General features: G+C 45.2%; 1 protein-coding gene, 3 long non-coding RNA genes and 16 other non-coding genes across 30 annotated transcripts in view; 1 reads left to right on the forward strand and 19 right to left on the reverse strand.

Annotated features, from left to right (window-relative positions):
- Window positions 1–1,507, reverse strand: part of LOC129665854 (uncharacterized) — a 1,595-nt gene extending 88 nt beyond the window's left edge. Inside the window, exons 1-3 of the long non-coding RNA XR_008718446.1 lie at window positions 1,475–1,507; window positions 754–880; window positions 1–34 (exon numbers count right to left, since the gene is read on the reverse strand). The exon at window positions 1–34 is cut by the window's left edge and continues 88 nt beyond it. This is a non-coding gene — a long non-coding RNA (uncharacterized LOC129665854). The remainder of the gene's footprint in view (window positions 35–753; window positions 881–1,474) is intronic.
- LOC129666239 (small nucleolar RNA SNORD113/SNORD114 family) lies at window positions 487–561 on the reverse strand. Its single transcript, XR_008718527.1, has one exon. It is a non-coding gene; the product is annotated as a small nucleolar RNA SNORD113/SNORD114 family (small nucleolar RNA).
- LOC129666233 (small nucleolar RNA SNORD113/SNORD114 family) lies at window positions 1,199–1,273 on the reverse strand. Its single transcript, XR_008718522.1, has one exon. It is a non-coding gene; the product is annotated as a small nucleolar RNA SNORD113/SNORD114 family (small nucleolar RNA).
- Window positions 1,508–2,065: 558 nt separating the features above from the next.
- LOC129666237 (small nucleolar RNA SNORD113/SNORD114 family) lies at window positions 2,066–2,140 on the reverse strand. Its single transcript, XR_008718525.1, has one exon. It is a non-coding gene; the product is annotated as a small nucleolar RNA SNORD113/SNORD114 family (small nucleolar RNA).
- Window positions 2,141–3,764: 1,624 nt separating this feature from the next.
- On the reverse strand, window positions 3,765–3,837 carry LOC129666240 (small nucleolar RNA SNORD113/SNORD114 family). Its single transcript, XR_008718528.1, has one exon. It is a non-coding gene; the product is annotated as a small nucleolar RNA SNORD113/SNORD114 family (small nucleolar RNA).
- Window positions 3,838–18,473: 14,636 nt separating this feature from the next.
- LOC129666179 (uncharacterized) lies at window positions 18,474–69,012 on the reverse strand. 10 transcript variants are annotated; one of them, XR_008718493.1, is made up of 27 exons: window positions 68,998–69,012; window positions 68,271–68,342; window positions 66,016–66,158; window positions 62,958–63,045; window positions 60,335–60,412; window positions 59,058–59,130; window positions 58,358–58,512; window positions 56,635–56,740; window positions 51,044–51,130; window positions 48,280–48,345; window positions 45,727–45,810; window positions 43,093–43,159; window positions 41,184–41,283; window positions 36,930–37,016; window positions 35,581–36,452; window positions 31,076–31,161; window positions 30,400–30,487; window positions 29,577–29,663; window positions 28,767–28,851; window positions 27,810–27,909; window positions 27,121–27,292; window positions 26,421–26,509; window positions 25,228–25,313; window positions 24,660–24,738; window positions 23,116–23,185; window positions 20,052–20,135; window positions 18,474–19,148 (listed from the first exon to the last, which is right to left on the reverse strand). It is a non-coding gene; the product is annotated as an uncharacterized LOC129666179 (long non-coding RNA). The 10 variants fall into 10 exon arrangements; XR_008718494.1 differs by lacking the exon at window positions 68,998–69,012 and having other exon boundaries at window positions 56,656–56,740; window positions 68,271–68,399; XR_008718496.1 differs by lacking the exon at window positions 68,998–69,012 and having other exon boundaries at window positions 36,949–37,016; window positions 68,271–68,399.
- Window positions 22,777–22,848, reverse strand: LOC129666228 (small nucleolar RNA SNORD113/SNORD114 family). Its single transcript, XR_008718517.1, has one exon. It is a non-coding gene; the product is annotated as a small nucleolar RNA SNORD113/SNORD114 family (small nucleolar RNA).
- LOC129666248 (small nucleolar RNA SNORD113/SNORD114 family) lies at window positions 23,336–23,409 on the reverse strand. The gene has a single exon (XR_008718535.1). It is a non-coding gene; the product is annotated as a small nucleolar RNA SNORD113/SNORD114 family (small nucleolar RNA).
- On the reverse strand, window positions 25,046–25,117 carry LOC129666230 (small nucleolar RNA SNORD113/SNORD114 family). The gene has a single exon (XR_008718519.1). It is a non-coding gene; the product is annotated as a small nucleolar RNA SNORD113/SNORD114 family (small nucleolar RNA).
- LOC129666227 (small nucleolar RNA SNORD113/SNORD114 family) lies at window positions 26,856–26,927 on the reverse strand. The gene has a single exon (XR_008718516.1). It is a non-coding gene; the product is annotated as a small nucleolar RNA SNORD113/SNORD114 family (small nucleolar RNA).
- On the reverse strand, window positions 27,660–27,731 carry LOC129666244 (small nucleolar RNA SNORD113/SNORD114 family). The gene has a single exon (XR_008718532.1). It is a non-coding gene; the product is annotated as a small nucleolar RNA SNORD113/SNORD114 family (small nucleolar RNA).
- Window positions 29,225–29,296, reverse strand: LOC129666242 (small nucleolar RNA SNORD113/SNORD114 family). Its single transcript, XR_008718530.1, has one exon. It is a non-coding gene; the product is annotated as a small nucleolar RNA SNORD113/SNORD114 family (small nucleolar RNA).
- On the reverse strand, window positions 30,019–30,090 carry LOC129666234 (small nucleolar RNA SNORD113/SNORD114 family). Its single transcript, XR_008718523.1, has one exon. It is a non-coding gene; the product is annotated as a small nucleolar RNA SNORD113/SNORD114 family (small nucleolar RNA).
- On the reverse strand, window positions 30,674–30,745 carry LOC129666232 (small nucleolar RNA SNORD113/SNORD114 family). Its single transcript, XR_008718521.1, has one exon. It is a non-coding gene; the product is annotated as a small nucleolar RNA SNORD113/SNORD114 family (small nucleolar RNA).
- LOC129666236 (small nucleolar RNA SNORD113/SNORD114 family) lies at window positions 32,102–32,173 on the reverse strand. Its single transcript, XR_008718524.1, has one exon. It is a non-coding gene; the product is annotated as a small nucleolar RNA SNORD113/SNORD114 family (small nucleolar RNA).
- LOC129666243 (small nucleolar RNA SNORD113/SNORD114 family) lies at window positions 36,095–36,169 on the reverse strand. The gene has a single exon (XR_008718531.1). It is a non-coding gene; the product is annotated as a small nucleolar RNA SNORD113/SNORD114 family (small nucleolar RNA).
- On the reverse strand, window positions 52,931–53,001 carry LOC129666245 (small nucleolar RNA SNORD113/SNORD114 family). Its single transcript, XR_008718533.1, has one exon. It is a non-coding gene; the product is annotated as a small nucleolar RNA SNORD113/SNORD114 family (small nucleolar RNA).
- Window positions 67,896–94,475, forward strand: Rtl1 (retrotransposon Gag like 1). The gene is made up of 4 exons (XM_055593235.1): window positions 67,896–68,058; window positions 71,746–71,885; window positions 80,183–80,246; window positions 87,873–94,475. The coding sequence occupies exon 4, from the start codon at window positions 87,958–87,960 to the stop codon at window positions 92,062–92,064; it is 4,107 nt and encodes a 1,368-aa protein (XP_055449210.1). The 5' UTR covers window positions 67,896–68,058; window positions 71,746–71,885; window positions 80,183–80,246; window positions 87,873–87,957; the 3' UTR covers window positions 92,065–94,475.
- On the reverse strand, window positions 72,579–79,435 carry LOC129666181 (uncharacterized). Of its 2 annotated transcripts, none has more exons than XR_008718503.1 (3): window positions 79,263–79,435; window positions 77,090–78,669; window positions 72,579–76,001 (listed from the first exon to the last, which is right to left on the reverse strand). It is a non-coding gene; the product is annotated as an uncharacterized LOC129666181 (long non-coding RNA). The 2 variants fall into 2 exon arrangements; XR_008718504.1 differs by lacking the exon at window positions 79,263–79,435 and having other exon boundaries at window positions 77,090–77,226; window positions 78,591–79,247.
- Window positions 76,899–76,976, reverse strand: LOC129666263 (small nucleolar RNA SNORD112). The gene has a single exon (XR_008718547.1). It is a non-coding gene; the product is annotated as a small nucleolar RNA SNORD112 (small nucleolar RNA).
- Window positions 94,476–143,754: the final 49,279 nt, after the last annotated feature.

The following is a 143,754-nucleotide window of genomic DNA, read 5'->3' on the forward strand; positions in this document are numbered from 1 at the left end:
CTGGAACACAGGCACCATCAGCTGGAAGGCGATGCTGAAGGTACAGAGCAGAGAGGGGAGAGCAGATGTTCAGGAATTTAGGCCAACAATCGGTGCCCTTTGCCTATAGGGAGCCTAGGCTAGTATGCTTCACCTAGGCCATGCCTGTTCCTTCCTTCTCCCAGGACTAACTGATTTCTGGCCATTGGCCGGGAAAGAAGGCTGGACACCGCCTACACTATGGCGTCCCACACCAGGTCAGGAACTCATCTCTCCCATCTCTCATCATAGCCCTTGGCGTATTACACTGTGCTGTTGCCCACACAGGCACAGCTGATTGCCCCACAACTTGAGCCTCACTCTGCCCATATGCCAGCCATGTTTCCTCGGCTAATGGAGATTGATTTGGGTAAGTCAGGAGTAAAGGTCACAAAATGACCCTGCTCAGCTGGGAGCCCGTTTCCATAGGCTTTCAGCTAAGAATGGGCCAACTGAGTTGGTTCTGTGCCTGACCTCAGATTTCTGTTGACATGGCTGTCATCGAGAAACACTCAGACGCCACCAGATCTCATCATCGGTCCCGGGATGGGCACCTCTCTCTGGAGCCATCGGGATTGGCTCACTCAGTGGCCAGTGTGAGGTACTCGGGAGACCACACAGTAGGAGCCTGCTGCCCTGTGCTGGGGCCTGGCCTCCTGCTCTACCGCTATCACTCGGCTAATTCTCTTCTAGAGTCTGTATAAGCCCCAGCGTTTTTGAGGAGACTCTCCATACCTATAGGCAGGTGCCCGCAGGAGCAGCGACGCAGTAGCCCTCTGGCCCCCATGGGTTCCATTTGTGGCCATGGCATCCCAGGAGATTTCCATCACAGCAAAACTTGGCCATCACTTGGATCACTTCCCTAGAGGGGAGAAGGCACAGAAAGGAATAGAAATATTGAGACTGGCTGCCAACGTTTGACCACGGTTCCTGCTTTTTAGGAGTGGCTCTTTTCAGGTGCTGCTTATGGGCTTTCTCTCTCAGGGAGTGGGCATGGTAGAGTTTTTTCAGCCAAGGCTGACTCAAATTCCCAGGAAGACCACCAGAAGTGCTGCCCTCGGTTCTCGGTCACGTGACCAAAGAGGCCTCAACACCTTGCCTCGCACCCCGTGTCCACAAGGGACAGGCACATGATATGGGCCTCCATCCACAGCTGAGCTGGTCAGGCTGTGCAATCGGGAATGACCTCAGATTTCTGGATACCTGGCGTTCATGGAGTATCACTCAAACGCCACCAGATCTCATCATCGGTCGTGGACGGTGGCCCCCTGTCTCCCTGGCCAGCTGCTCTGCCTCAGTTATTGTGGGGTGCTGAGGGGAGGGCTCTGATTCTGGAAAGTTAGACTGTTCTATGTTATGACCCCTAAGGCCTCCCATTAGCACAGGCCATAAATAATCACTAACCATCGCTCTAACATGTACTAGCGTGTACACGTGTTGGGGGCAGTGCACATACCTTTCTTCCGGCTCCATGGCGGATCCAGATGTGACCTGTCAGTCAGCAGGGATCGGGGCTGTCTCGGGGAAGGGAGGACACGGGAATCTCCAGCTGGAACACAGGCACCATCAGCTGGAAGGCGATGCTGAAGGTACAGAGCAGAGAGGGGAGAGCAGATGTTCAGGAATTTAGGCCAACAATCGGTGCCCTTTGCCTATAGGGAGCCTAGGCTAGTATGCTTCACCTAGGCCATGCCTGTTCCTTCCTTCTCCCAGGACTAACTGATTTCTTGCCACTTGCAAGAAGGCACAGAAGGGAATAGAAATATTGAGATTGGCTGGCAAGGTTTGACCACGGTTCCCAATTTTTAGGAGTGGCTCTTTTCAGGTGCTGCTTATGGGCTTTCTCTCTCAGGGAGTGGGCATGGTAGAGTTTTTTCAGCCAAGGCTGATCAAATTCCTAGGCAGACCACCGGAAGTGCTGTCCTCCTTTCTCGGTCACATGACCAAAGAGCCCTCAAGGCCTCGCCTTGCACCCCGTGTCCACAAGGGACAGGCACATGCTATGGGCCTCCATCCACAGCTGAGCTGGTCAGGCTGTGCAATCGGGAATGACCTCAGATTTCTGGATACCTGGCGTTCATGGAGTATCACTCAAACACCACCAGATCTCATCATCGGTCGTGGACGGTGGCCCCCTGTCTCCCTGGCCAGCTGCTCTGCCTCAGTTATTATTGGGGTGCTGATTGGAGGACTCTGATCCTAGATTATGAGACTGTTCTGTGCAGTGAGAAATATGGGGCTGCAATTAGAATGAGCCATAAATAGTGACTAACTATCACATTAATGTTCTCAAAGCCTAATGCGAAAACATATCAGGGACAATGCGTTAACATATACACACACTCGTGTCCTTCACATACCTATATTCTGGTTCCCAAGGAAGATCCAGATATGGACTCTCAGCCAGTGGGGCTCTTGTTGGTCACAGCGACAGAAATATAGGGTGACTTTTGAGCCGGGCACAAGTGCAACATTAATCAGCTTGGCCTTCCTGCAGGGTACAGAGTAGAGCCGGGATAGAAAATGTTGAGATTCTGTAGTCCAGTAACCTGTGCCCTCTGCATACAGGCTCATAGGTGTCACCTTGGCTGCAACTGTTACTTCCTTCCCCTCCCAGGTTAGTGATTTCTTGTCATTTGCCAGAAAATGTGGCCGGCCCTTGCCTACTCTACAGTGTCCTGCATGGGTTCAACATGTCATCTTCCCCCGCCCTCAACAGGCCACTTGGTTTGTCTCTGATATGTCCTATTCTGTAAAAATAACTAAAAAAGGACTTAAATGGAAGCAATAGGATTCTTTTTATCAGAGACAAGTCAAGCTGTAATCTTTAGGAACTGCCTGGAAGTAGAGAAGGGAGATTGGAAAATTTGTGGCATCTAAGCTGTAATGATGAAGGTTAGATATATGACAGATAAGCCGGCACATGGTGAGGAGGGAGGCTTTGAAAGAGGAAGCTCAGAATGCAGGTGCAAAGCCCAAAGCGTTAAGGAAAAGTATAGTATTATGCCTCAATAAATAATAAACTCTCTGTCTCTTTAGGAACACCTTTCAAGATGTAGTCTTGTATGCAATGGGGTTAAAACAGTCCAACTGTAATCTTAGGATCCCACCAGGACAATGATTCTTTAACTATTGTCCAGTAGTTTTTGATATCTGCTCTTACAGAAAGTTGTAGAACCTTTAGTAGGTGGAGAAGCCTTTTGAAGAAAGGCGTAACTCACGACAGCCCAGTTCCTGATGCAGTGTCTGCTTCCTGACTGGAGTCGGCATGTGGCTAGGTGCCCCATTTACTGTGCCCTAATACCCTCTTGGATATGAGGTAAAATAAGCCCCATTTTTGGTTAAATCATTTATATTACGCATTTTGTCACAACACCAAAAAATAAATTAATTAATACACTCTCTGATACAAATTCTGTCATAGCTGTTCGAAGGTGAGAGTGTGGCCTTCAGTGTGCTCATAATCTACAACAGTTAAGTTTCAAAGCATTCAGTCATGCAAAGAACAACCTTCAAGGCCATCAGAACCATGAAAAATTCAGGCACTGTTTATGCTTATTCAAAGATCAAGAGCTACAAAAGCCAGAGATAGGTCTGATGAACTGGTTGGTAGCTGTGGAATATGCAGAAAGCCTGCCCCCACCCCCCACACCCAGAGTGGCAATTCTGGGATACAGAGAAGACAGAAAGGCATAGAAAATGACTGCTCTGTCCACAGGTTCTTGATTATGAATTTACCTTTTGTTTTGGACCCCAGAGTCTCAGCCACGTCATTCATTATCTGAGACTCACACACCGGCAGTTATGATCACTGATCCAGGGAGTCCAGTCTCTCTTCATTTTTATCTACAATGTTTGGTTACTAATCCATTAATCCAGTAGTGATGCCTCTTGAAGCCAATGACATGTATAAACACAGCAAGAATTTGCTGTTTGGGATACAATACCCACAGCTTTTCATTAACTGAGCTTAGCTTTCCACTCTATCAGTTGGTTAAAATATTCCTCCTAGACCTGAGATGAGTACACTAGGCCTTCTATCAGTGCATTATTTTTTAAAACAGAGACTAAATGGTCCAAGAAAACAAAAGTAAGATCCTTTCCTATTACTCACACTGAATTTCAGTTTCTAGTGAGTGATGCACCACTGAACACCAACTTTGGAGAATTCTAGCCCAGGCTCCCATGAGACCATTGGGAAGAGTACAGAACAGAGTAGATAAACATAGAAAAGAAAAAAGAAAATAAAAGCTGGGACATTCTTGCCACAGACCTTTGGTTTTTAGCTTTGCTTTCTGGATTAACTTATTCACTCTCTAATTTAACAGTGCCTGTTTTTACCGAAACAAAAGATATGGAAACAATTTAAACTAGAAATCAATTTGAAAGAGCCCCATAGCCAAATGATAAATAAGGCTCCAACATCTGCTCTATAATAGCTAAGGATGACAGTGTGGGAGTTACAGCCATCACCCAGTGTGCATACTGTAGCAAAGTACCCCTGATGTGCTCCTCAAGGCCTGCATCTGTTTGTATTTGATTAATACTTCAGTTATTAGATGAATTATAGTTCCCTGCTTAATTCTAATGACAGAATCAACATATATCAACAAAGTTGTCAGTCTCCAGTCTCTGCATATTCCTAAATATGTCAACAGCAGTGGTTCTCAACTTCCCGAACTCTGTGACACTTTAATAGAGTTCCTCGTATTGTGGTGATCCCTAAACATAAAAGTATTTTTGTTGCAACTTCATAACTATAATTTTCCACTGCCATGAGTCAGAATATAAACATATGACATTTAGGACAGACGATATGTGATCACTCTGAAAAGGGTTCATGACCCACAGGCTGAAAACTACAGGTCGAGAGGACATCTTATACCAGAAAATGAACTATCCTACATTTTGTTGGTTATTAAGAGTTCAGATATGTTTCATGAAGTGTTTGGTGCTCATTCTCAACTCCTGCTATCATCATTGGTTCACATTATAACCGCTTATTTTTTTTTTATTTAAACTTACTTCATTCTATGTTACTAATTAATATAAGTCAATAACATGGCCCAACACAAATATTTTACAACATGATGGTTGACAGGTTAACGTCTGTCTGTAGAATCCTATTCCACTTGAGACTTTATCTTCTGTTAATTGGCCTCAGTGTGTCAGCAATCAATCAGGAAATACAACAACTGACATTAATCTCTCATTAGAATATAGTTATCTTTTATTGGGGTGAGCAGTGTACCATGGACATTTCCTTACCCATCCATCAGCTGAAAGCTACTTAGGTCTGTGCCAGCACTCATACACAGCGCTGCAATGAACATGGGAATGCATACATCTCTTTGACACCAACGCCTCATTTTTTTTTTTTTTTTGAATGCAGACCCACTAGAAGGGTGGCTGGTTTATCAGAAAAATCTACTTGTTTAGATTTTTTTGCCCCTTGAGGAACCTCCATGCTGTTTTCCATAATGTTGTATTAATTGATATTCCCATCTACAATGTACAAATCAAACTACCTACCCCTTCACTAGTTATTCCTACCATTAGATTTTCTTGATAAAAGTCTTTCTTACTAGAGTGTAGTGTTATTGTGCTGTGGGTTTTGCTTTGCATTCGCTGGTGATCTGAGCATTCTTTCATAGACTTCTTGGCTTTTGTATGCCTCTTTTTTGAAACATACACACTTCTCTTATTTATTGGATTCAATTTGGCTATTGAAATTTGGGCTCCTTATTTACTCTAGGTCAGTGGTTTTCAACCTGTGGGTTTAGACTCCTTTGGGGGGTCACATGACTCCTTCACATGGGTCACCTAACCCCATCAGAAAACACGGATTCATAACAGTGCCAAAACTATAGTTGTGAGGTAGCAATGGAAATAATTTTATGGTTGGAGCTCACCACAAAAAACAATCTTAAAGGACGCAGCATTAGGGAGGCTGAGGACCACTGCTGAAGACATAAGCACCTTGTTAGGTACTTTCAGCCATAAAGGAAAATGGCACGTCATAATTTTTAGTGATATAATGGAGCTGATCATGCTGAAGGAAATAAGCCAAGCACAGAGAGACAAACACAATATGGGCCTACTCATGTGGGACACAGAAGCATTCATTTACTGAGAGTGGAGAGTGGAGTGATGGATACCAGATGGTTTAGTGGGAAGAGACAAAAGGAGAAAAGTTCCTAAGTTACAGCTCAATGACCCTCAGAAGCCTTGGGATGTTCTGTGTTGTGGAGCAACTCTGTATGATAATTCCTTAATATCTTAATGGGGTAGAAGAGAGAATAGTGAATTTTCAGGATAATGAGAAATTATGAGGGAATCAATTAGCTTAACCTGACTGAAAAATTACAAAGTAAGCATGTAATAAGACAACTCAAGGCATCACTTTGTTCAAAATCATTTGTTTGGTATCAGGCAAAATGACAGGGGGAAAGACAGGACCTTCAAGTCATTTCACTTTTCTTCTGCTCCCCAATGTACTATTAAACCTCTTCTGCTCCCCAATCTACTGTTAAACCCTCAGTACAAGATTACCTCAGTCTCTGTTTCTTCTGAAAAATAATTAACGTAAAGCTATGAAAATCATTAATCAAATAAGCAAGGAAAGTAAGAATGTTGGGTGTTACTCACAGTGACAACACACAGCATGGAAGGGAGTGTCGATCAGGAGACTTTGGCCCAGCTCAGTGGCTCGGCCTGAGGGGTGCAAAGCAGAGATGGGCAGGAAGCTGGACACTGTATCTCTATTGCCTAATATTCTCTATGATGCTTCAACACTCCTCCAAACGTTCATTGCAATTATTTGTATTTTCTTCTTAATTAACTTCAAATTTATAATTGATACAGTGTAATGACTGACAATGACTCGTCTGCATCCTGTTTAGTACAGAGCTGTATTTCACTTGATCAATTTCTGCTGTACCAGGCTTGCGACAAACGACTGACAGACACAGGAGAACTAGGAATTTTGAGTCCAACCTGGTCCATTTAGGGAGAACTCATTAGGAAAAATAAATAAGAAAATATCTAATACCTATCTCCTAGTTGCTTATTTCAAAAATGTAAAAATTTTTATTTTCGTGATCTTAACCTGCCTTGATTCTTTTATAACAATACTTTAAGCTAATGAATACAAAATTATTAAATGATATCCATGGACACAGACACATGAACATAGTAAGGACCTGGCCATTTGTTTTGGATCTCAGAGTTCCACAAATACAGTGTTCAACATGTGAGAGTCAGGTGACACATGCCACAGTCATCAGGTGGCATCAGACCATGGCTAGGTGGGTCCCCATTGTCTAATACCTTCCAGCTTTGTGCACGGTTTCATTCACAGAGAAAAATCTGTAAACTAACGACAGCATAATCTGCATTAAGGGCCCTAATATTTGTCTACAGAGTAAACCTGTCAACGGCACCACCTTTTGGTTCCTGTCCTTATTTCTTCATGTATGAAATAAAACAGTTGTCCGTGGAGGGCCCAATACCCACTGACTAGTTTCTATATTGATGGTTAACTAATCTATTATGTCACTAATAATATTTTTAAAAACCTATGACTGGAAAACCTATCAAGAACATAGTTGTTGTAATCCAGAATGATGCCTGGGTCACTCTGTATTTTCAGTTAACTACCCTTAGCTCTTCATGGGTACCACTAATCAGTAAAACTATTCATTTTAGTCTAAAGTATAAAATGATGTCAGCTGCCTTACATGACGACAACCTAAAATTTTAAAAAATATAGTAGATTCTCCCTAACTAAACCCCCCAAACCAAGGTAGGAATTAGAAATATTACTTACATTATTCTCCATGCTCCCAACAGAGACAGATCGTAGAGAACTATGCACTCACACAGGTCCATGGAGAAGAGCAGAAAAAAGAACACATGATTAAAAAAAAACTTGTAAGAGAATAAAAATTGAGACATTCTCCCCATTAACCCTTAACTAAATCTTTGGTTTAGAGTAGTAGTACGACCTTTCATAAAGGTGTGACCCTTTAATTCCATTCCCAATGTTGTAGTGACTCCCAACTATGTTAAACTTTAGTTTTGCCGCTGTTATGAATTGTAATATAAATGTCTGATACACAGGCTATCTGATATGCAACCCGCATGGTGAAATGTTCATTTGAGGCCCCACCAAAGGGGTTGCGACACATACATTGAGAACAGCTGATTTGGAGTATTATATATATACTTATTAACTTAGCACTGTGAAATTTAATTTTTTTCTCTTAAGAAAAGAGAAATTTAAATTTTTTATACACTGAGAACACTGGCTTTACTATATAAAAGTCTGCACCTTCTTTAGCCCAAAAAGGCTAAAGTAACAGCGTCAGATGGCTATACCTGGACTTCACTGTTTTCCTAACATATTGTAATGTTCTTGGCCATAGTTTTTTGTTTTGTTGTGGTTTTTCAAGACAGGGTTTTTCTGTGTAGCCTTGGTTATCTATCACTCCATAGACCAGGCTAGTCTCAAACTCAAAGTGATCTGCCTGCCTCTGCCTCCTTGAGTGTGGGATAAAAGCTATGTGCCAGCCCGCCTGGCTGGTCGTGTATTTGTTTTAGTTAAACAATATTTCATTAATTGAGAGATTGATGTTCTCATTCATCTAATTTTGACAAAGGCCAGGACCAAGATCCTTGGATATTGTCAAATATTTTCTGAGGACACTCTCCAATGAGGTGATGAACTGCATTTCTTTTGCATTTGAATCCAGAGTCCAGGCATATTTTATTCACCCCGACAGCAAACACCCTCACTGATTCATGTTTGCCTTTTTAATTATAACGTTCCTATTTTTATTCTAAGTTATTAATTAAAGTAAATCAATAAGCATGATTCATAAGCTCAGAATACACAGCTTCACACATCTGATCTGACTGTCTTTTAGAGTGTCCCAGAGTCTACTTCTGTTTTTAAATCAAAATATCGTTTGTCTCCCAGTTTCCTATACTATTATAGCTTTTAAGTTTTTTTTTTTATATTCTATGAGAATTTCCTTCAAGTATCCAATGGATTTTGCTCATATCTAACAGCTTATTCCATCTGGAGTGATCCCTGTATTTCTCTCAACTTTATGGGCTCTTTGTTTTGTTTTTGTTTTTGATATAACATATGGAGTCTAACATTAGTGCTACCCAAATGTGTGTGAGTGTGAATCCAACCACTGGAGCATGGTCAAGCTACTAAATTGCTAAGTCCTTGTCAGATTCTATTTGTCTATAAACTAAGTTGTTGTTGTTGTTTTAATTGGGAGTGAAATGGATGGAATTAAGAGGCAAAATTCAGGCAAAGAATGGGCAAGTAGTATATGAACACATTCACACTGAAATCAGATATCAGGGAAGCCAGGAGCTGAATGGTGGCTCCAGGGATAAAGGAGGTGGTAGGGAGGCAAGGATGGTTAAGGTGGATCATGGAGTGCTGGGTTACTATTAAGACAGCTTGGTGTGGCACACCTAGTAAGGTGACTTTTGGTAACGACTGAAATGCCCTTCTTTCTCTGTTTGTTAACTCATAGGTATTCTTTCTTCTCAGCTTTTCTTAGTATCATTTCTCTAATTTTTTTTTAATAATTTATTTAGTTTTGCTTTACGTTCATTAGTATGAAGGTATGATGTTGTGAGCCACCATGTGGTTGCTGAGATTGAACCCGGGTCCTTTGGAAGAGCAGACAGTGCTCTTAACCACTGAGCCATCTCTCCAGTCCCTCTAATTTTTAATAAAGTGAATAATTTTGAACTTGAGACTGACAGAGAACATTGTCTACTTATTTCTGACATATAAACCATTATTAGCCATGTGGTCAAATACACGTCTTCCCCTACTTCAGTATATATCAGTATACATCCCATGAGCACTGTGGACTAGATCTTACGTCATCTATTATGTGTAACTGATTTTTCATATAAATCATAAAGTGACAATAGAATAAAAATGTGTAACCTCATATGTCTGTCTAGAGAAGCACTTTAAAATGAAAGTAATGGACTAGGTTTCCCCTTATGGACCACAGTTGCAGACCTCAAGCATCATGTATGATTCACATGTCACCGTGGGTCACCATGGACCTAGGGCTGGTTCGTTCTGTTTTCTAGTTGCTTCCATATTGTTTATTCATTGAGTCACTAACTTGCTAATGGTAACCTTAGATTTTTAATATCAGGAGGCAGAGGTAGGTAGATCTCGGTGAGGTCAAGGTAAGCCTGATCTACATATGAGTTCCACGCCTACCAGGGCTACGCAGTGAGACCCTCTCTGAAAACAACAATAGTTTAAAAACTACCCACTATCATTATCAATGCATTATATCAATGCATACCTTTCAAATTTCACTTTCTTAGTAATTTTATTTATTACTTTGTGGTATGTTTTGTTTGTTTTCTTTTATCGGTGTTGTTGTTTTTCTTAAGCATATGAATACCTGACCTCTTCATGGACACAAAGTAAGAACCCTGCCTATTCCATGTCATTAATCAACCCACATAACAACACCCCAAAAGGCACCCTCCCCCAATCCACTTCAAGTGTTAAGGGGCCTAAGTAACATTAAATGATCCTCACCTCACCATGTGCTTGCATAGACTTCATCCTCTTCATTTTATACACTGTCTTGTTTATTTATTCTTTCATTTGCAGATTTTTTTAATAACAAAATCAAACCTATGATGAAACAAATAGTGAGATGTCTATCCTCGAGTATTAGCAAAATCTGTATACTCATCGCCAGACAGACAAACATGCAAATCCCTGACCGCAAGGGACCTTAGAAGGTCACGGGTACTTTGGTCATAAACAGCTAGAAGGCATGCACTCTTCATTCTGGATCCTCCTGCCTTGCCCCTGCCTGTGTAACCTGTGCATTCTCCCTATTTCTGGCATGACCTACCGTCAGCTCTCTGGCACTGACCGGAATGTACATCTCCACATTCATGCTACACAGTACAAGTATTAAACACATTTACCCCTCAAGGAATATTTAGAAGACCTGTCAAAATTTTTCACACACGCACACACACACACTCACGACATCTAAGTAAAAAAAAAAAGGGGGGGGGGATCAGTGGGATAAGAAATGCTAATGGGGACACAAAGTAACATATACATATATGAACAAAGTAACTTGTATACATACATGAAAATGCCACAATGAAGCCCACAACTATGGACAATTAAAGTATGCTAATAAAAGCTGGGGGACAAAAAGTCCTGTTTCGTTGGGAGTTGCCCATGCTTCAGTGGATGGTCCCATCCCGAGGCGCATTTGGGAAGTCCTATTTTGACTTGGTGAATAGAATATTACCACAAATAATAATTTTAAAATATTTAAAGCAAGTAAAATCAGGAGACAGATGTGTTTGGGGAGTCTGGGAGCAGACAGGACAAAAAATACATTGTATTCATGTATAAAATTTAAAAAAACTTAAAAAGAATTTGTGACCTACATTTGACATTTTAAAAATGTGCTGTTATTTAAATGTAGCATAAAGGTTGGTTTTCTGTTGTTGAGACAGGCTTGGTTTTCTGAACATTCATTACATATACAATCAAATGCACATTTGTACATTCCACATGCAATGAAAACTCCAGTGAAGGCAGAGTGTTGGTTGTTCTCTTTGTCTCATCTAAGATACATCCATTGTACACAACATTAAAAACTTTTTTAAAAATTATTTTCGAGACAGGGTTTCTCTGTGCAGCCCCGGCTGTCCTGGACTCGCTTTGTAGACCAGGCTGGCCTCAAACTCAGAGAGATCCACCTGCCTCTGCCTCCCTGAGCACTGGGATTACAGGCGTGCGCCACCACACCCAGCAAAAATTATTTTAAAATGTTAGAAAATATATTAAGAATATTTAAAAATGTTATAAAATATATTCTATCCATTATATCCTGCCTTTCTCCTCTCAGAATAAAAGAAACAGCTTGAAACTCAAAACTGACCCAGGATAAGGACAATAGCCATGACATACTTCTGATTACACCAAGAATTTTCACTAACAGCTCAGCCAACATCCTTAAGCAACCAGCTCCAATGAAGGCAGGGACCTGTAGCCTCTTGCAATGGTTTCTGTCATCGTTGTAAGTAAGGGGACAAGCTCTATCACATACCCCCCAGGGACTATTGAAAAGATGGTACAAACACAACGTAGCCATCCGTCGACTCTGCACCATCGCTGCTTAATTTACTTTAGACACGTGACTCTGCGCATCATAACGTGCTTAGTATGTGTCTATTATAAACTTCAAACATCTGAGTCACTGATATGTTAATGCAGGAATGAGGAACAAAGGGGAAAAATTAAAATGGAACAATGGACAGCTATGAAAATGGAGGAGAAACCTTGATCTTGTTTCAATCAGGCTCTGTGGTGGCACAATGATTAATTCAGAATACGTGGGATTAAACAGCTTGATACACAAGCTAGCTCAATTTCCTGTCTTTAAATGTTTTTTTCTTTCTTTCTTTTAAATTTGGCCATTACGTAACTTTTTCTAATTTGCTAAAGGTCAAAAACATATAAAGTCACAGGTAGCTGTGACAAAGACACTGAGTACTCACACAAACACATCTGGGTATAAGCTGGCTGCTGACGTGGGTGACAGGCTTGTTCTATTTTTATCCACAGACAGCAGTGCTAGAGACACAAAATACCAAGCCTGGCTCCAGTAAACAAGCTCTTAATGAGGATGTACTTTAGTAGAATCATCTAGCCTCGTCCACAGCACTTGTGTTTATTGATTTACTTATGACACATTAGCACTCAGGAACAAGCTAGCAAAGGCCTCAAACAAGTTTACTGAGTGTTCCTATTATTATTTCCAATAAAGGTAAGAGAAAAAAAGGTTCTTTGTAGTGTACTATATATATAACAATGTAGAAATATGATTTAATAGCTAAGGTAAGATTGGAATCTATTTATGACTTTGGGCCATTTTTGTTTAGATTGTACATTCTTTTAGGACATATCCATAAATCAGGAAACTAAACCACTCCACTAAAAGTTAGAAAATTAGGTTTTTGTATATCATTAACAATCAGGTCCCTGGATCATTTGCATAAGACCCCAGTAAGTGGACCACACTTCCTATTTCTGCAAACCCCACAGTTCTAGACACATATGGCAAAACACCCTGTGTGAACTCTCAGACACCACTAATTATAATCATTGGGCCAGGACAATGGGCCAAAAGATGTATTTCTTTAAAAAATAAAATAAAACTCTACAGTTGTTTACTAATCGACTTTTTACTTCTTTAGTAGCATTAACTGCCTTTGAGCCCTAATGCTCATGGGAGGGAAAGGTTTATCGCTATCCTAAATTAAAATTCACCTACATATTTGCTCATGTCATTGAACGCATTTCTTTATATTAGTCACTTTCATTATGAAACCAATTAACCTAACTAATGACTTCATCAATACAATGTTTCACAACAATCTATAATTTCATTGGCCATCATTGGCCTTCTGTGATTACACTTGTTACTTACCAAACAACAGTCACTGGGTGTCTTTAAAGGGTGACCTACTCATACCATCGCGTCTCTTTGTCATTTTGCTCCCACTCTTACACAGAGTAGCCACTATGGCACTCGCTGCTTCTTGCAGCAGTACAAGGGTTACATACCGAGAAGTACAAAGCAGAGAAGGCAAAATCAACACTGAGATAACCTCTCCAGAAAAACAGCTAGCAGCCTAGATGCTCTTGTACACAGACCTGATTGCTGCAATTCATACCAAATCACTAGTCATTATTAATCCACGTTTAAGATGATTTCCTTTCCCCATTGACTTTTGCATTTTTATTGAACAAACTATTTGTTCACGGATTCTACTGAGATAAACACATGGTTCAGAAAACCCGAGGCCAGGACATATAGATCCTTCATATATTTTCTTCACTTGCTGAATCCAGCACTGGTCATTATCAGGCATCACAACATTTCAACTTCTATTGCTCTCTGGCAATAGAACTTTTCATATTTAATACATACGAAAAGCATCAAAATGTTTTAGAACAAAAGCCCCAAATCAAAACAAGACCTTAGTAACTCACATGGTTCTTCCATGATCTCAGTCCCAAAAGATGGTCCAGCAGTCGGTATGTCCATCGTGAAGACGGCCAAGTAGAAACGACAAAGAAAAGAACAGTTTTTCTAGGCATTTGCTAACACAGTCATGTAGGTATCCATTAACGCGCAATAGCCAAAGTTTTCTACCAAAATGATAAATGGGATTGCATATGACAGCAACCATGAACTGTGACTGGGAACCACCCATCTCCTCCCCAGCTGAAGAACTACTAAACCGCCACTAAACAGCCATTGCCCAATCATTCCCGTTAGAATCAGTGTTATTATAATTATTTACTATGCGTTGACACATCAAACAGTGCCGTACCTCTCATGCTCTTATTAATAAAATGGGTTTATTTGTTCAACAACTGCTACTTTGAAAGAAGATACAGTCACTGGTAGGGTGTCCATGGCCCTGTGGATGCCCTGAGTCCCATGCACATACGGGCAAAACTAATGAAACCCAATGAGTTATATTTAAAAGTTTTTATTTTTCTAAAGAAAAGACATGAAATTGGGAAGAACCTGTGATTGGAGGTAGATGTGACCTAGATGAATCATATAAATGTATGAAATTTCCAAAAGAAAAACATTTTAAATATTATCTTTTTTAAAAAAGTATTTTTTTATTGATGAACACAAAACTGTGAGTAAAGTCCTTGTATTTTCCTGAAAGCTGTCTATATGTTCATGCCTTAAAGTACAAACACGAATTACTCATTTTTAATGACTCCCATGTGACCAGTATAACAATGGTTCTGGGTTATGACTCTTCATGTGATTACTGTTTAATTTACTAATTTACTATTATCAGTGTAATCAGCACGATGGATAAAACCGCAATGGCAAGGGCCCTAAATGTGCTTATCATCTAGACAATTACTTGTTGTCTTACATACTTACTTGACTAATCATCATACTGTATTATTAACTAATTAATACAAAGTGACAGTAAGACTTCACTGATCTAGCCAGCTTTCACTGGCCCAGGCATGCCACTCCTAGGGAGGTGGGAAAACACTTGCTAGTTTCCTCTAAAGAAAACCAGCAAAAACAAACTTTTATTATTTATATCTGCCATTCTTAAGGAAATAAGATATGTGGATTGTATGTATTTCCCAATAAAATTCACTGCCTAATGTATACCTGTATAATTTATGTGCATATAGTTGTACAGTTTAAGAATGTGACTCTTGTTTTCCCAGTGCCTATGTCCAGAGCCACTTACAGACACACGAAATTTTATCCATTGTGTAACTGGACCTCAGCATCTCAACTCGTTAGCATTGTACTGCCGTCACTGGTCCTCATTCGAACCCCTTTATTCTCACTCATTTACATGTGTTTATGAAACAAGTAATGACTTCAATGGTCCTAGTTTTAAAAACAATGATTCATGCAACCTAAGAGCAATGACTAACTGTCATGCCTTTAGCATCACCTGCCATGCTCATATCGTGTTCACAAGTTATCATCCGTGAATTTATGAATGCAATATTTCATGCTAATTCCATCTTTCTCATTTTCCACAGTTGTCCTGGCCAAGACTTCTTTACAGTTTTGATAACATAATAAATACTCGTAGAAAAACTTACAAGGATATGAACATTATTTCTCACTCACATTGGTCTCTATGGCGTTCACCCACAAAGCAAGCAGCATGGCAGAGTCCTCCAAAAGCCATAACTCTCCTTCCCTAGAGAAAAGACAACAAAGGTGAGAAAGACCATGCCCAAAGGGTCCTCTCTCCTCCAATGTACTCGTTATTAAACATTTCACATCATAAACACCTATATCAAAGTGATCATCTGCGTGTATCTGCATGTGTGTGTATGACACATATAGCATTAAGCATTGTGTTTCAGTACGTTATGTATGATTGGATCTTTGGACCATGTTTTTTTCTTAAAACATATCAATAGACACTGTTTATATTAATATTTCATGCTTCCTTGCATGTATTTATGGTAGGGAAAAATTTGATTTCTTTACTTCATGTTTATTGGGCTAGAAATAACTTAGAATAGAATCAAACAAAGACCGTGGCCAATGAGGTGGCTTAGTGGGCAGAGGAAAGATGACCAAGCCAGATGACATTAGCCTAGTCTCTGGGACCCAGAAGGTGGAAGGAGAAAACTGGCCTGACAAACTGCCACACCCCCTCCAAGACAAATAAATAAGTGTAATAAAAGAAGATCATAGTATATCCCTAACAGTCCTCCACAGGATTAGTAACAGGACAGAAACTGAGTGAGTTCAGGCCTGTCATCAGCCTCTGCCTTCCGGAGGGACAGTACCGACAACGAAGGAGCCCTATGCCACTGTGCCACAATTACTGTTTTGGGGATAGGCTGGTCTTCATTCTCATCTAAAGCTTTTATTGAATGGTTCATTGATTTACTAATAACAAATGAATTAATCACAAAAACTCAAGGATATAATCTTTCAACATCCCTGCCATTTGCCTTTAGAATTACTATTTAATTGAAAAAAAATCCCGCCCCATCAATTATCCTCCTTGTTATCCATAGCAGTGAATCAAGATATTTCAGACAACCCCTATTCATCCTTTGGACCATACTTGGCTTTTAAAAATTACTTTAAATGCAGCAATGAATACACTTTAAACATTTCAAACCAAGTAGTCTTACATTGGACAGAATGCTCCGACCCACAGAGGTGGGGGCCAGAAACCTGCAGAACACAGAAGCCAGTTCACATGTTCAGCCTAGAACGTAAAAGCAAAAGAGAGTTAGAGGAGATAAAGACAGCACCCATGTTCATTTTTCAAGTTACTTAAGCGTACGGATTTGAAGTAATATATTTTAATAATTTTCTGACTTTGCGACATGTGTTACAGGCTTTGCACTTCCTATCTGTATTGTGATGTCTAATGTAGTAGTCACTGTTATCCAATTACATTATGAGCAGAAATGATGTATTTTATCTACGGGCCATTTTTGTTCACTTTTGTACAGTGTAGTTTGAGTGCACACTGGCATTAACTGGACTCATTGCCATGCTGTACACATTCAGAATGGACACAGACATACTCCCTTCTAAAAGTGTAGCCTCAACCTCACTAAATGGCAAAGTGGACACTGATAAAAGTGAGACATTTCTTCCATTGCTCCCGGTATCATTGTGTCCCTGTTCAATCACTTTTATGTATCTGATTTAGCTTAATGTAGATTTTATAGTCTATTAGGAATAACAAGACAACATTAACCCAATTCAAGAATAGCAGCATCACTTAGATTCTCTGCCATAACTATTAGCCACAAGAAACATTACTGAACATTTATCCCAACTAATTATCACTATTTATTAGAATTAATAGTATTAATAATTAGTGTACTCTTTCTCATTTTGTTATAATTAGATATTATATCCCCTTCACTTTAACTTATTTATAATTGTACATTGTTTCTTTATATTTAGGAATTACTTACAATAAAAACATACCTCTTTAACGTGTTCAACAAAGTATTTTCATTGTACATTCTCTTATTGATTTCCTGACTGCAAAATAATCAAAACCTGTGAAAAGTAAACTCAGACAAGATCCTTACAAACTCCCAAATCGACCTATAACATCTCTTTTGACGTGGGCAAAGGTTAGAATTATTTTATCTGGCTTCAGGGTTGCAGACACTCTTCCCCACCTCTGACTCACACCTGCAGCTGTATCGATCCAGAGTTCTGGCTCCTTCACTTCTTATTACCCAGCCATGTTACCAGTTAACTCAGCAGCTCCCTGCGGACAAGCCAAAGTCTACAGACTAATACATTCCAAATACACATGAAGCTCTTCTTCGATCAAGGCGCTTTCTGCTGCTGTGACCCACAAGGCTCCATATGTGTACTGACTAACAGCGCCTATCAATTCTACACTCGAGATGGCTATGTTTGCTCAATTATATTTCATAGATCGTATCAATGTTGATAGGGCCATTAAAATGAAGATGCATTTCCATCTATGACCACTTTCTCTTGTGGTAACTGAGACAGAAGCAAGGCCTTGAGGATACCCAGCAAGTACTGAGCTTCCCCATGTAGGTAGAGACACAAACACACTCTGAACTTTTCATAGACAAAAAGACACCACACTTAACTATTTCTCTTCTTTTCCTCTGGTAGTAAAATCATTGCTGTTACCTTTTTTATGTTCGGGTCAAATCAACCTGCATACCACATAGACCTCACTATTATCAACATCATTTATCTCATGATATGGTTTATACAATTGGGTAAGGATCCACTGACTCATATTATTTACTTATATTTCTTTTGCTCCTTTTTGTAGACTTTCAGTAATTATACTTCACACCTTTTTAGTCATAGAGGAAACCCATTTTTATTAAAATTCTGTACAAACTAATTGTATTACAATTTAGCCTTTGACATTCTACCCATTTCTCCACCCACCACACCTACTCTTTCATTCTTACATTAGAATAAAAACATCTCAAATAATGAAGAGAAATCAAAGCAAACAAAGCAAAATAAGAAATAGAGCCAAAGGAAAAATCACAAGGAACACATCCATAAGCTGAGTCACATACAGAGAAAAAGCCATCAGAAACCATAATATATGAGCAAAATATCAGTAGGGTAAAAAAAAATACTCAAAGCATTGTGAGTCTCGAAAATCTCCAAAAATGCCATTGAGTTCATTTTGTGCTGGCCATCGGGACCATGGAGCGTGCTTTATATGTCCTGGTTTATATGTCCGGTGGTACTCCATTGGAAAAAACTAGTCTTTGCTTTGAGAGAGTTTATCAAGTGAAGGTAGTTTCTGGGTTATAGATAGGGGGTTGTGTCCACTTCCCCTCACAGTGCCAGGACCCCATCTGGCTTAGAGCTGTGCACGGCCTGTGCATGTTGCCACAGTCTCTATGACTTGATTTCTGCACCAGTCCTGTTGTGGCTAGAAGGCCTTGTCTCTTTGGTGTCTTCCATTTCCATTGGCTCTTACAATCTTTCCACCTCCTCTTCCATAGAGTTCCCTGAGCCCTGAAGGGAGGGATTAGATGGAGACATCTCAGTTAGGACTGAGTGCTCCAAGGTTAGAGGGAATAACTTTAAAAATAGCAAATGCAAGCAAGTAAGACATTCCTACACTCATTGGTTTCAAACACAGAGGCAAGCACTGCCATCCTCAGCACATTAATGAGCGAGGGCACAAAGCAAAAAGATGGTTTGAAAATATGACACAGTGCTCTCACTGGCCTTGCCTCAATTTCTCCATCATTCAGATGTCCAGTAGCTTTCATAACCAAAAAATTACTGAATGTGTGCTATTATTATTATTCACTCATCTGTTCATACTCATGATTACCTCATGGACTCTGTTTTAATCATTAGCCAAAAAGTAACATACTTAAACATTGTCGTTATTTATTTCTTTAATTTTGTGGTACTGAGAATAAAACCCAAGGCCTTAACATCCAAGCAATTGCTCTACCACTCTATTACTGTCCCCATGTCATACTTAATTGGTTTAACTGATTTTAATCTAAGTTGATAGATTGTCTTCCTTCATGTCATATTTGTAATTGAATAATGTCTAACTGATGATATTTACATATGTTAATTGACCCTTTCACTAATTTTCACAATAGAATCAAACCTATCAACATCAAAATCAATGACACGACCCATGGATCTTTTCACCACCTAACTATAGGACTATTACCAACAGAGGTGGTAACTCAAGTTACTTTGCTTTGGATTTTTGAGTCTAAGATGTGTGGTATTTACTGTGTATAAATTGTAGGTAGTGGTAACGAGATATTTTAATTAACTGAAGTCAAACTTTGTACAATATTATGTGAGATCACATATTTATGATTGGTTACAACTGTCTTATCCTGATTATTGTAAGCACATCACAACTCTACTGTAATTATCACTCACAGGTGTAGCTGTGACCTTAACAACACAGGCAGCCTTAGAGCTGAGGATGAGTCAGGATCCATCCATGATCTGGAGTTGGCCTTCCTGAGAAGTACAGAACAGACAAGAAAGAACTAAGATGCTGTTCAGTGGTCATTTAATGTACTTTCCAATTATTCAGTCATGTTTGCTTTCATATCAAAAACAGAATAATACTAAATTTTATACTAACTCAAAATAAGAGTAGTGCCCATTACCTTTATAAGCATATCAGACAAAAAGAATATATTGGTACTACTAAAAAACACTTCCAAAATATAGTAGTAAGTACCTCCATTCTTATTCTGTAATTTTAACAATAGTATAAAGCTCTCTCATTTGTATTTTTAATCTTCTGACTCTAATTCAGTAATACTGTGAGCAATGATATAATGCTTACTCTATTCTCTATCTGTGTAAAGGACCACTTCGAAGAGTCAGTGTGGACTTCTGAGTACCAGAACTGCAAACACAGTGGTCATCACTGATACAAGATAGGTCCGTTTTCATTAACTTATACATTTGTTTATTAATTAATCTGCCATTTTACTGATAACACTTAGGTGACTATGAATCACAAGGAGTTAAGAACAAGATTCTTAAGTCATCTACAATGTCTTTAAATACTTTGATAAGATCTTTTTTCTTTGTTCTAAATTTTGTAAGCACTGATTAATGAGTATAATATCTGATGGCTATTCTTATTTCTCAGTCAACCATAGTTGGTCTTAGTGGATTTTGGGTGGTGCTTTTACCAATAGATGAAACTTAAAATCCCTTTCAAGTAAGGCCCGGGGCTTGACAGTACTCATGTTGGTCTCAGTATTCCTGACACACGGAGTAGGAGGAAACTGTTGATGTGGTAATCAGAAAGCATCTACGCTGACAACACACATAAAAAAAATTTCAACAATTTATATTATATCCATTTATTCTTTTATTCCCCCTCCATGTTCTTAGTCACTTGGGTGGGAACTAAAATGTCTTAGTTTGATTGACATCATAAAACAGTAATAAATGCTCTGAACAAGGCAAGGACTCCATATACATTAAAATTTAGTAAATGCATTGTCCTTAGTTAGTAATACCATTAAGCCACTCATTTCTAAGTATGTATCATGGTATCCATGCTTATTAGCATTTCTCAATTGGCATGATTCTCATGCTAAATGATACTGACATGCTTTATCTTTATTTATATATTTCCATAAAGGGTCTTTCATTGACCCGTTTTTTTTTTTTAATGAAAACACAAAAATGTAAAAGACAACACTTGAGCATATCTCACAGGTATAACTAGACTCAGAGCATGCACACTAGATGCCTTGAGGTGTCATGATCCACGGCTCATACCCAACAAGATGTCATCACTCATCCAACCTTGGCCTCTAGTTTCTCTGATGAGCTTGGATTGTTGTTTATTAACTGATCATTCATTCACTAATAAAAATTACATAATTTAAAAATAATTTACATCTATATGTAAGTTCCTTTGCCTCGTGTTTTTATGTCTCCTGACCTCAACCTTACATTTAAAATATTAATTAGTCAAACAAGCATTTCATGCCACATCATTTTTCTCACTGTGCCATGGCTCCTTGGGTTCTATGTAATCCTTTATCAAACAGGAAAAAATTAGAACCAAGACAATGACTTTGACTCACATTGTCCCTATCCTCCTGACACACTGGGCACCCATGAACCTGGTGACCAGTAATGAAGGAAATCTGCTTTTATAGTACAAAAGAAAACAGAGTGTGAAGAGGTTCCTATTGTGCCCATATACATTTGCATGGGATCTTTCATTTTATTAGACATTCAAGAAAGGCCAATTCTAAAAGAATTTACAGTATATTTGGGGGTTTTTAATCTTTGGGTATTTTTTTAAACCATACTGGATATATATAGTGGTTTCCAATATTGTGTTTTTATGGGTTTTCTATGTATGTATTTGTCTCTGGATATGGAAATATTTCAAGTACATTCTCCTTCTTTGTTGTTCTGTGTTTGCTTTGTTCTATTCTGAATTTTGTGGTTTTCTATCGTTGTTATTTGCTTAAACAAACAGGGAGGTGGAGGTAGGCAGAGTTGGATGGGTACGGCAGGAGGGAGGAGCCTGGGGGATCTGACAGGAGGAAGGCATGATGACACACATGCCATATTGACCATTTGGCCATGGTTGCTCCTCCGAGATGAAAAGCAATGATCCAATAAAAGGGACGAGTATTTAAAAGGAGCCCAGAAGAGAACAAGAACACTGGCTGTACTCACACAGCATCTGTTCTATAAGCAGAGATAAGATCAGGAGCCTCGTGACCAAGGGAGAGTATGGAAATCAGCTTGGTGGGATTCATTCTGACAGTATATAGCAAAAGAGATCATAAAAAGATTGGCATTATGCTTATTTATCATTGTATCCTTCTTCTAATGCCCAAAATGTGTTACACAACTATCTATCATTTTTGATAGAACACAGTGTCATGGCTATGATTCTACTAGGTACACTGAATATATTTTAAAATGTGGCATCCTCACTGATCATGTCTGATGGAATAATGTCTGTGGGATATAGTTTTAGCACTCTCGCCATAAATTATGACTGCAAAATGTCCTCTAATTTATTTTTTATCTTTTATCTAATTGTAGGGGTGGACGACTCTTAACATCTGTCACTGAGATGAGAGGAATATTATACGTGTTTTATGATGTGGACCTCAGACTTCCAGACCTGTAGTCACGATGCACGACTCATACGGCACCAGTGGTCATCAGAGATCCAGCATCAGGCTTCCTCCTCTCTATTAATTTATGCGGTTTTGTTGAGAAATTGACTGTTAGTATTATTTAGACATTTACAAATCATGGGACTCTATATCAGAGCTCCACAGGATTGATTGTTCTTACACATTCTTAAGCTGGCAAAACTTTGTATTTCATACATATGCCGTATTAACCGTTGGTCAAGAGCCGACCTTCCCAGATGATCAATAAAGGGAGCAGCCTTTCACAGTAACCCAACCAATGTAAGAATGCTGACAATACTCACACTGTGTCTCCATTACATTGTGAACTCAGGAACAATGGAGATTGTGGAATTCGTCTTGGAGTTTTTCATTCTGAGAGTACAAAGCAGAAGGGATTAGAACAAGTGTGGGTTCTGTGTTTGGTTATATTAGGAACCTCTTATGTGGAAAATATCCTAACAATTTATTTTTGTTTATCTCTTAGCTGCTGCCAGGATCATGCTATTGTGCTAGATATTTTATGTGGAGTTCAGACATCCATACTGTTAACTCAAGATCCATGAATCACATGTCAGCGGAGGTCATCACAGACTACCCCCTCTTCTCTATTAATTAGGCATGATTACTGAACAATTGATTGCTAAACAATGTTTCACAAACATTTACCCTCTTTTGCCTGCTCTTGGGTCCGTTTTCTTTCTACTGAGATGCCTCATATAGTCTAGATATGAGAGTGTGTGTGTGGTCTTATTGTAACCATGTTACTTTGATATATCTGGAGGCCTGCTCTTTTCTGAAGGAAAATGAAGGGGGACTAAATCTATGGGAGAGCAGAGGAATGGGGGAGGGGTGGCAACTGTGGTCAGGGTGTAATGTAGGAGAGAAGAATAAAAATAAAATAATAAAAACAAAAGAATTTGGCCATGGATGCTCTAGACAACAAGTGGGGTTTCATTAATAATCAGACTTTAAATTATTTCAAAGCAAGAATGAACAATGAATATACTCAGAGGATGCCTATCCTATGGACACAAATAGTGGATTAGAGAGAAAGAGAGATCAGCTTGAGGCTAAACATTCTGAGAGTACAAAGTGGAGATATTTTAAAGTCTGACATTTTGCTTACATATTCCCACATTCTGTATACTTGTCTAGATCATCTCATATTATCCCTCATGTAAATATATTGTACACTATAATGTGTTCTTCCTGACAAAACAAATGGTCATGGATCTGAACCTAAGAAGAGCATTCCCAATAATTTTATTTTCTGTGGCATCATCACGTATCATGCTTACATAAACTGCAGTAATATTTGGTCTATATGTAGTACATTTTTGGAATGAAGCCTTAATTGAGAAATGACTTACTGAAACAATATTTATATATTATATATATAATTGTAAGAATAGAAAATGACTCAAGTCAGCTCCTATGTCCTGTAGTCATGATTCACAACTCATACGGCAGCAGTGGTCATCACAGACCCAACATCAGCCTTCCTCCTCTCTATTAATTTCTTGATGTATATTGAGCAACTGATCAATTGTGATATTAAAATAATTATGAGGCACAAAAATTAAAAAAAAAAACACAAGATTTTTTTTTTTAGTATAATTCAGAGATCTATAGGTCATTAGCCCTGTGGAATATTTTATCCTTACAAACTATTAAATTAGTCCTTAAATGATATACTGCCATAAATATGCCAGATGCCATATTTATTTTCTGGATGAGGTAGCTCCTCCAGATGATGAAAATTTTAACAATACTGTAAATAGGTATGAATGACAAAAAAAAAAAAAAAAACAAAGGAAAGAAAAAAAGACAAAACGACTGTACTCACTCTGTGTTCCTATGAGTACAAACATTGGATCACAAAGCTCATGGTGAGAATGTGGGAAACAAGCTTGGGAATATCCACTCTGACAGTATAAAGCAGAAGAGAATATGCAAAGATTGGCATTCTGTTTATTTGTCCATACTTTTCCTTGCTTGAAATTACCCCTCTCTTATCACTCACCTAAGTGTATAACAAACTAGGCTATGTCCTTTTTGAGAAACCCAGCAGCCACGCCTCTGACCCTACCAATGTGAGTTGATGCGGCCTGGCATCCTCAGGCATCAAGTATGAATGAGCTACTGTTTGGTGGGTATTTTCACTGTTGTAGAAGTGGGCTACTCTTAATATCTGTCCCTGAAATGATGGGGATATTCTAGGTATTTTCTGATGAGGACCTCAGACTCCCAGACCTGTAGTCATGTTCCACGACTCATACTGCACCACTGGTCATCACAGATCCAACATCAGCCCTCCTCCTCTATGCATTTATGCATTTTGCTAAGCAGTCTCTACCAATACAGAACCAGCCCTCCAGACTCTCAATCAACACAGCAACACTGACTATACTCACACTGTATCTACATACTATGAACCCAAGTGCTGATCACAAAGCACAGGACCAATGGAGAATGTGCAAATCACATGGGGGTATCCATCCTGAAGAGTACAAAGAAGATGAGATTATAGCGATGACATTGTGTTTAGTCGTCTGTGCATTCAATCTGCTTCATCTTGCTTCTTTCCCTTAGCCCTCCTCTAAGTGTGGTTCATACTACCATGTGTTCTTGAGAATTCAAATGGCTGTTGTTCTGATGCAAAAGAGCATGGGTTTTAATTATTGTTCGCATGGCACCATCAACAGCGCTATCACAATAAACTTGACTTTGGTGTAGTGTATGTTTGTATTACTCTGGCCTGTGGAGATACTTCTCAATTACTAAAAGCTCTACCAATTTGTTTTTACTAACATTTTTATCTAATTGTAGAAAGAAACTACCACACATATCTTCTGTCAGGGTTCTGGGTAAAAGCTAGATACTTATTCAGAGGACACCAGACATACACCATCAGTGGTCACAATAAATAAAAAAAAATTAATCAGGCCTCTCTTCCCTATTAAACTCTAAATGCTTGTTGAGCGATGGATTACTGGTAATACGGACATAACTATGTTCCGCAAAAACCCAAGGAAAATATTCTTAGGAGAATTCAGTACTTTACGGGATCTTTTGTTCTATTTAGTAGTTCGTTAATCATATATTTTTAATTTGGCAAAAATTTTCTTTTATATAAATGCCGATTTACTATTTGGATAAGGTTGATTGATCTTCCAGTTTAATAACAAGGATGTTATCAATAGAATAAACAGTCTTTGGAAGTATCCCAAAGCAAGGCATACATATTGGCTACACTCAGGTTGTCATGATCCGTGACTGATACACAAGAAGTGGTCATTATTGATCGAACATCTGCCCTCCTCTTCTCTCTTATTTTGTGTTGATCACAAGTATTATTGAAATTATTCTGAGTTAAAAAATATAAGGACAAGATCTTTGAGTATATTTCAGACCTTCTCAGGAACTTTTAGCATGATGAGTATCTCTTTTGTTACATATTGTTAATTTCTCAAAATTTTTGTGTTTGATAAACCTTGTGTTTGATTAACCCTTTAGGGACAGTTGCTTCTTTAAGCTGGTAGTCATTTGTCAATGCAATGAATGACTTTGCAAACAAAACTAACACACGAAGAGTGACGATACTTACACTGTGTCTACACTACAAACACAAGCAGCTGATCAAGAAGATCACAACCAAAGCCAGTGTGAAAATCAGCCTGGGGGAGGGGGTCCATTCTGGGGTACAAAGCAGAAGAAATTACAAAAACATGGACACTGGCCTCACTCCTTCCATGAATTCTCTCTGCTTGTCTCTCCCCTTTTATCGAAGTGTACATTATACTATATCTTATTCTTCTGAACAAAACAAATAGCAGGGACTCTGACCCTACTAAGAACATTGGTTGTAATTTTAGATCATTTAGCAATCTCAAACGTACTGTCAGTAAAACTACTTTGTTTTAGTATATTTGATTGGTACTCGTCCTGTGGGGTCACATCAAATTTAAACATGCCTTTCCAACTTATTTCATTTTTTTTATCTGCTGCTAGGATTTCATATATAATCTAAATGTTTTATGATGTGGACCTCAGACTTCCAGACATGTAGTCATGATCCACGAATCATATGCCACCCATGGTCATCATTGATCCAACATCATCCACATCCTCTATTAACATATATATAGCTATAGAGCCATCAGTCAATAAAGTGCTATTAAGATAATTATGAAGCACAAAAATATACTTGAGTATACATCAAAAATCTACAGCGCCTTTTCTTCTGTTAAAAATTATTAATTTGGAAAATGCTGTTAAATATTGTTTTCCACAGAAGCTTTACCTACCATTTGAGCAAGGTGGGTCTTCCAGAGGACGAGTAGCATTTCAACAAGAGTTGTGTATAGTCATTCAAAGTAACCAAAACCATGGAATGAACACTGACTACACACAACTGTGTCTATCTTAGGACTCTCACAGCCAAGGAAGAATACACACAGCAGGTGAAGGCTATCCACTCTAAGAGCACAAAGCAGAAGAGAACATGGAATCACTGATGTTCACTTTGTGGCTACTTTCAATTAGCCCTCTCCTTATCACTCCTCTACGTAACAGTACACCGTTTGGTTTTTGAGAAAACAAACAGCCACGGCACTGAACCTACCAAGAACATTGACTATAGTTTTAGGGGGTGTGCCATGGCATCCTCAGCCATCAAGTCCAGAGGAAAAACTGCTTGGTATACATTTTTAGGACGCTTGCTGTAAAATTACATTGACTGAAAAAATGACTTCCAATTTAACTGTACTAACATTTTCTTTAATTGTAAAAGTAAACTCCTCAATTTGTCACTAAGATGATGGGTATATACAGAGTATTTAATTCTATAGATCCCAGACTCTCAGATCTGTATTCACAACCCATGACTCATCGGGCATCAGCGGCCATCGTTAATCCAACATCAGCCCTCCACTTTCCTATTGATGTAGTTTATGGCCCAAGGACCACTACCACTACTGAGATAATTATGACTCACAAAGATCCAAGGAGAAGATCCTTGAATACACTGAAGATTTCCAAGGATTTTTTTTTTTTTGCCATGATTAGTGTCCTTTTTATTGCACACCATTAATTATCTAGGGAAAAAAAAAAACACTTTTAACCACTGTGTATACCCGTGTGCCATATTAACCCTTTGGCAATGGCTGTTCTTCTCAAATGATAAGTGTGGTTCTTTAAATCAATACATGAACTGTCACTAAAAGAAATCATGACGCAGCACAGGCATGTTGACTATCCTCCCACTGTGTTTATGCATTCTGTCCACTCATTCATACTCTCTGCTTGCTTGTCTTACTGCTCTCTTTTTATATGAATTGCACTACAATGCTCTCATTGAGAAAACAAACGGCCATTATTCTGACTCTACCAGAAACATTGCCTATAATTTTAATTCACGTGGCATCATCAGCCATCACATCTGAATGAAGTATTATGTTTGGTATACGTTTTAATAGTCTCGTGAAATTAAGTCTTGATTAGAAAATGCCTTCAAAATTTATTTTATCTAACTGTAGGTTATTTCTAATATTTGTCACTGACGACAAGACTTTAAACTAGTATTTAATGATATGGTCCACAGGATTGCAGACCTGTGGTCATAATCCACACAAATCACATGACCTCAGTAGTCATCACTAATTCAGCATCACCTCCAACTTCCCTATGAATTTCCAAATGGTTACTGAGATAATTGTGAATCACAAAATAAGCTAAGGCCATTATTCCTCAGCTTACATCAGACATATATCAAGTAACTCTGACATTATACATTCTTGACATAGGAAAAATTTGCTAAATATTGTGGTCTCCCACATTTCACCTTAAGCACTCTCTGTGATTATTCTTCCAAGTGAGAACTAGGGTTTGGTCAATGCAGAGAACAGTGTTTAGAAACAAGGCAAAACAAGACACGAGAGCTGAATATACTTACATGGAATCAATTCTACAAACACAGCGAGCAGACTGTGAAGCTCAGATCAAGGGAGAATGCATAGGTCAGCTTGGGGTTATCCATTCTGAGAGTAGAAAGCAGAGAGATTATAAAACAACTCACATTCTGTTTATAGAACCCTGCATTCCCTGACACTTTCTTTTAATCACTCATTTAAGTGTATGTTACAATATAATATGTTCTCTGTGAGAAACAAATAGCTGTGGCTCTGACCTACCAAGCATCCTATTATTTTATTTGGCAGCCTCAATCATTCATTCTGAATTAACTACTGTGTTTGTTATGTAGTTTTAGGACTCTTACTGTGGAATTATCTCCTGCTCAGAAAACAACTGAACAATATTTAAAGTGTTCAATTGAAATAAAATAACATCACTTCCCACCTCTCTTTAACATCTATGTCCGAACACACAGGTATAAGCTATACATGTAATAACACTGAACTCAGACACCCAGACGTGTGATCATGACCCATGACTCATGTGCAAACAGTGCTCATTATTTTTCCAACCTCAGCCCTATCCTTCTCTATGGACTTTACTGAGATGATTATAACTGACAAGATCTAAGGACAAAAAGCCCCAGCATTTTTCGGGATAATTAGAATCTCTTTTGGTACACATTCTTAATCTGGGAGATTTTGTGAAACACTGTGTTTCGTCCACATGTCATGTTAACCCTTTGGGGATGGACGGTCTCCTCAGATGATAAGTGTTTTCTTTATTCTATCAGTACATGCACAGCCACAAAACCAAAATGAATCAACTAAAGAATATTGACTATACTCACAGAGTGTCTATATTATGAATCCAAGGAACTGATCATGAAGCTTATAATGAAGACAGGACATGTAAATCAACTTGGGGGGGATCCATTCTGAGAGTGTAAGGAAAAGAAACAATAAAAAGATTTATAGTCTGTTCACTCATCCATGGCCTCTATTTCTTTGTCTTGCTTCTTTCTTCTTGTCCAAGTCTGTATTATACTAACAGGTGTACTTCGTGAGAAAACAAATAGCCATGGCTCTGACACACCATGAACATTGCCTTTAATTATGACTCATACAGCATCCTCAAACATACATTGGTGTCTATTATTAATATTCTTCCTATGAAGTGACATCTTTATTGGAATATATGCTATAAATTTGTATTAATGTTTTAAACTAAATGTAAGAATAGATTAGCACTCATAACTGCCAGAGTTTGGGGTGTAAGTTACATATTATGATGTACACCTCAGACTCCTAGACCGGTAGTCGTGATCCATGAATCATATGCCACCACCAGTCATCACTGATCTAACATCATCTCTCCTCTTTTCTCTTAATTGCTATGTGTTCTTGAGTAATTACTCATACTATTGAGATAATTATGAATCACTAAAATTTAACAGCATGATCCTTAAAGTATAATTAAGACCTCCTGCACGATCTTTCCTCCTGTTGAGTATTTCTTATTATACAATCTTAATTTGGCAAATTTTGTTAAGCATTATGCCTCACACACTTGCCATGTTTACCCTATCAGCAAGACTGCGCTTCCATATTCTACGTGTGTTCCATCAATACAATGGGAAACCTAAACCAAAGTATGAACACAACAATACTCACACAATATCTATCCTACAAACACAAAGGCTAGATCGCGAGGTTCATTTCCAAGTGAGACTGTACGAAATCAGCTTGCGGGGCATCTTTTCTGAAAGTGCAGAGCAGGAGAGGTCATAAAACGAGTGATGCTCTGTTCTCTTATCCATACATTCTCCCTGCCTCCCTTGCCTACTTCTTCTTATCCCTAAGTGGTTGAGAAAACAGATGGTCATAGCTGTGACCACTTCTTCCGTCTGCCCCTAAGATCATGGGTATACACTAGACAGTTTGTGATGTGAACCTCAGACTCCTAGACCTGTAGTCACAATCATAGACTCATATGGCACCCGCAGTCATCAAGGATCCAACATCACCCTCCTCCTCTCTGCTAATTTCGGGACATTTATTGTTCAATTGATCACCAGTACCATTAAGATAATTTTGAATCACACAAAAAAAAACTAAGGATAAGATCCTTGGGTATACTTTAAACCTCTACAGGATCTTTTTTCAGTGATCTTTTTTCTCATTACACATTCTTAATTTGGCAAAATTGTGTTAAACATTGTGGCATGTTAAACACATGCCATAGCAATGTCTATAGCTGCTCTTCCTAGATGATAACTAGTCCTGTATTAATACAGGCACAGTCACAAAAAGCAACAGAGATCAACCCCAGAGCACAGACTATACTCACACAGTCTCTATCCTGCATACACAAACAGTGTCTCTCAAACCTCAGGACTAAGGAGGAATGTGTCCATCAGCTTGGGGGTATCCATTCTAAGAGTATAAAGCAGAAAAGAAATTATAAAAAGCTCCATGTATGCTGTCTGCTTCTCTTGCTCATTCTCTTTTATATCCCTCATCTAAGCGTTCATTAATCTATGATGTGCTTTTCTTTAGAGAACGAATGGCCATGGTTCTGTTCCTACTGTTGGGGGCTGGTCTGATGCTTGTTTATTGATGCTGATTACTTCCTGGTTAAACCTATCCTTGTTGTGTAAACCTGCCTGATTGACTAAACAGCCTATACCTGGGCAGGTAGAATTGCATACGCGTGGCTATGGTTCTGAGGCTTTAAAGGACAACAGGTGTGGTTAGGGTTCCTAGGTTTGGCAGGAGAAAGGAGGATGCCAAGATGGGTTAGAATAAACCATGTGGGCCAAGAGAAAGGACTCCAATAATGGTGTGAGAAGGACCAGATGATGAACACAAGGAAGTACCTTGGTATTATGGACAGAAGCTAGCCCAGATAAAAATGATTAAAGCAGATGGCATTGGGTAGAGGGTAGGAGATGGATGGTGAGGCTATTGAGATAACATAGGAGGAAATATCTTCCCAGCCCAAGGTAATAAGGCAATTATAAAATCTATCAGGTGTATGTGTCTTATTTGTGATAGCGGGTCAACTAATATCACAATAATTATAGGGCTAATATAACAATAATTATAGGGATAATAATAAACATTATATAGTCCAACACTCACTTTATTTACAACAACATCCTACCAAGAACATTGCCAATGATTTTAGCTCAGAGGGAATCCTCAGTCATCATATCTGAATGAACTACTGATATATATGCTTAGCATCATTGCTCTGGAATTATGTCTTAATTAGAAATTTACTTCCAAATGTATTTGTACTTATATCTAATTGTAAAAGACTATTCCTAACATCTGTCAATAAGACCATAGGATACAGTAGCTATATTATGATGTGAACCTCAGACTGCAAGACTTGTAGTCACAATGTATGACTCATACAGCACCCACGGCCATCATTGATCCAACATCAGCCATTCTCTTCCCTACCAGTTTAAGCACATTTATTGAGCCACTGATCACAAGTACTACTGAGAGAATTTTGAGTCAATAAAAAAAAAAAGAAAGAAACTAAGAACAAGATCCTTAAGTATCCTTCAATGTTCCTCAGTTTCTTTTGGAATGATAAAGACCTTTTCATCACAAATCCTTAATATGACACAACTTTATTAAGCCTTGTGTTTCAAACATACAAAATCTGCCACTACTGTTCTTCCTAAATTGCTCTAAAGCACTCTTATTAATACAGTAAACACACTTTAAGTGCAACATGAAGCAACATTAGAATACAAAATGTAATTACACTACTTCTATATTACAATTTGAAACAGCTCATTATGAGGGTCATGACCGAGAGAATGTGAAAATCATCTTGGGGGCAGAATCCATTCTAAGCGAACAAAACAGAAGAAATCAGAAAAAAAAAAAAAAAAAAACCCTGACCTTTTTTTTGTTCATTCATTCACGTAATCTTCTGCTTGCCTTACTGTCTCCTTTCACTCATCTAAGTATGTATGATACTATCATATGTTCTATTAAGGATAAAAACACTAGACACAGGTCTGGCTACACAAAGTTGCTTATAATTTTACCTCATGTGAAGTCCTAGGTCAATAAATTTTAAATATATTAATAGCCCATTGATTGTGGAATTGTTTCCCATTTGTTTTACTTTAACCTATGAGTATTATTTACAGGCCCTTGTGAGCTGACATGTTGGTAATTTAACCCAACTTGAGTCCTATGCAAGAGCATCAATCAAGTTCTTTCCATCTACTGAGACATAGCTCCGGGCCCGGAAATTATTTAAGTTGAAAAGTGCCTTACTAATATACTTTTTGTTAATATTTTTGCCTGATTTTAAGGCTCATTCCTAGTGTCTGTCATGAAGGTGAGGACCTCAGACAACTGGAGCGGTAGCAATGATCCACAGCTAAGATGACACCCAGAGCAATCACTAATCTAACAGTAACCCTCATCTACTCTATTAATCTCCACATGTGTTTACTGAATACTGAATCATTTTACTAGTAACGGGGAGAGCCCTGTGAGTGGGAAAGACCTGGCAGTAAGACCCCAGAACATTGCACGGCTGTTCATGCACCTTTCATCACATTATGTTTCACTCTTTCCTTAGCTATTGCTATTTTTTTATACATACTGACTAATCAGTATCCTATCTGACAGATATGCTGAACTTATCAGTCATTACATACGCAGATATCATTTTGGAAGGCACCAAGAAATGACACAAAAATTAGTCTATATGCTCTGGACACATGGACCGTGAGACCAGAGAAGAATGCAAACAACCTTGGAAACATGCATTCTGAGCGTAGAAAGCAGAAGAGATTAAAATGTAAGTACTGCATCCAATTATTTTTACATTTCTCTTTCAATGTCATTAATTGACAAGGAGTTCAATTCTACGGGAACCTTTTGGTTTTGTTTCCGTTTTTTCTTAAGAATGCTGAGCATGTAGGAGATCCTAACAAGCAGTTATATCAGTTACTTTTGCTGGAGTTATAAGCAAGGTGACAGTTCATTTCTTTATATGGCTTTAGGGTACTGTCCTGGTTAGATCTTTGGTCAATGTGACACAAGCTAGAGTCATTTTGAAAGAAGAAACTTAAAATAAGAAAATGTTTCCACAAGACTGGCCTATAGGCCAGTCTGTGGTACATTTCCTTGATGAATAATTGATGGAGGAGGGCCAGGTCCACTGCAGATCCCAGCACTCGGTACAGATGCTCGAGGGCTATGAGAAAGTAGACCAAGACAGTTCTGAAGGACAAGCTGAGTTGCTCCACAGTCTCAGCTTCAGGAACTACCTCCAGGTCTCTGCCCTGAATTCCTCCCTGACTTTCCTCGATGACCATAAGCTAAAGATTAAATAAGTTCTCTTCTCCTGAGCTGCCCGTGCTCATGGTACTGATCACATCAACAGACACTCGATGTAAGGTATTTTCTGCAGAATTGTAAAATTTCTGCCATGTATTTATTTTCCGAACTGTCAAAGAAGAATAACTGTCTTTGCTTTTGGGGTTATTTGTGCAATGATTCCTTCAGTAGTCTGAGGCATAAAAATATAGTGAAAATTAATTAACACACACATCCACAACTGTACCTAACATATCTGTACCTAGAACCCAAAGTATAAAGCACAGGCTTAAGATGTAGACCTCATGCAAATAGACCAGTAGTCACAGGTCATGATTCACATGCTACCAGAGCCCTACACATTTTCATTAATTTCTACATTTGTTTACTGAAATCCTTATTATTATTGTAATAAATAAATATATTGTAATAAATCCTTATTATTGCTTTGTAATAATTAGATAACCAGTTAGATTTATAAAAGCTTACAACACATATTCTTAAATAGGCTTTAAGCTATATAAAGGATCTTTGGTCATTCAGTGTGTCATCATATCCATCCTCATTTTATAGACATTAATAAAATTTGAAATGTTACATCTATCATTAAGCATGGTTGTCATTCTTGAGTTATATGGAATTCATTTAACACTAAGGAGAATTGATCATAGTAACCCAAGAACATGAACTATATTTACAGTCTCCTGTGCTCTCAAGGCCCAATGCCCAAGGCTAGCCATGGACCTCATGGCAAGGGAAGAAGGGTAACCTGGTTTGACAATATCACATAGAGATGAAGAAAAAAAGATTGGGCAAATAATTACATTTGAATCAATGATATTTGTATAGTTTGTTTATACTTCGTTAATCTAATTACATAAAAGCTGAAATTTCCTTCTGGGGAAAATAAATATGAGACTTGGGCCCATACTCTAAGAACGAGACTATCATTTTAAAACTGGACAAGGATCTGGTCGACTCATTTGTAACGGACTTCTGAAATTTGAAGTGTGCACGGTCAGTATGCTCTGACATTATTTTCATAATGTGAGGCTACCATGCCCTTTTCTTATTTCTTCTGTACTAGTCTACTTATAAAAACAAAACAAAAACTAATGAATATAAAGATCAAGATAACATGCTCTATCTCACAGCTGCACAACTACATGAGTTCTGCTGTGGACCTGAGGCTCTCAGACCTATTGTCAAGATCCACACATGATGATGATCATACATCATCAGTGATCAGCACTGATCCAACATTGCCCCTTGCCTTCTCCCACCCTCTTTGTATTTATATTTCATATTTGTCACACCTGAGTAAACATGAATATTTACATTGTAAATACAAATATTCACATGAATATTCATCACTAAATCCTAGCCCCAGATCCACAAAGTCTCAATAGGCCTGATAGGAACCTATGCCTGCCTCTACCAAGACAGCAGTGTCTTATCAAGGCCCCTGAAAACAAGACAAAAACTTTGACTTACATTAGTTGCTGAACTCCTTACACAGAGAGATAGCGCAGCCATGGACCTCTCATCCAGGAAATGATGTGTTAATCAGCATCCATCCAGGGAGTACAAAGCAGCAAAGATAATAAAGAATGTGTCCAATTATTGTGACATTTTTCCTTTCGTTGTTTAAGATTCAAATTGTTGTAATAGTTTTCTTACGAAATAAAGTAGTGTTTAAAATCAAGGCTTTGACCATCACAAAGACTTAAGCCATTAATTTTACTGTATAGATCACCTCGGATAAAGGTGATTTTAAGCTAATTCACTCTAAATAGATTTTTGCTGTATCTTAATATGTGGTCAAATATTTGTTTTCATAATTGCTCAATGCCCTAAATAACTTATCTGCATTTGGGTGTTTATTTATGTCATGATTCAATGGTCAACTATAAAATGATGAGAGTTTGTGACTCTAATCCCTAATATATATTGCACGTGCCCAACATTTAAGCGCACCATGTGAGGGGTTTTTGAGACATCTTACGCTATGGACCTCAGACCTCCAGTGATGTAGTCATCGTCAGTGACTTATAACCCCGAAACCCCTGTCATCATCGGCCCATTTTACACTTCCTCTTCTCCAGTAACAAAATGCATGTTGATGAATACATACATTCATTAACAGTTCAAATGGGAAATAATGATTTCATTTTGTCCTACACAGTGACTGGTATCCTTGGCTGGATACATTTTATACTCTATAGTAACATAGAGCATGGAAATGACCAAAGCAATAATTTGGAATATTACTCACACAGGTCTTGTGGCTTCATGTGAACATAGAAGGTAGGTATAGAGTATATGAGCATGGGCCTGTGTTTAAATTCAGACAGGAGCCATTGGATCTGTGGGATGAGTACACAGGATGATGATCACCTGATGAACTCATTTAAGGAAACGTTGTAGAGCCTTTTCTGGAGAAACATATAAACCTATGGTATACCTATGTGTTTTCTTTTAATAAGATTAAGTCTTTGGATCCGGTTCAGTGTGTGGTAGGTATTTTTTTTTAATTTTCAAATCAAGTTTCAAAAATTGACAATGTTGATAGTCACTTATTGTTCCCATATCTAGTGACCTCAGATGAAGAGGTAAAACATTCCCCATTCATGCGTTTTTTAAGAACTGAAAGCACAAATTATATACATGACAAGAGCTCTACGTTGTGCCATATACACTGACTGATACCTGGACAACCCCTTTTCTCATTTATTTATATATTTACTTACTGAAAGGCTAACTGCTCAACACATAACAACAAATCACAAAAACCAAGCCACAAGTATCTTAAATTAGATGTAGGATTTCAGAAATCCACTAACTTCAGGCTAGGGGTCTTACGTCCACAGCAGAAATCCTTAGAACCTGTGTCATTGGACACTGACTAATTCAGGCATTGTGAGTCCATTCTGGAAAATAAAACATAGGTTATGATAATGGAACCACTATGGTTCCTTTTTATATCCTTTATATCCTGGTTATCCTTTTTATAGACAAAGTCTTACTAGGTTCACATAGATATTAGGATGGGAATTATTAGGTTAGAATGGGCCTAGTTTTTCTCAGTTAATTTTTACTCCCTGAATAACACATAGAATTAAATCTATTTAAAAAGAGAAATTATTTTTGTCTCTTATACTAGTTCTCCATGGGACAACAGTGTGTGTTTTCCTCGGAAATAGGATAAATATGGATGAGTTTAACCTGAGGGATCATGCCACAGGTCTTTCTGGTCAAGGACAATGGCAACTGTTATTCTGTGTGTGTAATCATTGAGTGAATATCAGCATGACCTACTTGTGTATATATTTGCTCATCCATCTCTTTTGTCATATATCGTATTTCAGGAGAAATTGAGAAAGTAACAAGTTAACAACACAGAAGAAAAAAACAGCATCTACCTATAGACAAACAATCCAAGCAGAGCTACAAGTGATGGCTCACACAATCAGAGAGCTCAGAGGGCTGAGGCAGGAGAATGATAAACTGGAAGCCAGCCAAGACTGCATCATGAAATAAAGAAGGTGGTAGTAAGGAGTGGAGGGAATGCTACAGAGGGGAACCAAGGGAAGAAGGGAAGTCAAGAGTGAGGGGAGACTATGAGAAGGATAAAGGAGGACAAAGACAGAAAGGAAGGAATGACAAAAAACAAAGGAGTCAGTGAGGAATGTAAGCAAGGATTTGAAAGAGAATAAGAGAATGAGAGAGAACAGAATAGAGAAAGAATAAGGTGAGGGATTAAGGGAAGGAGAAGGAGAGAGAATGGAGAGGGAGACAAAAGGAAAGTGAACCTAAGAAAGGGATTAAGAGGGTACACCTTGAGATTGTTTTTAAGATTAGGGGAGACAAGAAGAGAAAAGAACAGTGGAGAGAAAAAAGAAGGGATGAATCAGATGGAGAGAGGAAAATGAGGATGCTTTAGAAGGAGAGAGAAAGGCATGTAAGAAGTGGGGGTGGGGAGGCGGGAAGGAATAGGAGACAGGCTGAGGAAGGGACACAAAAACAATGCACAAAGGTGACAGAACCTGAGTCTTCTTTTTCTTACTCCACATCAATCTCCCTAGTGTCCATGTCCTCCCTTTGTGTCTATGCATGCATTAATCTTCACTTGCTCAATTGCATTTCATCTTGTCCATAGACTGAAAATCTGGACATTACATCGCAGCCTGAAGCACCTCAGTTTCTCTTAAAAAAGTCTAACTGCATACTTATCAACAAGGGTCAAGAGCTTCACCTCTGTATGCTGAACCATAGCGCTTCAGAAACATTTGCAAAAGTAATTACTATTTTACTATTTGTTCTTTAAAAAGAACATTAACTTAATTTTCAAATGGGTTAGTATATAGTTTCACACATTGGTCAACTGGAGATAATAATTATCACACCCAGAACAACATCAAAGACTACGTCTAAATTCCCTTCACAGGCCCAAATGGATTAGCCCTTCACAAGCAGATTTTGAACTAACAGCATTCCTTAGTTTACACTTTAAAAACCGTACGATTTTCTTATTCAAAGCCCCCACCTTATTTCCGTTTTCTTTTCTGTGTTTCACTGATGACAAAATTTGTAATATGCTGAGGGTATAGTTCAGTACTAGAGCACCTGCCTGGTGCAGACAGAGATAAAAGACAGCAAAATAATGTGGGTCTACATAATCCTAATTGTATTTTGAGACCTACAGCCCACAGAGGAAGTGGGAGACTCGCTTTACATCCACAGAGACAATATCTTCTACTACCTCATATCAAGTCAAGCTTTCCTATGACCAATAGCACAGGTTCTAAGGTTTTCTGCTGTGGACATAAGACACCGAGCCTGAGGTTAGTGGATCTCTGAAACCCTACATCTAATTTAAGATGGCTGTTTCCTTGAAAATTAATACAAACACCATTAAAAAACTGTGAGGGGCTGAGTTTATTTGCCTTGTCTGGAGTCATGTTAGACTGGATTAACCATCTACCTGTAACATAAGAAAAGGTCCTCACTGGCCTGCACTTTGGCTTTGTAATTGAGAAAATAATGTGTTTTGTCTATATTTATGATAGTGCTTTATAGCTGTCAATGCACATATATTGTGCAATATTAATACTAGATTATATATACACATTAATTAATTAATGTGTATTTAATGTGTATTAAATTAATTAATGTGTATATTATATTATTAAGCATGCTTTAGAGCTGTCTAAGGAACTTTGTTGATTCAATGTGTCATCAATTTTAATCTTATAGATATTAATAGACTGTGTCCATGGCAGGTTGTATCTGTCATTAACAATGGGTGTCATATTTGAGTAATTTGTAATTCACTTAACAATAAAAAAAAAAAAAGCAGCCAGAGTAACACAAGACCATGAACTGTACTTACATGGCCTACTGTGCTCCCAAGAACCTAGGCTAGCCATTGACCTCATGAGGGAGACAGAAAGGTAACTCGGCTTCAGAATACACACAGAGGTGAAAAGAACAGATTATAAACAATAATAAACAATTATAAGTAATTATGTTATAAATTATGTTAGATTATACTCAATTATTTTCATTCCCACGTCCCTTGCATTGTTTCATTTTATTTTACCCCCTGATTATATGAAGCTATAATACATTCTTCTTAAGAAAATAAACAGGAGACTTAGTTCTTACCCTAATAAGAATTTGGGCCACCATTTTACTCAGCTAAGGGGTCCTAGCTCTGGAGATTGACTTGTGGATTTCTGAACTTTGATATTTGTATGTTCAAATGACTACTTGGCATTATTTTCGTAATTGAAGAACGCTTTGCTGCTTTCATTTCTTATATTTTAATCTAATTATATAAATGAATTTAAACTTGGGAACATAAAGATTATGGTAACACACTATATTCCACCTGATATCTACATCACAACCTCAGACTCCCAGACCTGTAGTCACAATCCATACAACATCATACAACATCAGTGGTCAACACAGATCCAACACTGCCCTTTTTCTCTCTCTCTCACTTTGCATGTCTTTATTACCTAACTATTTGTGTCACTTATAATATTTACATGACTATTCATCTCTAGACCTGAGCAAAAGAGCCTGATGTAATGAAGTTATTCAATGGACCTTGTGATGCCCTGACTCTGTCTTTTCTCTTAATTTTGGAAATCCTCAAAGTGCTCGGTGTTCATGGTCATGTTGAGTTGACCACACAGTTTTAGTAGGCTTGACAGGAGCCTATGCATGCCTCTACCAAGACAGGGGTGTCTTATCAAGGACACCCAAACCAAGACAAAAACTTTAACTCCACTTATATCAGTTTCCATGCTTCTTACACAAGGGGATAGGACGGCCATGGACCTGCCAGGGTGAGTAGGCCTCCATCCAGGGAGTACAAGCCAGGGAAGATAATAAAAAAATTGATATTTTTCCAATTACTTCTACATTTCTTCTTTCACTGCTTGTTATGTAAGTTTAAGTTCTTATGATAGTTCCTTAAGAAATGAAGTAATGTTTAAAATGCTAAGACCTTGATCCTCACTAGGGCTTAATCCATTAATCACACTGCATATATGGACCTGACAAAAGGTTATATACATCTTTATGTCAATGACTTCTTAACAGATTTGCAGATTTTCTGAATGTATTGCTGCAGTGGTGATCAACTGCTTGTTTTCTTAATTGGTTGATGGCTCTCACAATTTATTGCATTTGCGTTTGTGTGTACTTATATCGTGATTCATTGATCGACTAAGAAAGAGTATGAAAGTGCCTGATTCTAATGCCTAGGATGTGCTGCAAATGCCTAACACTGACCCTTTCTTAGGGGGACACATGAGATATCCTACAATGTGTACCTCAGACACTCCAAACAGTGGTCATCATCATTGGTCCATACCAGCCTTCCAGTTCTCTGGTGATATACGCATTGTTGATGATTAACATATTAATCCCTTAATAATAAAAGTATGGGAACAGCTTAAAACTGATTTTAATTTGCTCTTCAGAGTAACTCAGTCCCATGCTGCCATACATTCACTACTCTACAATGACACAGAGCTTCCCAAGGAGCAAAACAAGACAGAATTGTTTCGAATAGCACTCACGTGGCTCTTGGGTCTTCAGGTGAGCAGGAGGACAGGTGAGAAGTGTAGGGGCAGTGCCCCATGTGTGAAGCAGACTGGAGACTGGTTCTGAGGATGCGTGCTGTAGATCAGGAAAATGTGATGGCTTAAGTTTTGTAAGTTGTGTAAAACTCTGTAGATGTCTGTAAATTTGTGCCAACAGGTATGTATTGCCACTTAATAAAGTTTAAGTCTTTGGGTCTGGCTGATTTTAGCATGTGAAGATTTGTTGCAACTGTTTTCTAATAAAGTTTAAGAAATTAAGAATGTCACCTTTCTTCCCTTATATATAGGGAGCCGTCTAGTTGGATTTGGGATTCTTTATCCCCAAAACTTCAAGGAGACAGCACAAAAACTTTATTAAAGTACAGTGAGTGAAAATAAAGAAATGCGAACATCACATTGCAAAAACATGCGGGGATCAGTTTATCCTCCTTCTCTGGAGTCATGAAGTATTGTAACAATTCACATGTTTCTTAATACAAGATTCTCACTGGCTTCACTAATAGAGATAATAATGTACTTTTTCTAGATATAATAATGCTACTCCAATGGTGATTCCACAGATACAGGACAATATATTAATGCCAGATTATATTATAGGTTCAGTAATGGAAAAATTAATTCATTTTTTTCTAATTTTAAAAATTAAACTGAGGATTGGGATTGAGATACAGTGAAAATTTGAACAGATACAACACCTGCTCATCTGGGACATACTGTCAGCATAGACTCATAGGGAAGCCCTCTTCAACTGGGGTTTTCTTTAGTAAATAAGTAACTTAAATGTCTGTTTTGTTCTTTCCTTGTTGTAAAAAAAAAATGCAACACATCTCAAAACAACAAATGCTTCTCCAAATACTATTTGCCTCACATCAGCCTTGATTAATTCATGGTTAGGATGCAATGCTTCATAAATGCATTAGTAACGATTCTTATTGCATTAAATACCTTTCTGGAAGAGGAATGACCCATTTGTTTGTGTTCATTTATAGAGTTCTTGGTTGATTTATACAGTGCTTTAGTACACAGAAGACCAACAGTACAGCCCATGTTATTTTTGATTGCTGGATTAAGCTCATATCCCAAAGAGATAATAAATGAGATTTTTCACAATGGACCTCAGAGCTACAGGGCTTAATCAAAGTCCTCCGTGCAGACACCCCAGGGTACTCCTCACTGATCCATAAAGCAATCTTTGACCTCTTTCTTTTTCTTTCAGAGACAGTTTTGTTTACTGACCCATTCCTCGCCTCACTGGGAGCAATAAAATAAATATTCATGAATTTTAAAGAAACAGCCAAGAACAATAAGTTCGTTTGGAGCTGAGGTCTCCTTATAGGTTCTTTTCTCACTGCTTAGCTCTTTCCCTGACCTCTTTTTCCAGGGGCCTCCAGTGAACCATGGATGGATCAATTCGAATGCCTGCCTCATGGCCATCGCATCTGTCTCTCCTTCCTCTTCCTGTGTGCTGCCTGGGCTGTGCAGAGCTGCCCAATAACACCTGGCAGGATAATGCAAACATGATAATAACTGCATCTCCAACACAGCGCCCCATAACCTGAGGTAGATACGGAGTACTTGAAATGTGGCCACTGCAACGGAGAAATTGAATTTTACATTTCACTTCACTTTAATTACTTTATATATAAGCAGCCATGTGTGTATGGCAGCAGCCATATTGAACGTGCAGCCTCAGATTCTGTGAACAGATAACTGCAGTGCACAAAGAAAAGAGTAATATATGCCAGTGGGGTTCACAGCAAGTTTCCTAACACATTTGTATTATTAGTCTGGAGATGGCTAGGCTTTAATTCAATGAGCACCACAGAGAAACCAGCCCTGATTGACAGGCATCTTTGATATAGTATGTAGCCATAAAGTATCTTACCCACAACAGCAATAGGAAACGCCTCTTCTCAGAGAGAAATCCAGTCAGCGATGGTCTCCATTCTGTGCTGTACGATACCAAGTTTTAAAATAATGAGCCATTGAGATTTAGATCATTTTACAAGACACTAGTTTGATACTAAAATATTCATGAAGTCAATTCCCATTTTTCTCATTGACCCAAGAATAGGTCACCTTTTTATTTATCTAGCTATTCATTTTAAATGGTAAACTGAACCAGGGTCAATCCATCACTTAGAAACAAGAATGATCGAGACTGTGCATACCTGTCTATGGCTCCCACCACAGAGGCAGAGCATACCCCCTTTCCAATTGAATATTTTTGAAGAAGGGGGAAAAAAAGCATGACTATTCTGGACACTCGGCTAAAATGCACATAGCACACATTCATCAAAAAAAAAAAACAGACAAATCATAAAAATAGAAAATAAAATGAAACCTGACTTTTTTTTTTTTTTTAATTTAAAGACAAAATAGTCTGGAGGCTTTCTTTTGTTTTTAGTGAGAGGCGGGGCAGAGACAAAGGGTCAGTATGTAGCTTAGCTTAGCCTGAACTTGTGGTCCTTTTGCCATCTACATGGACATCCCTCCCGGGGTTCAGTGTTTTAAAAATGGACACTGATGGTCTGTGCGATGCTTCATGAGGGCCCACGCTCCCAGCTGTTTTAATATTGACCCAACTGTGTCTCTCATGCCTTAACAATTTCTCACACACACACACAAAAAAAAAGAAATCAGTCTATATATGCGGAAAGTAACCATCCCTGGGCTAAATACCCAAGAATCTTGACCGTCTAATCTAGTCCTGCTCCCTTGTTGGACCCACAAGGCCACTTTTCAAAGACAGACCTCAGAGTTTCGCTGTTTACATATTTACATGTTTACATATTCGCTGTGATCTTGCGCTGGCCCAGTCTATACCAGCAAGACTTGCTCAAAAAGGAACACTTATTCAGTGTGGTAGCCAGCATGGCATGTAGTTTGGAAATTGGCTGAAAAAGTTAAAATTTAACTCATCATAAGAGAAATCTGAACATTGAGGTCTGTGCAACTCTTAGAGACGGAGGTGTTCAAAGAGTTAGAAGGATTCATTCATTCATTCATTCATTCATTCATTCATTCACCATGTGTTTATTTACTTTTTAATTTTACCTCTCAGGAACAGTCTCATTATATTGTTGGGCCTAGGCTGGAACTCACAGTAATCTTCCTGCTTCCGCCTCGCAAGTATTGGGATTACTTACAAGCAAACAACACCATTCTTGTCCCCTGTCCATACTGGATTCAGACAGGAAGCTACTCTTTTCCTCACTTATAATAACAGCAACCATCTTCATGAACCCTCGGGAAAATGGGCCAAAGCATTAAGTTCCGTTTGTGCTCGTCCACTCATTATAATAGTGATCTACAAATTAGCTTTAAAAGAGAGCAACTAAGTTTCTCAGGCATGCTATGGTGCCACATTCTTCTTTTCAGAAGAAAACTAGTGCGTGCAAGAGCATCTGTTGAAATCACCCAGTTTCAGCATTTGGGCTTTGACGACGCCCATGTTTCAGAGTTGTTAGTCTTTGAGGTTCTGTTAATTGTGCTGTTTATCGAAAGGCCTTCATGTTAGTATGTTATTAGAATGCCTCGCGGTGTTGTTATTAATGGATGTACCTAGTTATATTAGTGTCACTAGTCTGATATCATGCTGAATACGGAACTTTGTTATAGAGGGTTCGTGGTACATTTTGAAACAGTCATGCTGTAAGCATCTCAGCACTCACCCCAACAGCGATGCTGAGGGGACAGCTAAGAGGACACCAGTCTCTGCTGCGTTAGCCCGTTCCATAACTGCATGAGGCAGAGCCTTTTGCCTTGCACTGATGCACTGATTGACACAATAGTAACAAGACACACAGCAACAGAGAAAAACCCCCGAAGCACATTTCCCACACACACTCATGGCCTCACAGTCACAGACCAGGCTTAAGCAAGACATTGAATTCAGACAGCCCACACATGCTCATCAGAGATGCAGACCCGTTATGCTAGGTTTTTAGTCAGTCACATTATTCTTGACTCATTCATTGATTCACTAAAAATATAATCAATATCCACGAATTAGGGGAAGAAAGATACTTGAAGATACAAATACATCTCGACAGTGCATACCCCACAGAGCTGCAGCCTGCCCTTTCTGCTGAGAGCCTCAACATGGTGAATCTGAATGAATGCACCTCTGGGCACCCCATCAGTCGCTGTCACTCACACAGCTATGTCTGGGCTTCCTTCACTTAATAGCTCTATTTTTGAAGGCGGCACAATGAACTACCATCTCACGAGAAGATTCAGTGTTTCATTATATTCTTCCCTTAGTGAGGAGACTGTAAATACAATACAGAAGTGCCTAGGTACATTATGAGCCAAGTCACGTTAAAACATTCTGAAAATGGCTGAAATACGCTCATCTTCTCTATTCTGGGGTTGTGCGGAGGTGAATCCACCCTGATTAGAACACCACCATCACTGGTGAGTGCCTGGCCACCTCTGAACCCGTTCCCTAGGAACCATTCTATGGACATGATAGCAACCCTTTCCCGACAAGGACACAGAACTGACTGGCACTTACTTCAGTGTCTTCCCCTTATCTAGCAGTGAACAGGCAAGATCTTCCCCAAAATGCAATGATGGAGCCGTACCAGCCATCCTCATTCTGGGGGGTAAAAGGCAAACATTCAAGTGAATTAGTGTCGCTTGGCTTTTGAGAGGAACAGCAGGTGGGGGGTAATCAATTAACTGCCCCGGTCGGACCACTTGGGAAGTCGGCATTCCTTTAGAGTTACCACCTTACGGGATTTAGGAGCGAGAACAACACTTTATATTTATGAACCTGCATTAAGTTTTTATTTTAAATAATGTAATGAACACCACTGAACCCAGCAGTAAAAATGAGAAAAATAACTCTAATTATTGGGAACATCTGACGTGTTTGTTAGCAACATGCACAATGGCAAGGTTGTCATTTCCATTGAACTTTGTGCAAAATTGGAGGTGAGAGATTTAACATATGGTACAACCTCTGTGATGGCCCAAGCTTAGCTTTCCTGGGAAACCGTGTGCTTGTATGTGCAGGTGCACGTGTGTGTGTGTGTGTGTGTGTGTGTGTGTGTGTGGCCGGAGCACAATGCTGGGTGCCAGTGCTCAGAAGGTACCATCTTGTTTTTGAGGTTGGGTCTCTCATGCATCTGGCCTAGCCTCTGCCTCCCCAGCACTGGGATTACAGGTACACACCATCGCATTCCATTTTTTTTTTTTTTTATTAAATTTAATGTGCCCTGGGGACGGAAACCGGGTCCTGGAGATTTTAAGGCAAGTGCCTGACCGACTCAGTGATCTCCTCAGCCCTTGCTTGACTCACTCACTACTTGGAGGGTTTAGTTTCTCATAGGGTAATTTTTTTAGCAGAAAATTTTAAAGTTTACAGCTATGAAGACAGCAACAGAACACTAATAAGGTAAATGCCTAAATGCTCCACTGGAAAGGCCAAGAAAAGTCTCTGCCTTCCCGATGGATTTCAGGAGTCGATGGTGTAAAGTTTTCCACTGGTGCACAAAATGCTGAATTAAAAAAACAAAAAAACAAAAACAAAAACTGGTGGAGATACAAATTTAGGATTGTGTTTCTTCATAATCACACTGCAATACTGGTGAATCCATGCATACTGATATGTCCTGAGTGAAATTTATGCTTTTCTTATACCACTGCTCAAAAGTAGCAAACTTACTTGTGTTTGTTTCAATAAAATTGCCTAGATTTTATTAGGGGATGGCATATGGGACAGTCTCATTGTTGCTCTCTCTGTGCGTGTCTCCTTTACTCACTAATTACAGAAATGTATCTTCTCTTCCTTGGCATGGGGCAAATTGCCCCAACGTGGTTCCTTAGAAGTCATCACGTGACTTCTAAGCCTGGTAGGCACCTGGACTAGTAGTCTCAAAATTACGAACAGGCCAGACCGCATTAAATGCTTTAAAAAGTCCATGTATAGCGTTGATTTATCTTCAAATTTGTTTCACTGTGGGTGCAGGCGTGCGTCCGCGCCTGTCTGTGACTGAGCTTGTGTGGAAGTCAGAGGACAGGTGTAGGAGTCTGCTCTTCTCTGAGGTTTCTGGGGTGGACTTCAGATCACTAGCATTGGTCACAAGTGCCTGTACACGTGGAGCTGTCCCACCTGCCCTGTTGTGGGTTTTTTGTTTGTTTCGTTGCTTTATTTTGTTTTTGTCTGTTTGTTGTTGGGTTTTGTTGTGTTTTTAGGGGAATATAACCTTGGCTGGCCTTAAGCTCCGGATATTACTGTCTCAACCCCTTAAATCCTAGAATTGTAGGCATGTGCCATCTTGCCTGGTCAGACGTATCTTTCTCATTTTTTATTCATTAATATATTCTTTATTCATGGGGTAATTTTATTATAGGAATGTGGATTGTGCCACAAACCCACAAAGATCAGGCTTTGGGGCCTCGTCTCTATGGGATGCAGACACCTCTTTGCAATAGTCCTCAGATGTCATAAGGGTTTGATCACTGTCCTCTGTCAGAAACTCCATGCTCCTTGTCATTGGCCCATGCTGGGTGTTTGCTTCATTTATTTACTGGTTGATATAAAACTAACAATACACAGTCCCCAAAACAAGGTTTTGGGTTGGGGCTCTTTTCTGTTTGAGACATTCAGGTCATACTGCTTCTATCAGGGTGACAGGAAGTCAGCATCTGTTTGGGGTCAAATCCACCTCAGTTTTTGTGTGGTTCTATTTCATTTGTTCATTCATGTCAAAAATGGACCACAAAATGTAATGAAGCTCCCATCTCCAATATTCCACCTCATTGGCTCATGGATATTCATATGGGACGTCCCCCAAGGAATAAAATGTTGGGACTGTCAGCTCAGAGTAGCACTGGGTTCTGGGGGGTAAGTTAAATACCCACTCTCTTCTTTTAAAATCATTTCTGTTGTGTCAATTTGGATTAAACATGATTTTATAAATCACACTGCTTTCCCATGACTGGACCATACTTAGAGAAAGTTATCTGTCTTAAGTATGTGAATATTTCTCATTTGGAAGTCAATCAGCTAGCATCCATATATAAAAGACTCCAAACAGAGACCATCAACTAAGGGTCTTACCTTTATTCTCGACTATGCTCCTTACTCAGGATAATGGCTCCAAATTAAATAATTAAATCAGGGGTCCTATGTTCACCACAGGAGGGAAAAAGAAGATTTAGAATAGATTTAGAATATAATGGGGTCCAGCAGAGCTACATAATAATAATAATAATAAACTTTACTATCTAACCTGGGGTTTTAAATATAATAAACATGTAAGACCGCTACATTACCCAAGAGTTTCTACAATGGTTACAACCATCTGTGAGTCAATTGCTAGCTGATGCGGTTTCCCTTTTGTTAATGAACAGTGAACACCCAAGCCACTGTTTTAACAACAGCTACTAAAACTCTAAATATGAAAGAAGGTTACAAACTCCAGCCTACTTTCCTTCCTAATAACAAGTGTTCTTGCTTTTTAATTATCCTTGGCTTATTATACTACCTGTTACAAAAACAGGTATGTCTTTCTTACTTTATGTATTTGCTTCCTACTGATTTATTAATTCTCTTGAAGCAACACCTTTCTTGTCATTGAACCGCAAAATCCCCAAGAGAAAATGACTAAAATTTTCCAGCTTCTGCTCAAAGATAATTTCTACACCAAACATTGCCCGTTTCTCACTGGACAAAGGCCCTCAGAGTTATAGCCAACATTATCAAACGTGCCGACTCCGATAGCTCCACCAACAGGCATCACAGACAGAGGCAAGACTGTCTACTGTCCAATAAGGCTCTCTTGAGTTTATGTGGCTAATCATGGATTGATAAGTAATGATTACTCCATCACTATCCTTTTTTCTTTGTGGAGCAAATGGATTGTATTGTTTATCTCTGACAGCCTCTGGCTGGAATACGTGTATTAATCAGCAGAGTGACTTCTTGTCAAGCCTTTCCTCATGATGGGTGTCTGTCTGTCCCTTAAACCTAGAGGAAACCTACAAAATACGCTTGTTAACAAAGGCACACACCTGACAAAACTGACATCTGCTATGCTCCACTGTACTGCACGCAGAGTTCACAGTGAGCTGTGAAGGGCTCTGGGAAACAACCATGCAGTCCACGGCAGTTAAATGTGTGCCATGTCCAGCATCTATTTGAGAATGGTCCTTAGCTGGGCTTTAAATAAGGCATATGTTTTTCTGTTTGTTTGTTTGTTTGTTTGATTTTGTTTTGTTGTTGTTGTTTATGAGATACTCCACAATTGGCACTTCTCGTGTCTTATTTAAAAATTTCCTTCATAGAGATCATTTACCTGGCTTCTATAAAGTGTGCTCAATCCCAGAACATCAGCAGGGATGTTTGCTCACCTGGGGCTTCCTGCTCCTTACTTTAGAGGCACAAAATGATAATCATGATTAAAGCATGTAAACAAACAAACAAACTCTCTCAGGTGATGCACACCTGTGATTCCAGCACTCGGGGAGGCAGAGGCAGGGAATCTCTTTGAGTTTGAGGTCAGCGCTACAAAGCAAGTCCAGGAGAGCCAAGGTTACACAGAGAAATCCTGCCCCCCCCCAAAAAAAAAAAAAAAAAACAGAAAGAAAAAGAAAAAATTCTTTGATAGTTGTGGTGAGGAGAATGGTGTGGAATTTCACATGATAATACTTATTCCTAATTAGTCCCATGCTGACTTTAAGAAAATAAACTGAGGCCTAAAACCATCCCTTTAGTTTTAGACTCATGGAAATCTACAATGTAACAGCCCTGGGCTACAATGCTAAATATCATTTTGATCTGACTATAGGCACTGTCCTAAATAATAGTAGACTTGCTTCTTTTTCCATTTTTATTAAGAAAACCAATAAAAACAAAGACTTTGAATCACCAGTCTCATCATTGGTCTGCTCATCTGGAAATTATGTGGACATTTAACAATTCTCTATCCCGATGAATGGGTATCACTTCCCTAAAGCAACTATCCAAGACCAGTTACCGACATAGGAGAAAACATTCACATAAAAATGGCCGTGTGTTCCTAAACAAAATGCTAAGAGCTGCTGGGTAGATGTCATGATGATCCTCGTCTTGCATTCCTTTGTAATAACTCTCTTCTTTTTTAAATTCACTTTTTAACATTCGTAGGCTAATTTCATAATAAGAGTAAAACATAAGCTTAGAATGTACTTAGCTTATTGGGCCCACGTCTCCCTCCCCCAGTTTTGGTATGGAAATAAAAAAGGCTGTTTCTTCCACAAAAGCCAAGGACACCTGTCCACACTATTCCCGAAGGAAGGGAAAATTGTAAAGGACCTCAGCGCCATCCAGATTAAATCACAATATCCTGGTTCAGATAACTCATGAGTGGCACTCATCATGGGCCCAAACATCTCCCTTCACTGGTTAATTCATTAGTTCACATGACACAACACAAAGTTCCACAGACAAGATCTCCCTTTTCTTAAGGAATGAGTCTCCCTTAGGCATGGACCTCAGGGAACAGGCATATTCACCAGCACCTAGGCCTCACTTCAGTCTGCTTCAAGTGCGGGTCCCCTGTGCCTCCTGAGTGACTGTGCCCATGGGTAAGAAGGCCCAATGAAAAGTAATGAAGCCACCATCTCCTACCACTTGTGATGTCATCGCTATCAGCTAGGGCCACACTGATAAGCAAACACGTAAGTCACATGTGGATAAAATATTTTTTGGTTCCTAGTACCTTCCCATCATTGGTCCATTCTTGGAGACTTTAATTTTTTAAACTTATATGCCTTTGAGCTACTACTAAATACATACAAAGAAAGCATCCCAAACAAGTCCATGAACCTGATGTCTCACTTACATTGTTCTCTCTGTCCTTACATGCAGAACTAACAGCCAAGATTTTGTTTCTTGGAAGAGCTGAGTAAGAAGGCTGCCTGTCACCATTCTGTGGAAGAAAAGTAGACTTAGCCAGATTCAGAAGTTTAAGCAGAGCCTAGCTAGGTTCCCTTTTAAGAGCCAGTGTTTTCTGTTTATTCTGAAACAATGTAAAAGACACTTGTATATCTATTACCTCATAAGGCCCATCGCTGTTATGATTATAGCTACACAAAGTACACACTCATGAATGTTATAACTCCTTCATTGGGCCTTCTTCAGATATTAGATAGTCATCCTTATTTCATGGTGTATTCTAGCTATACAATCTTTGAGGTATACTTAAACTGATATGTACATCTTAAGAAAGTCAAATGACAGTCATAAGTGGCTTGGATGGGCAGGAAAAGGAATGGTAAATTTCTTGATAAAAGAAAAGTTTTGGACAAGAAAAATGTTGGCACCTACAGGGAAACTAGACAAAGAAAAGCAAATCAAGTGGAAAAAAAAAAACAAAAGTTAGAGCAAAAAAAAAATCAATAAAATTGAAAATATAAAGTCATCTCCAGCCAGTGACACTGTTGAGCTAAATGTAGGTCCTCACCTCCCCCTCCTCTCCTTGCTCTCTGCCTCACCTTCTCCAGGGAATCACATGACCCAATCCTCCAGCCAGTCCCCCAACTCACCCCAGGAGCCACTCCCACAGCCTTTCCTTGGGAACCCACAGGCTATGCTGGCCAGGAAAGCAGACAGCAGATACTCACCTCTCTTCCCCTTTCCTGCAAATCCATTCCATCCTATAATTGATCCATACACACCTTTCCTTTATTTTTTTCACTCACTAACGTATTTTTTTCCTTTAGGCATTATTGATTTAATAACAAAAAATATAATTCTAACTAAAGAATCTCAATAGACAGAAAACAAAATGTGCTCTTTCTATATGCGTTTCTCATAAAAATAGTAGGAGTTCGTCTACTGTATCTACTTAACAGGGGTGCTCAGCACTTTGAACCTGAATAAAATCCTTGCTGATATGCTCCAAGATCACTGGCCTAAGTTTGAACTTTTCCTTCCTTCATTTGAACCACCATTTGCTCACTCACCAACAACAATAAAATCAACAACGGACAATAAGTCACAATGATAACAAACATGACACGGTTCACACAAAACGGTAGGTGCCTCTTTCCACAGTGAGCGTCAGCGTCTAGGGGAACGTTCGTCTTCCTGAGCTTCAGCAGCCCTGTGACCACTAGATCAATGCTGGTTCCTTACATTTTTGATATTTTAACTACAGTCCAGGAAGTAAGCCTGCATCTACCATCCACTATCTCCTTAATAGTGAAGAACAGTGTCCTCAGTTTCACAGGACTCAGAGCCCTGTGCAAATGGCTATCAATCAGATTTAATAAATTTATGTTGGAATTTATTGCTTCAAATATATTCGCAATAGTAGACAAAATGTGCACTCGGATAAGGAGCAACATACAGCTATCTTTTATCCTTGATCATTTAAATATTTATTTCCTTAAGTATTTGCTTAGTTTTATTAATTTACTTACAGTGAGAACAACTTAAAACCCAAGGGTAACCTAAGAACAAAATCTGAAATGTTCCTAATTTCTAATAATATTTAGTAAACAAGTGCTAATGAAGACTATTCTTTTTACATATTTGCTTGGGGCGTCTGTGTGTGCGCGCGTGCATACAAGTACCACTTCACACATGAAGAGATAAGAAGACAACTTCGGGAATAAGTTCTCTCCTTCCAACATGTGGGTACGGGGGATTGAACTCGGGTACTTGGGCCGGGTAGCAGGTACCTTAACCCATTAATCCATCTCACGGGCCTCTTACGAAGTCTCTAATGGACCTCAGAGTTAAAGGGTTAATCAAAATCATTGATTCAGATACCCCAGAAATCTCATCATCGGCCAGGGCTTGGTTGCCTGTGGGTTGGTTAGTTCTTACTTTGTTTATCAGCTCACTTACAGTACTACCAATAAAGTCAATAAACATGAACTACAAATCTGAAAGTGGTGGTGCTAAGAAACATCTGATGGCTTACTCTCTGCAGAACTGAGACACTTTAAGGGAGGTTCTGAGATCTCAGCTGCCTCCCTTTGTGTCAAAGTCATCTGTGAACTTTCCGTGTTCTTCTTTCATTAAGTTTATCTGAATTGTAAGGATAGTCCACAGGACAGTCAGTCTTCAAGATAGTGTCTGGTGGGCTCCACACCTGTGGCACCTCCACCCTGTGTTCTCTCTTCACACCTTGAATCATGGCTATCCGTGTGAGCAGTAGAACACCGTGAAAGTTTGTGCCTTAGGAGGTAGCTTATATTGTACACTAAGAATCTAACTGATTCTGCCATGCCTTGATTGCTCTGGGGAAGATAACTGCCATGTTCTAAGGACACTCAAGGCGGAACACTCATGTGGAGAAGATGCGTGGTCCCCATCAACAGCCAGCCATGGACATGAACCTTGCAGGCAGATATCATACACACACTCCAGCAAACACTTTACACCACCAAATTGACAGGAGACACCACATAGAAGAAACCCCTGGGTTCTGGCCTCATGGAAATAACATGTTTAATGCTTTGAGCCATGAAGTCACTGGGTGAGCTACTTTACAGCTAGAGATGACAACCGTTCTCAGGAAATAGTCCTAGTTCTGAGAGTTGGCATCAGAAGTATTTTGTTTTAGAACAAAACAAAACGTTTTAAAATTAGGGCCCCAAAAGAGACAAACTTAATTTGTCCACTAGTCACCTTATACATGTGACCGGAAGGAATTTTCACACCTGCATTTTGCCTGTAATTCCTCATGAGGACAAGTGTGGAGTCCTCCAGATGCACCAAAAGCAAATTCTCAGCAAGTCTCAGATTTAAGAACATTTTCAGACTTTCTAGGTTAGAGGAAGAGTCAGCTAAGCACCATCTTCCTATCACAGCAAGGATGTCAACGCCGCCTTCTTCCCTCATCCCACATGCTCCATCCGCACGAGTTCAGGCCCAGACATGCACCACTGATGGAATGTATAAACTGCTAACACAAAACAAACCTCAATACTAAGAAATCCTGAGGATGAACCGAAGCTCTCCATGATTAACAGATTTAGGCTGAGCAGAATCCTATTAACCACAAACCAGCAGATTCCCTCTGCTGGTCCTATAAGCATTCTTTTATTTTATTCATATACAGGCATCTATTCCCTTGACATAATTTAGGAATAAACAGGCTACCTATGGAATAAAGATGATGAGCCAGCCAGCTAATGTGTGAATTAGGGGGCCCTCGGATCACTGTTTCAAGGTAGACCCTCAGCAAGGCACAGTGAGGTCTTTGGAAAAAGATAAATGAGGGTAGGGTGTCTGTGGGTAGCAGCACACAGACAGTCCTAATGGCTGCATTTATTTCTCCTGTGTTCGGTAGTGAATTTTAGTTTCTGTTGTATTAAAAATTAAAGAGTACATAAGTCAGTATGTAAGAAGTAGAGTTATTTTGGAGTCAGTAATGGGAATGTAATAGCATCCAAGTTTGGATTAGCCACTCAATCCCTCATGAGTCAGCCTATTAAAGGAGTTAAGCCTGTGGTTTCCATTCTTTGCAGAGTGTGTGTTGTACTTCACACAAGAAAAACACCTTCCATTCTTCACAGGGTGTGCTGTACTTCACAGAGTAAGAATACCATGGCTGATGAAACTGTTCAGTAAAGATGGAGATGTTGGTTTCCACTTGTGTGGTTAAGAGGCTTGGAGACTTTTGTACTTCTAAAGTTTATTTCCTTGACAGAGGTTGCTTTGACACTAACTTCTGTCAAAGGCATAGATGAACAATATATAAATAAAATAAGAGTATGTACTGCAGGACCAGTCTTAGAAATGAACCGAAATATGCAGTTTAATTCAATTCACTACAACTTAGGTTGGTTAAAGATGGAGGGGTTTTATTAATCATTAATGAATCTAAATTAATCAGATCTCTGGGCTGGGAAAATGACTCAATCAGTGGGTAAAAGCACTTGCTGAGAAAGCCACATGGCCCACATTCAATTACCACATAACACCATGAGGAGAGAAACAACTTCCAAACACTTCCTCAGACACGTGCACAGTGGCATACGCACACCCACTCACAATAACACATTTCTGTTTCACAGAACTTGCTTTTAACTGCCCCCAGATCTGTATCCCTTCAAGTAATCACCCGAGATTTGAGCTCATTCTTTCATTCACCTTTAAGGGTACATCATAATAAAAAGCAGTTGAGACACTGGACCAAAACATTAGCTACATACATAGACCCAGTTATCACCTATATAATTGACAAGGTCCATTTTTAAGAGAATATTGTCTTTGGTGGTGAATTCTGTCTTTGCTGAATTAGATTGATAATACTTATTACTGTGTGCACTGAAGTCATCCATGTTTGGCCTTCTTTCAATTAGACAATTATTCAAACAATCATTTTCATATAAATAATTTGTCTCTTGTCTAAATAAAACCAGTGGCCATCTGCCTAACACAATTCAAACAGCAGCACCATGGTTCACAGCCTAGGACATGCCCTTCAGGGAAATGGTCAAAAAGACTTGATCTACATATATAGTGAAGCTCAGGGTGTCAGAAAATAACAACATGAATAATAATACTTATTTCTTTTTTCCCCTTTTCAAAATTGACCATCCTTATTCATGGATGCAAACCCATCCCATTCTAATATCATTCACAGGTGGGAAGAGCTATGACCAAGAGTGATGACCAAGGACTTTAACTATGTCCAACTTGCACATCTCACAGCAGAAATAAGGGGGGGGGGTGTCTTTTTCCAACATTATTCTAAGTTACAGTTTAGTCAAAACTCTTTGATTCACACATCTTAGAAAACTCACAGCTCTATAGGTTATTGATATATTTTCTCCTTATCCTCGCTGATTTATTCACTGATGTGCTAATATAAACGATAAATTAATAAATCAAAAAGGCCAAGAGCAACATCGCTGAATAAAACAGCTGTCTGTCAAGGGTCCATTCCCCACAAAATTAACAGGTCTGATCACTTTCCCTAAGTATGTATACTTTCTTCACATTTAAGTCATTCAGAGTTCTTGTCTCCCACCATCTCTATGTTCACTGTTGGTCCATGTTTGCCCTCTTTTGGACTTAAAGATGGTGTCATGAATAAGCAAGCACCCAGAACCTTACTACACAACTAGAATCAACAAATAATTTTGGTCATTGTCTTGTACCTTTAACATTAAAAAATTAATAAACAAAGTCAAAGGGTACATAAATGAATCACAGAAAAATATGTATGTAATAGAATATTAAGCAACCTTGAAAATGAATGAAAAACCACTTATCTACTTTAATTGGATTATAGTGATGGTAAATCACATGAATTATCAGCCCTCAGTCTGACAACATTTCCATCAATGCTTACCACTGCATCTGTTGGTGTTACTTATAAATTATACCCATTTACTACTTTGAAAAAAATGCAAGCAACATTCATAAGCCAACCTCCCAACCCACGAACATAAAATTCAAGCTATTACTCACATAAATTTCTTCTTTCCTTACCCACAGAGGTAAAAGCCAAGACCTTTGGCATTCCAGGATGATTCAGTTGGAGTGGCTGCACCCCCTTGGTGAAATCATGCACGAACTTTCAAAAGACAAAAGAAAGGCGGACAGTTAGATGTAGCCGTAAGTACTTATCTCAGAAACAGTGTGGTTCAAAAGATGGTTTCATACGTGTCCACCAAGTAGTGTAAGAATTGTTCTACCCCATTACACACACTCTTCACCCCCCCACACACAAACAAACATACACCACTGTGGGTCCCTTGTTAGTATCTTCTTTTTTTTTTTTTCCTTTAGATTCCACATATGAGAGAAAAGGTATTTTCTCCTTTGTACACCCAATAGGTAGCTACCTCCTACACCCCTGAAAATGTCTGTGGCAACACCTTAATGCAGCTAAGCATGAGTATCTGTGTGTCTAGGCGTCTTCCATGACATAGAGGTGTGGCAGATTTTACTGGTGTAGCACAGGGGAATTCAGGATTAAAACTTGACTAAGAGCTGTTGCTTCACATCGTGATTTCTTAACTTTCTCGAAGGTAACACACTCGACATTTTCCTCACACATTCCTCCAGTCCTTACTCAGGAGCCACTGAGGCCCGAGAGCCCGATGTTATACTGGCCTGCATTTCTCCCAGGTATTTGCCACGCCCCATGACCTGGCAATAATGTGTGTATCTAATAGACTTCAGTTTATGGTTTAATCAGAAGCATTGACACATGTGCCCCAGAAGTCCTCATTACCGATCCAAGCTCAATAGATTTTCCTCATTTATTTATCTGTACGTGGCTGACTCTTTCTGCATAATTTATTGATTTTTTTTTTTCAGTCAGGGTTTCTGATTAAAAATCTTAGTGCCCATGAATCATGGAAATCCGAAAACAAAATCTTTCACTAACACAGCAAGCGATTTCCAGGCTCCTGTCCACAGCGCAGGTAAATAAGACGTTGTATTAATTGGACCTAAGGCCTGAACATACAGATTAATCAACCAGGTGGCTTCCTACACTCTGATGTTCATGATTCATTCAACTGACTCCTAAAGTCAGTGGGGTGAATGAGTGCACCTCAAACTCCACAGTAGAGACACACAGACCACACTCAGGATCATGGGAGAGTCTTCCTGCACACTATTTAAAACCTCAGATCAGCTCTCTACTGATGGGAAAACATAGCATAAAAAACAAAATAGAACTTTAGAGAACTGTGTCGATGAATACAACAGCCATAGCCTTATCTTTAAAGGGCCTGGGTTGCAGGTTGCACTAAATCTACAGAAACTCAGTCCGCACCAACAGCTGACACCTGGCTGGTTTGTTCATTTTCATTTTGTTTTGTTTTGATAATTGAAAGATAAAATTGTGCACATTAAGTGTGCGCATGATGTTTCAAAGGGCTTAAACACCACAGAATGACTAATTTCTAGCTAGCTAATTTCTGCGCTACCTGATTGTCACATCTGTGCCAAAAACACTTCACATTGCCCCAGTGATGGAACTCTTTGTTGTTGCTTTTGTTTTGTTTTGCTTTGCTTTGCTTTGTTTCCTTTTCTGTGGCTATTTGGTTTGGGGCCTGTTTTCTTTTCTAAGATAAGATCTAATTATGTGGCTCAGAATGGCATCAAACACATAGCAATCACCCTGCCTCAGTCTCCTGGCTGCTAGAATGATAAGCAAGAGCTGTTATGCCTGGCTAACCTTTTATTTTATGTCCGTTGGCAATTGTCGTTCTTCCATCTGAGGTGAACTCATGGATGGCACAAATCATTCAACACACCATGAACCACTGTGCTTACACGAGACTCTTCATCCTAGCCTACAGAGCAGGAACTGCCAGGTGCAGGGTATTGAATCTGAGAAGTAAAAGGCTTTAGTAAGTTGCAATAATCTTTTTCTAAAGGGTGACCAATACTTCGGAAGCAATTAACAGGCTTGCTATATAAATTTTGGAGAATCTGAATTTTTAAAAATACAGGTTTTAGGAAACTCAGAAGCAAAACAGCCTTAAGCTATCATCGTGATACCTTAGTCTCCATATATCAAATCTAGCCAAACCACAGCTTTCACACAGGCCTGTGATTAACCAAAGAATGGCTCTTATTTGGCCTCTTCAATTAGTAATTTATGTAATATAAAAAAGCTCCCTTATATGCAGGTCCTAGCCAACAATGTGCGTGTATTATTATACATAATATACCTGTATTATATATAATATGTTTGTGTATGGAGGCATAATGAAATATAAAGAAAGGAAAACAAGACTGAATAATAACAAAGCTCGCATGGCGGTGAGCTCATGTAAGTCCTTTGAATACTGTCTCAATAGCTAACAAAGGTTCAATTCAAAATGAGTCCTGAAAGGGGCAGTATCCACATACAGTTCATGAGGGGCTTTTACCTTCCTAGGAGATCTTGAATATGAAATTACATTTCATTGTCTGGATACTTCTGTAGGCTGTAGCTCTTTGTAACTACAAGAAAAATTATTGTGTTGTATTCTTTAAAGATATATTTTAGATGAATGTTTAAAATAATAATTATGAAATTGTTGAGAATTCTGATTCATTGCTCCTAAATCTCAAAGAGTAACAATTGAGGAGTTTGAAAACAAAGAAAATTGCTTTTTACTCTATGTCACAATTCTAAAATGTATTATTGTGGCTGAGTAAGTGATGTACTAAATAAGTAAATAAACTTGATCAATCTACACAAGCTCCATTAGAAATTTTAGGTGTAGACCACATCCCAATTAAAATACTCAAAGTCCAGCGGCTCGGTGTGGCGGGGGCAGTCTACTGGACAGGGTGTGCCTATAAAATAACATCACAAAGTAATATGTAATTCCCCCCCCCCTTTTTTTCCCCTCTTCTCTCTCCCTCTCCAGGATCTCACTGTAGAGCCAAGGTTCTTGCTGGTATTACTCATAAGTACCACTACACTAACAGTTTTGTTTTTATTCCTCTTTTTTTTTTTTTTGAGAATGTCTCACTTTGTAGCCCATGATACCATGATAGCCTCAAAGATGTGGGCCAACTTCCTGACTCAGCTTTGAAAGCGCTAGGATGCTAGGCATGGCCCTATGTCTGGCCCCCAGTCACCCTTCTTGTTACCATAAAGAATCCATACTCATTGCCCATCGTTTCCCCCCCCCTTCCCTTAATTTGTCTGGAAATCAAAGTTGATACAACAAGCTATTATGAATTTCATCAGGAGATTACTTAAACAGTAGTAGAAAAGAAATGTGAGCACTTGAAATGCTAACAACAGCCTTACTGTGTGTTACAGAGATTGAGGTCTGTTGAGGTGGATTGAGGTCTCTCGTTTATGGATTACCTTCTGTTGATCTGAATTAATCAGAAACCATCATATTACCAGCTTTCTGCCACAGGTAGACTGGAGTGTTTTATTTTGTAAGGTCGAGGATGGAACCTCAGCTATGCCAGGCAAGTATTCTCTCACTGAGCTACATTCCCAGCCCTTTAGTATTCACTAATCATTTGTTCAGGCTAGTTGATAATATAAAGAATAAGAAATTTTTCATTCTTTATAGCCATATTTTAAGCGTTCAACAGTTCAATGAAGACTTTCTCCCCTCTGCACCAAGATTCTTGGGCAAGACCAAGATTTACTCTTTCTCCCTATAGCAACAGCCTCCCCACTCCCTAACGAGCTTACCTGGATCACTCATGAGACTTGAGTCACAACGCCACCATCTTCAGCTCACAGAGTCTCTTTCATTTGATTAGTTCACTTCTATTGTAAAAGAATTATTATGTCTTTGTGTGTGTGTGCGTGTGTGTGTGCACGCACATACACGCGCACAAGTGCACAGGTGCCTTTGGAAGCCAGAAAAGAGATCTTGTCCCCTGGAACTGGAGTTACAGCTAACTGTGAGCTGCCTCAGAGGGGAGCTGGGATCTGAACAGGAAGCTCTCCTGACCACTGAGCAATCTCCATCCCTGAGATCTGCGTGTTTCTGATGAAATGTGAGCCCTCAAACTGCATCCACACCTTCTTACCTAGGCCTTTCATCTCCTCCTCACTTCTCACTCAAAGAACAGCAGCTTAGGACTTTACTTATGGTCAAATGTCTAAACAAATCATGTAACATACACAACAAAACCCAAAACAGCTGGTTAAGAGAATGGAATAAACAGGCTGCTGTTATGGTGGTTAGGCATACATTACTGAATTAAAATCCTTTCATAATTGGACCATTCTCCTCACCAGTCCAGTCTAGCCCTGCTATGAGAGGATTCTAGGAAGATCATGTGCCTTTTATGGGATACTTCCTCATCGTAGCACAAAGAGGAATGCTCCATCACTTCATCCATGACACCCATGACTAGGTGTCCTCCTTGAGATACCAACAATGCCTTGTGAGTCTTGGCTGAGCGGGGTCTGGTTTGTTCCTACCAAGGTAGCTGATCTCTTGGTCCTGACTAAGAAATAAGTTACAGTCAACTGTATCGGTCAGAGGAGGACACTCTAAAACAAAATGTGAATTAACAGTTGTAGATTATTACTAACAAGTCCCAAAGACAGAGGGCAGACAGTTTATAGGACCAATAGAAAAAAAATTAATGATAACTTTATTGAAAAATTAATAATAACTTTATTGAAGTCTGTGGTAAAAGTGAGAGAATTTCCTACTGGAAGTCTAGGTGGTGGGTTAGGGAAGCCAGTGGACATGTGGGGCAAGTCAGCAGGCAGCCCATGTCTGTTGGGAGATGGCTACCAGCAGGACAGGGAAGGTTCTCATACCTTGAAGACCTGGGTAACTTTAACCCTGCTCAAAATGAAAACTGGGGTATCAGAAAACTTTTTTTTTTTCATTTCCAGGTCATTTTATCACCTTTCCTTTATTGCTGATTTTTTTCATTAAGTTGCTTTCTTATTTATGAATCCTCTTGAACTCTCTAGCTAAAGATTTTACAATATGAAGATGGGGGCTACAGAGGTGGCTCAGAGTTAGGAGCACATGTTGCTCTTTGCAGAGGACCTAGATTCAGTTCCCATCAACCACATGGTGTCTCACAAACATCAGTAACTCCATTTTGGGGACCAGACACCCTCAACTGACTTCCATTGGCACCAGGGATGCATGTAAATCAATTTTTAAATTTGTTTTAAAGCATGAAAACATCAGCTCTCACATTTTATGTACCTTTCATCTTCAAAAAAGAGTGAAAAATCTTCACGAGTATTACATCACTAAATAGATTATAATGCACCCACTCTATATAATTGAAAGCATTTGTTGGAAATGTACAACCTGGGCCCATTTCCAGAGGCGCATACTTCGGTGGAACTGATTAATAAGCTTAATAGATGTACAATATTAGCCTTGATGGCCTATTCGATTTTGTTTTTACATTTATAAAAAATCATGAAATAACAGTTGTAAATCATAGCTAATAACTAGAAACTACCAATTACATCCTTCCATCTACAAAGCTCTATCATATCTGAAATGACATGTTTCATAAGCAGGTTTGTATCTAGGCATGGCACACAAATTAGCGGTTTACAGAGCTGAGGTACTTCTGCTTGGATGTCGCCCAATGGATAGAATCGTGTGACTAGAACTTCAGGTCATGGTGTCTTAAATTCCTTAGCCCATTTGTTTTGTTATATAAATGCATCCATTTTTTAATATATACATAAACATGCATGAACACACTACTGCCAAATGAAAAAAGAATACATAACTCATGACATATGACATACATATGGCACATGTGTCTGAACATAAGCATTACATACTTCCTGTGTGATGTGTGTGCTCACTTTGTGTAGGCGCGCCTGGGTGTTCATGCATGTTGAGGCCAGGCACTGACCATGTTGTTTGGTGACACAGGTTCTCTCACTGACCTGGAACTCCCCAGGAAGGGTGGATGGCCAGAGAATCGCAGAGCTCACCTTACCTCTGCCTCCCCAGGGCTGAGACAGTAAGCATGCTACCATGACCATTTTCTTGTATGTGGGTACCAGGAAACTGACTACAGGCCCTTGTAAGGCAAGCAAGCACATTACCAATTGAGCTGTCATCCAAGCCTGAGATGCTCCATTTTTCTTTGCTATTTTCTACATAGGAAACAGCCTACTATATCATTTCTAATTCGGTAATTATTATGCCTAATTGGATTAATTACCCTTGGTCCATGACAGTCTCATCACTGACTAGTGCTTTGACCATATTTGATTTTATTTACAAACTCAATCATGTTTAATAATGCAATAAACACCCACCAGCCAACCACCCAAGTTCAAAATAACAAAACTAGCCATCACTCACATTGTTGGCCCATGGCTCATTGCCCACGGCGGTCACTGCCAAGGTCTCTACGAGCAGGCTAGGCTCCATTCACATTAGGGCCTCCAATCTGTGGAACACAAGGCAGATATTAAAAAGGATGAAGTAGGAAGATGTTCTTCATGGCCATTAGTGGGCAGGGCAGCTTAATCTCAGATCATGATACTGGCCCAAGCACAAATTCATTCATTCATTCATTCACTTGTACATTTCATATTATTCTAATGAATATGCAAATTCACTATACAAAAAAAATGAAAGCAACTATTTATATAAATATTGAATCCCTACACTTTCTGTCTACAAGGGAAATAACAGACCTTCTTCCAAACAGACCCAGGTACAGAGTTGGAGACACAGCCATTTTTAGATTCCAGATACAAGCTTATCATTATTGTCTATTCATCCTTCCCATTGTTTTCATACACTTTTAAATACAATAAATACAGATGAACTGCGTGCTAACCCAGAGCAGATATCTCGGTGCATCCAAATGATTCTTAACATATAGAGGTAAAAATGTTAGTTTTTAGAAGGCTACAATTATACATCAATAGATAAAAATTAACCTTTTGGCCAGAAAACACTGCTGGCGGCCCACTCTTGGGCTCCTTTCATCTTGCCACTATTTATTTACTCATTTAATTCCTTTTAAACAACAGACCAAGTACAGTCAACGTCACCCACCAGCGCAGGACCACTGACTGTTCTGCACACCCGAGGGCCCTCTTACTCACAGCTCAGCAGGCAACAGTTGGCTGGGATTGGTCTCTTAATAACGTCACCCAAACTCAGAGTAGAAAAAGGGCACTTAGCAGAGCTCAGTGGGTGTGAAGAACAGGAGTGAGTCAGAGAGTACAATTTTCTTTGTAAGAATGTTAAGTTCTCAGTGGATAAGGTACAGATCGCCAAATGTAATTAACAGAAACATCTATTGATAATTAACACAGAATGTCCATCTTAGATAGTCTCCTCCCATATACAAGCAGTACAGTGTGGGGTACTGGACAGAAAACATCAAAGCTTATATCCATACAATTTTTATCAATTAAACAATCTTAAAATAGGATAGAAAATACCCCATCACCAGTCTACATATGATGAACCTTAATTTTATGCATAATTAATTTAATTTATGCAAAGCACATTTTATACATAACCTTACACCATTCCTTCTTACTTCCTGAGGGGGACCTACCAGGCCTGCCACTTGTCCAAAGTGGACGTAAAAGAGGCACAGAAGGGAAGGAAATGGCTGCTGGGCCCTTTTGCTTATAAAAGTCAGATTAGCAGACCTGAGTCAGTCTTGGTACTTTATTTGAAGGACTCTCAAAGCTACTGGATCCAAGGCATGAGGACAGTATTTCTTATTCTCTTTTTCATTTTTAATAATAAAATTCACAGCCCCAAACCACTCTGAGCTGTTTTTTCTATGTTACCCACTTGTGTTAAGTTAACGCCTGTCCTTGGTTCGCAGCCAACACTCATCCTCAGGCCTTATCCATTCTGAATTTATTTACTATTTGAACCACTTAGGACTGACCACACATGACCACCACCCTGTCACCCCCATTGTCCCACTAGGCCACCTGGAATTTTAACAATGTTTCTCCCTTCCTCGTTTATACACATAAGATCTAAACACATGTGTATTCTTAAAACACGTTTTCCAAGAAACGGTGGTCAGGATGGGTCTACCCAGATTTGGTGACAGGACTTGAACCCAGCCCTTTATACACCTGTGCTGCTTCTACCTATGTCACAGTCACGAGGCAAGAGAAGCCTACAAAAATACCCACACTGGGACATGCACCCCTGAAGTCAGCCTGAACCTCTAACTAGCTGTGTGACGTCAAGAAAATCGAGGAGCCTCTCTGTGCTCCGCTCCCCGTGCGAAAGACATCGACAGCTCTGGCCCCTGAGCAAAGTTAGTCATCCTCTTCACAGCCAGTTAGAAGCCCTCCCATGACATTTCTGAGCCCCTTGTCCAAATCTTTGCTCCTGCAGCTGCAGCAGTGCCCGAGCGATGGTGAAAGACAGACAGACAAACCAGGTTCCACCCCAGCAGGCACTCATGAGCTGTGGAACTGCAGAGACGTGACCCGGTCTCTCTGTCTTAGGCCCCGAACTCGGAGGATTTGTAGATTGAGGACAGCAACACCTTCCTGGGTCCAACAGGGTGAAGAGCTACGGACCGACCGATGGACCAGGTGGACTGACGGATGGACTGACAAGACCGATCCTCAGAGCAACGCCCCCCCTGTGCATACCTGGCAGCGACCCACACCCCACACACACCTATCTGCTCAAACAGTCCCCTAAAGGTTAGACAATAAGACTCGTTCCATGCTCAGGCCTAGCCGTGGGTTTCAGCGAGAATGGACATTGGGGCAGATATCACTGGGAGCTGTTCCTTTGTGGTCAAAACATCCCAGTTCAAAGAAGATATCCACCCCAGAGGGGTGCACTTCTGAAAACCAAGAGACCATGCAGCAAATAAATTGATCTCTGGGAGTCTATGCAGCCAGAACGGTTGTTTTCTTTTGTGTTTTGTTTTTCTTTAGATGAGTTCTCTTGAAACCCAGGCTGGCCTGAGGATGGTATCGAACTCCTGATCTGCTGCTCGCACCTCTTGACTGCTGGGATGAGAGGAGTATGTCATCACTCCTTACTATCACACAGTGCTCGGGGTTTCAAACTCAGGCTTCCAGAAAGCCAGGAGAGTCCACCAACTGAGCTACGCCCCCGCCCTGCACTGCCATGAATTTCATGAAGCTCAGACTGTTCCTTTCTGAACCAAAGGGGGCTCCCACTAACCAAGCCAAGCCAGTTTCACACCCCACTCCCAGCATGGGGCCTCAGGTGGCCTGAGGGTCCCCTGGGAGCCCCGGGGGGTGTCAGCACGGCTTGTCCTGCACCCAGCCCAGAACACGCGAGGCATGTGTTAGCATCCATTATGTCATTTCATTCCCACCACAGTCCTGCCGATTAGACAGAATAGCCGTAATTAGCCAAGAGTTACTGAATGCAGACACTGTACCGAGCACCCTGCAGCCTGCTGTGCACACGGGCATTCCTCGGGTGTGGGTCCCGAAGGGGAACAGACATCCTTCCTCCCGTTCAGTTCCAGGCAATAGGTCTGGATGCTGAGAACAGGACAAAATCCTCGGAGAACCATCAGCCCTGTGGGTAAAGACAGAAAAAGAGAGCACTCAGACTAAATAAACAAAAGGTGTGGAGCTGACATAGAGCCGAGGAGGGAAAGAAAGCAGCTGTCAGGGGAGAAAGCCTCGCTGAGGTGGTGAGATTTGAATGGAGATACCAGAGGTCCTAATTTAGCCATCGACAAACTGACCCTCAGAGAGGTTAAGGGACTTGCCAGTTGCCACACAGCAGGGAACAGGCAGAACTAGGCAGTGAATACCCCACATGGGTGATGATTCTTACCAAAGATATTAAACCCTGTATCAGTAGCTATAATGACTAAAAGGAAACTAAAATCTTATTTTTAAAACAGCCTTTTGGGGGCAGAAGCGTTTCATGTACTCCAGGCAGGGTTTGAACTTGCAACATAGTCAAGGGAAAACATCTGTTCTTCTCGCTTCCACCTCTGGAGTGTTGAGACTGCAGGCCTGTGCTACCACACCCAGTTCTCCACGCTTCTGGGCATCAAACTCAGGGCTTCTCGGGAGCTAGGTAAGCATTGTAACCCCTGAACCATGTCCCAGGACCCTTTGATGTGTTTTATGTTCAGTTGCTTTTTACCTCGTTGCTTTTTATTACTTTAAACTGTATACATGTGTGTCTGCAGTTGCCTGCAGAAGCGAGAAGAGGGGGTCAAACCTGTTCGGGGCTGGAGGGACTGTAAGTAGCCTGATGTGAGTTCTGGGAACTAAACTTGGGTCCCGTCTTAACTGTGCCACCTTCTCAGCCCCTCAGGTCATTCTTTCTGCCTGTTAATATGGCCAGGGGTTGTGGTGCACACCTTTAATCCCAGCACCCGGGAAGTAGAGGTAGGTGGATCTCTGAATTTGAGGCCAGCCTAGTTTACCTAACAAGTTCCAGGACAGTCAGGGCTACACAGTAAAGACCCTGTATCAAAAGAATTTTAAGAAGGAGGGGGTGCTTTTGTACTTCCATGGTACAAACAGGTAAACTGAGGCATCAGGATTAATGTACATACAGAATTCTTGTTGACAAAACCTGAAAGGTCCTGGCCCTTATGCAGTTTTTCAAATCCTACCTGCTAAACTGAAGGCAGTCCTGCAGAGAGCCCATTCTCGGAGTCTCTGTGCTCCCTGCCTCGCACCCCCCCCACCCCCGGGCTGGGGAGCCATTTTTACACCTGCTCCATTAGTATTCAGTCACAATAGAAAATGCAGGAAAACTCACTTGCTGAATTCTCCCACGGGATGCCAGAATACGTGTGGCCGCTGCTTGTGTGATAGTTACAGATAGAACGCACTTGAGAAGACATTGCTTTGAAAATAAACTAAAATTCGATTGGATAAGAAGTTTAGCCCCAAAGGGTAAGCCTCACATGAAGGAGTGCTAAGGAACACAGATTTCTTTTTTCAGGCGTGGCCATAGAGGAAAGGCAGTCTGTCAGAAGTCTGGGTTTGAAAGAAAAAAAAAGAGGCTGGGTCTGCATCTGCCCCCTGTCTGAGTTTTGGGACAGTCTTGCAATTTCTAAACCTCAGTTTCTTCTCCTTTTGATTGACAGTGGAAAATGCCATCATGGAGGGTGTCTGTGATGATCTAGCATAATAAAAGAACACCAAGTTCAAGAGGAGGGCTGAGCGTGAGGCCAGGGCTCTGGGCTTAGTCATCCAGGAGAGCCGCTGGAGAGGCAGCAGCCTGCTGTTCCCGAGCACACGTGAGAGCAGCAGGGACTCAGAGCCGCCAGTGAGCAGCCCCAGAGCCAACGCTGGGACTGGGTCCTCGTGACCGGGCCGGCCACCTGTTATCTCAGAACCACCTGAGTCAACCGAGACACTTGGAGGCTGAACAGAAGGCAGAAGCTTCACCAGCAGACTGCTGAGAGGAAACTTCTCCTGGAAGAGCCAGGAAGCCTTTGATCTTGGTGAGAAACTGCCTGTTCTATCTCCTTCATCTATCGCTCTCCCATCTACAGGGAAGCTTGCTGACCTGTGCTTACCCATGCCATCTCACTAGCATTTATCATCCCTATAGCCGCCTCACTAGCTACTCATGCATCTTTACGCAGGGACCTCTCCCTCTGTCAGAGCGACCCTCCATCCTTCCACCTCTGTTTTGCAAAGGAATTAGACAAACCTGGGATGGAGCCACGGCTTCTGCTTAGTAGCCGATCTTGGGCAAATTCCTGAGCCCTCATCATCCTCTCATCTGTAACAAATAATGAGCAATCAGATGTAGCTGGGATGGAGAATTAAAGGGGGTGGGCAGTCTAGGGTTTGCACTCAGCAATTTGTTAGGAAATGTTCACTGTCTATATTTCTGCTACTGGGCTGGGCTGGCTGCAGGGGAGAAAAACTGCGTTTTGCATGGACATGTGAAGGAGCTGTTTTAGAATTACCTGGGATGTTTCTCAGCTGCGGCCTTGAGCACCTTGGGGAGTGGTCTGTCCTGGACACACAGCAGAGAGTGCCATCTAGTGGTCCGGCACCCAGAGGGGTCGCGAAACCTTTGCCCCCTGGACTGCAGACGGCCCTTATTAAGATGTAATTCATGCTGTCTCTAAATCACTCAAGGGCCGTGGCCTGCCAGGCGCCTTTTGTTTTGTGGACGAGGGCCAGCCCCCCATCTATACAGTCCAACTCTTTTAGAGGTTTCCGGGAAAAGCAGATAATTCAAATAACAGCTGTTGGCTGCCGGGGCTGTTTTTTCTGTTTGCTATGGGGCTGGGGGAGGTGTATATACCTGTCTCTAACTTGCCTGGTAGTCCTGGGAGGCATCCAGAATGAATCCCATTTTCAGGAAGAAAACTGAGGCTCACTAAAGTTGTATTTGGTTAAAGCTCTGCGTTTCAAGCTGTGCTTACCTTTGAGGACCCCACAGGCCCCTTGAAAGTGCAGGAAGTACTTTGGACAGAGATCTGAATAAGCCAATGATAAAAGAAATTTATGAGTCCATCAGGAAGATTTGAACACTGCATAGAGGTTAGATGGCAAAAAGGAAAAGCTGTTAATTTTTAATTGTGATATAGTGTCACATGTATTTTTATTTAAAAATAAAACTGTGGTTATGGATATCTTTATGTTTTTTTATGAAGGAAGACAGCTCTTTTTAGAGATAAATATCCTCAGACACACAGAAGAGGAAATGTAATCTCTAGAATGAGCTTTAAAACAGGCCAAAAATGGGGGCCAGGGCCGTGGGGGTTGAGGGAGCATCCAGGGCTTACATGAAGCAAAGCAACAGATGGATTTGGTGGGCATTACATGCAGGTGATGAAATGCAGACGTTAAAACTGGGGTGTGAAAGCACACTGCTTATTCTGTTTGTGTTGTCTGAAAAATCCCCAGCACAAACTCGGAGTTTCTTTTAATCAACAAGTAAAAAATAAAATCTGGGAGGGGGAGTAGAGAAAAATCACAAAGCCCACAGGGGGCTATGGGTTTAAATTAAGTCTAGCAGAATGTCCTGCGGTTGGTTCACAAATATCTGAATGGCACGGAGAATGAAGAAGCAGTTACTGCAGACTGGGTGGACTGAAGGCGAGTGCCAGTGTTGGGGGGACCCTGAAGAACCAGACACCCCCCAGATGCACACCATCAAGCTCCCTGCCGGCCTTCCTGTACTCCAGACCCTTCCCCGACCTCTGAAGACCCCAGAGCATCTCTCCTTAGGGCAGAACCTGCCGCCTGTGCGCCTTCCTGCTGGGACACTGTGCCAATTCAGTTCAGGGAACAGCCCTGTGTGTCACCTGTCACACACGCTGAGTAACCAGCTCAGCCACACGAGCTAGTCTTCCGTTTTGTTTTGTTTTTAATTAAGCCGATTTGAAAAGGTTAAGAACTGATGCTTCTCCACTAGCCCAAAGAGAAAAAACAAAAACACAAACGGTTTAGCAAGCTGCCTCGGCTGCTCTCAGCCACACTCACTTTGCTTTCAGTCATAGGACAGCAAACTGACTAACCTCGGGACCCCAAGACTGCCTGTTCCACTAACCCCTTATGCTTCTTTACCGTTCCCAGAGTCCCCACTTTTCCGTCCCTACTGCAACCGCCACAGGCTCTGGACGCATCTTCACTCATCCCCTGGGTTTCCTGGGCACCTGGCCACTGCGCGCTGGCTGCTGGCTGCTGGCTGCGAGTGAGCTCTCTCATCTTTCATTCCTTACTCTGGGAAGCAGAACACGGGGAGAGCGCCGACCCTCAGCCGCTTGCCCGCCGCAGCAGCTCCTGCTGCATTGCAGCACAGAGTCTGTGAGGGAGAGGTGCATCCTGAAGCCAGCCCGGGACCCTGTCGACCCCCGCCCACCTGCGTCCTTTGCAACAGCTGCAATTAAAAGTCCCGCTGCCACTGCTGCTGCTGCCGCCGCAGAAAACCAAAGCGCGGGTCCCTCTTCATGTCTCCCCCTCCTCATTTAAGAATGCAAAAACTCTAGCCCAGGCAGCCCCCTTGTGGCACTTGGGGGCGCCACAGACTCTTAGCTGGTATCTGAAGATTTCAGGCCATTTCCACTGCACGGTGAATTGGCACAAATATTAAGTGGCCCAACTCCTATCTGGTGCAGAACTATGCTTTCTGCTTCTCTGTTGGGGGCACCTCTCCACTGCCCTCTCCTCATTCACATCTCCCTCTGAAGGAAGGGGAGCCACCTGAGTTCTCCTGTTGAATACAGTTCTGACAAGCAGACAGGTGTCTGGCAACCACGGCTATAACCACAAAAATCGTGGGAGTGGGATGGTCTCTTAGAATGATGTTTGGTTCCCCTCTTTATCACACAGGAATGGAACTGTCTCTTAGAATCATGTTTGGATTCCATTTCTCTCTCACAGATGGCAAATTGAGATGAAAGAAGGCACAGGGTACCAGTTTGTGTCTCAGGAACAGCCTTGGGGTCCCCCTTACCATAAGTGGTCAGTGTAGGGCACTTCTCTAGAGTGAGGGGGCTGACTTAAGAGGTCTCTGTTCCCAGCTCCAGGCCCCAAACACTCAGAGCTAACACTTTTCATCAGGAAGCTCGGCAGAACCCCCGAACATTCTGTTCTCTCTAGCTCGCTGTCCACATAAACAAAGCCCAGCCCCCACTATAGCTATAATTTGATTGCAGATAAATGGGGGCCCTCTCTGCATCAGGTTAATAATGCCATTTTCATAAGCCTCTGCCTATAGGTGCTTACACCTAATTTTGAACCTACCCTTCAAAGGGATTGGACCATGAAAGAGCTGAGATCTCAAGTACGGCTGGGAGGTGCTTATAACTAGAAAATCCGTCCTCTGCCCACCCACACCACCCCTCTAGCATTCAGCACAGCCTCGATAGGCAGTCTTCAGCAGCAGGGTGTGGTGGGGAGCCTTGGAGAGCCTTGGGTTTCATCCTGGCCCAACCTCACACCAGCTGAGAGACAGTAAGTAGGGGACTTGGCCTTTCTGTGCTTGGCTTCTTCAATCCAGTGTAGATGAGGACAATCCCCCTCTTTGTGAAATTTCCCATGTGAGTGCTGGACAGACAGCCTAGCTTAAGACTTATTCCAGGGGTTCTATAAATCCCAACTGCCATCACCCACCCTTGAGTGCATTGATGTGTGGTAAAGCATTTCCTGTTTGTTTTCTCTATCAGAATGATTGCAGTTCGAAGACAGGAAGCCGACTGACCGACCGACCGATCGACCGACCGACTGACTGACAGACCGAGCGATCGGCCGACCGGCCAACTGACATCATCACTGAATCCCTGGCCTCACTCTTGGGACCTGGGAGGTAGTGTGCTGCAGTGTCTGGGAGTGTGAATGAGTGGAGAGTCAGCCATTTCCCATAGTCTAGGGGATGCCCTAAGTCTGAAGCCTTCCTTTCAAAACCTCCCTGAGTTTTCACTTCCGTCTCTCTGTGTCTTTCTGCCTTCCCCAAACGCTGTTATAAACCATCCAAATGCTGGTAAATGCAGCTGTAGGCTCTGCATGGCATTTCTGCCGCGTGCCGCATCTCCTTAGAGTTCCCCAGGCAAAGGGCTGCCTCCGGCTGGCTTGATTTGTGTGATTAAGCCTGCAGAGGGAACTCTGCCAGGAGGCATCGCAGCGTGTATGCAGTGCGGGGCTTGAAAGGCCAGACTGTTTTCTCTCTTGTGACACTTGTTACACCCTGCCCTTCTCCTGGATCCCAGTGCCGACTCCACAAGCATTTATGAAGTGTCTGGTGGGGCTAATCTCATCTCCCTCCTCGGGTCCTTACTTCAAGCCAGTGAGAGAAAAACTCTCATCTCCATTTCACAGGGAAAGCCCGAGACCCTAAACACTAAAGGGAATTGTGTGGCAGCGACAGAGTGAGAGTCAAGCCTAGCTGTGCAGCCTCAGCTCTGCTGCAGCTGCTCCTGCAGCTCCCAATTCTGCAGGTCAACCAGAGCTGGCCTGACAGCCACTGCTCCGTCAAAAAAAAAAAAAAAAAAAAAAAGCGGGGGGGTTTGCATTGAGAGGTTTCTCCTTAGCAACTGGTGAAGGGGCCATGAGAGAGAGGGGGGGGGGAACCAAGAGGACTCAGAGCTGCTTAACAACTAGAGACAGAGCAGCTGGCCCCCACCCCGAGAGGAGCACCAGGCCCTCCCCTGGGCTGCTGCAAAGACAGCAGAGCAAAGGGCTCAGTCCTAAGTGCAGAGGACCAAAGGAGAAGGACCCCAAGACAAGTGTAGAAACCCCCAAAATCTGTCCTCATAGTAGGTGGGGGTTCTGCTAGTCACTCCAGCACAGGGAGGGCCTAAAGAGAGGGAGCGTGCCTCCTGTAAAGACCTGAGGGCTGAGGCACAAGCAGGCTGCTGTGGAGCCGCGGAGGCTGATGCAGAAGACAGGGGAGGGCTGAGTGGAGCGTCTTAGTACGTGAGCCCCCAAGCAGGCTGCCGAGGGGAGGGAGCTCTGTGTTACTGGAGGCACCGGAGCAGAGAGGCAGGCCGGTACGTGATGGGGAGGCTGCAGCAGGTTTCTCTAGCTGGCTGGCAGCCCAAAGGGACAGGCTTTTGAGGAGGTACTACAGTGCCGAGTCCTGAGCAAACAGGTGGGGCTGGCTGGAGGGGAGTGGGCTGGGGTCAGGACAAGGATCGGTGACCTTTGCCCTGGCCTTGCCAGGGGTTAAATGGCAAAGGCACACTGATAGTTGGCGGAGTACTGTTACCTCACTGAGGCACTGAGGGAGAGGCGCTGAGACTGGGGGTGAGTGCTCTGGGACAGTGGGGGACGGTCTGGGCTATCCTGCAGCCAACTCCCTGTTAAGGGAAGGGCACTTGGCGTAGCCCAGGGGCTTCTCTGCGTGACCTCAGGTCCAGGAGTGCTGGTCTGAGTCACCTTTAAGTCAACAGTCTAGTAAAGTGGGTGGAGGGCATAGAGAGAGGGGTCTACCTCATTGAGGCACCGGCTGGTCCCTGGAACAGCAGGTCACTTCTCTGGAGGCTGGGCTCTAGCCACAAAGTCAGACAACTGCTGTGCCATGACCTGAGTGGGCTGGGGGCTCGGGAGAGCACCCTGCATGGCGGGAGGAAGGAGCCTGGATGGATGCAGCCGACGACACTACTCTACAACGGCTTTCCTGGCCTATTTGTGGGCTGCACCAGGAGCTATGGGTGGTTGGGGCTTGTAGCAGAGGGACCTCTCAGCCAGGCACACCTGTGCTCTGAGGTTTCTATGGGAGTCTCCTGTCATTTTTACCTGGTGTATGCACTTACTATATGTGTATTATGTATGAGCGTGTATATTCATGGGACAGCTGTGTGGCTGGCCGGGGTTTCTTGTCTGTGAACTAATCAGGATGACCTGGCTATGGAGAAAAACAAAACAAAACGATATTTCAAAAAGAGCAGGAAAAAAAAAATCCAAATGACAGAATTATCTGAGCAAAGTTCTTCTAGTTTCTGCTGCCTGAGTGTCCAGCTCCTGACAAACTGATCTGGCGGCCGCAAGGTCGTTCAACTGCTGTGACCCGCCAAGCGGGGGCAGCATCGTGTTGCAGGTGAGCGAGGCAGAGGCCGAAGACTGCCCGGCGGCTTCTGGGTTAAAGGCTGCTATCTGGGGAGGCAGTCTGCACCCTCAGAGCCTTGGTGTTGGGTTGTTTCGGCGGTGGTGCTGTTGTTTTGTTGTTTTGTTACTAAAGGATTTGTTGGGGGCTTAGGAAGTGGACATTTGACATTTGGTGACGTGACATTCACAGGTGTCACTGCCCTTGCAGTATTACATGGGGGAGGGCCCTGTGAGATATGGATGAGGAAGGCTCCTGCTCCCGTGGTTTGTGTGTGTGCGTGTGTGTGTGTGTGTGTGTGTGTGTGTGTGTGTGTGTGCACACACACAAGCAAGCAAGCTGCAAGCGCACCCACACACAAACACACAGGCTTGTAAATAAACACTTCTGATTAGAGGTGACTGAAGACCCCAACAGGGTTCAAAAGTGATTCATTGTGAATTTGAAAAGTCACCCAAAGCCCAGCCCAGGAGCTGGGGTCACAGGGGAGCAAGCCCTTTAGCCCCTGCTGGGTAGGGAGGGCACACCCCACCCGCTATCTCGGATAGCTCCTGTTGCTCAAGGGACAGGGATGAAATAAAGGCTTAAAGGAGTTGAGAAATGGGTTTCTGTGGACGACAGGGTCGCACACGGAGAAGCCGTCTGACCACTGAAGAAACCAAACACTGAAGAGAGAGGCGCCGTTGTGCAGGCAACCAAGAAGGGTCCCTTCTGGATAAGGGACAACAGGCAAGTCATACTTGCTTTTGGAGGGTCACCTGAAAACCAGCACCTCTATTTCTCAGGAGTCGTTTTTGCCAAAGGCAGGGAAATAGAAGCATACAAATGCTGCCTGGGAGCAATCTGGCTTCTTCTATTTATTTGTATGAAAATAAGATACACTCTCAACCAGATGACAGGAGACCCCAATTAAAAGCAGTAGGGCATCTGGGCTGGCCCCAGGTGTTCCAGTAAAGCACGGGGGTCCCCTGGGAGGGTGTGTAAGGGCTCAAGAGCTTGGGCAGGGGAGCCAGGATGCTTTATGCATTCTGAGGGTTTTGTCCCCCCTTCTGTCAGTTCTCTGAAAAGGCACGGCTGCATAGAATAGCGAGGGCAAGGAAGGCACATTGACGGAGCAGGCTGGGCTGGGGAAACTTGGGGTTTTACTGGGTACCTCGCATGTGGAACTGGGCCAGATGATTTATTTGAGTTATTTTCTCATTGACATTTCAATGGGCCTGTGTGAGAGAGATTACGGAATTTCTTTTATTTTTTTTCGTTTCTTTTCTCTCTCTGTTTTCTTTCTTTCTTTCTTTCTTTCTTTCTTTCTTTCTTTCTTTCTTTCTTTCTTTCTTTTTTTTTTTTTTTAGTGAAAGGAAGGAACCAAAGCACAGAGACGCTTGTGAGCTAGGCAAGGACACACAGCTTCAGTCTGCTTTGTAGCTGGATTGGAGCTAAGGATGGCTACTTGCGATTCCATAGCCTACTCCCACACTAAGAAATAGAGGGCACTAACCCCACCTCAACCTCCGCACAAAGGGCCAGTGATTAATACCTAGGGGCAAGGCTGACTCAAAGACAAACATGTCACCGTCAGCCCTGCATGTTCCACCCCTCCACCACCTGCGTTTCCCCCTTCCGACATCCCAGGACTAGAGGGCAAGGAGCAAGCTGAAAGATGCATTATCAGGCTGCAGTGCCGATTAAAATTCATCATGGGGTTCCTGCCCCACAAGTGTAGGGTGTGTGTGTAAATGCACTCGAGCGTATGTGCATATGCGTGTGCCAATGCATGTGAGGTATTTCGGCGATGCACAGACTCACCAGCAACACACAGCAGGCAACACAGCCCTCTCACAGCAGGGTCTCAGAAGTCAGTCTCAGTAAACAGAGAAGGGGCTTCTGGAAGGGACAAAAGAACGCGGTGATTAACGTCCAATCCCTCTTGTTAATTACAAAAAGGAAAAAGAAAAAAGCCTGAGAATAGGAAATGCTACGCGTACGGCATCACAGTTCCAGCGAGCAAGGTCTGGGGGATTTTGGACATCGGTGGCGCATATGTCTAACTACGGCTGTGCTATGGGGGGGTCAGGCTTATTCCTACATAAAGCACAGTGTGCCCAGGGAAGACAAGGGTGTGAGAACATGAGGTGGGACAAGTGTCGAGCCAGATGCTCGAGGGGCTTCTATTGCAGGGTTTTCTCTTCTCCTTATTCCTTTCCCCTTGGACCACCTCCCAGAAGCTCGGGGAAGTCAGCTAGAGGACGGGAAGGCGAGATGGCAACAAAATGGTATTTTAGAAAGATAGCTCAGTGAAAATAAATCCGTGCGAACCATTTACTCAGCTCTCCCACCATTGAGAAGCTGAGGCAAATACAGTCGGGGATGTTCGCCAGCTCAGCCACCAGTATGTTCTCTGTGGTGCTCTCAGCAATGGCATAAAAACGAAAACAGCTTTTTTCGTTAGGTCTTTTTAATCGGCCATTGGTTGAGCTGGATCACATTAATTAAAACGTGGGCGTGTGGCGCGCCCTTCTCGTTGATCCATGGAGATTCCACCTTTATTTACGTATTCACGGTTTTATTTTTTAAATAACATAATGAACAACCGGGAGCCCATGACCTGCCCTGTTGATTAGGATGTTGACCATGTTTCTATCTGTACACATCCTCCAGAGAAGGACGGTACAGCTGGGATGTTCAATAATAGAACAGGATGTGTGCCAGGGCGTTGCATATGTACACCGGAATATTAAACAGCTCTTAAAAAGAGGGAAACAGCCAAAGCAATTGTCTTTTAATGGACCTCTGCATTTTACAAAGAAACCAAATTAATCATGATCCTTTGTTTATAGACATTTTCCCATCATTGGTCCAAGGCATAGTGCCTTTTGTTCTGCTAATGTATGCATTCATATATTCATTTATAATAATGTCGTAAATACTCGGGAGCTCACCCTCCAAATACAGAGCACTAAGCAATTACTTACACCTGGCAGGATAAAACCCCAGATTTCAGGGTGGGAGTTAGATGGTTAAATCAACTCCGCTGTGTATGCCATCTGAGAATCTGAGGTGCTGGGTGTCATCAGGAAGGCCATGGATCTTTGTTATTGCCAAGCACATTCTACAGGAGAGAAAAACAAGCTGATACAAAATGCAAAAGAAAAAAATACTAGCTCAGAAACAGCCTGTGAACAAGAGAAACAGTCATATACTGTAGAGTTGTGTGTATAGACAAATGTAAAAGTACAGAAAAATGCAGGAGCACAAAAGGACCACAGCAGCTGACTAATTTGAGGGGGAAAAGGGCTATGTTGAGGGAGGGGCTAAGTGTTACATATGCTTTGATTTTTACCAACCACGTATTAATTAACATTATATTTCCTGTACAATTACAGTAAATATTTTGTGTGGTGGTTTTCCTGTAGGTTTTTAAAATTTATTTGTTTGGGGTTTTATATTGGCTAAACAAACAACAACAGCAACAACAAAAATGCAAGGAGCTTTTGAACTGACAAATTATGAGTCAGTTACGGGTGCCCTAAAGCAAGTTTTGGACACACTGGGACTCAAGGTTTATCTTTTTCTCTTGCTTTTTATTAATTTTTATTTTCTGTGCTCCAGCACTGAACCCCCAGCCCCGTGCAGCCTGTCAGTGACATGCAGCCGGCAGGTGTGAGCCTCAGGCTATGATTTCACCAGCACTCCCACCCTCAGTGTCTGCAATGTACCCACGGGGGAGCATTTTCCTTTCTGGTCCTTAAGAGGGCTAGAAAGCTAATGCGCTGGCCCATGTTCTAGGGGATTAACTGTATGGAATGAGAACTCCCAGGGAATGTGACTTGAGATAGATGCTGGCAAAGGGGACAGAGGCCTCTAGAGAAATGCAGACACAGCAGCCCCCTGTGTCTCAACAGTGGACGGAGCCTGCTTGCTGGCAAAGAGCCGGGGAAGGGGCTCCTGCTGACAGTCTGACTCCCACGCAGAATACACCATCACCACGCACCTTCAGAATCTGACCTGGACGGTCCTGGTATCAGCACTGCTAAATGACTCAGGTAGTGCACGGCACCCTGAACTCCTCAGAAGACCCCTTCTCCCTAAGGCGCCCCGTGTCTTGCTCGCATACCGAGCTTCAGACCTAGCTAGTGAGGCCCCCTGCAGCTGTCACAGGCTGTCAGAATCTCAGAACATGTATAGGGCTGAGTGTGTGACAAAGATAATATGATGACACCCACATCTTCAGAGAAACACTTGAGGCTCAGAGACCCCCAGAACAACAACCAAAGAAACATTAACCCTTTCTAAGCTCAGCAGTCTGAAGTCTCATCCACCGCTATCTTCCCTTGTAGAGCCACTTTTTCATTTACTGTGTAAGTGTATCCTCTGAGGACATGCACAACAATTTCCTACCATGATTTCAGTCTGGAACAAACAATCTGAGATGAGTTAACTAGTCCTCTGCACTCACGGCCGTCGCTTAATCACCTCTGCCACACCTGAGGCTCGGCTATTTCATCCATACGATTTGTGGACCGTGCTCCGCACCTCTGAATACCTTGTACATCTGCAGCAGCATGCAAGGAGTTCACAAATGCAAAATATTTTTATGACAGATAAAAACAAAATGCAGAATCCAGCTGGAAACGCCCTACACTTGTCCTGCCGCCCGGCTTATTTCCACGTGGAAATAGATAGCCTGAAGGGAACACCAATAAAAGCTAAAGTTGCCTCAGGAAAACACCCCCACCCATGTACCCCCAACCCCCCGGGAAGGGGTTCGGCCAACCCTGCCTTCCTGTTTGGCCCTTTCCTCTGTTTTCCTCGGGGCTTAAAAATACTGAGACGCGTGCTCAGATAGGTCCAGAGGAGAAAGACCTTCCTAGAAAGAGTCACCTTTGCATGAGGCAAGGACTCCTCGCCCGGCAGGTATTGTCTGTTTTTTCTATTTCAGATACTGAGACTTGAGCCTTGCTGTCCCGATCTCACAGAAGGGGGAGTCAGGGTTCCAAGGTTGCCCACCCCATCCCACCCTACCACCAACCCTATGCAAGCCTCTAAGAGAGCCAGAGACACCAGCCTGGGAGGGCTGGGTAGCCTCCAGTCCTCTAGAGAGCCCCTTCCTCAAAAAAGAACAGAGTACAAGAGAGAATGACATACATGCCTGGTGGGAAACTGGGCTTGGGCTGTTGGTTCTCCGAGGTCACATAGGACAGTTCACCCTGGGAGGGATGAGGGGTCCCTCAGGAATCACTGGCTCCCTGCCCCCTAAGGGGCAGGGAGCTCCGGCTGCAAAATGAAGGGTTCCAGTTAGTTCCATTCTGGAAAATCTACAAATTTATAAATTCTTTAAGTTAACAAGGTAGAAGAAAAGAGGTGATTTCACAGACCTTTTAATCAGATCCTGGGCCAGGCATCTGCTCCCCTCCTGGGAGAAAGCAGCCATCTTCCCTCTTGGCTACCTAGAAGGAGGAAGAGAGAAATCACACACTAAGTATGAGAGTAAAGAGTCCCCTGCCTCCCTGGGCCCTAGACCCAAGCCTCATTGCTGCCGGTAGACCTACTATGTGCTTGAAGTGTATGAGATTAGGGTAACAATTGTTGACCAATACCAGCATCAAAGAGGTTTCTATGAACCGTACTCATCATGAGGAAGACGGAACCATGCTGAAATAGCCCAACAGTTTCCACTGGCAGGGAAGGTTATCGGGACAGGAGACTAGAGTACCAAACTCATATCAAATCTGTTTATATTTATATTTGCTGGAGAAGTAAGAGGGGCTTTTGCTTGGATCTCAGTAGGATTGTCAAGACCCATACAAGGTGATGGTATGTCCCAAGTCTCATTTCCTCTTCCCTAAGGTGGGAATTTTAAAAAGTGATGCCTACATAGACTATCCTAAGGAAGGAAAGAATTCAAGTGTGTGAATTCTCACCAGCCATGCTTGGCACACGGGGAATACACAGAAGCAGGAAAAAAAATGTCTCAAAACAGAAATCTTCTGGGGACCAGGAGAGAGGACTACGAGGTTACCACTAAATGGTACCTATATAGCTAAGAAAATCCATTTATCCAACAGATTCCAGGAAGAAGTTTGAGTCCAGCAGGACCACAGGAGATCTACTTGGACACCAGCAGCCAAGGTAAGCAGGGTTAGGGGTTCCATGCTGGCCAGTGAAAAGGGGGGACATCTGGTCAGTGGATAGGGTGTGGCCATGCTCAGGACTAAAGGTTAAAGGTTAGTTTGGACATATTCTGGGGTACTCAATACCTCTGTTCAAATACTTGAGCAGCTATAATTAGTGGCGCCTCAGCCAGCTGTCTTATCCCATCCTATCCCTCTGCTGACACCAAATAAGCCAGATTGAATCTGGAATGACAGCACAAGCCTTTTGGGGAGATGGAGGCAGACACTTGGGCCCCCACTTCTTTATCTGGCTGCCTGTCAAATCATGAGACTGACCACATCAACAGCATGGAATGAGGCAGCCTTTGGCCAGGAGGCCCTCCAGGTCCCCAAATGGCAACTGCCTGATCCCTCCTTGGGCACCTGTTTCTGCTTGTGCCATCTACCAGGGGAGGGGGAGAAACCTGGCTCAGAGCCCTGGCCCTGCCTCTGCCTTCCTTAGGTACTGGGAGTTAGCACCAAGGCCTCCAAATGTCACTTTAACTGTGCAAAATAGCAAAGAGCCCCTCCACCCATGGAATTGGAGGAGGAGATATAGCATAGCACTGGGCAGATTTTACTATGGTTGAAAATTTCTAGTTAGCCCTGTCTGAGGCATGGGGCTGGAGTACCTAAGGTCTTCGGGGTGGCCACACCCTCTCCTTTACAGAATAATCATCAAGAACTCTCTGCAGTGGGTAAGGGTACTCGTCCCCGCTGTGCGTCTGTGGTCTGTGTTCTTGCCACTGAGAATCAAGGGTTCGGGACAGCAGGTCCGCCCTTTGACTCTAGCGTGCTTTCTTTCGGTGCAGGGCTTGCTCCCCTCATGGGGCTAATGGGAAAATTAAAGTTGATGCCGAATGCGCAATGCTGTCTAAATTAGAGTGGGTGCTCCAAAAGCAATGATCAGATAAGGCCAAATAACAAAAGCAGGCCCAGACTCCTGCATGGTTTTTCAGTTTACAAAGGAAACACCCCATTCCCATTCTAAAAGGAAAAAGGGGGAGTTGCAGAATTGGCCACCCTCTTTCCATGGCCCTACCTCTCACAACCCTTGGGATAAGGTCTTTCTGCCTTGAAGTCACCACCTCTAAGATCCAACATACGGCCACTCCTATTCGTGCAGCAGTCAAGGTGCATCCAAGGTGTTGCCATCATGGCACCAGACATGGTGAAGGGCTTGCCAGAGACAGGAAAACAGCTGTATCATCAAGGCAGATGCCAGGAGAAGCCAATCATGGCTTAGATTGGAAGACTTCTATGTAAATAAAACTAGGACCCTAATTCCTAGGCAAGGCTATTAGAGCCAAGGGAGGTCAGGAACCCCTGAGCTCCACCAGCTCTCTCAGGCCCTACCTTTGCCTGCACAACCTGGGGAGCCCTCAAGCAACACTCAGAAACCCCAGAAGAAATCAAGAAAACCAAAGGTGAAACTGAGGGCCAGAAAAAGAAGGTCTGGACCTAACAAGGCTAGCAGCTGCGCAGGCTCCATCCCTCTCTGCCCACATGCCTTGAAAGGAAAGTTTAGACTCAGGAGCAGCTGATTGGCTCTGCAATTGGGGGCAGCCCAAAGAGGAAGAGTGAGCTCCCTTGGGTCACAGCCCCTCCCATAGTGGCACACTCTCCCCTTCCATGGTTATTCTGGGAGAGTGATCCAGCTGCCCCCCAAGCTGCCAGTTAAACATGGATGGGCCAGGACAGGATGCTACTGGGTCAAGGGCGCTGCTCTGCCTTTGCATGATTGGGCTAGCAACAAGCTGAAGGCCCTCTGCTAGAGGCTTCCCATCCTGGTAGGAAGCTCAAGACTGAAAGGGTCTTCCATCCACTCTGATTCACTGTCTACCCTTAGTACTGAGAATCCCCCTTCAAAAAGTTTGGTTGCCGCAACATAGGGCTAAAGATCTAATGATTGAGGATTTCTATCTCGATCACCAGGTTGGCAGCGGGGCGGGGGGGGGGGTGCTATGTCTCCCGGGGCAGAGAGAGATGAAGGGTCTCCAGTCTCAGATGCCCAAGTCAGGGTGGAGTAAGTAGGCCTAGATAAGTGCTTGCCCCCACCCCCAACCCCACCCCCTCTCTCTGCAGACTCTAATGGTGCTGGGACCATGGCATCTGACCTGAGCTCCTTGTAGGGCATTTGAGAGGCCCTGCTGAGGGTTTTGCTGCTGCCACCCAGCAAGATGAATATGAAGAGGAGCTAACACACTATTATCCACCAGGGAAAATGTTGAGTATCGTAAGGCTCTGCCCGCCAAGGACATATCTTGACCGTGACATTTGTCTAACAAAATAAGTGAATAACATAATTTGTGTGCCTCGTTGTCCTTGCATGTCTACTCCTATTCTGGTGCTTCATTCCCATCCATGCCACCAGAAGGCCAGGGCACTGGAGGAATGACAGAAAGATATTTATTCTGAGCCACTTAGTCCTTAAGACCTGGCGGCAGTGTCCCTCACTCTTAAAGTGCCTCTGAATGTCTCATGAAAGAAGTCCAAGTAACAGGGGTCTCCATCTGAGGTGCACCCTGCGACCAAGACCACTGGTATGACATGGCAAGTCTTACAGAGCCATGGCTGCCCTTATCTCCTCTGCTTGGCTTTGCCCTCCTCCTGGGATCTTAGAGTGGCTCCCTCCCCCCTCCCCTGTCCTCACCTTTCCCCTAATTCCTCCAAACCACCTCCCCTCCACCCCCGCCCCATGCTCAACACTCAACTCTGCTTCTAAATATCTTCTCATCTCCTCTTCCAAGCTCTATTTTTAAAATCAGATTTCCTTTACTGTACAGGGAAAGGTATTCGCTGAGGGATTTGCCCCCCCCCCGCACCCCCCCTTACTGAACCCTTCATAGATGCCCCGTGGCAGGCCTGACCCCATGGGCCACTTGCTCAGAGGCAAGCAAGGAGCTGACCTGATCTCGAGTCTTGGGGCACTAAGAGTGGTGAGACTGGGGTGTCTGTCTTGGAGTATTGTGGGGTAGAGGGTCCCAAAAGAGACTTGAAGGGTACCATCCAACCCTAAGTGCTAGATCCAGACTGATTCCTGATTTCCAAATCAGGGAAATTATGTAAGGTTTGAGAACATACATTGAGATGCATTTGAAGGATGGAGAAGGTTCCTTCCACATGGCCCAGAGGCAAGAAGGGTGGGCTGGTGGAGAATAGGAGCCAGATTAAGCCTAGTGATCGTCAGAAGACATTAGAAAGCAAAGATGGCATATGGACAAGCATATGTCCACCCTGAACCGGGCCACCTGGTGTAGAGGTTCCCTCCTCTTGCCACAGGACATTCTCACTCACCCCTGCAGAGCCTTGATATCCAGCACACAGTGATGCCTCCTGGCTGCTGACGGGTTATGCGCAGGTACCATCTCCAGTTCTTTGGGGGTCCAAGAAGGATACCTAAGCCAGAAAAGAATGAGAAGAGGATGCTGGGTAAACTAATAGACTGAAGACTTATTTTAGCAACAAAGTCAAGATGGGTTTAGGATGGGAGCACACGAGATTCAGTTGTTCCAGAGAAAGGCCTAAGGAGAAAAGAGGAAGGAAGCTACAGATAGTTAAAATTTTGTATTTCATGCAAAACAATTTAAGCTCTAGATCCCCAGGCACATGGAGTGATCTATAGGTTTTCAACACAAGATATACTTGCTCCAGCACTGAAGTGCTTGGATTTTATGTCATGGGCATGAAATCTGAAAGGCTGGAAGCTGAGAATGCCTTGATTAAATGAGGCTGTCACACAGAGATAGGGGGACTTTTTAGTGTTACTGGAAATGGATGAAAAGATCATAAGCGAGAGTTTTGTGAATTGATTTGGATTTCTGGGGTAGAAATCTGGACTTTATTTGGTGGGGTGACAGGATCAAAACTTTCTATCACACTAAGGGCTTTGGGCTTCCGCCAAAAGGCTTTAAAAAAAAACTTAGGGGTGAGATTGTTTGCTTGTGGGAGATAAGCCTGTAGAAAGCATGATAAAACATATTTTATGGCTAACAGCTTTGGACTTTATTATTACAAGCAAGAAGAAACACTGAGAAATCATAAATAGGAAAGTTAACAGGCACACATTTAAAGATCATGCCCAAACACTCTGACTTTATATGTTGAGAGAATGCCAAAGTTTGACTCTCAGGGCATGCCAAGGAGATATGATTAATGTTGACACTGAGGAAAGGTTTTAATTAGAGGAGTTACATGCCCGAGATGGGGACTGTGCAGAGAAATTTGGAATTTATTTAGAGGCTCTGACGTGATGAGGTTTTTGCACATGCTTAAAAATTTGATTTATCCAATTCTAACGGAGTGACATGGTGAGTTTTTTTGTGTTTGATAGATACAACATAGCATGGTTATGAAATCAAATTCTCGCCGTATGCCAAGAATCTGGACTTTTTATGTCGTGCACAATTAGGAGACATCGCAGGGCTTTTAAGGTGGAGTTACAAGCTCAAATTTAATGAACTGTGCTAAGACGTGTGAATTTTATTTTAAGGGATGACATATCAGATTATAATATCACTGGAATAAGTTTGGATTTAAGCCAACAAATGGCTTAAAAGTGTGGTGGGGGAAGATTTGTTGGTTGTTGATTTTTTTTTTTTTAATAGCCCAGCCCAGAGGTAAGTGACATGATAAGATACTGCACTGTCTGTTAAGAATTTGGAGCTTTATGCTACAAAGAAACTTTGCAACGTCTTAAATCTGGGAGTGACGCCTTACAGCTTATGAATTCAGCAGAGAAGAGAGCGGATATTGTAACACAGTTAGGATAGGACCCCTGTGCACATTGAAGGCACTATCGCATCCTGAGTGAGGGTGAGATATAATTTTTAAGCCTTTTGTGGGGTGGGCGCACGCGCATGGAGTTTGGCCAGAGAAGAGTTTTAAGGAGTGAAATGGTCAAGAGTTTTGTCTCCAGAGGAATTTGATGACTTAAAACATGCTTTAGGCTAAGGTGTGTGGATTTGATGAGCTGTTTAATGCATGGGTGAGTGTCCACTGGCCTCTTGGTACAAGGGCACCCAGTGGGGTTTCTGTGCTGAAAAGTGCAGTCACTTACAGACAGGGTTGGAAAGTTATATGACATTTACGTACCATGTCAAGTTTGACACGGTGTTGAAGAATGCAAGGAACAGGCTGTTGTGCCACGCTGAGAATTTGGATTGCCGCCATGATGAGATTTTAGGAGAATGATATCATGAACTTTGCATTTTGGATAGGCTCAGTCGGCTGAGAAATGTGTGGCTTTGTGATGGCACTTTAAGACTTGGTTTTATAGGTAAGGCAGAGACTCTGTGAGCCTGTGAGCAGAAGCAGGAGCCACTGAGTGACCACATGTTGCAAGAAGTACAAACTCTTGTTATTGAGTGAGAATGTTGGAATGAAGATAGTAAAAGATTTCTGGATTGGCCTGTGAAACTGTGGATTTTGTATTGATTAGCTGTCAATTAAATCACGTGGTTAACCAATTTATGGCAAGCAATTAGAACTTTATGCTATAGAAAAGAAACATGGTTTGTTTTTTTTTTTTTTTTGTGTGTGTGTGTGTGTGTGTTGATAGGAAATTCATTAAAATAAATGTTGTTTATCTTGCTAAAAGTTTATTCTGATATCCAGGCATGTAAGAGTTTTTAGGGCATGAGATTTTTGGTTGCAGGATGGAAAGGAGAAAGATTTGATCACTTACATGACCAAATTTGGCAGTAATATTTTAAGTATAGACATTTATTGAAACGGTGTATCATCTACTATTAAAATCAAACTGCTACAAATTTAAAATAGAAACCATGAGCTATTTTAAGTGGGAGACCTTTGATATTTTTTTATGTCCAACAGATGAACATGAATTATCAAATGAATTATCAAATTTTACATTTCAATAATAGTGGACTTTTGCAAAAAGGAAATGAGTTGATTTATGCAATGTGCCGTCCATGCTTCTGAGTTGATTGTTTGTACACCAGTCTTAGAAACTGTGATCTCTGCCTCCAGGAATGACAAGTCAAACTTGTGCATTATGTTAAGGCCTTTCAATTTTAGCCAGAAAAAGGGTTTTGGCAAGTTTACATGTCAGACGTGTTTATACAATAGGTTTGGATTTAATATTGCAGACAGTAAATAAACAGAGAGAGGCTTTAATCAGAGGGATTGCATGATCAAATTTAAGTGTCATGCTAACAAGGGTAGGTCTAATTCTGAGAAACTGCAGGTCCAAATTTTGTACCCTGCTAGAAGGTTTGGATTTTAGCCAATGGGAGTTTTACATAAAGGACAGCATGGAGATTTTTTCCCCCTTTCTTGGATGGGTCAGCCCAGGGGCCCTAAAAAAGAAAACCGAGAAGTAGCAGAAGGTGTTGAATTCATAAAGATAATAGCTATATTGCTGAGCTATTGAATCACGAGCCTAATTTGTTTTGCAAACAAATACATCCCTTTAAATTCAATTTCCGTGCACTAACCCTCTCATGATCAGATTTTCAAAAATTACCAATCAGATTTCAAAGGTCCCATAGCCGTGTCTCGCCCAACCTCATACCTCTGTTAGATACACCCCTGTACCAGAGGAAATCAACACTGACAGAGAAAAGGGGGCACTTTCAAGAATGAAAAGCTTGGCCCTGCCTGAGAAGAGGGGAAACTTGGGAAGATAGGATCCGAAAGGTATGCAGAAATGTTTTCATGAGCAGAATTGAGGCCAGATGTTTGTAGCTCCAGGAGTCCTGCAGACCACGGCAATCCTGGGAGAGGAGATTTTTGAAAGGCTGGGAAGGGCTTTTGGAAATCTACAGCTGGAGAAAATGTGGCTTTGGGACAGAGATCAAATTGAAAAAGAGAAATGTCCCCTTCTCCCTACAAAGGGTGACCTAGGATGAAGCAAGCAAGCAGAGTGCTAGTCTTCAGCACACAGTAGGAATTTTATGAGCATTGATGGGGAGAAAATTAAAACCGAAAGCCACACCTCACTCCCACTTATTTCGGGTTGGAACCTGGAGGAGGAAATAAGAGCTATTTTTGGCTGTTGACCCAACGGGCAGGATAGTGGCCAAGTGCCCAATTTCTCCTCTTTCCCTAGAGTTTGTGAAACAGCAGGCATCTCCCTGCAGATTCCCGCCTCCAATCAAGCACACTGGGCTGCCTCCAGACCACCAAGCCTGCCAGCAGTGGCTTTGAGTGGCATTGAGATATGACCCTTGTGACTTTCGAGTGACTAGACACAGGAAGGGAAACTGACCAGGCATTGGTGCCAGGGCAAAATGGGCCAGAAGTGTGCCCTGCCAGGTGCTTGCTTGCCACGGAGGACGCTCTGGGCCAGTTGCTCCACAAAATTTATGGGCTGTGAATTTCTCATTCCAGAGGAGGAAGTAGGCAGGCGGGGCAGTCAGGCTCCGCCTGGGAGGCAGGTCAGGGGTTGAAAGAGCCTTTCCCCTCAAGGTGCCCCAAGTGACCAGAGTAGGAGGCTTGCATTAAATGCAGGAAGAATTTATCTGCTTTTTCTCTGATTCTAATTACTTGGGCATCTGGTTTGTCCTTGAGAATCTGACCCTGACATCTTGAAACCCTAAATTGCTGCTTCTCTTCCTGCTTTCATCCCTTCTGTCCCTAGGTCCAGGTCTCCCTGGTCTCGGCCTCTGAGCACACACATCACAACCTTACCCGTCTTCAGAGCGCCCGCCGTTCCCATCGACGACATGCTAGAACCCTCTGAAGACTCATTTGAGACGATGATGGAGCTTAAGAATCCATCATCAAAACAAATGGAGTCCTCCGAGGGCTCATCCAACACCGTTGAGGAGGCACCAGGCAGCAGCGCAGCGGAGGCCGAGGTGGTGGGCTCCGACAGTGGCCCAGCCCAGCAAAGCAACGAGCCACCCAGTGGCCCCCCCCAGGAAATGCAAGAGCTTCCAACTGATCCACTACAAGACATGGAAGAGCCACTCAGTGGCCCACATGAAGAAGGAGAGGCTTCACCCAATGACCAAAATACGGAGGAGTCATGTGATGGTTCACAACAGGAAGAGACGGATTCATTCAGTGAGGAATCTGAAAGCATGGAGGATCCACCAATCAACGTATCTGAGACCCCGTCAGAGGAAGATGACACTGACCTAAGTGATGATGATGATGAGGATGAGGATGATGATGAGGATGAGGATGAAGAGGGGGATCAACCGGAAAAATCTCCAGAAGAAATCATGGCCATGATGGGGTCCATCATAAACACGTACCTCCGAATGCAAGACGTCCAAGAACAACAGAGAGTGGCTGAGCGCATCGTGATGCGAGCCATTGATGAAGGCCGCCTGCCCCCCATCAGGCCCTTCTCTGGAGATCGCAGAGATTACCACGAGTTCATTGTGCTCTGCCAAGTGACCCTACAGAGCTACCCATCAATGTTCTACAACGATCCCCTGCGGGTCAAGTTTGTCATGCGCCACCTGTGTGACCTGGCCTTAGACTGGGCAAACGACCTGGTGGAGCAGAACAGCCCGGTGATACACGACTTCTCAGCCTTCCTTGAGGCCATGTCAGAAAAGTTTGAGTACCGGAATACACTGCGCATGGCTGAAAATGCCATGTTCAACATCAGGCAGGGCAAACGCTCCGTGGCTGATTACATCAATGAGTTCCAGAGTCTGATACCCACCTTAGGCTGGCCAGATGAAGTCCTGCAGGCCCACCTATGCCAGGGGCTCAATGAAGACATCAGGCATTATCTCTTCCGGATCCCTCAGCCAGATTCCCTGGAGAACCTGTTCGTGCTGGTCCTGCAAATTGAAGATAAGCTGGCAGAGAGAAGGGCTGTGCTCAGGCTGCCCCCGGAGTCCCGCCCCCGGAACATGACCTGGATCGACTCACCTGCCCCGGAGAAGTGGATGGTGAGCAGCTGGCTGCCCCATGCGTGTGACCCAGACATTGATCGTGACCACCTCTTCCTGCTGCTCCTGGTGAGGGTGAATCCCTACCACAGTGTCGCGGTGCAGGCCCTGGTGGACTCAGGAGCAGAAGGGAACTACATGGATGAGAGGTTTGCCCAAGAGCACTACGTGGAGCTCTATGAGAAAACGTACCCACAGACGATCCAAACCGTGGATGGCTCCCTGATCGGCAATGAACCTGTCTGGCTGTACACCGAACCTCTGCTGTGTGTCCACCAGAAACACTACGAGTCCATCGAATTTGACATCGTACCTTCACCCAACTTCTCCGTGGTCTTAGGCATGAAGTGGCTCCGAACCCACGACCCTGAAATTGACTGGCACAGAGGCCGCTGCACCTTCCACTCTCCCTACTGCCTGAGGAATTGCTTCCAAGCACCCCCACCATGCATCGCTCTGGAGAAATACAGCTTCAGCCTGCTACCCGGATTGCCACCAACATACTCAGACCTGGCCGACGTGTTTAACCCGAAGGAAGAAGCAGATGATGAGACTTCCGACCAGCCAAGCTCAGACGGATCCGATGATCTTTCTGAATCAGAGCCCTCTGAGCTTCAGCAGGCTGGAGACAGTGATCACAGAGACGTCTTTTTCGAGTGTCGTCCCAGAAAGGCTGCGAAACCTCTGCGTTCCAGGATACAAGACAAAGCCAGGCAGCAAGAGGAATACTGGGTACTGTATGACATGCTGACTGACAGACAGGACTACATACAGATGATACCAGAACTGTTTGACCAGTTACATGGAGCTGCATGGTTCACAAAACTGGAGCTACTTGGGGGTGAGGTTAAGGAAGAGGATGTGGACTACAGCTTCACGCGCACAGAAGACACATGGAGAGCGGCATTCGGGTTGACCATGCACCAGATGAGATGCTACCGGCCCTTCACACAAAACTCCTACTCCGACGAAGCGGACAACGAAATTCACTTTATCCTAAAAGACATCCTAGGTCTCTACGTGATTTGCCACAGGAATGAGGTCCTGGTCTACTCCATGAGCCAAGAGGAGCACTCCCTGCATGTCCGCCAAGTCCTGGTCCGCTTCCGCTACCACAACGTCTACTGCTCGTTAGACAAAAGCCAGTTCCACCGCCAGACCGCAGAAATCTTGGGCTTCGTCCTGTCCCCCAAAGGGGTGAAACTGAACAAGACGCTCATGAACCTCATCACGGGGTGCCCTGTCCCCCTCAACAGAAGGTGCCTACAAAGCGTGATCGAACTTGTCTACCCCTATCGCCACTTCGTGGAGCACTTCGCCATCATCGCGGAGCCCCTGGTGAGGCAGCTGCTGAGCACAGAGCCCTTCTCCTGGGGGGAAGAGGAGCAGGAGGCCTTTGAGTCCCTGAAGAGGGCGTTCCGCAGGTCGCCCCTCCTCTACCACCCGAAGCCTCAGAACCCATTCTACTTGGAGACAGGCACCAACGGGCCATTCATGTATGCCTCCCTGCTCCAGACTGATGAGGCAACTGGCAAAAAAGCTACCTGTGCTTTCTACTCACGACACCTCTCCCCAATCGAGGTAGAGTACCCTCAAGTGGAGATGAGGATCCTCCCAATCCGGGCTTCCTTCATGGTGTGGTGCCGCTACCTGGAGAACACCGAGGAGCCCATCATGATCCTTCTCAACACAGAGGATCTAGCCTCTCTGAATAATGACAGGCTCACCGTACTTCTCCCCGGGCATTGGGTCTTCTTCTTCTCTCACTTCAACTTTGATGTTATGGAGCTGCCTGATCAACGTGATGCCCGAGCCCTGTACCTTGGGAGAGGTCGAATTCATAGAGGCTTAAAAGGAAGCTATATGCGGCCACTGCTGCTCCTGGCCATGAGGGGAGGCCACAGGGAGCCACTCTCTGATTCCGAGGACGAGGACGAGGAGGACAGCGAAGACAGTGAAGAAGAATCAGAACAGGAGTCACTGGATGAGCCGAATGGGCTGCAGGAGCTCCTGTCTGCCATCCCAATAAACCAGATCCTCAACAGCCTCCTAGCCCGCTTTAGCGTGGCCCAAATCCGATCCGTTGTCCTACATTTCTTCCGGGGCCTGCTCTATTGGAAGAACGTCCTGGGGGTGGCAGTCCTCCTAGTGATGATGAGGGTGAGGCAGCAGCAACTCTCCCCACTGCCTGCCCCCTCTTTGGAGGTGGCCAGGCCTCAGCCCCAGCCCACGCTCCGACTCATCCTGGACTCAACCCTTGTCGCAAGCAGTGGCATGGCCACAGCCATCGCCCAACTGCTCAGCCAGATGCCCCCTGTAGCGGGTGCCAATACCATCCCTGCTCGAGAGCTGGCTGAGCTGTTCCTGAGCCCGAGGTGCTGGCGTCGGAATGCCCTGCACACGCAGCCCCCACGGGGCATACGGTTCACCCCTGGGTTCTGGTTGACCCTGTGTGAGTTCTTTGGCGTGAGAGCCAACCCCGAGGGGGACAGTTTTCCTGACCCGCACCAGCCCCGATACCTAGAGCTGCACGTCGTTGGCGATGAAGATGTCGTCTTGCGAGAAGCCCTGCAAGACGACCTGCAACGTTACCGTCAGTGTGGCCTGCATGACGGCCTGCAAGACACCTCGCAGGACGCGCAGGACAACGACGTGCAAGAAGAGGACCTGCTTGACCGAGAAGAAGCGGTCACCGTCCGCCCACGAAACCTGATGGACCCCGAGGTCCTAGACTTCCTCAACAACCGCCTACTCTACATCCTTGGTGCCGATGGCCGGCTCACTCTGCTTAGCAGAGATGAGGTGGCCCGGGCCCTCGCACGATTCTTCACCATGGCCTACAGAATGGCCAACCGTTCCACAGCCAGGGAACGGGCAAGGCTGGAAGAACTGTCTGATTCAGATGATGAACTTGACTAAACACACATCAAAGTCTCTGTTGTGCTCTCCTGTGCCTCAGCCAGCTTCACTCAAATCCAGTGCCCCCTCTTGTCACTCCTGACCCAAGGGGAACCCATTTGTGAAGGGCCATCACTTCAACTCATCAACCAGCGAAATCATCTGTGCTAAAGGACTAGCTAACTGTCAGCGTCCCAGAGCCAGCCAAAACTGTGTAACCCTGTCCTAACTGTCCAGGCCCCAGGCCCACAGCCGGGAGTGAGATCAATGAGGAGAAAGCAGTGATGAGCAATGATGACCCCGTGTCACCCCAGGCCGGATGCAGGCACAGCAGGCGCAGGCAAGCAAGCAGATGCCAGGGACCCCCCACCACCCGAGTGGCATGCGGACGCCTGTGCATCCTGGGACACTGACCTTGGGTGCTCCACTGACTTCTACCTCCACACCGGTGCTCCAACTTCCCTGGGCCCCGCCCCCACCCCTCCCAACCTCCCAAGGTGCCATGCTTCCCACAACCCCAGCCCACCCTGCAAGCAAGCCCCACCCCCACTACCCATCTGGTCCAGCTCCGTTGACACTTCATCTGACCCTGAACTCTGATCTTACCTGGGCAGAGCTGTGCTCCACGGAGCATCCGACGTACCAGTGTGACTTACCTGATGGACTTGCCTGCCCTAAGGGTCCCCTGAGAATCAGGGGACATCACAAAGGGTGGTAGCACCAAATGGGGCTCCCTTTCCCTCCCCAAACTGAAATGTGGACAGTGCAGGGGACAGAGACCTCACATAAAGGAGGGAGCCCCCAAGAGACATGGGCAAAGTCCTAGAAGTCCAGCCGACTGGGCCAAGGAGCCAAGAGTGCTCTGACCAGACCACAGCTTTCTGCCACGGGAAGGAAATCCTTCCCATACTTTCCCAGCCCACACCTGCTTTTGCTGTACAAATAAAGAAAATAAAAGATCATCTGACTTTGTGGTTTGTTCTAAAAGGGAAGAGGTGAATAGAAGGAGACAGGTTTGGGGAACAATGAGCGTGGGGGCAGGAAGGATGGAGGGTGTAGAGAGGGTTGGGGTGGGAAAGTTCAAGGGTGGAAAGGAAGGGAATGGGAGGGCTGGACTCTCGGCTGAAACAGCCCATGGAGACACACAGCAACAGGCCTCCCTTCTTTTCCCAAAGAGAGGGAAGCCACTTCACTCTGGCCACCTCAGGCTCTTTCCAAGGGGAACTACACATGGGAAATGGACACAGGGTTCATAGGGCAGAGAGGGTGCCCAGAAATCCTTGTCCTCACCTGGTCTCAGCCTTCTAGTCACATGAGAAGCAAAAAATGGCCAAAATGTGCTCAATGCCCCCAGCTACGGAGGGTGGGCAGGGACTGCTTTGAAACCATTCCTACAGTTGCCGCCCCCCCCCCCCTCAGAAGGCCTGAATCCTTGCCTTAAAAATGTTTATCCTGAGAGCACGTTGCTCTGGGGAGGTGGGAGGGACTTCTGAGGGAGTAGGGAAATAGGGGAAATAGCCCTTACTCAGTTTATAGCCCTACCCAGGAACAACCCCCCCCCCACAGGAAGTCTGCGAAAAGGCTAGGGGTACAAAACCAAGGACCCCTCCCAGTGTGACCTCTATGACATTATGGAGATACAATGCACAGGTGCCTCCCAAAGAGATACTAGCTCTGCCTTTACATCCTGCCTGAAACCTGTCCCTGAGTTATCCTGATAATGTGTCAAGGCCCTGAATACCCAGCATGATGTGACAAACTCCCTCACGGCTTTGAGCTCCCCACCTGTAGCAGCAGAGTTGGGCTTGGGTCCCAGAGAAACACTCCTGAGGTCCCAAGATCGTATCCCTCCATGCTCTCTCCAGCCCACACCGGGATAACTGTACCCTGATGGGCCTAAAGAGGCAACTGGCTGCTGCCTAGTCTCCTTAACAAGTACTCTACCCCTGACGGTACCACCATGAGATCATGGGCAGGATCCCAGGCTTAAGGTCAGGGGCTCAGCCTCATCTCAGCACTTCCTCTTGCTCTAAGGAAGTCCCCACATGTAGCAGCAGAGTTGGGCTTGGGTCCCAGAGAGACACTCCTGAGGTCCCAAGATCGTATCCCTCCATGCTCTCTCCAGCCCACACCAGGATAACTGTACCCTTATGTGGCTAAAGAGGCAACTGGCTGCTGCCTAGTCTCCTTAACAAGTACTCTACCCCTGACGGTACCACCATGAGATCATGGGCAGGATCCCAGGCTTAAGGTCAGGGGCTCAGCCTCATCTCAGCATTTCCTCTGGCTCATAAGAAAGTTCCCAATGGCCTCCAATAAGCTCCTGAATACAGGACAACCTCTCCTACCATGCAGAACATAGGGGGCCTTCTATAAGATTTCAAAAGGATCACAAAGTTGAGAGCAACCAACACAGAGTTTCTACCCTCCATCCCATCCAGGGACTTGTCGGTGTCATCTAATGAGAAGATCGTAAAACTGCAGAGAGCTGAAGTCACTGAGGGCCTGGGGAGCCTTGCTCCTGGCTTTTATGTTCTCTAGAGTCTCAGACACCACATACTGCTGACATCACAACATCGTTCTATCTACCGATCTATAGTAGCCCCAGAATGACACACTTTGGATCAAGGTCAGAGGCTTGGCTCCAAGAATTCCATTTTCCCCTTGGTAGGCTACTCACAGAAGTCCCTTGCCCAAAGTGGCAGGGTGACTACTTTTCTACTAACTTGCCTTCCTAGCTCCTAAAGGGCGTCCTAAGGAGAGGTCAGTTTTGAGTCAGGGTCCTTGGTTCAAGCACTCCCTAGCCCCCATGACACTCTGATTGGCATTCCTAAGAAGGGTCCATGACCTTGAGGTGGGACTGGGGTAATGAATGGGGAGAAGAAACACACCAGTCCTGTACCCACAAAGCTGGGCCTGAAAAACAAAATTCTGCTTTGGGAGCAATGGATGAACAGATGGCCCTTCCCTGCTCCTGCCAGGGGAGACAAGGCCTTCCATAGCAAGTGTGAGAAATGGTGAAAAAGAGAACTCATCAGTGGGCCAGCAGCCTGACAAGAGGCTGCCAATGATGTTGATCAGAGGTGGGTGCACTGGCCCACACAGCCCATACATACACAAACTATGAAGAACCAATAAAGGCCCGCTGGCCTGCCAATCTACCCAGCAGGGGCTTCGTCCCCATTTACAGGAGAAGGCAGCCCAGACTGTAAAGAGAACCAGTGACGTGCTGAAACAGTAGGTTATCAGGTTATCATGGAGCCACTTATAAAGAGAGACTGAAAAGCACAACACAAACCTTTTTACTCCTGGGGAAGAGAAAAGCAAAGAAAGAAATTGGTGTGAAAGTTCCTGCTAGGTGCTGATGACATCACTTCCACCACAGGAAAGGTGAAAACCAGAGACCAGGCCCTGGCTGCAGACTCCACCCACTGAGGAGGTGCCCCCACCTCCCAGCTTCAGACCCCATCCAGAGAGTTCTGACAGCAATCAGGAACAAAGAAGAGCACAAGGCCCTCCCTTGGCCATCCTGCTTGTCCCCTCCCTTGCCCTCGTCCTGCCCTTATAAGATGTCCCTGCGGGCTCCAGGACAGCATAGCAACTCCAGAGCCAGAGACGGCATACATTCCAGCTACTCACCAGCAGGGCAGGGTTTGCTATTCCCTCCTACAAGTGGCAATGGCTCACACTAGGGGTCCCAACACAGGACCCTGAGCCAAGAGTTTTACCAGCTCTTAACCAGGCTGGGGCAGAGGCAGAAGATCCCTGCATGAGTGGGTAACTGGGGTTGGCCCCATAGTAAGAAAGGGAAAGGTGACAGAGGAACCATCACCACCCCCCAAATGCCCCTACCCACCTTGAGCCCTGCCGCTGGGCCCAGGGGACCACTTGTTATGATCTATGGCCATCAGACATGATCTGAGATGTGAACAGCGAGCTTCATACGGACTTCCATCGACCTCTGTGAGCTCAGGGAGCAGCATGACCTTCCTGACACCACGAGAGACACGAGGTGCACAGGTAGGACGAGGGCGGTGGAGGCGGTGAGGAAGGGAACAGGGAGAGGAGAGAGACGGTGGAAAGGGGTGGGAAAGGGAAAGATGGGGCCCGGGTCCTCCTTGTCCCACTCTCAAATCTTTTCACAGATTCCCATTCAGGGCATTCCTGTGTGCCTGGGCTGGCTGCCATAGCTGGTTAATGAAGTTAGTAATGGTAGCGTCATGGAGATGGAGATGGGTCCCATATGCATGCAATGACCTGAGTTACTGGGGTACATAAGAAGGATCTCTATGCCATCTGCTCTTCGTGCTATTGAAGTGTCTAGGGGCATCCAGTCTGGGCAGGGTGTCACAGAGGGGGAACGAGGTGCTTTCCGACAGTCCTTAGGGGATCCAGAGTTTGAAGTAATGAAGTGAGACGTCTCCAAAAGGGCTCAAGGAGATAGTAAGAGGCCGCCTGTAAGGGACCTCAGCCTCCTGGTCATAAAAAAATAATCCTGGATAGAGGCAGAGGCCCCTCAAGGAGACCCTGTTCTGGGAGCGCTGGTTAGGCTCAGCCCTGCTCTGTCTCAGCCCTGCCCCCTCCACCCCACCCACCCACTTCCTGGAAACAAAGACACCATCTCTCTGGGATCCACCCCTTTGTCCTGTGAGCTGGGTCCCCTCAGAGAGCTTCCAGGAGAGAACAGCTCCTGGAATCCCAGTGGGAGAAGCCCCAGGGTAGGCCTAGGATCGACCTCTGACCTGTCTACCCTTGGCCACAGAGTCAGAGGGTGACCCTTGGCCCAGCCCCAGGGAATGTCCCACAAGGGATATAGCCTCCGCCTCCAAGAAGGACCTCAGAGATGGCCCAGCCCCAGGCATTCCCCTCCAGGAACTTGGAGAGCTGTGGGGAGAGGAGAGAATTCATGCCAGGAAACAGCAAGCTGAAGACGCGTCCCTGTGCAGCCCAAGGCGCAGAGGAGGGTCTGGACGCCACACGCGGTTGAAGGGGGTGAAGAAAGGCATCATATAGGAGCTGAATGGCTGTGCAATCAACTCCTGCATGACGCCGTTCCCACCCCCCAACTTCTGACTACGATGAGACCCTCCTCCTCCTCCTCCTCCTGAAAAGAAGCAAGGCAAGCCAGACAACAGGTAGGACAGTGGTTAGAGAAAGGACAGCAAGGGACAGCCAGCCCTAGGCAACGTGGAACTATCTACCCTCACTGTCGGACCTGACTTCTTAGGAATTCTGGAGGCAATACAGGTGATGCAGAGTGGGGAGAGGGAGGTGGTGGGGAGGGAAGAAGGAGGGAAGGATGTCTGTTGCCACAGGTGTGCCAAGTATGCTGCTGAGGTCCATTCTGCCCAGCCACAGCCCTTCCCAGGGGCGTGTCCGGTGGGCTCCTCCGGAGACCTAGAAGGGACTCATGGGATCCAGCAGGAGCTTGTACAGCCCCCAATGGAACCCCAAAGACAAGGTGAGAGTGAAGAGCTGTTCAGGACACTAAGGGGACAAGCTGCAGGCACAGCTAAGGGCGCCCTGGATTCTTTGAGGGTGAGAGAAATGTTCTCAGATCAGCTTTCATGACACACTTCTACGAATAAATAAAAACACAAACTGCTTTCTCTTGCCTGTAAATAAAAACACAAGCTGCTTTTTCTTGCCTGTTTGTTTTTAAAACAGGGTCTTGCTGTATAACCCAGAGTGACCTTGAATCCTCCAGATTCCTGCCTCTGCCTTCCAGGTGTTGGAATGACTGACAGGCCTGTGACAACATGTCCAGCTTGAATGACACATCTGCACCAACGTTAAATATATTAATAAAGTACAAAAAAGAAACACCTTTCCTGTCCGAGTGTTCTTTGTCAACCTCCACGCCCACCTTCCCCACCGTGAGCCTTGCCTCACACCTCCCCACACACTCTGCCCGTCTCAGCATAGGAGCAACCAACAGATATTTCTGAATAATGGAATAATGCTACCAAATACTTTGGGAAAGCATGTGAAAGGAAAGTAAGGAGGTCAAAAGACAGGTCCAGGGAGTGTTCAGGGTGACACAAACGAAGAGGGACACAGTGTGACTCAGGGGGAGAGAAGAGCTGCCTGGGACATGTACATGGTTACAGGTTCATGCAGCCTGACATTGTGGTAAGAGAGGCAGCAGATGGCAGGAGGAGGGGGGGATAGAGTCAACGGAACATGGGACACAAGAGGGGCTCCACGGTGCGTAGGGGACACAGTTCCCTGACATACGGGAAGAAGATGTGCAAGCAACACGAGAAGGGGGCAGTCTATATGGCTCATGAGAGGCAGGAGGGTCTCAGAGGGACATACACAGGAGGGGGCTCCGTGACACACAGCAGAGATCAGGATTTCACGTGCCCAGGAAAAGCGGGGAGAGGACCGAGTCTGCACAGGATACATATACAGGAGGGTATCCATGACATACTGGGGAGGTTGAGGGATTAAATGTGGCTTGGGGAGGGGTGTATGGCAGGCAGGAGTGGTCCGGTGACACAAGTTGGGGAGGGGATCCATGATACGTGAGAGAAAAAAGATAGGAATCTGATGTATAGGGGAGGGGGTGACAGGATACATAAGAGAGAGGAGGGGCTTAGTATGACTTCTGTGCAGGAGGGGCTCCAGAACCCCTGAGAGAGAGGAAGGGTTCCAAGAGGCACATATAAAGGAGGGATTCTTTGATACAGGAAAAGGGGAAGTTGAATACGACACTTGTAAAGGAAAGTGTCCATGACACAGGGGAGAAAAGTGCTAAGTGAGACACATATACATTATGTTACTTCGTGACATGGAGGAGATGAATGTCACGTGGGTTACACAGCCCCATGAGGCATGGCAGGGGTTGAAGGTCTCAGTGTGATACGTGCAGAGGTGGGCTCCATGAAATAGGGGTGTGTTCCATGAAGAGGCGGGGCTTCGAAACACGAGGAGAGGAGTTCCACGTGACACATCAGGAGCTCGAGAAGAGTGTGGTGATTAAAGGCCTGTGGTCTATGAGGCCCATCACTTGCAGGGACTCGATATGAGTGTAAGGGGGGCTCTGACTCTTGTGTGTAACAGAGGGGCCTGATGTGAACGGGGGTTAAGCAAGGCGAGGCACAGGTGCAAGGGGTCCCCCGTGACACAGAGGACAAACTTCTTTTGACAACTTTGGAAGAACCTGGTGTGACACCCAGTTCTGTATAACACATGACTGAAGGGGTACTGACCGTGGCATGGGCTGGGAAGAGACTCACGGTGGCATGCATGAGGACCCAGTGAGGCAGACAGCTGTACTGCATGGTGAAAGACATTCTGCCTGTACCAACATGTCAGTACGACCTAGGAGGGGGTCAGAAGCATGCTGCACAGGTGTGGAGGTATGTGTCATGTCACAAGGGTGGACACTACACTACACAGCAGGAAAGCACCGGGAGGGTATGAAAGGAACTCGGGGCAGGGTGAAAAAAGCACAGAAGTGGGACTCCGTATGAGGCACAAGGGAGGCCAGGTTAAGCACGACACGGGATCGGGAGAGGAACTCTGCCGGATACACGGATGAGGCTAGGCTAAGAAGGACACACATCAGGAGAGGTGTGTATGGGACATATTGATGGGGCTAGGGGGAAAGTCTAAACGCACATCAGGGGCTAGGCTAAGCCTGACACATGTTGTGGAGTGGTACACTACAGGACACCCAGGAGAGGCTAGGCGGGAAACATGACACATGTTAAACATGATACATGTCATTCTATAGGACATATAGGTGGAGCTCGGCTGCCACGGGGAGAGGCACTCTATAGAACATGTGGGCAGGACTAGGCTAAACATGACACATGCTGAGGACAGCTGCTCTCACAGGACACAGGGGTGGGGCTCAGCTAACACATTATGTGGAGAGGCTTTCTACAGGACACATAGATGGGCCTATGGTCGACCTGACACAGGATGGAAAACAGTGCCCTGTGTGAGACATGGGGGGGGTTAGCCTAAGCATGATGTATATGAGCAGAAGTATTCTACAGGACACATGGGCAGGACTAGACTGAGCATTACATATATGGAGAGAGGTGTGCTACAGGATATGTGGGCGGGGCTAGGCTAACCACGGCCTATCATGGGAAGAGAAGAAAAACTCAAGAGTGATGCCAGCATATGAGATGTAAGAAGAATGGAACACATGAACACAAAGGATCTTGGAGGTAGAGAACTGGGGGAGGGGTCTAATCTAGATGAACTGGATAGGGCTAGTGGGACAAAAAGCTGTTTCTGGTGAAAATATGGAGGAGAAACTTACTGCGAACCGGGGTAGGAGGTGGAGCTGAATGTGAGACTCAACTGTGACTCATGCCCCTAGTGGTGATTCACACGGGTGGTAGGAGAGACTGTGTGTGTGACACGGGTATAGAAAGTTTTGTTCTGACATATCCTGGGGTCTAGGGAAAGAGATACAACTGTCTGTGGGAGGGTAAGGAGCGCCGAGCGTTACTGGTGAGAAAGGGACTTAGAACGACACAAAGGAGGAATGAGGAACCGTGGGACACAAGGACAGACATTAAGAACACACACAGAGATCAGTTTGATAGCTAGGTGGCGGGCAGGCTCCTGTGGGAAACACAAGCAGGTAGGAGAGCAACATGGGAGTGGAGCCCAGTGTCCAGGTGTCTGTGACACACAGGCAGAAGACGTTTCCCTGGGACACCGGGCTGGGCACAGAGCTACATGACACGTGTCCGGACAGAAGGGCTCTTCTTGACACATTTGTGGAAAGCGGGTTCCCTGATACATGGAGGAGTGGGGAGGGACCCAGCAGGAGGTAGGGTCTGAGTGTGACAGGTGACTGAAGGGGAGAGGAAAAAGGTCCAGCGTGTCACAGGAAAAGGGGGTGTCGTGTGATACAGGGGTGGAGAGACAGAAGCAAAGACTCTGTGTGTCAGGAGAAGGGGGGTCTTGGGTGGAAAACACAGGAAAGATTTTCTGCTTGAGGTACATGGGGTAGAGCCCAGCGTGACAAATGGGTGCATGAGGGAAGCCCAGGGTGAAGCTCTCTCCATGACACGAGAGGGCATCTTTTCATGTGACACACGGATGGAAAGGGGGCGTGGCATGACACGAGAACGGAGAAGGGGTGATGTGACTGACATATGACAACGCAGTGGGTGTAATACCTGGACCTAAGTGCAGGGTTGGTGTGAAACCCCAAAGGGGGGACAACGCTAGTCACGAGCGTCCGGTCAGGGTGACCTGTGAGCAGGAAAGTTAGCATGTGTCTGTTCTCTAGGAAGACACGAGGGGTGGGCTTCAACCACATTAAAGAGAGTGGGGGAGACGTGCAATGGGACAGGGGAGGGAGGGGAGAAAGGTTGACGAGAGCTCTGTGTGATTGTGGAATCCATGACTCAGTGGCTGTATAACTGAGGAGGGGGACTCCAAGTGACACAAGTGGAGGCAGGATCTGGTGTCACACAGAAGTGGGGGCTGTGGAAAAATGCATCCCAGGAGTGGGAGTCTGACCTGACACAAGGGGCCTGTGTGACAGATGACTGGAGGAACTTGATGTGTCACACGCTCCTTGCTGACAGGAAGGTGGAGAGAGCCTACATGGGGCCTGGCGTTTGTTTTCACTGGAAGCAGAGAGAAGGGCTCCCTGGAAGGTGGCAGAGGGTGCCAAGGGTAAAGGAAGAGGTGTGTGAGTGGACACCTGAGTGGAAAGGCTGTGACCCCAGCAAGGCGGCGGTAGGGCTGGGGGAAAGAGTCTGTATGACAGGAGATAGGACAGAACTCAGATGGGGGAGGGCCTCACTAACCTGGGCAGGACACTACGGAGGAGAGTGGGCTTGGTGTGACATCAGCACACCAAAGCCTGGGAAGGCACAGCTTTACTGAGCTGCCTGCATGGTCTCAGTGGGGCAAGCTTTGTGTGAGTTCTGGATGCTACATCCAGAGGACCCCCGAGTGACATTCAAGTGGTGAGCAACCTGGGGTGAGAAAAGGGTGGGAGAGGGACTCCGAGTCACCCGTCAGGAGTGGGGGGAGGTGCATCCATGTCACACACGTGGGGTAAAGCCTTTGTGACACAGGACTGCAAAGTGGGTAAATAGACGGCTCTGTGTAATTCTCCAATAGGAGAACGGCTCAGTGTGATGAAAAAATGAGGGTAGGGAGTCCAAGTGATAATTCAATGGAGAAGGGACTTAACAGGACATAAAAGGGGGCCCTTTAGATGACATGATTAGAAGAGGTACGTAGGATAAATTAGAAGGACTGTTTGATTTGTGTGTGTAGGGGCTGTGTGGTAACTGGAGGGGACTCCATGAGCCACACCAGTGGACGAGGGGCTCAGGACAACACACAGCTGAGAGAGGGGTTTGGTGTGGTGCCTGGCACCATATTGAAAGTGGAGGAAAGACAGTAGCCCAGGAGCGGTCTACCTGAGTGAGGATATACAAAGGGGGCTTGGCATGAGACAGAGGGATTCGGGGTGATGACTGGGCAGGGCAGGGTTGATTTGGGTAGGAGGAAGCCTGTGATATGTGAACAGATACTGGACCTATTGTAACCTGGAGGTGGCAGAGTGTGACAGACATAGGGGGAATGAGCATCACACATGGGTAGGAGGGACTGAATGTGATCTGTGAGTGTGAAAACTTCACAGGGTGACTTCTCTTCGGGAGACTCATTCTGGGAGACTCAGGCAGGTATGAGGAAAGGCGGGGGCTTAGGGTGACATACGCTGGTGGGGTTCATATGACTTAAGAGCTGAGGAATGAATAACTGCGGTGCTCTGGCTGAAAGAGGCATGGAGGCCATCTCATCCCCTAGGCTCCGCACCATCAACCTGCCTGACCCAGTTCCAGGTATGAATCTAAGAAAAGGTTCAAGGAAATGGCCTGCAAAGCATACACAGCTGAACCCAACAGTACATTCTTGAGAGCCCCAGAACAGCCCCTGAAGACCAGCACAGTGCCCCAACGTTCAAAGGACATGCCAAACCTTAAAGGAGCCCCTAAAACAAGTAAGCCCACCCTCCTAAGAAAATTGACAGGTTTCTCAGACCCAGGAACTTCCAAAGCAGATGTTTAATAACACATGGCAAAGGAACAAAGATTAATAACAGCAGACAGAGCCATCCCCATTCCCCCTGGAACCCCAAAGTGCATAGATAATAGCCCAGCGAAAAACCCCCGACCAAGCAGACACACGCAAGAGTGCTGACTCAGAGACCAGGGTGCAGACTGAAAGGAAACAAGGCTTCTGGGGGACAGGAACCTGGGAGGGTCTTGGCTCTAATGGCCTGAGCACCTGGCACCACTTCTGGGACAGGACACCCATGAGAAAAAAAGAGGGGACATAGACCTCTCTTTGTAGGTTCTTTTGGCAATACCTAGGCAGAATCTGCATTCACGACCCCTCCCTGCTCCTCCGTCCCCAAGCAGCCTTGACACAGGCTCTCTTGCCATCCAGCAGCTTGCATGTGTTTCCCAGAGGTGTGGACTCCCAAGGGCAACGTCCATCTACACGATGCCTGGCACAGGGCCTGGCACACAGTAGACCTTCACCGAATGTGCAAACGAATGAATGAAAGCCTACCATGTACAAGGCCCTGGCGGCCAGAATGAGCCCAGAAGCGAGGATGATGGAGGTGAGGTAGGTGATGGAGATGCTGCGTCCAGGATGATGACAGGTGCCAGTTAGAAGTGGTGAAAGTCATGATGGTGACAGACATGCATGGGATGGACCCCCCAAAACAGAACAGGCAAGAGGAAAAAGACAGGACACAAGGCTGAGCCTGGAAACCTCTCTCAGGGAGGGTCAGTGTGGGCCACCTGCCCAGCTTGATACCCCACCATTCAAAACCACAGACCATTATCCCTGTGTGATGTTCGGAGAATTTCTGAGCTTGGGTGTCCTACCAGGTAGGGACAGCAGATGCCCCTGAGCAGGGCCTGGTAAGCAGATTCTGTTCCCAGATGCCCATAGGGAATTCTGAGGGCTATCGCTCCTCCTCCCCAAGCCTATCTTAAAAGTAATTATTGTGTATATGAGAGTGTGGGTACACAGTATGGAGGTCAGAGGACAACTTTCTCGAGAACCTTCTCTCTCCTCCAGCAGAGATGGGGATAGAACTCAGGTCATCAGACTTGTAGAGCCAAGACTTTTATCTATTGAGCCTCTCACCCATCTACTAAATCTTACTGACTTTTCTTTCAAATTTTTCCACTTTTAAACTGGCCACCAAACAATTGCAAGTAGAAAAGTTAGCAAGCAATAAAGTGCCCTCCAATATACTGTCCAACAGATTTGTGACTGGCTTGCCAGGACTTTCCAGCTACACCCAAGTTTGTCTGTCCATGCTAAACCTCACTGGCGGGTCACCCAGTGCTTCCTCAGAAAAACTCCGATGTCATCAGTTCAAATTATGGTACTCTTAGTCATCATGAAAACAATGGTTTCTGAATCTCATTACCTGCACACTGAGGAGTGCAGGAGACATACCTGGAGCCCAGTGGGTCATGCCACATCTCGGTGGACCTTCAGGATAAGAGTGCTTGTGACCGAGATGCTGCTGAAGACATGATGCAGCAGGCGCCCTCTGGAAAGCTCATCCAGTCCTGATGTCCCCAGGCCAGCACCACAGGGTGACAGATACCCTGGGCAGCGGCTGGGGAGGTTAGCATAAGGAGGTAGACCCATGCCTGTCCAGCAGCTGTCCCAGAAACTGGAGGGGGGGTCAGGGGCTGGGGAGTTGATTAGAACCCCAAGCAAGGGGGCAGGAACTGGAGGAGAGACAAGTTGGACCTCTCCACACAAGAAGGAGAAGCCAATGGAAGTGGCTGTTGGCAGGTCAGAAGGGGAAGTACCCCGAACTCATGCATGCTATGAAGCACTGCCTCAGACATATGGCCAGGAGGAAGTGGGTGGGGGAGTGGAAACATTGAGGGGATAGGAGCTGACCACCACTCTTACCCCTGTAGCCCTGTAATGGCAGTAGCCACACAGATAGGCTGATGGGCAAAGCGAGGAGATGGCGGGGGGGGGGGGAGTGGGGGCTGGGGCAAAAGTGCATGCACCTAGGGCATGAGGGGTTTGGGGGAAATCCACTCAGTCTCTTCTCATTTCCAGCCACTCACCACCATCCAGTGTACAAACACACACACTCACAAGTGCACACTCCGGAAGGCACATGAGCTAACATGCACATATGCATATACACACATCTTCACAACTCACACAGACTAGGGCCCCTGCATGCTGAGGGCCCTGATGGGAGTTCAGTGCCCACCCAATCCCACCACATGGACCAGTGTATGTGAGCTTATTTATGCTCTGCCAGTCAGACTCCACCCATTACTGTGGATGCCCAAGAACTGGGTAAACAGGTGGTGGGCAGAGCCCTTAGCCAAGGCTCTCAGGGAGCAAAAGCTCCAGAAGTGATGCTTTCATAGGTTGCATGAGCACGGGGTTGTGTGAGCCCAAAGGCCCAGAATTTTGGAGGGATCATAATTGATTCTAAGTAGAGGGAGGCTAGGGAGAAATACTGAAGTCCAAATCAGCAGGGAGTTTGTCCCTAGCTCTTGGGAAAAGGATCCTAATCACATTAGAACCACCTGGGAATGTATGCTTTGGCCCTGACATGTTTTTAGAGCCTAGGGTCTCTATCCATGATGCACAGACACACACACACGCAAAGACACACACATACCCACACCTCCACGCATACTTTCTACCATCAGCCAACACCATGCAAACGATAAAGTGCTTTTTAAAGTGCAGGTACATAGACAGTAATCTTTGATAACACCACCTCCCTCCCCCACCCATCAACCCCTGCGTGCCTAGGCTCCCTGACCAGACTTGTTGACTGCTTCCTATCTAGCAGATCTATCTTACTCCCTAGTCACCCTCCAGAACGTCACCTTGTACTCAGTAGGAATTAATACCTGCCAGATTGAACTTAGTTAGTATCAAATTCCAACACATTTGCCCAAGATCATTCACTGTCTATTGGGTAGGGGGTCCTGGAACTTGAGAGAGTCAGCTGTGAAACCTTGAGGTGTCTAGGATGCTACCACCAGCACATGACCCTAACCAGTGCCATCTTACAATACTCAGGGACCTCCCTCCTTTGTTGAATTCAGTCTGTCTTATATTGGCTGTCCCCTCCGTCCAATGCGCCACTAGTGGTACCAGGCTCTATAAGAGGCTTTCTAGAAGTCTGTATCAGAATTCCACATCACCAAATAGAACACTGTGTGGGAGAGATGGGTGGGTCCAACGTACCTTGCAAGAATGGGAGGAGGGACCATCAAAAGCATCTACAATGAAAAGCAGGCATGTGAAAACTTAAGAATACTGCAGAAAGCTCCTCAACGCCTGCCTGCCCGCCCTGCCACACTCCAGCTCAGCCTCCATTATGTCAGCTGCCAGTGAGGACAAGAGGAAAATTACAGTCATCTGGAGAAAACTGTGACCCAAGCATCTCCAAGCCACAAGCTCTCCACGCTGAGCTCAGAATATTAGAGAACTCAGCTCCTCCTAAGAGAGTCAGAGACTATGATTTTCCTCTCCTGGAGTCATCAATCCATCTCCCTGCCTCTTCTCTCTTTTGTCCAACAGCTATCACTCATCAAGTTCAGTCATCTGGACCACACCACTTGACACTGAATGCTATGAGTTATAGAACCAGGTGGATGGAGAGGAGACAGACAGGACCTGCAGCAGCCTGGAAAAGAAGAAATGGAGTAATGGGGAAACCGAGGCCAGAGGGATGAACTGGGCCTATGCAAAGACGCAGTAGCACCTAGACAGAAGAAAGGGTACTATTCTCTGTTGTTCTTTCCTATCTTTCTCACCCTCTCTCCCTTGTTTGGGGGACCAGAGCTAGTGATGGAACCCAGGACCTCACACATGCTAGGCAAATACTCTACCACTGAAGCTATACACCAGACCCCACATCTACCTCAAGTGCGAAGCTGTGCCTGATGACACTGAAGTCTGTGTGACACGACCACCTTCTGCCCACGTCTTGCGCATACAGCTGCATAGTAGCGGCGTCTTTGGAGATGTGCACTCTATTCAGCTCACGAATCTGGTGCAGCAGTCTTTCGTTTGGCCTCGAAGTCCGTTGTAGAGATGTCTAGGAACTCAGCAATCACCAGTTCTTGGAAATCTTCTAAAATAACTCAGCCAGATGAGAGCAGGAACGAGATAGGACAGTCCTCGAAGACGCTGTTGCTCTTTCATTCCATCCCAGGTCTAGAATTCCAGTCACTCAAAGAAATTCTTGTGTACACAGTCCAAATTCATCTGAATGTACAGGAAATATCACCAAAATGATGGGGGCATCATCAGCGTGTTTCTCAGGAACTCTTGCTAGCTGCTTCCTTTCCTCTGCACTCCAGGTAAATAAAGAGTCATGTTGGGAGAGACACTGATAAAATCATGTAGGAATAGCATAGGTGGTGAGAACAAGTCCTCAGAAGCCCCAGGGTATAGGTTGTACAGCTGGCCTGTCCAGAATGACATTCAAGGCTCCCTCCTCCAAGTGGCTACATTCTTTGTCACAGACTGGAGTCCTCCATGATGCTCTTGCAGTTTCTGAATAAGTAACTATTTTTTTTTCTCTTATTTGTCATCTCTGAAACTCAGTAAACAGTATGGGGTCAACCATGTTCCTAGACGACAAAAGATGCTAAAAAGTAGTACACGCAAGACTTCACCTCCAAACATTGCCTCATCTGGAATGTCAGTGTCCATGCCTCCAGATATTTGGGGGTCTCCTTTGTGGCTGCCTCAGTATTTACAGTCATCACAATCATCTTGACCTGGCCCAAGACTCGAACTCAGTGAACTTCTATTGCTGGAAGCAGAGCAGCCCTTTCTAACCGGCTCTGAGGTCACAGCTTGACACCAGGCTGTTGAGTGGGCATTTAGCACCTTGCATTGGGAGAGGAGCTTAGCCGCAGAAACTAGCTTGGGTTACATTCCAGGGTCCAGCCAACTTGGCATTCCTGTGTGGTCAAAGCTGGTGGCCAGTTTTGAGTCCAATACAACTAAAAAGCAAAAAATGGTGCTTTGCTATGGCATTATATAGTGTTCAAGCATCACTGAACGTTCGTTATCTCCACTCCGTGACATCACCTTTCATGTTCTTAAAACACTTGGTTCTGCTCCCAGGAGTTCCTTTTCTAAGTTTTTTCTTTTGTAAAATTGAAACCTTCTTGCATGGTAGTGTCACTGAATGCCATGGGACACAAGGAAAGTACTGTCTGCCCTTTCCAGTCTTGCGTCAAACTTTGGACACACTCAGCACTGTTCCAGGAAAGCCCAAAGTCTCCAAGTATTTTTTCCCTCCACTTCCAGATATCTGAGTTTTTCTCCAAAACTGGAGCTTGACTTTCTGCTCTAGAACACCAATGTAGTCTCTTCTTCTAGACAGATCATCCACTCTAAAATATCACATATGTCTTGCTTTCTGGATATTTGAACTTCACCAGAGCGTACAGATGCAATCTCCAATCTAGAAGAACAAAGGAGTCTCTCTTGCTGAGTATAATTGAACGTCATCAGAGTTGCATCATTAGAACAATATGGAAGTCTCTCTTGATAGCCACCTGAGCTCCATTAAACATTGAAATGAAATTCTAGAGCTAGAAAAATCAAGAAAGTCTCTTTCTAGACTTCTGAGCTTCACTGACAATTCTTGGCTAGATTCTTGGCATTAGCATATGAAAAATGTCCATATTCCTCTATCTTTAAAACAATATGAAAATCTCCTTCTAAACGCCCAAGCTCCATTACATATTGAAATGGAATTCTAGATCTAGAAAATTCAAGAAAGTCTCTCTTTCTAGACATCTGAGCTTCACTGACAATTCTTGGCTGGATTCTTGGCATTAACACATGAAAAAAGGTCCGTATTCCTGAACCTCTGAGCATCACTGGAGACTAGACTGCAGACCTTGTTGTGAACACTAAGGAGTGCTCCTTCTGGGTGTCCAAGTTTCAGAGACTGAAGCTGGAATTATATTTCTAGAATGTTAAGGAGGACCCTCTTTCGAGATGTCTCTGCTTCATCAAAAAATGAAAGTACAGTCTTTGTTGTAGAACATCATGAAGACCACTCGTTCTGGAAAATTGGACATCATCAAAGACTAGAGGTGGAGACAGGCTTCTGGAATGTAGTGGAGACCCTCTTTCTGAACATCTGGACATCATCAAAGGGTGGAGATAGAGCCAGGCTTCTGGAACATAGTGGAGTTCGTTCCCCTTTCTGGACAGCTAAGCTTCACTGGAGACTGGAGGCATAAGAGGCTAGAGGTGAAGTTTTGGTTCTAGAAATCATGGAAGACCCTCTTTCCAGACATCTGGATATCATCAAAGACTGGAGGTGGAGCCAGGCTTCCGGAACATAGTGGAGGTCCCCTTTCTGGACATCTGGACATCATCAAAGGCTGGGGGTGCAGTCATGCTTCTAGCCTGTCAAAGAAGGTCCTCCCTTTCTGGACACCTGGACATTAAAGGCTGGAGGCAGAGTCCTGGTTCTAGAACATGGAGAATGTCATTTCTGGACATCTAAGCTTCTCTGGAGACTGGAGGCATAAAAGGCTGGAGGTGAAGTCTTGGTTCTAGAAATAATGTAAGACCCTCTTTCTGGACACAAAAGTATCATCAAAGCATGGAGGTGGAACCCTGGTTCTAGAACATCATGAGAACCCCCTTGATCTAGGACATCTGAGTTTCACCAAGGGCTTAGAGATGAAGTCCTGGTATTAGCACACCATGGAGGGACCTCTTTATGGATATCTGGGCGGTGAAGTTTTTGCTCTACAGCACCCATTTTCTGAGCATCACTCAAGACTCAAGCCCAAGTCAGGTCTAGAGTGTCAAGAGAGTCAGTCCTGGACATTGAGGAGAGAGATGGAACCTTGATTCTGGAAAGTCAAAGAGGTCCTTGATTCTGCACATATGAGCTGCACTGGAGATGAGCCATAGTCCTAGCTCTAGAATATCAAAGTCTCTTTCTGAGCCCTTCAAAAATTACAGGTGACGTTATGACTCTTCATTGTCAATTATATTCATTTCTCTGGGGCTTTTGGGCGTTGTGAGAGACTCAAGATGAGTCTCCAGCTCAAGAATATTGAATGGGCCTTACAGTCCAGATGTTTCTGCTTCACTGGGAACTGGAGCTAAGCTTCGGCTCTAGAATATGAGCTGAGTTTCGTTAGAGGCTACAGCTGGAGCTTGGCACTAGAATGTCAAAGAAGGCCCTCTTTCTGGACTTTTGGCTCTACTGTACACAAGAGGTAAAGTAAGAGTCCCATCTCTAGAACATCAACAAAGTTCTGCCTTCTGAGTCCCTGAGGTCCATTAGAGGCTAAACCTGGGCTCTGGGCTCTGAGATACCAAAAGAAGAACTTATTCTGAATGTCCAAAGTCTGCCAGGGACTGGAATTGGCATCCTGGCCCAGGGACATCAGCATTCTCTTTCTTCAGGATGTCTGAGCTTCATCAGAGGCTGGAGCTTGGGACTCTGAGCTGGACTATAAACACAGAACGCCACTTATAGATGCTGACAAAACTTGAGGCTTGTCAAAAGATGAGGTGTTTTCTCTGGAACATAAAGAAAGTCTTTTTTTCTGGACAGCTGGGCTCCATCAGAGGCTGAAGCAGAGGTCTTTTCTGTGAAGCATCCTTAGGGCACTCACTCTGGAAGCCTGAGCTTTACAATAAGGCTCTGTTCACCACAGAAATGGCTTCTCAGGACTCTTGGATGCTCTTGGCTGGGCACAACTTCCGGAGACATGTCTTCTCACTGTCACCTGCAATTTGGCTCATCAGCCACACAGGGCACAGTCCTGTCCACAGCTGGAATTGGTTTTCCAGGCTCCCATGTCCAGTTCTTTCAAGGTGGTGCTTTCAGCAGAGGGAGGATGCTCAGTCCTGTGTACTTGCAGTTGCCTTTACCTGAAGAGCTGTTAACTTGCTTCTCTGTGAGAATGAGGAAGTGGAGGAGGGAAGACAAAAGGGGGATGAAGAGAAAAAGGAAAGGGAAGAAGAATCAAAAGGAGAAAAGGAAAGAGATGTATAGGGAAGAAACAGAGGAAGAAGAAAGAAGTCAGAAGAAAAAGAGGAAGAGAAAGGATTGAAAGAGGAAAAAGGAAAGAAGAAGGGGGAGGGGCTGGCAATACTGGCAGCAGCAAAGGCAGCAGTGGTCGTGGCAGATGCTGGTCGATGAGTAGCAACTGTGTTGGCCGTAGTCACGTGGAAGCTGTGGTGGTTATGGTCACCTTCTTCTTAGTTGGGATGATGTTCATGTCATCTGCTCTAGGAGAGCCAGGAGCCACCAGCATTCAGCTCCATTTCCCCTCCCGCTTGCTCCCGACTCCCTCCTCTTGGCCCCAGACTGCTCAGGCAGCCTGACTGTCCACCCCCCAGGTCCCTCAGAAGTCATGAGGGTAGGAAACACCTCCCCACACTCCACCAGCATACCTGATGCCTGGCAGGGGAATATCTGAGCCATATTGGCCCAAGTCCCAGTTGGACCAACCCATCTGGGTCATGATGATTTCTCAGCTAGGGCCCTGGCATGGCCCCCGGGGAAAGTGGAGGGCAAGGGGGGTGCACAGAACTCAGCCCCGGAGCAACATTCTCTCTGGAGCTCCAAGGACCGGAGCTGTGAGCCCCTCAGGCTCCAAAGCCAGACCTCCCACACTTCCTGCTTGGTATCTTTGCCGGAAGAAAACTGACGTCCTGAGCACACGAGAGGAGGGCAGGCTGGGCTCATTCTTCTGAACCCACCAAGCACAGGCCCCGGGTATTGCACCAGGCAGGACAAACATAATGTAAGGGCTATGAGGCAGTTCCTCCGACCCATTACACGGCAAAAGGAAGCCCCAGCAAGGCACCCACCCTTCCTCATATTAGTAGCACACCCGTCACTGCTTAAGTTAAGACAAACATTTATTGAAAGCACCATGAGCCGCCAGGCCCCATGCTTCTAAGCACATAGCAGCTGCCTCACAACAGCCCTGTGAGGTGGGAATCCGAGCCCATTTCATAACTGTGGAGTCAACAGTGAAGACTCAACAGCTTTCCCCCAAGTCTCAGGGTCCATGGACAGGGATCAAGGCCATGTGCCTGACCCCCAGATCAGCACAGTTCAGTCAGTCAGTAGATGGGTCTCTCTACTCAAGGGGAGGCCCGGGTCCAGAGTCTTGGGTCCAGCATGTCCCACAGGAAATGTGCAAAGCGTCCCCGTGGCTGTGGAAGCTGAGAGAGACACAGCTGCAGATGAAGGCCATCTGCTGCCCATCCCTGTGGCTGACAAAAGTTTTCATGCACCAGGCAGGCTAGGGCCTGGAGGGGACAACCCAGTCCTGTGCTCAGCAAGTCTGAGCTATGTAGAAGGCCCCACTTTGGGGCATCCATGGAAGGAGGGCAATAGCTGGCCACCAGCTCCTGCCCTCACTAACCCATTCTAGAATATTTTTTTCCTTCTTTCTCACACCACCCAAGGTTTCTAGCCAATCCATTCTCTATGAAACTTTGCTGCTTTTCCAAAGACTTCAGCCATGGGCCCCTTGGAAGCTTCTTCTAAATGCTCGCCCTAGTCTGTCTCCTACTTGCCCCTCAATGTCCCCCAACAAAACTACTGAGTCTTAGACTTTAAGAGCAATCTCTCCAGAGCTGGGTGAGTGCTACCCTCCAGCCTTCCACCCGGCCAGAGTTTCACATGAACTTGAAGTTTCAGAAACCAGGGCACACCTGAACCAGTTCTACTGCCCCTCTACATCAGCCAATGCGGAGTGGCGCACATGAGCACCTATATACCAAGCATCGAAACACTCATTTTCACATGAATAATCCTCCTGACCCCCCACCCCCCAATAATTCCAACAGGTGGGTTGGTTTGATTAGTTCTAGGTCATAACAAACAGCCAAGACCACACTGTCAGCAAGGGGATAGAGTGGACCAGAACCCAGACCTTGATTCTTTTGAGCCACCACAAGATGGTCTCCTGGCCATTCTCTAAGCAGTCACCAATGACACCCCTTTTTGTAGGAGGGAAAACTGAGGCTCTGGATGGTCCAGGTAACCTGCTTAAGGTTCAACTGTTTAAAAAAAAGGAAAATAGGTCCAAAGTCCAAATGGGCAAGACCCTTGGAACTCCACTCATACCCATGTGCACAAGTAGTACTCTAGAGAAAATAAGAAACCAAGATCTGCATTTCAATTGCTTCTATCTGTAGTCTGCCAGGTACTCATGGCTGTGTCCCAAACTTGACAAGTAACTTTCAAGTCAATGCTGATTGTTACTAATGGTGGGGACAAATGCTTTGGGGGTGAAATTACCTTTCACCCAGAGAGTATATGGGCACAGAGTTTGAGAATTGCCAAACAAAGCCTTTTCAGAATCACCCAGGCCAAAACAAACGAGGACATTTTAGTCCACCAAAAGCTTTATCCTAGACATAAATATCCACAAAGCTGTGTTTCTACCCGGAGGGACCCCCTGTGGCTGACTAAACCCCAGTAAGAGGCCTTGGGGCTTCTACAGACTTTGTGGGGGAGATACCAGTAAAAGCCTCAAAGTCATCCACTCATCTGCATCCGCTTCCTCCATCACAGAGCAAGTATTCGGCACCCACTCCTACAAGAGGGAGGGTGACATTAGGTTGGAGCAGGCCTAGAGTTTGGAGTTTAAGTACAGCTTGGCCAAAATCTAAGCGTTTCCTAATTACCAGGCCCCTGATTTTTTTGTTACCTCCAAGCTACCTAACAGAGTCACCATAAACCTGGCTTATAAGGGGACCAAGGCCCATCTGAGCCCAGGCCCCTGGACCCATACTCAAAATTACCTGAGCAAAGGTCCCTACCAAGAAACCCCAGAGTACAGAAGCAAAGCTTCCAACAAGTTGTCAAAGACAGGTGATGAACAGTAATGGCCACACTGCTGGGCCCAGAACACAGCCTGGGGGACACAGAATCAGGATCTCAATGGGGCTAAGGCAATATGGCCAAAGGGAACAATGAAAAAATACAGGCTCCTGTACCCAGAGGACACAGTGACAATACCAAGGGCAAAAAGGCAGCTAGGGCTGAGACACCAGTGCTTTAAAAGCCAGAGGCAAAAGAAAAGCTGAGAGTTTCTGTGGAGTAGGAATGAACAGAGAGTGGGAAAATAGAAGTAGCCTCCCCCCCCGCCCCATAGTCACAGGACAAGGACTGGAGATGGAATTCAATGATGTGGAGAGACCCTAGAAGGAAATAAGCCAAGATCCCACCTAGGCAGACAATGACCAGGCCACTGTGGAACCAGAAGACCTGGACAGGTGCAGCCTCCTCACTGCTCCCTTCATGCCTCACTCTGCTGGGAAACTGCTAGGTGGACAGTGAGATACTAAGTGAAGGCATGCCAGGATCAGGCAAGGGTGAACCTGAAGAACTTGCTGAGGCTTTGTTTGGTGGAGTAGAAAGAGTTTTTAACATAAAACTGGAAATATTGTACTTGGCCTTCAGTCTGCCCATCTGCAGAATGGGAGCACGCTGGGTGTGAGAGAGACCTAACCTAGGTAAAAGCAGAGTTGGGTATAGGGGAAACTAATTTTCTCATCTCCTTATGGTGAAAGAAGGGGGAGTGAGGAGAATAAGCATCCAAGCCCACCAGCTAAAAGTGGAGGAAAGCATTAAAAAAAATAACAAATAAAAAAACTCAAAGGTGCCATTATTTGGAAGCCCTCTATTGACCCTTGGTTCTTGCCACTGGCCCAGGGACATATAATGGACACACTCAGAAACACAAGCTTGCAAAAGCATCACCTAGCACACACCACCCTTCAGAGAACACCCCCAAAGCACAGTGGCCCAGCCAGCTTTGGCCTGCACACACCAGAAGTATCAGCCACCATGATGGAAAGGGAAGAGGGGAACCACAGGAGTGTAGAAGGCAACATGCATTAACCACACAAGCATTTAGCCTGGACCACACAGTCAGCCACTCACAGCCTGCTTTGCACACTGCATCAACTGTTAGAAATACAACCTCAGGTTAAGGTCGATACTGACTCTTTATTCAGTGACTACTAATAAGGGCTTTGGGTTGTGATTTCAAGCCAACCCCATCAGGCCACCATTCCTGGGGACAGCCAGCATTTAATCACACTGTTACAGTGGCTCAGCCCTTGGCCCTCACAACAACCCTGTGAGGTAGGCTTTCCAGTGACACACACCTGAGAAAAAAGAAGACTATGGGTGAAAAGGGCAAAGTGACAGATGAAGAAACAGGCTCTCACCAGAAAGCAAACAATGTTCCTTTACTTAGCATGGAAAACAACAAGACGCTATGCAAAATCCCACTACAATACAACAATAGTTGGTTAACAGGTTAGGAAAGAGAGAAATACAATGAGGTGATTTGATAAGGATTCAAATACATGTGTCCCTGGGGCTGATTACAATTGTTAGCTTCCCGTCTATCTACTCAAACACAACATAAGAAGGTAAGTGAGCTCCTACCCCTAGCCAGGCACTGTGGTAGGCACCAGACCTCAGGCAGTATGGCCTGATGCTGCTGGGCGGGGAGCGGGGGACCCTGGGAAAGGGACAATGTTGTCTGGCAAACCATGCCAAATATTCCCCTGGGAAGAGGTTTTTGGATAGGAAGGTAATTAGGTGCCATATTCAGGCCTGACTCAGGGGCATGGTCCTCAGTTACAAAGCTGAAGGCACCCCCAACCTCTCGAAGAGGTGGGTGGGTGTGGATGTGTCCGAGGTAGGAGGGAGGGCAGAGGTACTACCTAAAAAGCCTCCCAAGCCATGCTGTGGAAGTCCCTGGTTTATATGAAAAATAATACAGAATTTAGCATATACCCTTTGATCAGAAACAAAACAAAACTACTATACCAGAGCAAGACCACCCCCACCCTGGGGCTAGGTTTCCCCATGCTCTGGCACACCCCCAGGGACACATACACTGCCTTCTAGAATCACAGAAATGTCCAGTTATACCAATCCTCACAATAGCCCTGAAAGGTGGACACCATGGTCCCTACCATAAAAGACAGACTCAAGCTCTCAGATAAAATCCATCACACAATTTGTCCAGCTCCAGGTCCTGGCTTTGACGATCCCTACACCTTTGGTGAGACACAGAATTCAGAAGAGACCTGCGTCTCTATCCCTCCAGAGAAGAAAGCTGGAGGAAGGTGTCCCCTACCTTGGGACCCCCTCAAATACACAGGTTTACAAAATGCCCTGTGTCTTACCCACCCTGGTCTGCGAATAGATTGATCAGAAAGGACCCTGGGACATGATCCTTGTCACCTGTACAAGCAACCATCTCCTGCACTTTTCTCTAAAAATGAGCCAAGCATTATCCAAGCTCAATAGTAGCCAGAATGACGCTCTGAGTGTCCCTATAGAGGATCAGGGCATCTCACAGCCTTGAAAGCCTGCTCGCAGCCAGAGCCAGCTATGTAGTGCTCAGTCCACTCCCCTTTGGGCCTCTCAAAGATATGGGCTATGATTTCTGAGCGCCCAGAGAACAGAGTTTGCTGATTACTAATCAACCTGGTTGTGTGAGGAACAAAGTTGGAGAGAGCAATCAAGCTAGCAATAGAACTCAGGCCTGAAGTTTGAATTGAAATCAAGGAGCTCGCCTTATTGGACACACAAACACAGCTTCTTTACAAATGTCCCCATCTTTTCTTTCAAAGGGCAGCAGTGGAGTGAGTCCTGGTGAGCCGACTCTAGTATAGCACTAGCTAATTTTTAAAGATGCTTGCTGACTCTAAGAGAACAAATGAAGGGATAGAGGAATGGGCACATGAGTTACAACCACTGCCATCTGGTGGAGGAAGCTGCAAGGCTGAAGGCAAAGCTTGCAACAGGGACCATGCACCAGGGAGGGTGAAGCCTGGGGAGGCAGTTCTGCTTATGGTGGGAGGGGTCAACCTCATGGATCACGGTAGAAGTGTGTGATGTGTGAGAAGCATCATGGAGGAAAAGCTGTGGTTATGGGATCCAGCTGGGATGTGCTGTGACCTAGGAGTTGGAGGCTGCAAAATGGGGGAGCGGGGCATTGCTTGATGACCACAGCCCATGGTGCCACACAGCTTGCCCAAGGTGAAAGGGTTTGCTTTCAGGAGAAGCCCAAAGCACCAGGTCAAGTGATGGAGATTTAATGCATGGATGCATGGATGGAAGGATGGATGGAAGAAAGGATGGATGGATGGATGGATGGATGGATGGATGGATGGATGGATGGATGGGTGGATGGATGGATGGATGGATGGATGGATGGATGGATGGATAAACAGACGGATGGGTGGATGATATAAAGTCATGTTGAAAATCACCACTGGCTTCCCAAGCTTTAATGCCAAGATAAGCATGGGTGAGAGTACTGAACACAGGCAGACACGCTAAGTGCTATATTAGAGGGGTGGGAGGGTGTTCTGCAAGGCAGGGATGAGCTCTCCTGGAGTATACTCCCTTCCCAAATGGCAGCAACTTCCCTGTAATGAGGCTGTGAAGGGAAGAGCAGAGACCACAGGGTGGTCTTGCTCCCAGGACTGAACCTGAGGCAGTTCACACCAGTCCTGAAATGAATTTCCCATTCATTATGGAAAGACCACAGTGGCCACTGAGACATAAATGCAGGCCAGAGCTAAGGGATTTATGCAGGTGCATCACAGAACACTAAGAACCCAGTGCCTGTGAGAACTGGGTCTGTGGTCTACGCTCCTAAAATAGGTGGATAGTCAGAAGGTGTCATCCATCACTAGGCAGGACAAGATGGAGGACCGTCAAAGCACAAGAGGTACACGGGACAGGTCAGAGTTCACAAGCTGTGAAGGCATGCTGCACCCAGTTGCAAGCCTAAAACTGTCCCCTGCCTGCTAGTGGAAGAGATCACCCTCCCTATTTCCCAGGGTAGGGAAATTCTCAAGTCAGACTGACCTGGAAGGTCAGCTGGTCCTCCCACACCATTCTATAAATTTCTGAGAAAGGCCCTCTCCCAACAGGGTCGCCACCAGAAGATAGAGACCCTCACCTAAGCTAAGGACACCCATGACCAATACCTGTATAAAGCCATGACCCACTGGACTTGGACAAACAGTTCACAGAGATAAGATACAATTTGTTAAACATGGGTGAAAAGTGTTCAGCCTTCATTAGTAATTAGAACAAGTTTTAAATCCATGCGGAAGCATTTGTTAACAGAGGGGGAAAAACTAGCAGATATCTCAAACACTAATACATCACTTTAAATACTAACACATCAATGGACATGGTAAGATACTGTAGGCCTCCTGAAATCAATCAACGGCCATTCAAACACCCCCAACCTTTCATCCAGGAAGCTCAGACCCAGAGAAACCACTCACTCACTCACTCACTCACTCACTCACTCATTAATCCATTCATCTATCCTCTCATCTGCCAATCGCTCAATCACTGTCATTCATATCTATCCAGGCTTCCACACACACCCATCAGACATTCATACACAGCCTATGAGAGATACAGAGCTCAGCCCCACCAACTCCTTGCCCTGAGTGGGCTCACAGTGTAGCAGAGGGAAGCAACATGAAGAGGAAGAGGCCATGGCAAGAATTAGATGTGTGGGAGTGCTACAGCCGGCCGGGAAAGCTGGTTGTATAAAGCCACGAGTTGAGATGTCACTTGTAACGTAAAAAAGGAGATAATCATGCACCAGGGAGAGTCACATGGGTAAATCATGATGGTATAGCCATTCAGAGGAAACCCAAGCAGGGGAGAGAGAGTGTGAAGCAAAGAAAAAAAACATGGACAAGATGTTCTTACAACAGACAGTACACAACAACAACCAAAAGTAAACAATGCCAATGAGGCTTTAAGGGGTGGGAGGATGTTCATTAAAAGAAAAAAACTGTGCTCATAAGACAAGAATTTGGAAGGCAGAAAAGAAAAATGGAGTGCGTGGAGGGGCGGAGTTGGGGTGTGTTTCCCCCTGCTCTGAGTTACACATCTTTACATTGACAATTTCACCTCAAAAAACATCAGGGGCTTTGGTCCACCTGCCCCAAGGATGGGTTGGAAGCTGTAGGGGGAGCCAAGGAGAGCTGTAGGTCCCACTATCATAAGAAAAAGGACTTTGTGTAGTGCACACGAGTGTCAATCAGAAGAATAAATTTGTCTTGTTTTGTCGTGTTGAAAGAAAGAAATATGTCTAAAACAGCCCTGAGCAGGCAGAGGTGCTGGGATCCCAGCTTTGGAGCACATGCAGAACACCCTCCCCACGTATATCCTGGGGAACCCAACTGTGACCCTCAGAACCCCAGAACTAGAGATGCTTGCAATTCCAGATCTGATTAAGAGTCAAAGACTCAAAACAGCTGGACCCATCCTTCTTTATTCCCTAGGTGACTCAGAAGTCACCAACCCAAGCCCTTATGCCCTCCAAGGCAGCAGTGGGTCCTGCTGACCCAAAGGAACCCATGGCACCCCTCCAATCTCCTGGCATGAACGTTGAGACAAGGCCCACCTAGAGTCCCACAGCCACACTGCCTCATGTCACTGTCCTCCCTCCCATAGCCTATAGTTAACCATGCCCTTCTCCTCACCCACCCCATGTTGGCCATCTTGCAGCCTTGCCTAAACACCTACATGCGAGCCCCATGCAATAGCCCTTCTGGTCTCTTTCTTCTGAGCATCTCCACCCACCCCTCTTATCTCACAGGGTCACTCGGGCTTGTCTGGACAATCTTCAGGAGCCAGGTCAGCAGGTGTCCCAGGGATGATAACGCCGAGGCAGAGCCTGGAGACCCAGATTCGGAAAGAGGAGGCCAGCAGACCCCTGCGGCCCCAGCTCCACGTCAGGCCCACGTGGCGTTGCTCACGTGGCCCAGACACGTGGTGCTGGGGGCACAGAAGGTGGCTTCTGACACGTGAAGTTCGTGTCTTCCACGATCGGAGGCTGTTGCCATCTATCCAGAGCCTACACTAAGCTGGAAGCTGGAAGCGTAGGGAGTGCCCATCTTCCTTCTTCAGCCAGCTCACTCCAGCACATCCTGCCTGTGATCCTAAAGACTTGAGGGAAGTTCTTCATCCTGGGGCCCTCTTCCTTGCTGGTGACTCAGATCTCCAGCAAATCATGTGTAACAGCAGGCCCACCCACCCCAACCTGCCCATGCTTTCTTTCTATTGGGCCTGGACATGGCTCTCACCAGAGCCCCCTTACATAACCCATCTGTCCACCTGCCCTCAGGTCTGCACATGCCCCCTGGGTCCAGCCAAGCTATTCTCATCCTGCTTGGGCACTTGGTAAGAATTTTTTTTTTCTTTCTTTCTTTTTATTTTTTAATGTCCCCAATAGGAATTGAGAAGTCAAGTGGGACTGTTACTGTTTTTTAATGGAGAGACACAAGCACACAACACACAACTGTATAAATCTTGTCCAGAACAGAGGAAGAAAACTGGACAGAAGAAGAGAGGGGGGCACCAGAATAAACTCTCCATGTCTCCCCCAGCAGTCCATGGGGGTGAGTGAAAAGACAGTTTCAACACACAGTATAACATGATTTTTAGTAGTTACAGAATACATCATCTTTAAACATTCTCAAAGACAGGCCTTGAAACGGGCTCCAGGGGTGGCATGTCTAGGGGCTGGGACCCAGGATCATGTCTGAGGTACACTTGCCTAGAGCCCTGAGTTGATGTGACCTTGATCTCAGAGAGCTGTTAAGAACAAGAATCCTAGTGCTTTAACCAGGGCTCCTGGGCCTCTGGCCTCCAGGTCACCCTTGCTTTCCTGCCCCAGACTCTGGATGTAACTCACAACCGAGATGACATGCAACAGGCAAGGCCTCCTGCCCTCTGACCTCCTCCTGCCCCTTGGTTGGCAAAGGCCCCTCACAGCAGGCTCAAAGGATGTCCTTTCCAAGGGTGGGGTCAAGATACCCACCGAGCTTAGCACCCCTTATTCATGCAATGGTCTACAGGGCCTGGGCATGGGCCTGAGCCCTTGCCATCTATCCATGTCTATGAATAGGGCACTGGGCAGGGAGAATGTGACAGACAGTGAAATGGCCCATGCAACCAGGAAATGGCAATGGTGGTCCAAAGATAGGGTCTTCCTCAGCTAGCTGCTCCCAGCCAGTTAGGCTGTGTGGGAGCAGCTTGTAGAGGGCCAATAGCCATTCACGACAAATCTCAGTCAATATATGACACATGCAAGCTCCGCCCTCTCTTCTGCCTTTTCCCCCTTCCTTCTTTTCCTTCTACATTTCTATCATCTTCTCTTCATTTACAAAAAGCATTCATTAAGATCTGACTCCTTTTAAAGAACCACAGGCTCAGATATTGGAAGCCCTCCCTTTGCAAATCCCTCTGCGTTTTCCCCAGGTTCATTCCTTTCCTATTTCCCTCCAGATTTCAGCTCTCTTACAGTTCCTAACAGTCTTATTTTTATAAACCGGGGTATGCAGAATGAAAAAAAGGCACGCTGAGCCCACCCCAAGTCTTCACCCTGTCTCTCTATCTCTATTTCCTTCTTTGTCTTTCCTGTGTCTTAGATTGGATTTTTTTAACTATTAATTTCCTGTGAACATAATTGTATTAGTCAAAACCCCATGTGCAAAACAAATATCTCCTCCCTCAAGTATCTGTGCTTGCAATCTTCCTCCCTAAGTCTAGTCACCTTTTACTGTTAAGTATTTACTGTTATTTATGGCTGCTCTGCTGCATGTATTTTATTCCAGCAACGGAAGGTGCAGCCTTGTTTGGGGGCCATAGTGGTCTTCGATTTTTCATGCATTCTTTGAAAGGTATAATGTATTTATCTATTTAAGGACTATGCATGGGAACTCATTACTATTTCTGTCCAGACAGCTTCTCTTAATTACCCATTTATCATGTTGCTTGTTTTATTATCTTTCTCTCCTTTTTGCATCTTTTTTTTTCTCTCTCCCCATTCTCTCTCCATGTAAGAACCTGGGCCTGGGTTACCTCATCGATCTTTAGGATTAATGAGACCCTCGTTACTAATCCTCTCGGATCTTTCTCTTATGAGGCACCCACATATGGCTTCCTTTCTTTACTACTTTCTCATTTCACCCTCTCTCTTTCATTTTCTCTTCTTGTGACTTCTCCCCTTCTCCCTTGTATCTTCTCACTAAGGGACCTCAGGTGCCCAGAATAAGATGAACAAAACTCCCGTGGGCAACTCCTTCCTGGCTGCTCTAGCCATTTCCATTTCTAATTCAGTCATTCGCGTATCCATTCATTCTTTCTGTCACTCTTTTATTTCAATATTTATTCTTTTATTTATGGACCTCAGGTGCAGATTTCGATTAAGCCTGATCTGAGGGTCCCGAGCCTTCTCCACATGGGTCTGCCTGCAGCTCTTTTGTTCTTTAATTCCTTGTGCTGGTGCCTCGGTTCAGGAGAAATTTAGCTATCTCAGGAGCCCAGTTTTGAATTAATTATAATTCTTGCTCATTCTCTCTCTCTCTTGCTCTCTCTCTCCCTCTCTGTCTTCCTTGCAAGACCCTTTCAGGCACATGTGTCCATCTATATTAATTTATGTCCTCAAGTTTTTCATTGTGTCTGTCTGTCCTGTCTCTTTTCTGTATTCCTCGTGTCTTCCTTTAGTTCTTTGCACATTCTTATTGCTTACACAGCCTGAATGCAGCAGTGATTAACTAAATTACTAAATTTCTAGCTCATCCTTTCATGGTTGCCCCTAAACTTGTTTCTTTTCAATTATTTTTTCTTTTATGGATGACTCTCCACTCATTTATTTAATACACTCAACAGATAATAGTGTGTATTCATCATATTTGTATACTTATCTAAGAACTGCTTTTTTTTCTCCTGTGTTCATCTAATATTTTTTTCTACCTCTTTCCCTTTGTCCATATCCTAATTTATCTAGCTCTTTGTTCCGTCATCAACAACAAAAATATTTACAACCTCTGGGCCATAATTTTGCTTTCTGTTTGTTTTTCAGGGCTGAGACTAAGCCCAGAGTTCCAGCCTAGCCTGGGGCCTCAATTGTGAATTAATATGGATGACTTGTGTTAAACAAGTCCACTCTCCTAGGCTTAATTGTCCCACTTATTGTCTTCTGCACTTCCTTTCATTCTTCCCCATCTTATTGTTACTTTCTATCACTCTCTCGCCCTTTTATTCTCTGGGGGATCAGATGACCCTGGGGCTCTGCAGCAACCTCCCCCTTAGACTGAATGCAAATCTTTTTTTTTTTCCTCTCTCATTCATTCATTCATGCACTCAGGCATCCATTCAGTCTTTTTTCCCCCATTTCAATACTGGTTTCTACACTTCCAGAGGGCAGGTGCACCTAATTGGACACATCATAATCTGCTATTAATGGGCCTCTCCTCCATTGCCCCATTGAGGCCCTCTCTGACATATTGATGCCTGAAAGGTCTCTTGGTCGGGTGGGTCATTGTCCATCTCAGAAGCACAGATGGGAATTAACTAGTCGCTGACACAGCCTTTCGTCCTGTCCCTAGCACTGCTGTCTTCTATCTGTATTCATCTACCTATTTGTGAGCGCATTATTACCTTTCTTTTTTTCCCTTTCTTCTCTGGTTCTTTCCCAGCTGCACAGGCTAGTCAATCAGGTCACCTGCAAACACCCCTCTAAGGCCCAGGAAAGCTCCCTATCTTTCTCTCATTTATGCATTCACATCTACCATCCTTTCTTCCTGCTTTCTTTCTTTTTAGTAGTTAAGCCTCTGCTACTAGAATTAAGTGGTCTGATTTTGAATCTTAGCCTAACCATCCCATGAAGCTGGCTACTCATCTGTCTGCTTAAAGGATTTATTTTTCCCTTTCTGTCTTTCTTTACTGCTCTTTGTCTTGCTTCATCTTCCTGTGTGTCCCAGCTTTCTCACTTGCTGTCTCTCATCCCCTTGGAGCTGGGTGCCCAGATTAACTAACCACCAGCACGGTGATGTAACCCAGCTGGGTTCTCTTTCACAACCCCCCCCCCCCACTTTTTAAGTATTTTGTTTCATTTAATTTTGATTGTTTGTTTTCTTTCTTTTATGCTTCCTTCTCTCTCTGATCACATCATCATCTATCTGTTTATATTAAGGGGCCTTGAAATCTCAGTGTTGGCTTAGACAGTTCCACCTCCCCTTTCTTCTTTTACTCAGGATTTCTTCTTTAATTAAACATTTCTTAGATCCATGATGACCCAATACCAGTTTATATGTGGCCCTAACTATACCTATCAACTCAGCATTTTTTTGATTGACACATTAATTGCCTGGGCACCAAGGAGACTGTGTGCTCCCACCATGACTTGCTCACTTCAGTTCTACACCTATTTTGTTTCTTTATTCCTTCATGCTTCTTTCATTCATCCATCTAAACATTTATTATGTAATGTAACACACACCAGTGAAACAGCCTCCCAACAAGAAAACCAGAGCATTCGTGCCCTCTTGGCCCTTCCTACTTCCTCCCACCAAGTTAACCACCAAAGTATGCAAACCCGCAGCCCAGAAACACACACAAATGGCAGATGTGGGGCAAACACAGCATATGTTCTTTCACAGATTCTCCCAGGGCTTACCCCTAGACATACACGGGGCAGATCTGAGACTAGCCCCCCTCCTTCCCCAGACCCCTTGGCAGGGTAGACACTTCCCCTTCTGCCCCTCTGGGCCCCAGTGAATGGCCATCCCCATGAGAAACCTGTTTCAAGACCCCACAATATACAGAGACACAAACATAGTACGGTCTTCCTGGTGGGAAACGACGGAACAGAGTTCATTTGTAAATAGGTGGCTTTGTCTACAGCAATATAAAAATATTTTGGCCTTTCAAGACAGATACAAAAGCGAGTCCCCATTACCGTCCCCAAGTGTCTCAGCCCTGAACAATAAAGAACTTGAAGAGGTTCAGATGGAAACTTTGAAGACAGAAAACCTGTCCACTCTGTTTTCCAGACATTTCCAGGGGGTGAGCTCAGGTCATGGAGGCTTGAAGCCTATTTGAGAAGCTGGTCCCTCAGTCTGCATTTTCTCCTCGGCCCTTTGAAGGCCCCAACTCACAAGGGCGCTTCCATCCTAGTTAGTACAAGAGCCAGAGGGAGAGTCTGCAATGAAAGGCCCATTCATTTGGAAGAGTGAAAAAGAAGAAATTCTTTTGGGGTCCCACACTTGAAGCTGCCTATAGAATTCTTTTGAGACAGAGACAACACAAGGCAGATGGAGGCTCCCATCTTACAACACAAGCACCAGGTCAGCCCTCGACTTGGCTCACTGGGCAACCCCTCCCCCGCCCCATCTGCACAGGCTGCAGCCCGCCTGGCCTGTCACCAAGTGGAATACCCGCCGCATCGGCCCTAAGTATGCTCACTACACTCTAGCCACTTACGATTTACAGTTGGAGGGTCCTGGGCGCATGTGTCCATGTCCATGTGTCCAGGGTCCCACGCAGGGTTCCAGGTGACGACTTTGGCTAGAATCAGAAAGCTTGCAGTCACAGGGTAGAACCCCACCTGGGGCAGCAAGTAGGAGGAGGGGCCTGACAGAAGGTGACACCTGTGCAAGACGCAACGCTGGCTTCAAGCAGGGACTCTCGCATCTCCCACAATTATGAAATCCACGGAAGCCAGTGTCACTCTGTTCACCCCACTCATTCCATGTTCACCCTCTACCAGCTGCCTACGTGGGGATGGAGCAGGTACCGAGAGCCCTGGTACTGGACTGCATGGTGGAAAGCAAAGCTTTAGGACCGCTGCACCTATAAGACGCACACTGATCCCTAAGTGATGCGGCCCTCCCTGGTAGGCAGAGCTCTGAAAACACCTTGAAGGCAGGGCACAGGTTGTGCCCTGGGACAAATCAGGGGGCCAAGCTGGACACAGACCTGGCGACCATACAAGGGAGAACGCTGCCAGGGTCCCAGCAGGGGTGCTAATACCACACGGTTCTCAGCAGATAGTGTCTTGAATGACCATTGCATCCATATCACAGGATGACAGTGACCTCTACGGTACCCGAGCAGCCACCTCTACACGAACCATGTCACAGGAGTGTAATGAACCCTGCGGAACATCAACACACTAAGTTGTTACAAGCCCTGAATGTAGCTCGAACTTGAGGCACACAATGAAAACTCGGGTTTACTAGACAATTACCAGTGTCCACAGAAAGTACAACATAAAGCCAGCCTCACGGCATGAGCTTCATTTAGTATTCTCCAGGTAGTATTGCCCTGTGGCAGGTAAGAAATGCGCTATGTGAACACAAGAGTTAATGAAGGGGGAGGGTGGTTGTGTGTGTGTGTGTGTGTGTGTGTGTGTGTATTTTTTTTAAATATTAATTTTATTTTTGAAACAGGTTCTCATGTAGCCCAGACTGGCCTTAAACTTGCCAGGTCATAGAAAATGACCCTGAACTTCTAGCCTTCCTGCCTCTACCTCTCAAGTCTGAAGTTACAGGCAGGCACCAGCACATGCGGTTTTTTGTGGTGCTAATGATTGAACCCTAAGGCTCCTTCTATGCTAAGCAAACATTCTGCCAGTTGAGCCTTACCCCAACCCGAATATCCACTGCCTTAATTTTTCTACAAACTCATGCTTAAGGGGGCAAAATGACTTGATAAAAACATGTTTTAAATGAGTCAATCTTTAAAATGTGTTACTAGCTTCTGGAAAAGGTAAAATGATGTTGCAAAAGGGGTCTTCCATGGCTAGAAGTGGGTGTCAGGATGGGAGAAGGAGAATGCCAGGGACTGTTCCAAATCCCTCTGGGGACTGTCTTTAAGTGAGATACAAGTGGAAGCAAGCGACCCAGAGGGATGAATGGGGAGGCTGAGGGCAACTGGGAGATAGAAAGAAAATGAGGGGACATGAGTGTGGCAGGGAATGTGGGACATACAGAGCCATGAGACCTGGTACATACCTAGTGCTGGCTGTCAGATACCTGCCCTCTGCTGGGCCTCCAAGGACTCTCTGCCCTACCCTTACTTCAGCCTCCACACACGGATTCTCCCACCAGTACCCTCCATTCCCATATGGGTCTCTGGCTGAGGCACTCCAAACCCTGCCAAGCCACACTTAGGGCACACTTCTTATTTCCAAGCCTCCTGCAAACCTCTTCTCTGGCCTGAGCTCCACATACATGACTCGAATAACTGCTTGATTCTGTGACTTAAAATCAAGTGTTCACAGGGCAACCAGAAGATTTCAGTGTGCTGGAGGTTATCTGGTTATCCAAAAGTTCAGGGTCACCTACTGCATACTGAACATCCTTTAGCCATGGCTGGGGTGGCCACTCAGCATAACCGTGGTCCCTAGGTGACAATGAGACTCCAGACCAAGAACACACAGCAAGACCAAAGACACTGCTGTTTCCTTGCAGGAACCTGAGCTGGGGCCTTTGCCCTGCTACTTCTGTTGTTGTCTATTTTGTTTTTAATGGCAGTACAGTAATCAGAAGCAGCCCAGGGCATCTGGGTTTTTTCTTGCCTCTCCTCCAGGCCCCTGTGGACCCTCAGCACGCCTGACTGTCCTTAATGAACTCCGACATGCAGACCCCAGGCTGCTATACTAGCCCATAACCCTGGCAAAGTCATGCCTTGGTTTAAAAACTGCGTGTACCAGCTCCAGGTCTGCCCTGATGTATTAATAACACAGTGCGGGGCTGGAATCTTAACAAATGTCAGAAAAGCTGCAAAGATGAGTCACTGTCTAGAGCCAAAGGGAAAAACAAGACCTTATAGAGTCCGCAGGAACCACTGTCGCATACGTTTGATGGAAGACGCTGCAAGTGCATGCACTGAGCTCACGGCACACCTATAAAGTGATGGGGGCTGTGCAGCCTCTGTGGCTCAGCAGGATTAGAACATTCTAGCTCTGCATCTTAAGCGGGTTTTTTCTTTTGTTTGTTTGGTTTTTTTTGGGGGGGGGTGGAGGGGAAGTTTCTCTCTTTTGGAGGCACACAGGACCTAATTGATCTAGCTTGTCTTTGGTACAAATATCTTACTGATGTTTCAAACAGAGGAAAAAAGACGTCAAAGGACTATTTTTACTAAAATGTTGATTTCAAGAAATAGTCTGCAGTTACACAAGTCATCAGCCTTGCCTGCTTCCTACCTGTTGAGAAAATACTACCCTCTTACAAGTTCCTCTGACAAATGTAAGCTCTTTGCAGAGCTCATTTCCTGTACCTTTGTTGAGACCCAGGCCCTGGACATTATGGGCCCATTTATGAAAATGGGAGAGGTAATTGGGACATCTTTTGAAACCATGTCCCGTTCTCTGAGCTGGGGCCCCATCAGCCCTCTAATTTTCGTTGGTCGGGTTTCAGAGGATGTTTATATATGCCTCTTCCTGGAATTTCACCTCTTTGCTTCAGGAGTGGGCAATTAGAGAGAATTAGGACTTATTTGGAACATGTTTACCCTTAATGGATAGAGAGGCTGAGGCAGCCTTGGGAACACAGTCTGCCAGTCTAATTGAAGCTGGCAATTTTTTGATTCCTCATTTCAGCTCGCAGGTATTGTAGCAACCAAGGTCACAAAACAAAAGCTGCAGCCCACCACGATAATGACGGGCGCAGACTGCCAGAAAAGGTCTGTAAGCTCCTGGTTACCAAGTTGAGGCCCAGGGACAGAGATGAGTACGCAAGGGGGTGGCGGCGGGTGACCGCGCAGTCACTTTTTTTTTAACAAGTTGCTGCCTTGGTGCCTTCTGCAAGAAGTTCTTCCCTGAGTGGGCCAGGATGGCAGACAAGGGTGATGCCAAGTGCCTCTTGACCAAAGGGTGCACAATGACCCACTTGGGACAGCACCACTGGGGCACGCCCTCCTGGCAGGGAAGCCAGGGGTCTAAGTCTCAGTACATAAGAGATGCTCTCTGGCCCAAAAACCGGCTTCCCTGTGGCATGTCTGCTTGACTAATTCCCTGTAACAACTAATCCCTTCAACCACAGCACATGAGGCAGCCCAAGGGACTTCCTCCGGCCTCCACTGAGCAATGGCCTCCACTAAGACCTGTGATCTCCAAGAGCTGTCAGTGAGGAACCCAGCGAAGGCCTGAGACCCTCTGACCACGTGGGTCACTCAGGGCTTCAGCCAGCTGGAGTGAGACTCTGACCCTCCCAGCCTCCTCACCTCTAAAGCAGGGGGCAATAGATGTGAGGTCACTTGTGCACTCAGACTCCAAAGGCCTCAGATGACCAAGGACCTGCACTCTTGATCTTAAGGGTGGAAAAACAATGACCCCTAGGGCTGAAGGCAGAGGCCAAGGTTGCTTCCACAGGAAAGGCTAACAAGACATTGGACTCAGACACTGGAAGGCAGCTACCTACCCCAGACCCACGTCCTCATTCCTTGACCATCTGACAATTTCTAAGGAGTAAGAAGGCAGTCTACCAGAAAGCTAATGGAGACCCAAAGTGGCCAGTCACAGACTTCTGCTTTCTCTCCTCTGGTCAACCACAGGGGCTGTACCTGCCTAGTACCCACATCCCAGGCTTCATATAGTTAGGAGGAAGTCACTGTGACTTCTTCCTCTAACCATACACACCCACCACGCACCAACTCAATTTCAGACCCCTGCCCCAGTATCCTAAGCTTGGAGGGATGGCTGTCTACCCATGTACGAGATGACCCAGAGAAAATGCTGGAAGGCAAAAAAGCCACACAGCTGTGGTCCCTGGTGGCCGTTGAAGACATGTGCTCACTCTTTGGCCCTTCCACTCTCCTCTTTCCCCAACTTTCCATTCTTGACTATCCCTTGGCCCCATTCTGTCTCTAAAGCATCTTTTGGGCTTTAGGCCCAGTGTGAACAAATTCTTGCCTATAGTTATTCTACCCCTCTATCCTAAGAGACTACACAAATCTAATCCTAAGAAGAACAAGCTTAAGGGTCCTCAGAGTCAGACAGTGAGTGACTAGCTAAATGGGTCATTAGACTACAGGGATCTGCTCCTAGATCAGACACACACACAGACACACACACACAGAGAGACAGAGAGACAGAAACAGAGAGAGACAGAGACAGAGAGACACAGAGGGAGCATGCGAAGGGCCCCACACAGCCCCCAGGGAACGAACACACACACACACACACACACACACACACACACACACACACACTCCATGTCGGGTAGGTAATTGAGGCTTTCTTCTTTTCATCTGAAGAAAGGGCACCTTCCATTGACAGCAGGCATTCACGGGACCTGGGAAACTCATGGACGAGGTCGCTCTCCCAATTATCCCCAGGTGGCTGTGCTCCACAAGGCTCCGCCACATTCCTTTCTGCCTGAGCCTTTGTTTCCAGCTGCAGAGGCCTGAGAGCTCCCAGGCTAAGAGTCTCCTCCTTAAGCCCCAGCCAAAGACCCTATTCACGGGAGAGAAGAGAAGGCCAGCTCAAGGTGGTGGGGAGCCAGGCTCTGGGGCCCCACTCCCAGCCAGGGGAGGGAAGACCTCACCATCTGCAATTTTCTCTTAAGCCCAAAGAAACTAGAGAGCAATTAAGAAAGTCAAGACTGTACCCTCCACCCTTGTTCTTGCCTTAATTAATTCCTCTCCCACACACATCCTGCTTGAGTTGGGGGGGGGGCTACTGGCCTCTGTCACCTGACACCTGCCCTACACACACACACACACACACACAAATGCAGACAATGCCTCTGAGAAGCCTAGCTAAAGTGACCAGACTCCCCAAGAAAGGGGCAGGCCCCAGACACTGGTCTCAGGGCCAGACAATTCCAGACAACACCAGACATTCTTTAAAGATGGAAGTCCAGAATCCTTCTGCTAACGCTGTTCTACACTGTAGCCCCATTGCTGTGTTTTAAGGTGCCCAGGAGAAAACACCGTCAGAGGCTTCTCAGAGGGCTCCAAGGTTTCCATAACTCCCACCTGACTGATTTTTCGGTGCCACATAGGCACCACACCCTGCAATAGTCCTTTCTGCCCAAGCCTAGAAGAGTCTGGGGGGTCCATGGGTAGCCTGGGCTCCCACAGATCTGTCACCACCTGCCAGAGAAGCCCGTGCCTGAAGTAGTCCTGCCAACCAGGGATGGGGGCCCACACCCCACTTCCTCCTTCCTTTCTCTGAGAGGGATGGAGCTCAAAGCAGCAGAAGGGAGGGGTTGGTTAGATTTGGGGACCATTCAGTTAAATTCCAGTCTCTGAGAAGAAACCATTCCCGCTGCAGCTGCCCCAGTTTCTCCAACATGGCTTCTTCACTGTCCACTGCCCTTTATCCCTTGAAGACCTCAATTTATCTCCCTCATTCCCCTTTGTGTGATACCTCCTTCCTCTTCATCAGCCAGTTCATTAAAAGATTGGTGGATTCTTTTTTTATTCTGAGAAGTCAGATTGCTCATAAGAAAAAAAAGAAAGAAAGAAAGAAACAGCCCCCCCCCACATTTAAGTTACTTCATGTACATGAATGAATAAGAAACCTATGCATCCTGCTGCCCTTAAGTCTTGCCAGGTTTTGACATCATTTAGAGAAATGTACTTGAGAGTGCATTTGGGCTTGGAATCACACAAGTCGGGGGCCCTGAAAACTGCAGCCGCCAACTTGCAGGTGGGATTGCAGCAGTAAAGGCAGCCCCTCCACAGAGCTCAGCTCGGGCATCCCGTCCCGACCCATGCCAGGGGCAGATGGAGAGGCACTCCCACAAGAAACCACTGTCTTTTCCCACAGTCTGCCAACATGGAGCACCAAGTTAGAGAAAACTCTGGGGAGATCACTGCCTATCGCCATGACAAATGGCCGTAGAGCACCTCCCAGCGTTCCACCAGGTGACAAGGTCCCTGGCCTGCTCTCTTGGCAATTAGGGTCTCCTTTCCAACCCTCATGGCTCAGGGATTGTCCAAAGGATCAAAAAGAATTTTCCTGAAAACAAACATTTCCTTTGACTCTCATAGTACATCTCAGCAGTTGCCAAGATTCTAATCCGAGAGGCTGGTGGAGTCTATTAATTGAGAACCTAGTATATCTTGCTGTTTTTTTTTTTAACGTAATATCACACAAAATCTCCAAAAGATGTATCTGCCTGAGATTTAGCTTCCAGTCTCTGAAACATCAGTAAATCAAAACGCACCTTCACGTAAAACCTAGTCTTGAGGAAATAACTTATTCCAGACCCTTGGGAGGGTAAGTGGGGCTGTCTGCAGAAAGTGGGAATATTCTGGGATAAGGGGACACACTGGCCTCATGGTTGGGTCTCTTAGGCCTCACCTTTAACTAGCTTGTAACCCCCAGTCCACTTCCTAAGTTCTGCGCTGCCCCTGAAGAACCTCCCCAGAGCCTCCAGTCCTTGGCTCACACAGACTGTTACCCTGTGGCTTTGTATAAGATCAGGATTTGATGCCCCTGGGAGCTGGTATCCCGCCCTGAGTAAAGCTCCCCTCCCAGCCCTCCTCGCTAGTCACGTCGCTGTGTTTGCAGGCTGCTCAGTAAATGCCAGCTACGGAGTAAATGTCATGAGACAGTGCCTTCCTGGTACCCTAGGCACACACTCCCTCCTCTCTGCAGCCTGCTGGGCTCTCCAGAGAGGGAAAGTGGGCAGGCAAAGGCCGGGCCTAGGTGCTTGACCCCCTCCTGAACTGCCAGCTTTTTTTTAATAATAGGATCCCATCCCATTTCCATGTCAGGGGGAGAAAGTTGGAGGGAGATGTACAGGGGCTATCAGTAAATCTTGTTTAATGAGAGAATATCATGGAAGCTGCAATGAAAATCAGAGATACATGGGAAACGCAAGGCCCCCAAGCAGGCTGATATGGTGGGAGGAGTCTTGAGGCAGGGGCATGGACCTCTGTTCAAGGCTTCAAGAAGGATAGCAACTAGGCCAAGGTCAGACCTGGACCCAGTCAGTGCCCCCCAATGTCCCACGCTGCCCCAGAGAGAGGCAAAAACCACCTTGATGACTGCCCTACTCACCTGACCGTTCAGCCTTTTGTATAAAGACTGGTCCTACCTTCATTATTGTCCCCCACACACACACACACAAAAGCCTTCAATGTCTTTTTAACACATTTTAAGTACACGTTTTTAAAGGACAAACAAACAAACAAATGATGAAGCCTTTTGTGTCTTTTCCACCATTACTGAGTTTGTTTAAACAAACATATTCCCGTCTTACTGCAGTGTCAGGTACGAGGAAAAGAATGACAATGCTCTTAAAGCCACCACCTCATTAGACGACATTGTCGAGGGCCATGTGTACAAGGCCCCAATTCTCCCGGCCATGGCTTGGGGGCAGAGATGTCTCCCCCATGAGTGGATGGCCACCTGTGTCCACATCCCTAAATGGGACAAAGGCTGGAGATGGTGGTGGAACAAGGCCAAGGGCCTGTGGTTTCATGTCAAAATTCAGTCAGGCTGACTGTGTGCCTACTATGTGTCTTGCCCTGGATATTCCCAGGAATGTAACATGCTGATGGACTGTCCCCACTTACCGTCTCTGGTCCCTGCTAGGCCGTGGCCAGGATGGACTCCCACACAGGCTCTCTCGTTGTGGCGACGGTCTTGGCTCCACGCATAGTCCAGGCATCCAGGCAGCAAGGTTAATGTTGGAAGCTTGGTAAGCGGCCCCCCTCCCCGTGTACTCCCTGAGTGAAGATGTGAGGTCACTGAATTCTAACGAAGTTGTGTTTGTCGGCGCAAGAGACTCACCCTGATCCAGGAGGGTGGCAAAAGGCATGTGGTCGTGAGGGCATGGGTCCTCGCGCTGGGCGTCATGGAGGCGTCATGGAGTCCTCGTGGGGTCCTCGTGGGGTCCTCGCGGGGTCCTCGCGCTGGGCGTCCTGGGGTCCTCAATCTTCTGTTCTTCAGCATGGCCGGTGGGCAACGCCAGCTTCGGGGAAAGGCAAAGAATTAGAATTCCTACAAAGCGAACACCTTGACAAAAAGAAAAGCCACCTGTACTCACACGCATGAAGACACGCAGCGGCCTCACCTGCTCCTCGGTGGAGATGGGCGGCTCGTGGAACCTGAGCACAACAGGAAATGGCACAGGAAGACGCGACAGGCCTGGATAGTAGCCCCCAAAACAACACCAAATGGTCAGCAAGGGGCCTAGGAGGGCGGAGCCATGGACTCTCAGGGACACAGTGGTGGTATGTGTGGGCAGCACCCACCAGGGAACACCAACGACCACGAGGACGACGGTAAGGAGTCTCCGGGGCCAGCAAACCAAGTCAGAAACCTGGTTTGAGCCCCTGGGCACTCAGCCCCTGGAAACCAGGCCCATAGGAGATGAAGAACCAGCAAGGGATTGTCCAACAAGCACCGGGAGGCTGCTGGCCACTAAGGTGACACTGGGTTGGGGGGACACAATGAGATGGGGACCTGGTGGCAAGGCTAAGGGGCAGCAGATAGACCGGGTTAGCAGTAGGTGTGGGCTTAGCAAGGGAAGGCAGCCTGGAAAGCAGAGGTAGGAGTGGCTGAGACCCGAAGGAGAGGGTAGAGTAGGGTTAACCCGGGGACCGAGGCACAGGTGGGTGTTAGGGAGACACCATGGGAAAGGCTAGGCAAGCAGAATGCCAAGAGGGTGATGAACCCAGGCACTGTAGAAGCAGGGGGGAACCAGCAGGTGGAGAGGAGCAGGTGGGCAGCCAGGCAGAGGCGGGGCCTGCACATGCTCTCTGGAGGCTCCTGGCATTGGGACACAGTCCCCAGCCAATATTTGGGGACAAAAAAGGCTGGACTGAGTCCCAGGGGGAGGAACAAACTGTGGAAAGGGTCCAATAGCCTCAGACCCCCATCACCCACGGAGGGAGACCTGTGTGGCCAGGACCAATGGCACATCACAGCTGTTCCTTTGCGTTTGCCTAAGCCCTAAGCTGCAGGGCCAGTAGCCCATACTCAGCCATGAATGGGGAGGGAGGCAGAGAGGGGGGCCAGGCCCTGGGGGTGGGCAGGTCTGCGTGAAGGCAGGGCAGGCAAACCAGGCCCACCCCATGCCCTCTGAACGCCCACTACGGAGCCAGAGACCACTGCTCTGGCTCCCAGACAACCCCCCAGCTCGCCCTCCCTGGGAAGCAGAGGCCATCAAGGGACAAGCTAGGTGGCAGGTGCCAAGCCCAGGGCCAGGACCATGGGCACGCTCAGTTAGGATCAACTGTTGGATGACAGGGTTAACGCGTGGATGAATGCACGGGAGCAACAACAGGACCCCTTTAAAGGGGGCTGACACTAGGGCAGGTAGCTCCTTCTCTGGAATCCCCTGAGCCCCACCCCACCCCCACCTCTGACCCTTACCTGCCCAGGTGTGACAGTTGAACCCATCCATTCGTCCACCTGTCCCACCATACATCCCACATACTCTTACTGAGCCCCACTATTTACCGGGTTGGTGCTGGGACACCCAGAGGAGGAAGGGGTGGCCTAGGGGCGCCCCAGAAGGGCCAGATTCAAATGGGAGAGGGAGGGAGACAAACAGAGGGAGGCTGAGACAGAGAATGGAGGGGGGAATGGGCAGTAAAGGCAGAAAAACAGTAGTTCTCAGGAGAATTGGGGGCTAGGGCTTTTCCTGCCTCCTCCCTCTCCTCTCTTCCTTAGCTTCATCTCCATAGCTTTCCAACATATCCTGATTGAGTCCATATATGTTGAGTACCCAGAATGCCCTAGGTCTGTGGGCCAACTACCCTGAAGCTTGCCTGGATACCTGGGCTGGGGGGGAGGGGGAGGGGATTGTGCTATATCCACTGATACACTCTGGGCCCCAGGAGATGGGGTAAAGCGGTGAAAAACACTATGCTCAAGGAAGCAGTTCACTCAAGCTCAACCCTCCTACGTACAGGCTGCCTGCCTACAGGCTGCCTGCCGTCCAGAAACTCAGAGCTGGAAGTGGGGGGGTCTCTTGCTTGAGTTGTTCAAGGCTGTTAAGTTTGGAGGCCTGATGACCTAGAGCTGTAGGATGCTGAGCAAAGGCCCTCCCCATAGTCCCTAGCTTTTGAAATACTCCCAGACTCCTAGAGTATTTGAAGTGGCTTCAGGGACCTATTATTTTCCAGACTGATGGATATTTGAGACAGGGGGACCCTGGAGACAGTGAAGTCTCTACAGCTGGCACTACACTCTACAGCTGTGAGGAGTGTGGCTTCTACTCCCAGAGGCCTTTGGCCCGGTGCCCTAGCTTCAACTCCAGTACAAGGTGGTCACCTGATTTGGGCCCATGGTGGTACAGAACCTTTAGGCAGCTGGTGAACCCACCGCGAGAGAGGGGAGGAGGGAAGGAGAGTCCCCTTTCCCAGGACTGTAACAAGTCTGCTGATTGCTGGGGTGGCCGTAGGCGACTTGGCAGGAGGCTGGGTAAGGAGGAGTGTGTGTACAGTCAGTGTGGACCTTCTGTAGCTCCGTGTCACAAAGCTACCTTCAGGTGGCGACCCCATTCAGTGGGCCTCGCAGTGGGACAGGGGCTTAGACTTCAGTGAGGAGGAAAATCTACAACGCTGACGTTAAAGTGTGGCTTAAGAACCCAAGGCCCCCCCACCACGCAGCCACCAGCTCAGCTCATTATGGTAATCAGTGTGTTTTTCCTTCGCAGACAAAGAGGGCTCCTTAAGAGATGAATATTGGAGGCCAGCAGCTACCTCATTAGCTGCGCAGCCTCTTCCTTCCACAAGGCCCAAGATTAGCCTCATGTTCATTAAGGAGAAAGTGGGAAAGAAAACCCAGCTCGGGGGCAGGGATGGCTCTGTCCTGTGGGCTGGTCATTCCCTGAGACCCTTCTTGTACCATTGGGACTTAATCACCAGTCTAGGGAGGCAGTATGAAAGGGGCAGGAGGTGCAGAGGTTAAACCTCGGGAGAGGAACTCAAAACCTTTCAGTGGGGCGATATGATATGGAAGTTTCCTGGGATTTGTCACTGGGTAATCAACTTAAAAGCTTCCTTCTGGTTTTTTTTTGTTGTTTTTGTTTTTTGTTTTTGTTTTGTTTTTTGTTTTGTTTTGTTTTGTTTTGTTTTTTTATTCTAAGCTCAGGCTAACCTAAGAGGAAAAGCTTTTTCTAGATGAAGTTTGGGTAGGTCTTAATATTCTCTAAATCCCCCTTTCCTTGCCTGTGCTGTCTTCAATGCCCCTTTTCCCTCCCTTCCCCTCCTCCTCTCCCCTTTGGTCTTCTCTGTGGGAACCTAACTTCAAGAAAATTTAATTGTGACCCAAATCTCATTTGCTCAGGAATGCCTAATTGACTTCCCTTCCCTTAGCTAGGAGGTCTGTGTCTTACCTGATGGAACTCACCTGGCCTTCCATTAACCCTGTTGTAGGTAGCTTGGAAGAGCTGATCTATACCGTAATCCCAGTTTTAAGTGGTTTACCTAAGACCTGAACCCAGATGAGCCAACTCCAGAGTGCTCTAGGTGGTTCTGCCCTCTGGGTGGCATGAGGCAGGTTTGGGAAGTTGAGAGGGCTGGGAATGCAAGTTCCCAGGGAAGGTGAGAATAGTTGTGTCCATGAAGCCAGTAATGTGGAAATAGAAGGGAACCAGAGCCGAGAAGCCATGGAGCAGGAGGAATGGAGATGCATGGGTCCTTGTGTCCAGCCAGGCTGGAGTCGTGCCAAGGGTCAAGCTACAGAAAAGTCTTTACCTGAGCGAGCCGTTCGATGGAGAAGAGCGAGTCAGGAAGCAGTGGGTTGGAGGGGAAATTGGAGGTGAGGAAGGAAAGCAGCGAGTGTAGACAGGCCTCGAGAAGCCGGGCTGTGAAGGAAAGACAGACACTGGAGTGGCGAGGAAGGAGGACAGGAGGAAGTGGGGCTCCAGGTGGGGACAGCAGAGTCAGGAGTCCAGAGGGGAACTGAGGTGGAGGTGCAGGCTTGAAACAGGTACATGTCCAGTGCTAAAACTGAGAAGGTCATGAGGTCACGATGTGTGGGGGGCCCCAGTCAAGAAGCCGCTTGGTGACCTCTGCTTCCCCGCGAGATGGCAGGCCGGCCCTGGGTCAGGACAGGGAGTTGTGAGCATCAAATGAATGGACGCTTGCAAGAGAGGGGCCAGGGGTGGCTTCAGGCTCCATGTGTGCTGGACAGTAACAATGGAAGGAGCAGTGGTGCGCGCCCCTGGCCACTCTGAGAGATGGAAAGGGTCCCTCCTGATAGCCTGAATTAACTCAGAGCGGGTCTCCGCCCACTGCATTTGCCACCTTCGAAGTCTTCCTTCTGCCTCCATTTGCCTCATAATCCAATCAGCCCCTTTCAGAAGCCTGGACGCTATTGTCCACTCCAAGCTGGGCTTTCCCTAAATCAGCCCAGTTGGTGTTTTGTCTCGTCTGGACAAAACTGGTTGGTTTAAAAGGCGACCAAAGAAAGTGCTGGTAAAATGGGCCCCAATTAGCCTCCAAAAGAGACTGTTCTCCTGTCTTTGTACCTTAGCCGTAGCCTGGTGCATCAGGCAAATGGTCAGCATCTCAGAAAATGTTTGTTGAGCTATTTTTTTTTTTTAAATTCTGGAAATTATTTATTGAGCACAAATAGACCCAGCACCTACAGAGTGCTCAGTGCTGTGGAAGAATAAGGCTTCCACTGTGGTGGGCAGTGTGGGCTGCCCCATTGGTTACTGAGTAGTTTGCAATTTCAGGCAATTTACAAAGCACTTTCTCGTGAGCTACATTTTGGTCTTCAGAAGCACCCTGTGCCATAGATAAGCTGGTTTCCATTTGTTTGTTTGTTTGTTCTGTTTTGTTTTGGTTTTTTTTCCCTCTTTTCTTTCTTTTTTTCTTTTTCTTTTCTTCCTTTTTCTCTTTTTTTTTTTTTTTCTTTTAAATACCTATTTAGGTGTGAAAGGAACTGAAACGTGGAGGCTAGGTGACTTGTTTAAGGTCACACCATTACTAAGAGGTGAAGTCAGCACATGCTACCAGACTTGGACCACCCCCTCCCCCAGAAGCTCCCCAAGACCACCCTTGGGAAGCTGGGATTTTAGGCAGACTTTGCTGTCGTGAAAGGTCTGATACGAAATAAAGGGACTCTAAATCTAGGCAGAGGACAGGCAATGGGAGCGTCAGGGGCGCCCAGATCCAACTCTGACCCCTTCTCTTGCCAGCAATGTGGCAAAATACTTCACTGTCCTCAGAGTAAATTTAAGTCCAACCCCATGAGTGAGGCTGGTCCCTCCCAGTTCTCTTTCCCACCTACCTCTTTAAAAATCATGAAAATTAATGCCAATTCATCCCTCTCTAGACCCCCCCCCCACGCTACCCTTTCCATGCACGTATCATGGGCATAGTACATAGAAAGTGCTCTGGAAATGGCCACACGTCCTTACTCAAAGTCTCCCCGACGGCCTGCTGTCTTTAGGAGCCCCTACCTGCTGCAAGGAGGGCCCTGTGCACAGGGGCTGCAGGAGTCTGCAGGAGAATAGATGAGACAGGTGAGACAAATGAGTAGGTGGGAACAGATCCACCTGCAAACTTTTCAACAAACATGTGCTGAGGTTTCTGCCCAGCCCTGCCTCAGGCTGCTTTAGTTCATTTAATTCTCACAACAACCCTAGGGGGTTGCTCCTAATGTCCCCACTACCCCAAAAGGAAGGGACATCTCCAAAGAGATGGGTGGAGGGGGGGAGAGGCATGCCATCGGGGGTCAGCCGCATGCTCATTCCAGAAGCACCCCACCCAACCCACAGAGTTGCCAGCAAGATGCTGGTTGCCCCTGGCCCAGGTACCCCTCCTGAGAGGTTCCCAAAGGGATCCTTCTGCTCAGGACATCGTTAGGACAACATGGTCAGTCACAAGGGATGACCCCCCCCCCTTGGGGAGGGAAGCAGTCCAGTTCACTGGCAGATGAACACAAGCAAAGACATATAGGGAAGGGCTCAGACTCAAGGCACAAGCAGAGCAAAGGTCAAGGGTCATGACCATTGCCCCCTCACTAGGGCAATGGCTCAAGTTTGAACCCAGACGGAGGCTAGCTGGACACTGCTGGTCCTCTTTGTTCCTTGTCCCTCGATGTCCTGATCCTCGGGGGTCCAGAAGAGCTTGCTCTGAATGCTGGTGGGTTCCAGAAATCCATGCTCCTTGGCTCTACAAATAACCAAAGGTTAGAGAATTCAGCAAATGCCCAGGTATAGGTATTAATTACAATTTAAGCTAATTAGTTATAATTACAGTTAATTACTTAGCACTCTTAATTGTCTCTAATGGCTAATGCGTCTGGCGATGGTAAGTAGGAAATGGGTGGGGGGAGTCCAATGGCCATGTGATATGGAGTGGCTGTGGTACCAGGAGGCAGAGGTGCAGAGCAGGTACTGCGCCACAGGCACTTGCGCACTTGGCTTCCATAGAAGGTGGTCCTTGAAGACTGGGGTGATGTCATCCCTGAAGAGCGATCCTGTGGTACAGGAGGGGGCTGTCAGAAACTATCTTGATGACCTCTAACGGCGAGCACAAGAACAGCATAGAGAGGGAGGGGGCAAGTGAAAGGAAGGGAGGGGTGGGAGGGAGAGGGGGAGGTGTGAAGGATCAGGGAGGAGCAGGGATGGGTTGAAGGGGAGGGAAAAAAATAAGGGAGGGGTAAGAGGAATGAGGGAAATGGGTAGGGGAGGGGGAGAAGGGAGGAGAAAGGGAGGAGGGAGGAGCAATGAGAGGGAGGAGGGAGAGGAGAGGTGGGAGGGGGAAGGTGGGAGGGGAAAGAGGGAGAGATGAAATGGGAGGGGGAGAAGGAAGGAGAAATGGGAGGGGGAAGGAGGGAGAAAAAAGGGAGGGGGAGGAGGGAAAGGAGAAATGGGAGGGGGAGGAGGGAAAGGAGAATTGGGAGGGGAGGAGGAGGGGAAATGGGAGGGGAGGACAGCAATGGGAGGGGTACAGATGAGTTGATTGACAGGTCACAAGTGTTAGCTATGTGCGCATGCGCAACTCTAGCGCCAGGCTAGCAGGCCAAGAACCATTTGCACATAGAGACCGCTAGGGGGCGCGCGGCCCGCACCAAGAGTCCAATAGCGCAACCACCTGCGGCGCCCCCATTGGTGCCAAGGCGCAGCTGCTAGAGCTGGGCTGACGTAGAGGAGGGAGGGGGTGCCCAACAGGTTTCAAGCTTCAAGGGGGGCATAGCCCACACCAGTCCATCTCTCAGGGTCGCTGTGCACCCCCACCGCCTCTCCAAGGTAACAGTAGCCAGGCGTGACGCAGCACCCACATACACAACAGGAGGCTCCTAGCGCCAGAGCCATGACCATAAGAGGACCCCCGCAGTAAGGGGCGCCCCCAGACCACAATTCTACTTCTGATGAGTAAAAACAGAAAGCTGCCCCCCACCATCAGTAAATCCAATTAACCGTAATTAAAATTTAAAGACCCAGCTCTTAATACACAGCACTCGTTTTTGAGGGCGTCAGCTATATGACATCAAATCAGGACCACCCTGCCTCCCCCCAATATCAACATCCTCCTCCCAAAACCTTGGCCCCCTCTACCACGCCAAGTCTCAAGACCCCTAGGGACGGCGCCTAATGAACATTTTCGCAATCCTTCCTCAAAAAGCCACACCTTCCTAAGATCCCCCAAAACCAAAAATCACTGAAAATTAATTAATCTGCGTCTGTGCACCCTAGATCACGCAGCCACTGCAGATGACGCCATCTCTGGCCCATGCAGGTCCTGCAGGAGCGCCTCAGTGAACCCATGAATCTACGCACTAATATTTCCCCTTAGGTAAATGAACCCACAGTCACGCAGCCAATCTCTCCACCGACCCCCTCCTGCAGGAGAACAAAGGCCACCTCCCCTCCCCTCCCCACCCCGCCCCCCAAAATTCCGCAGTGCCACCAGCGCCCTCTTGCGGCTATCAAGAGAACCTTCCAGAAACCTGCCACGTAGCAACCCTCTGGCGCCACCCCCCCCACACCAGCCAGCCTAGGATGGGGAGGGGGCGGCCAGGGGGGGCTTGACAGGGACAAAGGAAACAGCAAAAGGTGATTTAGCAAAAGTCAGAAGTCTTCAACATGTCAGAACCCTGCAGCGACCATCATGCGCAATGCTGAAAAATGCCTCCAAATTCTCAATTCCCAGCACTCAGATCACCCCCCCACCTCCACACACCCCCTTTTCTGCATTTCTCTCTTCCTTCTTCTCAGACGCAAGGACATAGGTTTCTCTCTCCCCCAGCCCACCTCCCTCCTCTGTTCTATCTGAGACCCCGATTCCTTGACCCTCGCACCAACTGCAGCCTTCCCTATGTGATCTGGGGGTCTCGGGCAGATTTGCCACTGACATCATCTCTCCCCACCGTCAAAGTGGCTGCATCAGGGAGATACGGATAATAACGGTTACAATTTTTTTTTCCCCTATATTTTGCCTGAGGTCAGGTCTACACTAACCCTGAACATCTGGATAGGAAATCGCTGGTGAACACGAACCTCTAAACCTCACGCCCACGTCCACCGAGAACGCGCCTAAAGCCTAGGAGAAAAAGATGGCTCAAGAGCCTTCTCTTCAGGTACCTTCCCCCCTAATTCGTGGGGCTTGCAGAATGCGTTGCCGCCATGTCTCCCACCATTAATGCGTTTCTAAAGGTGGCTTTGAACCCCCGAAATCAAGTTTTTAGACCCCAGAAACCGCAACACACTGGATTTAAGGGGGGGGGAATCTCTCGTTATTGCTGTTATTCTTAACCGGGCTGTCTTCCACAGCCCACCCTCCAGAACTAAGTGAGAAAGGAGCCCCGGTAGACCCCCCCCCCGGGAAAATGTGCCTACGGTCATCCTTCTGGGCAGAATTTCGTACCATGATGCCGAGGACCAGGCTAAGTAAGGAGCTGCCTTCGGGAGACGGTCCTCAGCATAGGCCTTTCGGCGTGTCCAGGAGGACAGCACCTAAGCCGGGAGGAGATGTCGTCTTCAGTTTGCACATCCTTTCAGGCAAAGGATGGCCAACCACTTACCAGGTAAGAGGTTCTCTTGCGGGCGCCCCGGTCTCTGGAGGAGCTGCAGCCAAGGCTGAGCAAGAGCCAAGGCGAGCTCTACACCGCTCTTCGCCGTCTGCGCTAGGGGCTGGCTGGGTGGGGTTTATATAGAGGCGCAGAAGGGGTGGTCTTGACGTCAGCGCATTCTGCTGCAATGCGCTCATTTCTCTAAAAGTGATTGGCCGGAAAAATGAGCCCCCCAGATTCTATGACAAATTGCTGTAGCCGCACCCAGACTGCAGCAAAGAACGGAGGAAAAAAAAAAATCTGCCGCAGTGCCCCTGGCCGCCATGACCAACACCCTATGGTCGCTGATGCTTTTTCCCTATATGAGCCCTGATCATGGATGGAAGGACCATTTGTAGACACAATCTGGGGGGAAATAACCCCAACCGATGATTGTCCTCAGGGAGACAAGGATAAAGGTGGGGTACCGGGGATTGTCAGATCGCTTGCTGGGGTTTGCGGACCGTGAGTCAGAGGCTCCGGGCTTAGGAAAAGACTGCGCTGTTTTTTTTTATTATTATTATTAATTATTATTATTGCACTAGAAAATAAAATACCCGGATAAAATAATGGATTCCCAAATGTCATCCCGACGCTGTCACCCCCACTTCGCGTACCCCGTTTTCTGATGAGCTATCTTGATAAGGGAGATTTAGCACCTTTAAGTCAAAAGAACCTTGATTTTGAGTCCTGGGCTCTACCGCTGACACAACCTGTGCACTGAAAGCCTCGTGATGCCCCTTCCTTCTCCCGGAGTCCATTTCTGCCCGTTAACGGGGTACCCTGCAACCCGGAGCGTTCTGCGGATGTAGACGCATAGACGCGACTGTGT

This window comes from Psammomys obesus, unplaced genomic scaffold, assembly GCF_907164565.1.
Source record: "Psammomys obesus unplaced genomic scaffold, mPsaObe1.curated_primary_1811, whole genome shotgun sequence".
NCBI classification, from domain to species: Eukaryota; Metazoa; Chordata; class Mammalia; order Rodentia; family Muridae; genus Psammomys; species Psammomys obesus.

Excerpts from the sequence above, each read along its gene's own strand:
- Rtl1 (XM_055593235.1), top strand. The coding sequence starts at position 87,958 with ATGCTAGAACCCTCTGAAGACTCATTTGAGACGATGATGGAGCTTAAG.